The following is a 114,228-nucleotide window of genomic DNA, read 5'->3' as shown; positions in this document are numbered from 1 at the left end:
TACTTTCTTATAATTATCAGCTTATTTGACTAGTCCCTTTAATTGAATGAGTTTAATCCAAACCTCAATGTGTTTTGTCAGTGGAAAGTTCAGGAATAGAAATCTGTACATAGACAAAATATTATTGTACACATTAAAATAATGCACATGAAATAAATCTATACTGAGGAGGTCTATAGAATTTATTTTGTACTTAAAGGGGTTCCTGGCTACAAGTTTGAGAGACCCGGAACTAAGAATTTCTAAACCGATTACACTCTGTTATCATTGCAGAAGAGAAAAATCAATCAGGGAAGCGAATCTTTCAATGAATCCCTGGAATTGTTAGTGACATATTGCAGACAGAAAACTCTAACACTAACTAGTCATGCTGACTCCTATGAAGCATCTATTTGCTTTTCTCTCTTTTATTAGCTCAGTGTGCTCCCACTGCCCAGGCTAATCATTAACAATTCTCCTCAATCCTCCTCTGCCTCATTAAAGATTCAGGGCCTGGACCCTGTGACTCAGGCGCTCTGGTGTGTCTCACACTTGGCAAGCCATGACATGGCTAGAGAGCAAAACAGCATCCGCATAATGCTATTGTTGAGCGAGCGAGCACCGTGGCTCTCTTCAAGTCGCTACAGCCAGGGCAGACCTCCAGGAGGCCTTTGTGCATCATAATTGTCTCTTTCGAAGCCGGGACATCCCAGTGTCTTTCTCTTTTTTCTCAAGAAGGTGTTGCTGTGCAATCTCCACCATTTCTTTTCTCTTTTCATGCCTTTTAACACTGTGTTTCAAGAGTTTCCATTCAACTCTACAGACAGCAACACCTGCAACCCAATTCCCACCAGAAAACTCCCAGTTTGAGGATTTCATTTGAAAGGGAGGGAATATGTTAAATGAGCAGCAAGCAAAGAAGCAGTTTCTAAAAGTCAGTAGTGCTTTAAACGGCCATCAAGCTCCTATCACTGTTTGTGACAAAGACAATGGCAGTTGCTTGTTTTTGTTCTCTTGCATTCAAATAGATTTTAATCTCCTCTGTAGACACTTTGCCACAAACAAATACAACCCCCAGATTCAGTTGCTTGTCTCTCAGGCCAAATTAAACATCCCTGTGCTTTATCTGCCAGAAGTCAACAAGTGCTCCCTTGGATAGTGGACTATTTGCGCTGCCTGATCCCTCCAATAACTGAACTGGAAGAGGTGTTGACACCATCCTTTGAGATAAGGCCTTATTGTGTTGAAGGGACAGTGTTGCTTATTGACTAGAGCTTCTTATGCTAACATTTACAGTGTATTTTTCCCTGGGGACAGTGGTGAGAGAGCTCGCATCCTCTGGAAAAAACAATAGACGAGAAAAAAGTGGCACACATGATGAAAATGTTTTCAAATTTGGATGTAAACTAACATATATGATAAGTAATAATGATGTTAGCAATAACCACGTTTCAACATAAGACAATGATCAAACTACAAAACACTTCAAATTTAGGAGACTGGAATTTCTCCAAAGCTGTTTTGTGACAATATCCAATCTGATTATTTAACAAAATCAAATTTGTTGGACTAATCTGCCTACATGCCTATCATGAAACTTCTCATTACTTTAACAGGAAACACAAAAACGCACGAAACTCAAGCTGTACAGCTTGAAACCGAGAGCAAGGTTTTGACACTACAACATTTGGAATGAATAATAAAGTGCGGTCAGGGGGGGTCATGGTGCATCATGTTGCGCCGTTATGAAATATTTTGCAGATTACCTTATCAGGGCCGAGCCAGGGTGCTTATAGAAGGCCATTTCTGAGATGACTAGACTATATGACTGAGATTACCCTGATGAATCCCCCATCAGATACTGTAAAAAACCCAGTAGTGGCAGAATGATGGAAGAAGAAAATATATGTATAGGGGAAAAGATATAACATTTTTAGTAAACTGCCTTAGAGATGAACAAATCATACAGGGATAACACAAAAGAACTGGTGCATCTAATGTTTGTGCAGGAATGTGCCTCTTAGCTGAGCCTAAGATATAAATGTTCAATCTCAAATTCTCATACAATAATATAATTATAATAGGGCTATACAGATAATCTTAAAAATAATCATAATTACAATTGTTTGCTTCCTCAATTAAAAATAATCAACTGTGATATTGAGGAGCTTAGTTAAAATTAGAGAATTGATTAACATTAGGTGAAAATTATATTCACTCTGGGACATTAAATCATAAGCTTATTATTCATATTTCTTAAGTGTGCCAGCATATTTACTTTAAGTCATACTGTATTTAAATTTAATATTTAAAAGGTACTCAGTGTGACTATGGATCAGTAATATTTTGATCTAAAAAAAGGTTTAGGCTACTAAAAAGGAATATAATGTTATAATGTAAAAAGAGAAAGAAAATCCTTTTTTTTTTTTTTAAAGAATAATATGTACTAAAACTGTTTTGCTCAAAAACATATGAATAGTGTTTATAAATAACTAAATAACTTTACAACTACAATTCTAAATAGTGAATTAATTTACAGTTGAAACTACAGGATATTGTAGTCACTCTCTACTTTATACAGTACTTAATGCCTTGTAATGAATTATAATTAAATTAGACTAGTTAATTGCAATTTCTGAAGCACAATGCTGTTCACAAAGGAATTCAAAACTTTTCTTCTAAAGCACTCTGTGTTTCTAAGTGCATATAATCCTCAGGTGTTGGCAGGTCAAGAGTGGCTTATATACAATGCAAATTCAAAATGATGATATGGTAAATCACTGGAAAGTGGCAAAGACTGATTCAACTCGTGTTTTAATGCAATAAAAGTGACTAATACTGGGAGAAGAGTGTAAATGGAGCCCTGGTCACACTTAAAGGGGCGTGAAATACCGTCTTACCAAAATGTGGGAGGGGCTCCAAAGTTTCTGCTTATAAAAGGGAATTCCAGCAGATGGGCGGTAAGAGTGTAGGAGTGCCTCACACCCCAATCCTCGAACAACTTCACACTTTCTTGGCTGCAGTTTCTCAGGCCTAGTTTCTAAGGCATCTTCGCAATGCCATCAAATCTCCTTACACCTTTTCTGGAGTTGGATGAGGAATTTTGCAAGGTAAGTAATCAACAATGCTTTAATTCACTTATTTTTGTGCTCAGATGCAGTTAATGGAGTTGTTTTACATTGCTACTGTCTATAACTGAATTGCTAGATTTTTCATACAAAAACATACATTTGATACAAAAAGAAAGCACTTTAGGAAAACTTTAGAAGTTTTAGGTGGTTCTCATACTCACTGTGGGCAGTTATAATGATAGTAGGGAGTCATTTGGTACCCATAGTTTTGGTTATGCCCAGTGCCTAATGAAGTGAATGAATTCAGTTGTGTCTGATGTGAACTAAAGCACTGTATAACTTTATTCAGCACTGTGAGAGTTTGCAGTGTTGCCAGGTGGTCGGTGTTCCTTACCATTTGCAGTAAGGGGGAAAAAAGGGGAAAGGTGATGGAAATGGTGGAAGTCTGTGGTTGAATAGAGTAACTGTGTTCATGATTTTGCTGAAGATCTGTCAACCTTGGTAGTAGTGCTTTGTATTAAAAATTCTTAAACTCCTTCTCTGTCTAATAGACTTTTCAGAGTCTAGAAGTGCAGGATGGGCCGCGGCGCGCCGTCGGGTTCCAGCGCAGACATTCCCTGTGCCCTGTCACGCTTCCCAACTCCAAATTCAACATTGGTGGAGGAGTCATAGACCCTACAGACGACTTCTGGTCCCTCACAAGCATTAGCAACCAGCCATGGATCCGGGAGCAGCTTCCGCGCTCGGCCCTACAGCGCATCCCGTTCCGGGCTGACCGCTCCGTGAGTATGATCGAAGGACACGTGAGTGGCGAGTCCACTCTACCCCCTCCTCCAGGCCTGAGTGTCTCCCCGCCGGGCCTGAGCGTCTCCCCGCCCTCCCCAAGAGCGACGCCGGTGCCTGCCGTGTCTGCGCGCTACAAAACCGAGCTCTGCCGCACCTACGAGGAGAGCGGAGCGTGCAAGTACGGTGCCAAGTGCCAGTTTGCGCACGGCGCAGATGAGCTGCGCGGCCTGAGCAGGCACCCCAAGTACAAAACCGAGCCGTGTCGTACCTTCCACACCGTGGGCTTTTGTCCGTACGGCGCGCGCTGTCACTTCATCCACAACGCCGACGAGCAGCAGCAACAGCGGCAGGCCACGAGTACCACCAGAGAGCGCCCGCGCCTGTTGCGCCAGAGCGTCAGCTTCGCCGGCTTTTCTTCCCGAGCCACCGTGGCCGCTTTCCAGGCCCTGCCAGACCCCCTCGCGTTCACCAGAGCGGCTTCCGTGTCTCCTCCACCGTCATCTTCCTTTTCGTGCAGCTCTGACCTCCCGTCTCCACCGCTGCTGCCAGAGCACGGAGCCTTGAAGCACGGCTTCGGGTTCACAGCAGATATCGCGCTCAGCGACCGGATCGCGGCTCTGCAGCGCAGCGCGTCCGCGGACTCGCTCTCTGATCACGACGGCTACTCGAGCTCCGGGAGCCTAAGCGGCTGCGACTCGCCTGGTGTAGAAGGATGCAGGCGTCTACCCATCTTCAGCCGCCTGTCTGTCTCAGACGATTAATCTGTGCATATTGCATATTGGCTTTGATTTGTTATAGATTTTTTTAAAACGTCTTTATCTGATACATCAAAAGTTTACACAGAAAATTCCATAGTTTTGAATTAACACCCATAGCTTTGACAACTGCACATTAATTCGAGGAAAAAAACTGGAATTCACTAGTACGTCCTAGAATATACTAGTGTGCATTTGTGACCACGTGACCTGATCTGAACCCTATAGGTGTTACTCTAACACTGTGGCTTTTTGCTGTGTGCCAATGTATACTGTTGTATACCAGTTGAAACTGTACTGGGTATTTCACTCAAGATTCACACACTTTTGGGTCTCCTAGATGCAAGGAAAGGTTCTGAGAACCTTTCTGTACCCATTATGTTTGGAAAGTGTAAAAAATTAAGCAATAGTACAGATGAGCATGTTCTACTCCATGCACAAATCTGTGGTTTAACCAAAGCTGAGCAACTTTAGTCTATATTTAGCTGTAGGCCGACCCCTAACCTTGAACCCAGACATGTACTGTAAACAAAGTGTAGCCTTTAGTGAAGGCATTTTATAAATTGATAGATTTACTAAGTAGTTTGAACTAGCTTCTTGTGTAAGATTCTATTTATTGCCCGTTTTATTCTTTTGTGATTGCATTTTGATATCATTTTTATGCATTTTTACACAGTGAACACATCTCTTGACTTTGCTTTGTTTGAGCTATTTCCCAGCTTTAAGTAAGACCAGCAGTACAGACTCTGAATGTAGAAATCTCAGGATCATAAGTGATAAAACTCCACCACTTTCTATTACGCTTCTCTTACGCTCACTAAGATCAGTATTTGGGCTCAATCATTACAAACAAGTGTGAGTGTGCATTTGCATGTGTGTGTATGTGTGTGTGTGTAAGTGGCCGTGTGACAATGTATCAGGAAAAAGTGCTACACCATCTTAGTCTCTTGCACTGTCAATCTGTATTATAGAGACAAAAGATGTAATGTTTGTTGCAATGTATACATATAGGAGAAAAGTGCATTTTCTGACTTTGAATAAAAGCTTACAATGTAGTAGATCCTTTTTAAAAAAAAAAAAAAAGAAAAAAAAAACTGCAAGTTCCTCTCTTAGCTGCCTGTGTAAGCTATTGCCTTTTGTTAACTTAAACTTATTTATTTTTTTCTTTATTCAGTACAAGAAAAAGACAGTATAATGTGCTATGATTTTGTATTGTGTTGTTTCATATATAATTTAAATGGACTGTTTACATTCCTTGGGGTTGTGATGCCCACTTTATAATATATTGTTGATTGTTTTAAAATAAACTTTCAGAAACTTTACATTCAGCATCAGTTCATACTTTTTTACCCTGAATCTTGTCTCTTTATTGACATAATGCAGACATATCTAAACAGCATTCGCACATTTATTCCATGCCAGAAGTGAAAAACACCCGACAGCTGGACACACATACACATGCAAACTTCAAGATGAATGAACAGATGAGAGCTCGTCCAAGGACAATGGTTCCTGCCTTTCTTTCTGGTCATGGGGGTCGGAGGCCGTAAATAAAATCTAGGGCCACTTCTTTTGTGAGGCAACTTTCTCTTTTTAACAACATCTGTATGCTAATGCAGTGACAGAAGGGAAGGGCGATTTGCAAGTCTATTGGAGGGCTCTGGGTCTTTAGGCAAGATTACCATCGACAGTGCAGAGATACAAGATAAAGAAAAAGGCTTGATATATGGGGGTATAATGGCATACCATGATGACGATATCTGAAATAGTTATACTCAAATACTATTTATTTATATCTGGCTATACAACTCAGCCACTATGAATCGAGACACTATGAATTTGCCACAAATGGTCATTTAGTTTACAATACACCATACACCATTTTCGGTTTCATCACCTTCTGGGACGCGTTCAAAACAATATTTATTTTATTGTATGCTCTAGAAACTTAAAATATTTTACTGTATGTTATTTCTAAAACAGTGTTACCTATTTTTAATGTCATTTAATATGAAATTATGAAATTGCTATGCCAAAAAACATGATGCTGGGTTTTACAGTTATCATACTATGAATTTCTGATACCTTTTTGCTCTTAAGGTCAACAGAATGGGCTGATAACTTAGCCATAATGAGCATCATATAGTTGTAATAATTACATAGCAGAAAAAAGAAACAAATAAACAAGACGTAGCTATATACAGTAAAAGCCTCCAATGGAGTGCAGCTCAATCAGTTCAATAACATCAGTATGTCTGTTTTTTTTTTTCCCCCTGCACTAACTTATTATCTTAACTTATATTATCTTAATAAACCTGGTCAATAATTAGTTAATTAAATCAGGTGGGTCATAGTAGGAAAATCAGCAATATCTATTGTATTCCAGCTATAGAATGCAGCAGTTGATTAAAAAAAACTTCTAGAGTATAAGGGATTAAGATACCAGCATGCCCTTACTATGAAATCTAAAATGGTTGTATATTTTGTATTATGTTATAAACAATGAATTTACTGGAATATCCTCAATGGAAAATAGACTGGAAAATGTGTGTTATATACAGAATACTTGCCTGTAGATTCTGGAAGTGCCTCCAAATAAATGGTGTGGTGATTGTTGATTGGGTGCAGCCACTTCAGCACATTCATTAAACAATTGTAAAAGAAAGAATAGAAACCAAATCATTTAAATCAAACCAAGATGATATGCACCATGAACTCTTCTCATGTTATACATTTCGTAATAGTCTGTAAGTGCCTTCTGTTAAGAGGTGTGTGTAGCTGGCAGAATAAGAGTAAAATGCAAGTAAAAACATATGTTTGTCTACATTTAGGCCAAAATGATGACATAAAAAATATGTTCACAAAGGTTTGCTCACAGTCTTTCCATGTTTGATAATGTATTTTATTATTCTAATGACTTAAAATTTAAGTTTGGTTGTTAAATTATTAATGAAGTTATGTGAAAGAATCCTTTTGATGTGGTATGGCAGCTCAGACAGACAAAAATAAAGTAATATACAGTTGATCAGTTGACCACTAGAGGGCAAACTCAAAATGCTTAATTCTAGGAAATTCCAGTAAAATAAGTAGTTGTTCACACATCACACAATCACACATGGTGCTATATGTACCATAGATCCTATTTCTACATTTTTAACACACTGTTTAAGGCTAAGATCAACCCACTTAATTATAAAGCCAGTTTAAAGAAAATTCGAGCAATCTCTCTAATAAAACAAAGCATGCCCTGCTGCTGAATATACTGTTTAACAGAATTATCATTTTTCAAAAATATGACATTGTAAACAGACCCTGTGATGTGCCAGGAACTGTGAAATTCATTAGTATGGTTATCATATCTTAATTAATAAGATTCAAGCCTGTGTTATGACCTTGCATAGAACTGAAAAAGCGTTCACATCATTTTATCATTAGTGTTTCCCAAGCCTGTTTATCCTCTGCATGGACTCCATCTGTTTGCAGTATTCAAAAGCCAACTTTTGGGGAAGATCCAAACATCTAAGGAATAGGACATACTCAAGAACTTGAGAGACATCTGGTGGCTGGGTTAGGAAAGAAACATTGAGCTGAGTCATTATACACATCAGTAGTAGTGTTTTTATAGTAATCTACAACCAAGATAAAATACTAAATGAAATTAAGTAAACGAAAGGCTAAAGGTCCATCTATTCCATCGGACGGCTTCCTGCACACACCCACACACAGACCCACACACACACACACACACAAACACTTAGACTAGCCAATCTACTAACCTGCATGTTTCTGGGAGGTGGGATGTAACCAGAGGAAACCCACATGGACACCCACAGGAAACTAGTATCCAGAGAAACCAGAGGTAAGTATTAAATCTTGGATCCTGAAACTATGAGGCACCATTTAGAGTTGCCTCTATCCTATTTCATATAAGATCACAGTGATGTCTCCTTCTCATCTGTGCCTTACCGTCTACATGAACATGTTGCAGAGCTCTGCGTTAGCAGCTCGCAACTCTTGTCTACACGCGCTGCAGGTGTCCTCCAAGGCTATCCTCCTTTTATTTTCATTCTACATTGGTGTTATGAGCATTATTTTAAAACACTACTGACTCGTAGTCGCACTTGTAAATCTGAGTAGCTGTTTTTTTTTGTTTGTTTGTTTTTGTTTTTGTACTTTGGACATATGTACACTTCTACAGGTTCTGGGAACACTTTTCTCATGGTGCCGGTGACCTCATCCATGCTATGTACTTAATATTTATCACATACTTCATTGAGATGGTTCTCACTCTGTTTTTTAAGAGTTCTCCACGTTCATACCACACATTGTTTACTGCTGATTCTGCTATTCTTAGCTGGGATATCTGCTAATTTAATTAACAGCTTTTCATTTTTGAGTGGGTCCACATTGTAATGAGCAAGCCCTAACCTTTTCCACAGCTGGGTTCCATTGTACACGTCAGATCACATGAAAAGCAGGTGAGTCTTAGATATATCCCTGCTGCTGATGCTTGTGTTGCATCACTGTTACTTTTACCAGACAAAGCACTATGTTACATGTATGCTGAATACAGATGCTCTGACTCCCCTGTGAAAAATTATACCAGTGCATGTAGCACACATTGCAATACATTTTTTTTATTATGCTGCTAGCATTGGAGCAGTTTCCTCAATCTGCAAATTTTGACCCCTCCATAAGGGAGCTAATTAACCTGCTTTCTGAGAACATGTCCATCATGCTAGTGTGTGGTGAATATCATCATGATTGCCAGTGTGGTTCAGCCAGGCCACAACCTGCAGATCAGCTTCTGTTGAGAATGCTTGTACTGATGATGGCAGCAGCATCAGTAATCCTTAGGCTTGCTTGAACTGCAGGCATTGACGAGAAGAGTCACCCTCCTGCAACTCAGCCCCAAATACCACAGAGAGAAATTTGTCCTTGTCTCAGTAGAGGAAGCCAGATTATTAGCCCACTGACAGTGCAGGATGTTTTTAGCAGAAGGAGCCAGTAGGGGTGTGATCCCCACTGGACGGCGATAATCACTCGAGATGATTATCTCACAGGTTGGGGGCTGTCTGGTGCCACAGGGCTCCCAGGGGTTGTTGCCCACCTCTGGTGTAAGGTACACCAAACAGCTGGAGCTGATAGGAGTCCTGAAGCCCTTCTTGCCGGTTCTCAGATGTCGCCATGTTCAGGTCCACTTATATTAGCCATTAGGGCAGCAAGGGTCAGTCGCTTTTTTGCTGTGCTGAAAATCTCTTCAGGTGGGCCTGACCGCGACTGGCCTCACTGAGACTAATTTAATTGCACATGGGCATAGGTATGGAGGACTACATTACTGAGACACCAACCAAAGAATGTGGTTAAGCAACATAGGGGAGTGGTACAGGGAAGTAGTGTCTACACCATAGTAATAGCCCAGATCTGGGAAAGGTTTGGTAAGGTACACATAGACCTCTTCACCAGTAGCAAGTTAACTGATTGCTGGTTGTGGTTCTCCCTGGTAAAGCTGCTCTGCATAACAACAGGCCTCTCTCCCAGTTATGTGCCTTTTCTTCTCTACCACTGATTCCTTCCAATCTATATTATTCAGCAACTAGAACACAAAGCCCTATATGTGGCCTTGAGATGGACAGAAAGACCTTGGTTTCTACTGCTACTTTCACTGGGTGTCAGAACACCTTGGCGGTTGTCCATAGGGACAGCAAGATTTGCCATCTCCAACCTGGATATCTGTGTCTGTGGTTTGTCCCCTCGGACTGAATCACCAGCTGAAGACTATGATCTAGAGCCCAGGAAACACCTCTGAATGCAATAGCCTCCAGCACACAATCCATGTATGTTCTTAGGTGAAAATTGTTCTGCGAATGCTATCCACCTTATTGGATGAATCCTGTGTACTGTCCAGTTTCTAGGATCTAGACTGTTCTTCATGGATTGCTGAACAGTGGCAAGTATCTATCTACCATGAAGGTGTATGTGGCAGCTATCACAGCTCACCACAGCACCATGGATGGCAACTCTCTGGAGTCTCAAATGCTTATTACTATCTTTTTAAAGGGCTGAGATGCCTTCATTCACCATAATACTCTCCAAAGCTCTGCATGTGGCATCCCACTTAAGTTGGAATATCTTAAAGTGCTTTTGAGCCTGTACATGAAGTTGGCTTGAAGGGGTGTTCTTAAAACTGTCTTTCTGCTTGCAACCATCCAGCTAAGAGAGTTGGCGCATGGCACGCTTGGCAATAAACTTATTTGTATGTGTTTGTGACCAAATGGACTCTGGAGTCCCTCTGTGAGTGAATCCACATTTTCCACCCATGACCAACTTTGTTAATCAGACTATTGACCCTGCAGCCTCCAATGAGTGAGCCTACTGAGCATTCCATGCAGTGCTTAGTGCACGTCTTGTATTATTTGGACCAGTTGGCTGCCATTTCATCCTCAAATCAGCAGGTTAATTGCTATGGAGGGTAAGACACAGTGGTTAGCCCACTGAAGCAGTGGTTAGCCCACTGGGTGGCATTCAAACAAGTTGGTATTTTTGAATGAGTCACTAAGTTGAACAAATCAGTACCTTTTATTCAGTTCTTGCTCAAGAGTTCCATGATTATCAAACAAATATGTAGGCTACATTGTCGCTGTTATCTGTCAATATTTTTGAACATCTGTTATTTTAGCATTAAATCAGTGTTTAAATTAACATTCAGATGCAATAAGTTTTCTGGACATATGTCTGTTAAGTACCAATGCAGCACGACATCTGCAATGATTATATCCAATAACACTCTTCCAAATCACAATTCCTCCACAGGAAAAATTTTTTTTGGAAGAGAACAGCATAAGAAGAAGAATCTCTCACAGGAGTATAGCATGCCAGTAGCATGAGACAACAGACTAAACAGGGAAGGGAACAGGGATGAATGACCCAATTTCTTCAGACATCACCTTCACCTTTCAGGTAACACTTCGAGTGGCATCGTGAGCCTTTATCATTCAGCTTAAGCCACTGATATATTTTCATCTGAGCCCTGATGGTAGAAACATCACTTTTATTGGTTGGATTGATACCTGAAGCACTAAAGCCTCATCACTCAATAAAATAATGGCAGTGGGGTAGTGGTGGTTCAATAGTTAAGTTTCAATGATTATGAGCCTAGCCTACTGATCAGAAGGTTGTGAGTTCAACTCTGTATTGCTAGGCTTTCACTGTTGCACCTATTTTCAATGGTGCTTAATTGTCTGCTCAATAGACTACAATGTGCAAGGTCAGTCAACCAATTAGTTATGCAGCCTACAAAAATGCTGATAGAACATTACACCAGCCCACACTAATACATAATTGTCCCAGCAGAGGTCGCACTCCCCAAAGTACTGGCTGTTGTTATGACAACAGAGTGCTCTGAGGTACAGCCTACTAGCCCATCAACCCACTTGCTCGCACACAGTTGTTTGGTGTTTATCTGTGTTATACTTGGATTGTTGATTTTGACCTTGTATTGTTTTTCTATCCTTGCCCCAAGGTTCACTTTAATTTTTTTTTTGTTTCTCTGGTTGAAAACCTAAAAGAAGTTTTAGACCTTGCACTTTAGATTTCGTCTCAGATTTTGCTTGACTTGCCTGCCATTTTGCCTGCCTTGCCTCATCCATTTAGCTAATAAAGCACATACAGATGGACGGTATCTGTAGATCTCTGCAGCAATTACTCACTGTTGCTGTTGCTCTGTACAATTTCTATGCCCCCCTTGACAACATTGACATGGTAGTAGCATATTAGTGTATAAGCTCCTGATACAAGTGTATTAACCATAGCAGTGGTGGGATTTTAAACACTGTACATTTACTAGCTACTTCATTATACACACCTACCTTTTGGTAGATGGTCCACCATTTAAGGATCATGAAGACAGATTGATTGTAAATGCTACAATTCCTGATTGACTAGGAAGGTGCTGAGAAATAACTTACGCACTCACACCACTGGGAGGGGCGACATTAAACTTGTAGAGAAGGTGCATGGTGATGGCCAGGGAACAGGAGCACAGAATTCCTGGAGCAACACACTTCTAAGGTCATGTTGATGGCATTCATCACCCAGTTGGCTAGTCTCTGTTTAGACATGGGAGCTCTCCGTATCTTTATCTATGACAGATGAACAGTTGATGCTGATCCGATGACCATTGTCTAATCAACTAGTACTGTAGGGTGCATATCTTTGTGGAACACTGCAAGGGAATTCAATTGTTTAACAAAACTGGGCTATATGAACTTGGGTAGGAACCAACTACAAGGTCATGGCACCCATGCATGCAAAGTGGGCTTTTGATGAGGTGATCACCAGCAAAAAGTCAGTCTTTAGAGAAACTTATTTCAGTTCAGTATCCTACATGGGGTCATGAGAAGAGGTCTTAAGGGACTCCAGCACAAGGAGAACATCCCACTCTTTGGAAAGTGTGGCAGATGATGGTCCATTGCTCCCTTCAGAAAAGTTGTGAGAACCATTGTCTAGTAACCCCTGCAGGATAGGATTCACCAGGGAGAAACACAGTTGACAATTTGGCATCAGTGAAGAGTTCCAAGTGCGTCATGTCTCTTTGTGTCTTTTTGTGAGTAACTACTCATGTGTGAGCACCCTAGAGCAAAGAAAAAAGAACAAGAGGATATGTCTTCCTTGTCTCTATGGTGTAATAAATTTGGCAAGACTGTTATATAATCTGGAATTTTGTTGATTCTATTAATCATATCATGCTCCATGTGTAATGATGCATCAACTGCATGATTTACATTTAGTAGCAGCAACTGATATTTGTATTGGACAAATTAATTCGTGCAGGTGTATTTAGTAGCTAGGTGAAGTCGCCTATTAATTCTGACATCCACAAAACCAGAGAAAAACTTTGAGGCCTTCATATGAGGTCAGCAAAAGATAAGTTTGGCCTGGTGTCTACACTGAGAATGTGTCTAAGAGGTGCTAAGTGCAATTTTGGATTAATGTTCAGCCAGATTTTTAATGTTACACCTCCTGTTAAACCACTCCATCCACATCAGCACAGATGGCTTCATTTCTGACCAGTAAAATATCAACTGGTCAAGAATAGGGAAAAATTAATGTGCAACCAAATTATTATTACCACCATACTACTAAGCCATACTTGCAAAAACAGAGATGAAATGAACCGTAACATTTACTACCTTACTTTTAGGTCATCTGGGTTTAGCAACCCTGTAAGCCATTAACTGGGTCATTTATGTAAAGTGATTTACATAAATCTTGCTAACCACTTCTATCTTGGTGCCTATTTATGTGTATCTTTTTTGTACATTTTCTCAACACGTTTTACTTGTTACCATATTCTAGTAAGAATAGTTACTTGTTTCTAACATTTAGGACAGAATCATAGCCACATATCCCATGCGTGGACATAAAACCACTGTAATCACTGTCTGTGTTGTAGGTTGTGAATGTTTCCCTAGAAATAAAACATCTGTAATTAGCTAATTCAAGCAGATTTGCTGAACTCCTACTCGTCAGAGGGTTAATAATATAAGCAATGTTGTAGCATTACACTGGAGGAAGGAGCTAGAGATGGAGGAAGGCTTCTTCAAGGACAATGAACTCAAGAAACAGGAAATGGTACTGTAGCTGTATAAACACATAAAATACTTACACAAGCACACCAGTCACAAAAAGATACACACAGAATAGTACTAAATAATTTTAAATGTAAATGAATATAAAACAAACAAACAACAAATAAATAAATAAATAGCACTATGCTTTCAGAGCATAGTAATTAAATAGGTCTTTATTTTTCAAAAATGTATACTTAATACTTTAAAAAAGAGAAAACTATAAAACAATAACACTTGGAAACTCATTGTACCACTCTATAAAACCTGGTTCAAACTATATTTATTTTTATATAAAAAAAATATTGTTGTAGATTTCGACAAATTGCTATCAACAGCTCTGGGATTTTTACAAAGAAAAACCCTGACGCTGGGGATGCCATAACTAAAATCTCTTCTATTTGGGTTTTGTTATAATTCCTGTCATTTTCATGAGATGATATAATGTTTTAGACTATCAGCATTCTGGCAGCCACTTTCTGGACAAATGAGTTAGGCCAGATAAGAGCCTAAGTTGATAAAAGAAAAAAAAAACATGCACAAGTTTCTCAGTGTTAGCAGTTAGAGAGGATTGTGTGCTGCTCTGGAGATGGTACTGACCTGGTTGTCAAAACTATAGCCTTCAAAAAAATCCCTCCATTATTACTTTTTGATGTGAATTTTGGCTGGGATGTCTGGCTTTTTATCCTGTTTGGCTATGGTTTTTTTTGGCCCACTGATGATGAGTGGAAATTTTTGCGAATATCTGTTCTATGTGCTCCATTTCCAGGAACAAGAAACAATGTAATGGCATAATATTATGAAACCACCCTGTCTTTAACTGAATCTGACTGTGTACAATTTTGACCGGATGCCAGAACACCAAATAAGGGGGAGTGATAGGGGGGAGTGAGAGTTTTTACATACAATGGGCTCCCAGAGATCTGAAATCTAAGGCAGCAACAGTCAACCTCTGTCCCACTGCTTTGTGGATTAGTATGGTGAGGTAAATGCTAAGGAAACACATCATAACACATGCAATCTGTAATGAATTCATGTAGTAGGGTCAAGCGGGGGACATTTCCCTAGCCCTGAACAGTAAAGGCTGTTAAAGTTAGTGCTGTCCTAAAATAACATGCAGCATTCCATGATACAAGTATCCACCTCTAGAAGTGTTTTTTCATGGTTTCCTGTTGTTTCTACAAAAGAAGAAGATTAGGACCAGAATAGGCCAGAGAAACACTGCAGGGTTATTTATGGTCATGAGTTGAGAGGGGAAAATAGAAGTTGGTCCTTTCTGCAGCCAAGAACTGTTACAGCACACAGTGCAGTGTGTGCACACATGGCCTCTTTCACAAGGACATTTGAAAAGCCACTTCTTATAATTTTGTTCACGGGGAAGTACTTTGCCAAACCACAAAGAATAATACAATTATTCTATTGCCTAGCTAAGATAATTTTATATGCAATGGTAGAGCTCTTATTAATGCACATTGCATCCTATTTTGTGTGTGCAAAAACATAAATAAAAAGAAAATATGCCATACTGTATATATTTCAGAGGTTGTATAGTTAAAGTATATGGTATCCTACGTGGACACAGGGAGAACATGTGAAACTCCACACTGACAGTAACCATAAGCTAAGGATCAAACCAGGGACCGTGGAGCTCTGAGGAGGCAATGCTATCTGGCTAACTTCTGTTTTGAATTGAGTGCATATTTGGCATTGAAAGATCAATAGTAACCTTCTAACAGTGGCAACCAGAGGATTTTGAGCTAAAATATCCTGGCACTCAGCAGAATTTATGAAGAATCAATCTTCACAACAAACACAAACCAGCCCCAGAGCATCATATTTTACATTGGTTGTATTCAGTAGTGTTTAGGGGTGTCAATAATCTGTTCCATATCATTTTGAGGAAAAAAATGCTATAATCTTAAAAAAAAAAAAAAGGTCTTATTATCTTGACTGTTTCAAATGTACTCAATTCTAGATGTACGTACATAGAATAGCACCTAAGAGCAGCAATTAGAAGCAACAGCAGAATCTATTCATTGCTTTTATAGAACTTGAAACACTTGTAGAATATTATACAGAAATATTGTCCACCAAAATGTCTTTTATGAAGAGGAAATTGCTTTGGTGAAATCAAAATGACCACATTAGTCAGGCTTGCCTGTTCACTCACTGCTATATTCAACACATATCATCCGTGTGCACAGAAAACAGGTTCAAAATGGATTCATTGTCATCCTCAAGGTGAATGAAAATCTTTTTCACAACTGAGCAATCTGATACCAGAAAATTACCATTCAGGTTACAGTTGTATTCATGTCTTTTCATGCTTCAGAAAGCATGAGAAAAAAGCAGAAACATTAGAAGCATATACACCTGATACTCTCCATCAGACATTCTCAACAGCATCTACAGAGGAATCCTCTCATCAATAATCATTGTAAGGATTCTCACAAATGAATTTGTATAAAATGTTACAAATCATTGCGATTAGGGTGAGATATGAGTTTGTCATATCTTTTCTTACAATTTCATTACTAACATATCAACTTCATAATTTTTCACTTTTTTCTGCCTACTGCAAGAGTTAAATATTTCGGAAGCAAAATTTCACAAATAAGTAACAAGTAAGATGAAGAAATATGGCAGAGAATCAAGAGAACATGCTCCTTTGAATGCATCAAAACAACATGGCTTTCCTAACTACAACCAGAATATTTCCTTGCTGGCAATGTCTCCACATCTGTGTCACTGTGTCACTTTATACACCACCACAATGGATTTGAAATAAAACAATCAAGATGTGATTGAAGTGTAGACTTTCAGCTTTATTTTAAGAGGTTCCACAAAAATATAGCATTTACCATTTAGCATTTACAGCCATTTTCAACAAAGTACCTCTATTTTCAGGGGCTCAAAGGTATTTGGACAAAGTGACATAATTGTAAATATAACCATAATTTTAATACAGTTATTGACTACCTGAAGTCTGGAGCCCATGTTCTCAAAACTTAAATTCTGATTTTCCTCCCTGGAGATGCTTTGGGGGATGTTATGTTTAGGGTCATTATCCACCTGCACTGTGAAGCGGCGTTCTATCAGTTTTGTAGCATTTGGCTGAATGTGAGCAGAGAGTATAGCACTATACACCTTAGAATTCATCCTGCTACTTCTGTCAGCAGTCACATCATCAATAAACACCAGTGAGCCCGTTCCATTGGCAGCCATACATGCCCATGCCATAACACTGCCTCCACCACGTTTGACACATGATGTGGTATACTATGGATCATGAGCTGCTCCTTTCTTTTGCCATACTTTTCTCTTCCCATCATTCTGGTACAAGTTAATCTTGGTTTCATCAGTCCAAAGAATCTTATTCCGGAACATGTTTTTTTTTTAAGATGTTTTCTAAAAGTTTAATCTGGCTTTCCTGTTCTTGAATGTTACCAGTGGTTTGCACCTTGTTGTAAACCCTCTGTATTTACATTCATGAAGGCGTCTCTTGATTGCAGATTTTGACAATGATACACCTACCTTCTCCAGAGTATTCTTATTTGATGTTGTGAAGGGGTTTTTCTTCACCAAGGAAAGGATTCTGCGATCATCCACTTTAGTTATCTTCCGTGGTCTTCCAGGCCTTTCGATTTTGTTGAGCTCACCAGTGCTTTCTTTCTTTTTAAGAATGTACCCAACTGTTGATTTGGCCACACCTAAGGTTTTTGCTATCTCTCTTATAGATTTATGTTGTTTTTTCAGCCTAATGATGACCTCCTTCACTTGCATTGAGATCTCCTTGGACTTCATATTGGTAGCTCCAGTCGAACAGCTGCCAAATGCCAACTCAATATCTGATATCAACTCCAGAACCTTTTATCTGCTTCATTTGTCTTGAAGTAATGAGGGAATGGACCGCACCCAGTCAATTAACTTCTTGTCAGTCAATTGTCCAAATACCATGAGCCCCTGAAAATGGAAGTACTTTGCTTAAAATGGCTGTAATTCCTAAATGGTAAATGCCATATTTTTGTGGAACCACTTAAAATAAACCTGAAAGTCTACACTTCGATCACATCTTGATTGTTTTATTTCATTGTGATTGTTTATAATCCATTGTGGTGGTGTATAAAGGCAAAATCACAAAAACTCTGTCATTGTCCAAATACTTCCGGACCTGACTGTATATGTAGCTATGAATACTGAGTCCTCTGTAGCTACAATATGTAGATATTGAAAATGAAAAGCAATCTAAAGCCAAATTAAAACTTAAAGAGTAAACAATGTGAAATGGACAGTGACAAGTTAGTGTCCTGAGATCCAAAATGAAGCACCTGTATTATGTTTTTAATAAAATGTCTTGTTTTTGGTGTACTATTCTAACTGCATTCTGTTTTGTTTCTTTAAATAATAGCAGAGAACAGTCCAACACAGGCTGTGTGTGTGGGAATGTTTTAATATGTATATGGAGACCAATGTCCCCATAAGAATAGGTATAATTTGAATGGGAAGAATTAGGAATAATCTGACAATTTGACCTGTGCGACATTGTTTTTAACAAAAGCTGCAGCTTTTATTTAAATTTTTTCCTTTTGGATACTGAGGATAAAGCTTTAGATTTAGGCAGAGTAATAGCAGCAATTAGCTGCATTAATAATTATGGACCTCACAAGGATAGTAAGACAAATGTGTGTGTGTGTGTGTGTGTGGGTGTGTGTAATGCTGATTTATTTCCAAACAGAACTTTCCATGTTTGATAGAATGTAATAATCAAACAAGCAAGACGGTCAGTGTGGCATTTGGCTTTTTCAATTTTCAGGCTTTTCTCTTATATCAGTCATTTAAGTCAGTTAAAAAGAAATTTCTACCTTGAACTTAAGTTACTGTTATGTAGAAACTTGAGTTCCCCTTCAGGAACTCGAGCTGCGTCACGAAACGCTATGGGAACGCCCCAGCGTGACCGCGCTCTGAATCATGTGTCTAATCCGTCCAATGGATGGGCGAGACGTCAGGGGCGGGGTGACGTAGCGACCCGGAAGCATAAAAGCCCGAGCGGCGAGCCCCGCGTTAGCTTCCTGTTTTCAGCAAGCGCTCTATGTATATTGTCTGTCTTTGTTCTGTCTATTTTGTGTTTTATCGGCGGCATGCCAAAGGCCAAAGATAAGACTAAGGGCGAGAGCGGGCAGCGCTTCAGGCTGTGTGTTCCTCCCTGTCCGCGATATATTATGGGCGGGGATACACACAGTCTGTGCTTTGCCTGTTTGGGAGCGGAGCAAGCTCAGTCAGCTCTCGAGGAAGCCGGCTGCGCACATTGCGAGCGTTTACCGCTGCGCACTCTCCGCTGGGCTCTCTTTGAGGAGGGAGCCCTCACTAGCGTGCCTCGCGGTGCTGGCCCCGCTTCTGCCGAGGCAGAGCGGCGGTTGCGCTCGTGGGGCTCGCAGATGGACCTGGCGGAGGGAATGGAGACGGGCCTGTCCCTTTCTCCTTCCTCACCCTCCAGGTCCACTGTCCCCTCCCTGGGCTCGGAAGCACGCTCTGCGGTTTCTTCCCCCCGGGGAGCGGACTCGGCGCTCCACCTATCGTCCTCCGAGGAGGTCGATGTGGAGAGCGTCGACCCTGAGCCGCAGTCTCCTCAATACGGGGAGCTGCTCGCGGGCAGTCGCGAAGCTTAACATTGACTGGCCCGCTGAGTCACGGCCTGAGCCTCAGGGCTCTAGACTGGATGAGCGTTTTCTACGCAGTAGGCCGCCACCACTGCCCCGGAGCCTGCCCTTTTTTCCGGACCTCCACACTGAGGTGTCGAGGTCCTGGAATAGGCCGTTTTCAGCCCGGTTGTTCAGCCCCACTTCTTCCCATTACGCTAATGTGGCGGGGCTGGACTACTCCGGTTACAGGGCGATGCCCAGGGTTGAACAGATGCTAGCCAGCTATCTGTCCCCTGCTGCTGCATCGTCCCTGAAGGCTCCGGCGTTGCCTACCAAGCCGCTGCAGACCACCTCAGCGCTGGTAGGCAAGGCGTACACGGCAGCAGGTCAGGCCGGTGCGTGTCTGCACACCATGGCGGTGTTACAGGCGTACCAGGCCGACCTGCTTAAAGAGCTGGATGAGCAGGGGGAGAGGACGTCTGAGCAGGTAGCTGAGCTCAGGCGGGCCGCTGATATGTCCCTCCGCGCCGGAGAGACACCTCTGGCTGACCCTGTCCGATATGAAAGAGAAGGACAGGGTCGTGCTCATGGACGCCCCGCTTACTCCCTCAGGCCTGTTTGGCGACGCGGTAGACTCCGTCGTCGAGAGATACCAGCAGGCCCGTGCTCAGGCGGTGGCGTTCCAGCGGTTCCTCCCCCGTCGCTCTCTAGCTCGTGGGGCTGCTGGGCGGGGGCAGCCCCCTCCGTGTACGGCCCCCTCCTACAGGGAGGCCCAAAAACAGAGCGTCACCTCCCGTGCTCCCCCGAGGCGGGAGCAGGAGTCGCGACGATGCTCTGGGCCCGGCCTTTCGGGCACTAAGGCGGATCTGAGGACCGTCCTCATGTCCAGAAGGGCCGCGGCTAAGAAGCCCTGATGGTTTTGGCCCAGGGCTTCCGAGGGCGGGCCCCTCTGGGGCGACGCGGCGTACACCTCATCTCACGGTGCCCGGGTCCCCCCAGTGCCCTCAGGAGGTCGATCTGCCAACCCTGCCACCTATGGTGCTTCAGGGCGCAGCGGTCTCCGGCGAGCTCCTCTCCCAGTTCTCGCCCGGCAACGTAGCAGGTCTGGGAGGCTCGCTGCCTCTTCTGAGGCCTTCGCAGCGGTTAGCTCATTTCCCCCATGTCGGTTCGCCACCTCAGGGCACCCAGCTAACCGCTTCTATTACACCAGAGGTCAGTCTCGAGAGACTGATTCCCTTAGTGAGCTTTCTGGCAGCGTGGAAACTTCTGTCGAATGTGTCTCATTGGGTCCTGCGTACTGTAGAAAGAGGCTACCGAATTCAGTTCGGCTCGCCTCCACCTCGTTTTTCTGGGGTTCTTCCCACTGTGGTGGGTCCCGAGCAGGCTCTGGTATTGGAGCAGGAAGTACACACTCTCCTGAGGAAGGAGGCCATCGAGGTGGTCCCTCCTCACAACAGAGAGTCAGGGTTCTACAGCCGGTACTTCATTGTTCCCAAGAAGGGGGGAGGGCTGCGTCCCATTTTGGACTTGCGGCAATTGAACCTCTCAGTCGCTCGACTGAAGTTCAGGATGCTTACCGTCACTCAGGTCGTGTCTCAGATCAGGTCCGAGGACTGGTTTGTCACGATCGACCTAAAAGATGCGTATTTCCACATCTCCATCCTTCCCCCACACAGGAAGTTCCTGAGGTTCGCTTTCGGGGGCGAAGCTTACCAGTATCGGGTTCTTCCCTTCGGCCTAACACTCTCACCCCGCACCTTCACGAAGTGCGTGGATGCTGCCCTGGCTCCTATGCGACTACAGGGCATCCGCGTACTGAATTATATCGACGACTGGTTGATTTTAGCTCATTCAGAGCAGATTTTAGCTCATTCAGAGCAGATGTCGTTCTCGCCCATATGAAGGAACTGGGGTTAAGACTAAACGCCGAGAAAAGCATGCTTTCTCCAGCTCAGAGAACCGCTTATCTAGGCGTCATGTGGGATTCGACCACGATGCAGGCACGTTTGTCTCCTGCTCGGATCGAGTCGGTCCTCACAGCGGTTGCGAGAGTGAAAGTAGGCCGGTCACTCACTGTAAAGCAGTTTCAGAGACTGCTGGGCCTATTGGCAGCTGCGTCCAACGTGATACAGTTTGGCCTGCTGCACATGAGACCCCTACAGTGGTGGCTCAAGACCAGGGTTTTTTTCCGAAACAGAGGAAACCCGCTCTGCATGATCAAGGTCACGCGGCGATGCCGCCGTGCCTTAGCTGTGTGGAGAGAACCTGGGTTCTTGTCTCAGGGCCCGGTCCTGGGAGCTCCTGGTCGCCGCGTAGTGCTAGCGACGGATGCGTCCCTCACCGGATGGGGAGCGGTCATGAGTGGCCGTCCTGCCCATGGTCTGTGGAGCGGCCGCCATCTCACTTGGCACATCAACCGCCTGGAGATGCTGGCCTTGTTTCTGGCTCTGAAACACTTTCTCCCAGACCTAAGAGGCCGCCACGTGTTGGTGCGCACCGACAACACGACGGTGGTCTCTTACATCAACCGCCAGGGAGGTCTGCGTTCGCGCCCCCTTTACAGGCTGGCGCGCCAGATCCTTGTGTGGTCCCAAGGGAAGCTCCTCTCATTGAGAGCAGCCTACATCCCTGGTTATCTCAACGTGGGAGCGGACGCCCTGTCGAGGCAGGGGCCGGTGCCCGGGGAATGGAGACTCCACCCCGAGGTGGTGGAGCTCATATGGCGTACGTTCGGCAGAGCCCAGGTGGATCTGTTTGCGACGCAGGAGACGTCGCACTGTCCCCTTTGGTTCTCTCTGACTCATCCAGCTCCTCTTGGACTGGATGCCATGGTACAGCCGTGGCCAAGGCTGCGTCTGTACGCCTTTCCTCCGGTTGCCCTGCTCCCGGGAGTTCTGGAGAGAGTGCGCCAGGACGGAATTCGCCTACTGTTAGTAGCCCCATTCTGGCCGGGCCGAGTATGGTTCTCGGACCTGATTTCTCTCCTAGACGGCTCCCCATGGGAGATTCCGATCAGGAGGGATCTCCTCTCACAGGCGGGGGGCCATCTTCACCCCCGCCCGGAGCTGTGGAAGCTGTGGGTGTGGCCTCTGAGGGGGCACAACTCCGCGCTTCCGGTCTCTCAACCGAGGCTGTGGAGACCATCCTCCAGTCCAGAGCTCCCTCTACGAGGAAACTGTACGCCGCACTTCCTGGTGCGGAGACCGCCGGCTTGACCCTGTTCACTGCCCAGTTGGTACAGTGCTGGAGTTCTTGCAGGCCCACCTCTCCGCAGGGCTGACCCACTCCACCCTGAAGGTGTATGTGGCGGCTATTGCGGCCTGCCATGCCCCTCTCGATGGCCAGTCAGTGGGCAGACACCCCTGGGTGACACGTTTCCTCTGCGGTGCGCTGAGGATCAGACCTCCAGCTCGATCTCGGGTCCCCTCGTGGGACCTGGCCGTGGTTTTAGAGGCTCTCTGCAAACCCCCCTTCGAGCCTATAGAGGAGATTTCAGACCGTCTTCTGACATTAAAAACTGCCTTTCTCTTGGCAATTTCCTCTCTTAGGAGAGTGGGGGATCTTCAGGCCCTCTCTGTGGCCCCTTCCTATTTAGACTTTGCGCCTGGGTTGGCCAAAGCATTCTTGTACCCCCGAGCGGGATACGTACCGAAAGTCCCCTCCTCGGCACCACGGCCGGTCGTGCTGCAGGCTTTCTGTCCTCCTCCCTTCAGGGAGCCCGACCATCGGAAGCTCAATTGTACGTGTCCAGTGCGAGCACTGGACGCGTACGTCCACAGAACTGCCCTGTGGAGAAAGGCGGACCAGGTGCTTGTGTGCTTTGGTCCCCCTAAGAGGGGTTTTCCTGCTTCTAAGCAGACCCTGAGCCGGTGGATTGTAGAATCCATTTCTCTTGCTTTCGAGTCCTCTGGTCTCTCCAGTCCCCTGGGGGTCAAGGCTCACTCTACCCGAGCGGTGGCGGCCTCTAAGGCCTTTCTGGCAGGTGTGTCCTTACAGGACATCTGCAACGCGGCGGGATGGTCCACGCCCCTGACCTTTGCCAGGTTTTATGACCTAGATACGCGAGCCACTCCCAGCTCCTCTGTCCTTGTGCCTTAGGCTTGCCTCCTCCTGGAGGCAGGGACTTGTAAGTCTGGCGGCGTGGGTATACTTGTTCCCATAGCGTTTCGTGACGCAGCTCGAGTTCCTGAAGGGGAACGTCTCCAGGTTACGTATGTAACCATGGTTCCCCGAGGGAACGAGACGCTGCGTCTCGGTGCCACACTTCCGGCGTCCCTGCGGCGCTTGCTTCATTTTCCAGTAAGCTAACGCGGGGCTCGCCGCTCGGGCTTTTATGCTTCCGGGTCGCTACGTCACCCCGCCCGTGACGTTTCGCCCATCCATTGGACGGATTAGACACATGATTCAGAGCGCGGTCACGCGGGGGCATTCCCATAGCGTTTCGTGACGCAGCGTCTCGTTCCCTCGGGGAACCATGGTTACATACATAACCTGGAGACGTTTCTGTGCATGTTTTCCTGTGCGTGTGTTCACGTGGGTTTCCTCTGGTTCTCCGGTTTCCTCCCACCTCCCAAAAACATGCTGGTAGGTGTATTGGCTGTGCTAAATTTACCTTTAGCTATGAATGAGTGTGTGAGTGTGTGTGCATGGTGCCATGTGATGGACTGGCATTCCATCCAGGGTGTATTCTCACCTCATGCCCAGTGTTCCCAGGATAGACTCCAGATCCACCACAACTCTGACAGGGAGTGACAGTAAATAAAACTCTAAGTAAAAACATTTTGTTTTACTTTGCTGTTACATTTAGTGCAAGGTCACAGCTCTACATTTGTGAAAACACATTATGTGGTTAAACATTAGTTCCCTTACTTATTTTCTTCCTTATTGAATACTCAGTAACTTTAATTCTCCCTGCAAGGCAACAGAAGAAGTATTATCAGCACTAATTTAAAACATGACATTGACCTCTCGTTTTAAATTTAGCACAGTTTCTTTTTGTGAAATCAGAAAATTCCCCACATACTATTGAAACAGAACGTGTCAAATAAGCATCCTGGCTGTGTAGTGCAGAGCAGAAACTGCCCCCAAATTCCAGCCCATACTCTCAGAGTTCCTCTACAGTTTCTCAATGAGTTTCCATGCCATTTAGTTAAAGTGGTCTGTACTCAGAAACTGTGTTATAGGGTCAGATGAAATTATATGCACATGGTGATACTTTCCTTTATACAAAAGCTATTAAAATCATTTTCCCTCTCCAATATAGACAAGAAGGTCCAAGCTGCTTATCTGAGAAAATATAATTTCCTGGAATCTAGATCAGAACGAAGGAGAAGGAGAGGAAAGTCATTAAAAAATTCCACAGCTGTAGATTGTTTTGCAATTTTAATAACCATCAGAACATTTTACTCGCACACTTCTTTTGAAATATGACTCTATGTGTAGATGTTCAAAGGCTGGGGAAGACTTTACACCCAGCATTTGTCACTCATGGACAGAAAGTATACTGCATATTTGCGAAAGTGTGAAAACAAGTAGTTTCTTCGGAAAGTGAAAATGACCCTAAAATAGATAGTTGTTTGTAAAATCCTTGATATACGCACACCTGTGTCCGCATCACAATAATTGAATTCTGCATTAATAAATCAATTCTACAGGTTTTAAAGACTGTTAAACTTAAGGTATTGTTCTCTCTACAGAATACCCTAATTTTTGCCCACTATGTTGCCTAGCAACTAAAGCTTACTGTTAACTAATAATATCTTATCAGCCCCAGAACTGGCTCACTTCCTTTTTGGTCTTGGGTATTAGGCAGTATTATTAATTTTGGTAATCACTTGGCCGTTACCCAAGTGGAGACCTAATCTCAAACTTCACTGGGTTCACAGCCCTTAAGGACTTTAGGACCACCTACATCTCTTTGATTTTTGGGAGACTGGTGGTAAAGGCAATATAATTTGCCCAAGAAACTGTTGAAATGATGTATTTCAGTGCAAGCCTTCACAGCAACAGACAGCAACAGACAGCTCAAGGCAGCTCCCCAACAGATAGCTCAAGCTTATGACTGAAACTCTGTCACTCAATTAAATGAGGGTACATCCTTTTCATCATTTTTCCCAAGCATTACTGAAGCTCCATCTGGGCAAAATCCAACAAAGCATTCTTTAAGGAATGCACCATGAAAGCCAAGTACACAGTTAAGTAATACTTCAGTGATTCCTTCAGCTTTGTTGGATGACGGTTCTACAAGGACTAGAAAGAAAGTTGTAGGTTCAGAATTGTTAATTGCACATCTCAGATACACAGTTAAACATGCTGTCTTGCTCAAAGATGTGCTCTCATCAAATGAGAACTGTAATCTGAGGCCTAGTAGATATAATGCTGGCTGTCAAAAAATACACATTTCCTTTGAGATGGAGTTGAGTATTTCTGCATAGAAAACATTAAAAATGTAGTACTCACCCCATTGATACGCCATACAGTCATTTTTTTTATTTTACAAGGCCTATAACTTTTGCTGAAGTACTGAACATGAATTTTGTTCATGCAGTGGCTTCCTCTTGTGCTTTAAGGAAGCTTGCGCCCAGTGGTTTTTCACTTGCACACTTGTAGAATTGTGACTGCTCATGGCTTTAGTTTATGGCTCAGTAGAAGGTTATGTTCCTGTATTTTTTTTTCTTAATAATGCAAGTTGTTTCACTTTTGTATATCCATTTGCACTAACTCACAGTCACTAACAGTTTTGCCATTCACTTGAAAAAGTGTATCTTTGCAATCCTGTTCTGTGTGCACCAAGGCATGTGGCTTCTTTGCAAACAACCCAGCTTTTTGATATGCTATAAACAGAAATGGATAGATTTTCTTGAGGTATTCATATTGGGAAATATTCCAGCACCTTTTCAAATTATCTTCTGTAACTGACTATAAGCTTGGACATTGCTGCTGCTACTCTGGGCCGTGGCACTGCTGCTGCTTCCTTGGCCAATGCCCAGCTCTAGTTTGTGATTCATGTTATACTGTATGTGATATTTATAGTAGCAGACTGCATACTTGATACCTCTCACACACAGTTTAATTACAACTGGTTTGAATAAATTGGTGTTTTAGAAGTTCAAAGTAAACAGCTACAAATAAATATAGTTGGCTTCCTTTTTGCTCCTTTTTTCATCCATCTCTGTAAGACAGGATAAGATAAATTTTCGATCAGGTGACCTGCCTTACCATTAACATACAGTTAATAGACATAGACCTCTCTCTACACACACACACACACACACAGGCTAACATTAAGCAAATTGTTTAGGATAATATGAAAGGCACATTAAACAGTGCAGTAGAATACTGTTTATGTTTTTTGGTGGATTTTAATTAATTTACTTAACTAGCAGTTTTTGCACATCTAGCATTGAATATGTGTTCGTCAGATCAGATTACATTATGTAATAGCTAGCTAACCTAATCACCCTGCCAACAAGCTAGCTACATTAATACAAAATCTGGTAAAACTGCCTGAATTACTGCCTAAACTAAGTTCAGTTAGATGAATATGGACAGATAACTCACCATAACTGTTGTTTTTTTTTTTTTGAGTGATTTTGAGGGTTTACATTCCTGCCTCTCAGTGATCAGCATTCATCTGATATTAGATTACACTGTGTACAGCAAACTGGACAATGTCTGTTAAAGATGAAATATGATTGGCTCTTATTTTTTGCCCATGAAACATGATTGGACCTTATAGTTTCTGTGATGCAGTGACTGCATGTTTTGTTCCTGCTGTCCATCACATCCCAGTACAAGCAGAAACTCCAATTTTTACCTTCCCCAAATCACTAAGGGTGCCAGAACGCCATTCCAGATTGTTCCAGCTCATTTTAACCCCTGACCTAAGGTTGTGAGTACATTGCTGGTGCCCAACTTTGCCTTAAGAAACAATGCATGTGTGGAGGGAATACACAAAGGAGGGAATCAACTCATGGTACAATGAATAGAAACTACAGTACTTAGTACAGACGAAGCCACTGACATTGTCAGAGCTGAAATGCTCCGCAGTTTGCATTCTAGCTCATCCCCAAAGCTTGTCAGTGGGGTTGAGGTCATGGATCTGTGCAGGCCACTTGAGTTCTTCCACACCAACTTTGGCAAAGCATGTTGTTATGGATATTGTTTTGAGCGCAGGGGCTTTGTCATGTATACAAGATTGAGTGTGACTGTTGGCGTAGGCCTGTTAGTTAAAGTGCAGTATAGTATAGTGTATATTACTGGGCTAACAATAACAAAGGACTTGTATACATGATGTGTTATGAATTTGTGATGTAGAGTAAAAGCTACAGCCATAATAATTGATCATTTAACAGTCACACTCAATCTTGTATACAGACAGATGCTCCAATATTCAGAGTTTCCTGATTGCTTTACCAGACACTCCACAACACACAGTCACGAGGAATTCTATCTCCATTCGTATCTTAGTTTTTGCTGTTACTGATTATATCTTATGCACATATATAGACAGCTAAGGCTTAAGTGTCTCAAAATAGCATACACAGTAATTAGGAATAAAAACAGCCTTCAAGCTTGTCCTTCTGTGAAGAGGGTAGAGGAAATTTGTTTCTCTTAGTACTGTATTTCATTGCTATTTCTGCTCTTTGTGCTGCTTTGCATTAACTAGATAGTGACATGTTGCTCTGCTTCAGTAATCCAAACGGAAAAAAAAAACAGAAGAAAAGCCTATAACTCATCCTTTTCTATCATTTTTCCAGCCCAGGGTTGTCACTGGCAGGATATTTTTGGTTAACCAAGCAGTGACATTGAGATCTTAAAAAAAATTTAAAAAAATTAAAGTAATAGTGCTCTACTAAGAGTGCCAAAAGGGTCATAAATGCCTCAAAATTTATTCCTTTACTGCACACCCAAAAACACCAGTAGATGATTTTCATGCCTTATGAAGCATAAATTACGTGTCACTAAGGCACTTTTGATGCATTAAAAATGGATAGATGTAAAACATGTCAAACAGATAGCCTCAAAGTAGCATGTTAAAATATGTCAAATAGGTCTTAATCACACATTAAAGTGATTTGTAAAAACATGTCAAATAGGTGTCCATCAAGTGTCAAGTGGGCTCAAATATATCAAATGCATTCAATTCATTATCAGATTTTAAGCTATTTAAAAGGGATTTTTTAATATGATTGCTCCTGTTCCAAACTCCACCAGCACCACCAACACAAGCATACCACTACCTGTGGAACTACTGTGCTGAGAATGGTCCATCACACCGCCAGAAAAATCTGGTCAACTGTGGTCATATAGTCCCTTCCTGTTGACAGAGTATAGAGGGTAGCAAGAATACAGAGAATAGCAAGAAGAGCGACAGTCAGAAGTCAGACAGTCAGAATTATTATTTAGAATTATTTTCTAACGTTCTCACCTTTCGTATTGCTAAAACCGGGAAATGAAATAGGCCTAACTAGAATTTTTACTATTTGATTTATACAGTATGTCTAACATCTGAAGGTACAACGCGCACACACACACACACACACACACACACATACACACATATATACACATTATTGTGACACATTTTTAGGTGGCATAAGTATTCACCCCCTCGGTGTAGTACCACCTTTGGCTGCCATTACAGCTGCAAGTCTTATGAGATATGTCTCGATCAGCTTTGCATATCAGGATCGTGATATTTTTAGCATTCTCCTATACATAACTGTTTGGGTGATGTGAACGGAAATTTTCAAGTCTTGCCACAAATTCGCAATCGGATTAAGGTTTGCGTTTCGACTGGACCATTCTACAGTTCTTGGTTTTGTTCTCCAGTGTAGCTTTGGCAGTACGCTTAGGATCGTCGTCCTGTTGCATGCTGAGCCTCCGTCCCAGTGTGTTCTCTTGCAGGACTGCTCTGTACTTGCTTCCATCCATCTTGCCTATTTCAAGTCCATTTCAGTTCCAGGTAAAAACTTCAGCCTGAAAAACAAAACATTATACTCAAGACAGTTGTGTTGAACCAAAGGCAGTGAAATTTCACTTCTGAGTGTAGATCTCTAAAGAGGATGTCTGCTGTAAATGTACCCAGAATCACTGTGTAACTGTAACTGAGGGAGCTGAGACAGACACTCCCGCGCGTGCACACACACACACACATACACACACACACACACACACACAGTCTGCACAACAAAAGAAGATGCGTAACGAACACTGCTGCTCTTCGCAGGTAAAGCATTTTAATGTTCCTCTCATTTCAAAGTTTTCCATTTGTAGTGAAATTTTTTACAGTCTAAAATGTTTTTTCTTTAAATGAATTACTTTCTAGGCATAGTTTCGTTTTCGTTTTTAGTGCATATAAATAGGCGTATAACGGTTTTTAACTCAACATTGCACACTAGACTACTAAAAGCGACTTTAATATTTTTTATTTTCTACTGAAAAACATCCCTTGTGCCAAAAAAGATGACAAAAACAAGTGGAAAGAAAGCCTCTTTCGACTTATCCGACTAATTACAGTATGATACTGTGTGATGACGGTGGTGGAAAACTGCAGGGCTCCTGGGTGTGTTAGACGTAAAGCTGCTCTGAACTTGTGGAGTTTAGTTTACACGAAGAACTTGAAGTTTATCTCCTGAAAAGTAAAGTTACAGCTGTCTTAGAGGCAAAGCTTGTGTGCGTCCATAATTACTGTCGAGTTTAAAAAAGTGCCCTTGTAACTATTTCCTACAAACATCAGGACTGATTTGTGTTATACTTGGATTGTAGTGCGTTGTGCTTTGCTGTGCTTTCATACGTGGCTACAAAATGGCAAAACTTGCAAAGTAGTGTGTTATGAGTTGAAAAGGGTGTGGTTTCCGCACACTTCAACCAAATTACATCTACACTGGAAGTGCTACAACTTTTTTTTTTTTGGCATGCCCATGTTATGTGTTCCCTGCTGGAAAAAAAGTATAAACCATCACAGAAATTCTAAAGGTTTCCACTACAAATACCATTACAAACCATCAGCTAACCATTAAAACCATTACCATTAGTGGTCCTTAATGGTATCCACTAGACATAACATACCACCAATAGGAGGCAACAAATTACCAGTAGAGAGCCAAAAGGACCATTACAGTTTCCGTTAAAACCAATACAATTCCTGTCATAACCATTAAAACCATTACGAATTCTATGAGGGTTTTTTTTTTCCAGCAGGGGCATGGTTATCAGCTTCCAAACAGTTTTTCTTTCATAATTCATCCAATTTCTGAAATATATGTAGAAGTAGTAAAAGTACAGCATTGTACACAACGTTTCCAGAGAAGCAGGATGTTTTGGACAGGTTGATGTGACGTAAATTCTTAACTTACATCAGACATTTCAAATATCTACTGGTTTTACTTCCTACATACTGCTCCAGAAACACTTAGCTTTCACAAATGATGAAAGATTTTGTCCAAAACATCTTGCTTCTCTGGAAACTTTGTGTACTATGCTGAACTTTTACTACTTCTACTATTATTATTGTGGTACATTGCAGTGACCTCTTGGATTCTTCTTCAGAATTATATACACTCTCATTTCACCTCATAGTACCACAACCTTTCAGCACACCCTTTTCACCTCATAGTACATTACTTTGCAGGTTTGCCGTTTTGTAGCCATGTATGAAAGCACAGTATATTAACGTTCAATGCAGTGACCATCCACTTTAAAAGGAACATCTGAACACCTGATCATTTATGCAGTTATCCAGTCAGCTGATCATGTGGCAGCAGTGTGATACATACAATCATGCAGATACAGGTCAAGCATTGATCAGGTGCCATAGTCTATCTGAGTATTGTTGCTGACCATGTGCATCCCTTTATGGCCACAATTTACCCATCTTATAACGGCTACTTCCAGCATGATAATGTGCTATATCACCAAGCAAAAGTTGTCTTTAACTGGTTCCATGAACATGACAATGAGTTCAGTGTACTTCAATGGCCTGCCCAGTCATCAGATGTGAATCCAGGAGAGCACCTTTTTAGATGGGTAAATGAATGTGCAGCCAACAAATCTGCAGCAATTATGTGATGCCATCATGCAAACATGGACCAGAATTTCAAAGGAATGTTTTCAACACTTTGTGGAATCCATGCCATGAACAGCTGAGGAACTCCATCATGTGTTTAAAACTCATTTGGAGGCCTTATTATTAATTCAGCAATTTTCCTCTTGCTGCAGTGGACAAACTATAGATGTCTCTGTAACCTGGCGAAGAATGATCCAAGGAGGATTTAGGTTCAAATTAATACATTATCAAGAATTCTGGTTGGGTGATATCCAGTTAAATAGGCTCTTCTAATTCCCTTTAAAATTTAAGTGTGTTCCAATGGTGAAGTGCAGTGAAATTTCCCCAATAACACTTAAGCATTAGAACTAACTGCCTAATTGAGATAACATAAATCTATATGATGATATGATATATGATGTTGTATTTTAAACCTGAGCAACATTACTGTGGGTAAATAAATAAATCTTCTTAATCTTCACAATACAATATAACTATGATATTGCTTTGTGATTTTCTTTAAAAGGGAAAAATACACATTCTGTGGATGATGCAGAATGAATGTATAGTGTACATACTACTATATTCTTTCTGTCTGTGGCACTAAATACAGTTTCATATTGTATGCTTGTCCTAAATTGATATATTAATGACAACCCCATCTTATAGCTTAATATTTTTTCAGTTTTCAGTAAGCCTATGTAAAGCGTATGATAATGTTTTGTGCATCAATGCAGAATCTTTTAAGAGAAGAATGTTTATGCAGTTTACACAGTGAAGAGGTCCTGACCCACCCCCTACTGTCAGGATTGCGTATGACAACTGCTCCTACCAAATAATAGTAATTTATGGTCCTTAATGATTGCAGCCATCATACTATCATGCCAGATTGTCTGAATCCAGAATTCTTGAGTGGAGTTTTAAGTCTTACTACATTTATGAGTCATTCTGTGTCAAAGCATTACCTGTGCATAAGTTTATGCACAATATATGCATATAAAGCATTCATTTAACTACTTTTAATCTGATACTGTAGTAGTATTTTTGGACCTGCCTAGGTTAGCACTGCCTGGGACCCACTCATAGTGTAAACAAGGTGCCAATTTCCAGTGAAGCCTTAAAAATCCTGTGTTAATTCCTAAAGCCCACTTTTTGTGGATGTATACTGTATATGTTGCTCCACGCCACTGCACCCAAATCGTTTGCCAAACGTGATTCAGACAGTTCATTATAAATCAAACACATTTGTGCAGTACTTATTTGTGCAGTACTTTTTTTTGCCTGGCACATCTGTCACTTACCATTTGCCTGGCACATCTGTAACTTTCATTTACCAAATGTGCATTCATTTGGCTATGAAGCTAACATGGCTTGGCATGACTGAGCTGGTTGCTCTAACGGTTATCTGTGCAGGTCTTTGTTTAGCCTATTAATGATCATTCAGGACCCAGATGAGGGGTTTGAATACAGTTAAATTTTTTTCTTTGTTTAAAAAAAATTATTTTTTTTACAGAATGTGTTTTGTTGTTTGCCATAAATGCATTTTAAAGAACTTTTGCAAAGATGTAGAGCAGTGCAGAGTACAACCCTGAAGAAGAATAATACATAGTCCCTCATTATTGATCTGCTGCTCAAACTGTTTGAACATGTCTGACCAGCACAGGAGAGCAAAGGCAGGCCTCGCAAGTGGCACAACAGTAAAGCATTTGCCTATTGTCGAGTGTCAGGTTCGATGCCAGAGCCATCCACAGCTGGGAGACAAGGGAGGAAAATTAGCCGTGATCTCTGAGTGGGAACAATGCTTTACTCTCTGTCCACTGTCAATCACAAAGATACTAGCAAATTTGCAGGCATCTGTGAGATCATATATGGGGAAGAGTGCAGTAGCACTTTCCTCGGGATGTGACGCACTGCCCTGTGACTCAGCAGATGCAGTTAGCTGGCTTTATATTTCTCAGAGGGAGCACTCTGTTAGCTGGCTATTGGGTATGAACTGGCAGGTGAGAAAAATGGGGAAAACAAACAAACAAACAAACAAACAAGGGAAGAAAGAAAGGCTTATCTGACATTTTTATTATAAAAAGACTACTCTTTTGGCATATTATGACATATGTTCCAGCATATTCCAGTGTTAATATTGCATAAAGCTCCTGCATAAAGGTTCTCAGGACTGATTTAGTCTTTTAAATAGTTTTAGGTATTTTCCATCTCGCCCTTCACACATGCCCCTAGCCCTGCAATTCCTTGGGTATGACCCACAGTTTGAATACCTAGGGGCTTCCTTCTTTGATTTACACCTTAGCTTCATAAGATTGAAATGACAACAGGGTCCAGAGAGCTGAAAGAGTAAACGTCAGGAAGTCTGAGTCCTTTGAGCCTCTTTCAAACCAGTTGCCTTCTCTATCCAGAATGTGTATCTCATCATCCTCAAAGCTTGTCCTTCCGTTGTAGGTAGACTGCTTAAGTTTAACAGTCGTTTTTTTTTTTTTTTTTTTTCTTTACAGGGCAGCACAAGTCTCACAGCAGTTTGTTTTTCTAAAGATCCTCTTCATCACAATTATCTTTTTTGTGCTCATGTATATCTTTTATTTCCTCACTGGAATAAAAATTATGAATAAATACAGGCCCACTGCCTTTTACCCTCACTGGAAAAAGAAGCATCCACACATGGCATGTGGCGTGCCAGTACAAAATGACCCAATCATTAAAGTCAACAATCTTAAAACATATATGGTTGGCTCCTACATGGAGCACCGACAGGAGGTGAAAATGATATGGACAATCACTATAATGCTTCGTAGTGAAAACGCAGAGTATCACTGCTTGCTGTGCTGCAGTGGAAAGAATGTGTCCGTATCTGCGAATTACAGCATTCACTCTGATCACTTTGGGTTTGAATACGGCACAGCTGATGTTACCTGCCAAGTACCGGAAACATGTACAACACCGACACATGTGGCGATCACTTCACAATCACCTAAAGAGGATGGATCCTTGCAGGACATACGCGCATTCCAACCTGTTAGGAGAGGAAAAGAAAGACTTTCCTTACGATTTTACAGTTTGCATTTCTGTCATGTATGATTATGACAATGTGCTGGAGCTTGTGCAGGCCATGGAGATGTTCAAGATACTCGGTGTCCAGAAGGTAGCTATTTACAAAACCAGCTGCCATCCTGTTACACAGAAGGTCCTGGATTACTACATCGGGCAGAACTTTGTGGAGATCATCCCCTGGAGTGTAGCATCCTACATTAATGTGTCCAGAGGCTGGCAGAAGTCAGTCTCACCAGGGGAGCTGCACTACTTCGGGCAAATTGCGGCGCTCAATGACTGTGTGTATCGTTACATGTACCAGAGTCACTATGTGGCTCTGCAAGACTTGGATGAATTCATCCTCCCTATGAATTTAAACAACTGGAAAGAGCTCCTGCCTGAATTGGAGAGGAAATACAATCAGGAGGTGGGCTTTGAGTTTGAGAATAACTTTTTTCCTCTTTCCATAAGGCATCCAAGACCTGAATATTCACCAGACTCTTGGAAGAAGGTTATGGGAGTAAACATTTTAGAATATGTCTATAGGTTAAACAATGATCCTACAAAGTTCAATGATTTCAAAGTCATTGTAAATCCTCGTTTAGTGTTTAAGACTATGGTCCATGGCTTTTTGCAGTCCATTAAGGGTAGTGTCAGAGTGGACCATGAGATTGCCCGCATGTATCACCTGAGGAACGTTACAAGGAAAGATGTGATAACACATTACCACATACGGGACACACGTCTCAGAGACTACGCGTACAGACTGATGCCTGCTGTTTCTGAAGTGCTTCAGAAAGCACTGGACATTTACTAACCTATCTGTGATAAGCCAAAAAAAATATATGTGAAAAGTATGGTTAGAGGCATGATACAAACATGCCACTGGACTCTAATAAATTTAGCTCAAGGGAAGTTTAGCTGAATTGTGCAGGACAGGAAGAGGTACATTTCCTGTCAGAATCATTTCTCTGTGTCACTTTGCCTTTCCCTTCTGCACAGGAAATGTCACTAGCAGACTCTGGCAATTTAAACGATAACTCTAAGCATGTCAGGCAGCACAAAAGCAACACGAAGCATATGAAAGTTCATTGGTACATTATTTGCAAAAATACAAAGCCTTTAAACATGACTTTCAGCTTATTTGAATCTCAACATTTTTATTGTTATTTTTAATAACATATTTCTGTGTGGATAATCCCAACTCCCACTGTATGAGATCTCAGACATATCTGTATCCATGATTAACAGACTTCCTTTGAGCCTTAGCAGCATTGCTGTCAGTAGAGCACTGGATTTTTTTTTCTTCTTCTTCTTTTCAGAAATAAAACTGAATTTAAATAAACTTGACCTACTGCAAAACTGTTTACTTGATTCCTGCAAAACTGATTGCACTTTTTAGAGATAATTAGATCATTTATCAAACGTGTGAAACGCTGTTCAATCTGCAGTATTCCTGAATCCCATGATGCCTATGTGTAAAACATGATATGTGCAAAACTTGAAGTAGTTAAATACTAATGAGACATCTGACAGAAATTGTTATTGAAGGGTTGGAGGATGAAAATGAAAATATGAAAAAGAGTATTTTTAATTAGTTAATGTTTAGGTGACATTATATAAAACCAATTGCCTGTTTATGAGACACATCCAGCTTTACCTGCATTTATTTGCCCATTCACTGGCTGACCACCTATTATATGAGTGGCTACCTGGTCATTTTTAGTCCTGTGGTGATTCTGTGAATGTAAAACAATATCAAAAACGTTCAAAAATGCCACATGATTGGCTGATGGGATAATTGCGTTACTGAGCAGGGGCACAGGTGTTCCTATTAAAGTGGGCAGTGAGTGTATACCTAATTGAATTTATGGTAACAGCGTAAGCATAATACCTGATATTATGGTTCAGAGGTAGAGGTTCAGAGATAGTTACTGTAGTTTACCGTTTGATGCACTTATGTCTAACCTTCTACTGTTGTGGATGGTCCCAAATGAACAGTTTATGCCCAAGAATCACCTTTTGCAGGAGCGGATAATTTCATCTGGATACTGTAAACTTCTACCTAATAACTGTTGCTCTTATAATAAAGACTGCCCTGTGCTTATCTCTGAACTCGTATTCACAATATGCTCATACTGAACATCCTTTCAATATACACCAATCAGCCATTAACATTACAATCAGCAATTAACATGAAAACCACTGACAAGTGACGTGAATAACATTAATTATCTCATTGTAGTGGCATCTGTCAAGCGGTGGGAACACAAGCGTAAGGAGCTGAGTAGCTGACTACTGGGTCAGAGCATCTTCAAAACGGCAGGTATTGTGGAGTGTTCCCAGTATGCAGTGGTTAGTACCTGTAAATACAAGCAATGTGACAAAGAATGAATAAATGTAGCTACAGTGTAGAATAGACTAGACGTAGCCAGGTACTGTAAAGCCAGCCAACTGCATCTTTTCAAACTGCTGCTCATGCTGCAGCATAACACTCTCAGAGGTCACAATCCACCCCTCTTTCGCATGCATGAGCTAACAGACACTCATGATTGACTGTCGCTGTGACTGATAGAGCATGGCCAGTTTTGCTCTCTTGGACTCCCGGCCACGGATGGCTGTGGCATTGTCGGGAATCAGACTTGGACGATAGAGCAAAAGCTTTTCTGTTGCACTACTCTGTAGCCCAACAGTGGATATTTTCAAGATTGTCTATAAGAAACCTCACTATATAAATTAAGCCCTCCCAATATAGCATCAGGGTATCTAGCTAGCAGCTATAACTTCATGTAAACTGAAAGTAGTAGCCAACATTGATAGTCAGTGTCTAGGTACTTAGCATTTAGCTAGCCTTGACAGAAGGTAGGCCTATACATCATGCCAAGAACAGGAAGTGAAATTGCAGGTACAGGGCATACAGAAGGAAAAAGCTGTTTGTCACAAGGGACAATCTCAATCTTTCAATATTAATATAGTGATCCTTCACTAATGACTAGTTTGACTACTTTTAATATGCCCATCCATTTGTGAGACTGAAATCCTTTTTTCCTCATCTCTTGTTATAGTTTAGATAGAAGATGGAAGCTGAGATTAATTTAAAGGTATAGAATAGCAGTTCACTGTAAAAAATAAATAATAAATGTTAGCAAGTGAAAATATCTTGAATATGGGCAAATGTATCTATTTTTTTTATTAAGATTATTACAAAACAAATTAAGATTATTATAAAACAAATGTAATGCTTATTTAGATGGGTTTTGATGCTTTTTCTCATTTCAAGCTTTAAATGATCTTATTCTATTGGCAGATAATTTTGCTTATTTTTGCATATTATTTACAGTGTATGTGATTTTTGTGTGAAAGAAAGTAAATGTGCTTCATTTAAATAAATAAATTGCTTCAGTTTAATATATATATATATATATATATATATATATATATATATATATATATATATATACATATGTGTATATATAAATATATATACATATATAAAGCTTCGAGTGTCACATGGTGCCATCTCTATCAAAAGTCATGGGACACACCCCCATTGCCTATGGACACATTAGCACAGGAGAAGATGGACACGCACCCTTTCAGCAGATATCCTATTAATGCCTATTAACCTAATATTTGTATAAATGTTCACTTAGACATTTTTTTTCCATAGCCTATTCCATTCTTCATAGCTTACTACTCTACTCTTAAACATATAGTCAACTTTTGCTTGCTTCTGAAACCCATTATCCCAAATGTGCCAAGAAATAAAAAATTTCAAAAACATTTCTGGACGTTTTTTTAGCCTGGGACTAATTATATGCAAATTTACGATCACTTGCAATGTTTTAAACATTAAAGCTATTATTATTATTATTATTATTATTATTATTATTTTCTTCTTTTGTTTAAACCATAAAACATATACAGAAGGAAGATGTCTTAGTGGTAAAACATACGTGTAAAAGTGGTAAAATGTGAAATAGTGCCATACTCTCTAGTTCCCTGGGTTTTTGTTGTTTGGTGTTGTCATGGATGTATGTTGTTTGGTGTTGTCATGGGTTTGTTTGTGGTCATGGGTGATTGTTGTTATTCTATCTATTGTTTCAATAGGCCTTCATTGTGAGAGTTTCTAAATGCACTTCATATTCTTTGCTGTGTCTTCTACGTAACTATAGCCAACTGTATACCAATCAGCCATAACATTAAAACCACCTGCCTAATATTGTGTAGTCACCCTTGCACCACCAAAACAGCTCTGACCCATCGAAGTATGGACTCCACAAGATCTCTGAAGGTGTGCTGTGGTATCTGGCACCAAGATGTTAGCAGCAGATCCTTTAAGTCCCATAAGTTGCAAGGTGGGGCCTCCACGGATCAGACTTGTTTGTCCAGCACATCCCACAGATGCTCAATTCAATTGAGATGTGGGAAATTTGAAGGCCAAGTGAACACCTTGAACTCTTTGTCATGTTCCTCAAACCATTCCTGAACAATTTTGAATGAAGGGGTGTACTTGATCTGCAACAATGTTTAGATAGGTGGTACGTGTCAAAGTAATATCCATATGAATGCCAGGACCCAAGGTTTCCCAGCAGAAAACTTCATCACCAACATCATGTGGACAGCCGGGTGCGTGTGCGTCACTTACCTGGGGAAGAGATGGCACCAGGATGCACTACGGGAAGAAGGATATAATATAATTAATATAAACAGAATATAAATGAAATAATGTAATTGTCTCACATAAAAGAATATTTGAGTCCAGATTCACACTGTGCACATCTCTCCTCTAGACTCACTGAGAAAAAGAAAGGGATATAATGTGATGGCGCACACTAGTCAGATCAGTCTGTCCGTGAATCCCATTTAAAGTGCCGAGAAGGGTCTGTCTGCGTCCTGCAAGACTACAATCCACGCCTATTACAAGGAACGCCCATTACAAGGAACTTCTACTAGCAGTCATGCAACACAACATTCCCATGCCCATTACACAACATTCTCAAGCCCACTCCCCCATATCCCTAAACCTAACCTTAACCCTAACCCTAACCTTAACCCTAAGCCTAAACGTAACCCGATGTTTTACATATTTGTTGTCAGTGTAACTTGTAATGGCGGGCATGCCTTGTAAAGGGTGTGGTTTGAAAGTGACAGCAGCCTTTTTAACAAAAATAGTCTTTAATATTCGTTCCAATTTAGGCTATGATGATAGCAGTCTACAACTCCATTACATTGCAACACCCCACAGTTACTGACCCTTATTCTCAAATGAAAGAGGGTAAAAACAAACATCTTTTCTGTTACCCATGGTTCATATTTAATATGTTGGTATAGGTGAAGTCTTCGGTGTTCGTTGAAAAGCCTAGTTTTAATTTAACGGTGATGTTGCTATGAAAGGAAAAGAAAAATCCTGGGTCAAGTCAGACCAGATCAAGTCAATGGCATCCTAGGCTGTGTTTTAATTGGTTTGAAATGCCTGTAAATCATGTGTATTTTCTGTAATAATGTTATGAAGTTTGTGTGGGAAGCTGCATATTCTTCTGCCATGAGAGGCAGAAGGAGGACTTGTGAGCTGCCCATAAAATAGGTAAGTAAAATAGATAAGTTAAGGTGATAAAATTGGTAAGTAAATAGGTGGGTAAAACAGAAGCCTAAACAAATGTCATATCCTAACTGATTCTCTCTCTCTCTCTCTCTCTCTCTCTCTCTCTCTCTCTCACACTCTCATAGGCGTAGCTTCCTTTTCAAAAGTGACAAATACAGAGAAGGCATTTTGTCGATATGGTCGGGAACCGTTATAAGAAAAAGAAGCCAAGACATGTGATCTTTGCATGCTGCGCTGCTGTATAACAGGTGCCTAATATTTACCCATGCCACAATAATGATTTTATTATTAGTAGTAGTTTTATTTGTTTGTTTGTGTGTTTGTTTTTCATATAGGCCTATATATAAATACAATGCTGATCTATATCATGGCTTGTTTGATAAACTATTTTTGTAAAGCTTTTGGGTCAGTTTCTATATTTTTATTTATTTTATGTTATTTTTTTCATATTAAAAAGTGATGAGCCACGTGTGTGTGTTACTCCTATACACACACTAGCACAGGAGAAGATGGACGCGCGCGCTCTCCGGAGGTATCGGGCTTTTAAAGCATTTTATTATTGCTCTCTCCAAGTTTTCTATCTGATTAATCCCCATTATTGCTCACTGAAAGACTAATATGTATATATTTCTGTTCATGTGTGAGTTTATGCATGATATATAAGCCATATATGACAGTTTCGTTTTCGTTTTGAAGGGGAGTATAACTCCATTTTTTCTTATTTTTTTATTTTTTTTTTTTACAGTAGCTTGTTCCGTTCTTCATATCCTGCTATTGTACTATTAATTATATATCATGTCAGAAACACTTCTGGACTTGTTTTAACATGGGATTAATTATAGCGACAGGGCTGTAACGCTTTAAATATAAAGCTACGCTGATTTATTTATTTATTTATTTATTTATTTATTTATTTATTTGTGGGGTTTTTTTTTTCGTTTAAACTTCAAAACATACAAAAAGGAAGCTGTCTTAGTGATAAAACCTATTGGTTTTTGTATTTATTGGCAGACTAAACGTGAGATTGTGTTTTCCTGCGTCTATAAAAATGGCAAAACTATAAGAGTAGAGGTTTATCTAGAAAACCAGATGGTACTGGTACTGCTACTGTGAAGTTACTTTTTAACTGTAGGCCTCCTGGGGGTAGCTCACTTACTCATTCACAGGAGATAGAAGATAGTAAGCTTTTCAGAAATTTCCAGATATCTGGTTCAGGAGATGAATAATGTTATATAATAAAAAACCAACAAACAAGTAAACGAGTTAATTAATTAGTGAAAAATGACTTCTTTTACCAGCAGCCCTGTTTTTTTATTATTGTGTTCCTGTCTTTCCAGGGCATAGTGGGGAAAAAACATCCGGTATACACCGCTCGTCCATGGCTTTTCCCCACATTGTGTGCTATAACGTAATTCATTAAAAGAACTAACTTGTTTTATTGACATACTACAACGTTAAACATAATAGATTAAAAAGTAAGACTTCGTAAGTAAAAAAATGCTAAAATTGATCAGTTGCTGTGGTATAAGAGGAATAAACACTTTAGAATATGCTGTTATAGGAAAATAATCAACTTCAGGATGGTAACAATAACTCTGTAACTCGCATTTGGCCACACGACAGCCAACCCATTGTTAATTATTTTCCTATAACTGCGCTCCCCATTATGGTTTATTTCTTAGATAACATTCCTAATTAGTTTTCATAACAATCAGAATAATCACCAAATTATTCAGGATCATCTGATAATTAACTAAACATGAATAATCCTTAAAAATGTTCAACATTACGCTAAAAAATGTTTATCTGCTTCTAGCCAGTATTATGTCCTTACTTAGTGTTAAAACTTGTTACAATGGGCTGTGAGTATTGTCTTAAATAATATAAATAATATTAAGCAAATTTTATTTGATTGTATTTGTATCCTATGCATCTCCAAACTATTTATTAAAAATGAAATTTTAGTATGACATTGCTGTATGCATGCATACAAGTTTTAGCACCCCCAACTCATAATGTCCTCAAAAATTCCCAACATCGGGACATGTGTGAATAAATTCTTAAATCTGATTTTATAAAGTAGATAGCTTTTGGATAGCAGATTTCACTTGGATTTGAAACCACAAATGTCAGTGTGCTAGAATCTAATTTGAAAGGCAGGTTTCATGTATATTTCCCTTCAGACTGAAGCCAGACAAATAGACTTAAATTCCTTTTTGATTTGGTTTTCAAGTTTGATTGTCATTTTCTTTTTTATGCTTCATAGGGCAGAAGAAGCCTCCTCAAAGCACTGGACTTTGTCAAGGACATTCTTCATCCTTCTCATTGTTATTTTGATTATCTACATTATTTACATCTATATTGCACAAAAAGATGTTTATAAATACAAGCCTATTTACCCTCACTGGAAAAAGAAGCAGCCAGCCTTTGCATGTGGTGTAACGGTGCAAAATGATCCGATCATTAAAGTCAACAATCTTAAAACATATATGATTGGCTCCTACATAGAGCACCGTAAGGAGGTGAAAATGATACGGACAATCACTATAATGTTTCGTAGTGAAAACGCAGAGTATCACTGCCTGTTGTGCTGCAACGGACAGAACGTGTCTGTACCCGCTACACGCGACATTCACTCTGACCACTTTGGGTTTGAATACGGCACGGCTGATATCACCTGCAAAGTACCGGAAACGTGTACAAAACCGACACATGTGGCGATCACTTCCCGATCACCTAAAGAGGATGGATCCTTGCAGGACATACGCGCATCCCAACCTGTTAGGAATCAGGAGGAAAAGAAAGACTTTCCTTACGATTTTACAGTTTGCATTTCTGTCATGTATGATTATGACAATGTGCTGGAGCTTGTGCAGGCCATGGAGATGTTCAAGATACTCGGTGTCCAGAAGGTAGCTATTTACAAAACCAGCTGCACTCCTGATATACAGAAGGTCCTGGATTACTACGTCAGGCAGAACTTTGTGGAGATCATCCCCTGGAACCTATCACCACACAACATCACTGTGTCCAGGGGCTGGAAGAAGTCGGATTCACCAGGAGAGCTGCACTACTTCGGCCAAATTCCGGCACTCAATGATTGTGTGTATCGTTACATGTACCAGAGTCACTATGTAGTTCTGCAAGACTTGGATGAACTTATTCTACCTATGAAATCAAAAAACTGGCCAGAGCTCCTGCCTAAACTGGAGAGGCAATACAATCAGATTGGCGGCTTTGAATTTGAGAATCATTATTTTCCTCTTTCCATCAAGGATTCAAGCGCTAAGTATTCACCAGACTCCTGGAAGAAGGTTAGGGGAGTAAACATTTTAGAACATATCACTAGAATAAGCAATGATCCTAACCAGTTCAATAACATTAAAGTCATTGTTAATCCTCGCTTCGTGTTCAAGGCTACAGTCCACGGCATTTTGGAGTCCATTCATCGTACTGTCAGAGTGGACCGTGACATTGCCCATATGTATCACATGAGAAGCATTCCAAATGAAATTGTGGCAAAACGTTCCCAAATACGGGACACGCATCTCAGGGACTACGCGAAGAGTCTGATCCCGGTCGTTTCTAAAGTCCTAGAGGAAGCACTAGGCAATTACTAAAGTGCATAACTAATAGATTTGATAAATCTTAACAAAAGAAGATACTAAATTTGATTATAAGTTTAGTAAAAAAAGAAATTTTATGTAAGTATTCCATGACACTGTCTAAAAATGCAAAATGCGCTCTAATAAATTTAGCTGGAGGGAAGTTTAGCTGAATGGTGCAAGACAGGAAGCAGTATGGGTCTTTTTCTTTTTTTGCACAGGAAATGAACCGCAGACCCTGATAATCTAAACGATAGCTTTAAGTATTTATTCAGGAATCTAAAAATATGCTGGGAAAGTTGTCAGCCAAGGTAACACAAAGCTTATTAACGTCCACTGGCACATTATTTACAAAAAAGCAGTATTGTGATCAAATGTGATCAAAACTGTATCCAACTAGATTTCTTAGTATTTTGCATACATCCTTTTGATTCTGTAGCTTATAAAAGATTCAAGTAACACAACCAAAAATTGCAACCAATTATATCTATTATTTGTGTGAAATTTCAGTTTTGGGCCAGTATTAACTCAAATATATGAGCGGAAATAAGTATTCAGACTCGTTCAGATTTTTTGTTAAGATACTTCCTGTGCATATATCTACTTCAAATTCACACATGTAATGTCTTTTGACTTTGTATGTATTCATAAGCAAAAACATAGAGAATAATAAGCAATGAGTTGCACTGCAGTCATCTCCATTCCTACATTCCATGAAAAACTTGTCTGCCATAAAGAAAAAGCACAGAGAAGCACGTCTAAAAGCATTTACACAAATCAGATCTCTTTTGGAATAATATACTCTGGTCAGATGAAACAAAAATAGAGATCTTTGGAAATAATTCAGCTTTTTATGTTTAGAGAAAGAAGAGTTGTGTGTATGATCCCAAGAACATCATATCCACCGTGAAGTACCTGGGGATGCTTCTCTAGAAGCGTTACTGGGGCGTTACACATAATGGAAGGAAACATGAACGGAGCGATGTACAGCCAAAATAATGCTGCCTTCGTGTGCTACCAGAATTATCCTACTTCCCATTTCTGAAGTGGAAATTACGAATATGTCGTGTTCACATGCTTTGTTGTCGGAAAGAACATGAAACATGCCTGACGCCAGGTTCATTCATACATATTTCTTTTTCCTTTTTTCTTTTACTTTTTTTTTTTTTTTACACCATAACACATATTACTCAGCTAGGTAGCTTGATGACCATAATGGAATTTTGGTCAAATTCCATTTGGTCAAAATTTTCATGGTGTAATAATGTACAACATGCATAGAATGGTTGCTGATATAGCACATAAATGAATATGACTAAAAGAAAAATGAACAAAACCTGTCAGTACAGAAACTGTACTCTCCTCCACCATGTTGAAAGTGTAGGAATCCTCCCATCTTGGAGCCTTGGGTGTCAAAATTATCTCAGAGTTTCCCAGTCGTAATTCCGACTTGAGGGGTCATTCATGTGCAACTTCCTAGTGGGATACTCGTATTTACAATAATTCCGATAGCACGTGAAGGCAGCATAACTCAAGAAGGCCTTACAAGGAAAATTATGTGTCAAAAGACATTTGTGTGTAAATTTAAAGTAAATGTATTCACAGGAAGTAAGTTAAATATCAAAAACAAAAGTGTCTGAATACTTATTTCCCCACACTGTAAGTTCTGGTTGATGTCATGACTCACATATGGTCTCTGTAAGGTAGAATATGGTGTTCCATAGTGTGATATGGGTCAGGTTGAACTCAGATGACTCTGACACTTACCACACTTCAGTGTAAATGCCATTTGTCAGATTGCCATAACTCTATGTACAATGTACATTCCTGCAGTGTTTTTAACTCATCATTGGTGCAACACCAGAAGCAATGCAGACAACATACCCTTTGTCTTCCCTAAATTGTCATTGGATTATATTGTTCTGACATACCCTGAAAGAGCTGATCAGCCAAAAATGAGATTTTTATAGTATTTAACTAAAATGTAATTCTAAGTGAGAGTATATATTTATTAAATCTATTTGTGGAAAATAACTATTAATGACAACAATTTATCTCAACGCATTCTCTATTTTTTTGAACACAGATGAAGTATACTATTTAATAATGCCTCATCCGCCCTGCTGTCAGTAGAGTGCTGGACTTTTTCTTTTCCTGAATAAGATGTTTTGTGTGTGTATGTGTATGTGTGTGTGTGAGAGAGAGAGAGAGAGAGAGATAGCAATTATCCACAGTATTTGTATATACAGAATATTGTATGTATTTTCCATTTGGGCTACGTCAGATCTTTTAAATATGTTTTTAATTATTTCATTTGACTGATTACTGCAACCTCAGTTGTAATAGACAATTAAACTCTGAAACTCTGTTCAATCTGCAGTATTATTGAATCCCGTGATACCTATGTGTAAAACGTGATATGTGCACAACTTCCTGTGAAGTGTAAACCATTAATATGCTATATGCTAATTCAATGTCTAACAGAAATTCTGTCACTGAATGGTGGGAGGATTAAAAAGAAAAGATTTCAGCAGCTATTTAGCAATGGAGAACAATGTATGATTAGGTAACAGTACATAAACATAATAGCCAGTTTATTAGGCACACCCAGCTTTTTCCACATTTATTGGCACATTTATTGGCTGACCACATATTATTTGTGTGACTATCTGGTCAGTTTTTGTCCTGTCATGGTCTGTTTAAATCATGGAGGGAGCAGAAGGGAGCTGACATTGAAAATATTAGTGCTTTTTTGTGAGTGAGTTCACAGAAGACCACAGACATTTTGCACAGACAGTGCAAAGTCAATAAATACAGACAATATACACCAATCAGCCATAACATTAAAACCGACTGTCTAATATTGTGTAGGTCCCCCATGTACCACCAAAACAGCTCTGTCCCATCAAGGCGTGGACTCCACAAGACCTCTGAAGGTGTGCTCTGGTATCTGGCACCAAGACAGCAGATCCTTTAAGTCCTGTAAGTTGAGAGGTGGAGCCTCCATGGATCCGACTTCTTTGTCCAGCACATCCCACAGATACTCGATCGGATTGAGATCTGGGGAATTTGGGGGCCAAATCAACTCCTTGAACTGTTTGTCATGTTTCTCAAACCACTCCTGAACGATTATGGCAGTGTGGCAGGGTGCATTATCCTGCTGGAAGAGGCCACTGCCATTAGGGAATACTGTTGCTATGAAGGGGTGTACTTGGGGTCTGTAACAATGTGTAGGTAGGTGGTACATGTCAAAGTAACATCCACATGAATGTCAGGACCCAAAGTTTCCCAGCAGAACATTGCCCAGAGCATCACACTGCCTCCGCCGGCTTTCCTTCTTCCCATAGTGTATCCTGGTGCTGTCTCTTCCCGTCCACATGATGTAAAAGAAAATGTGACCAGACCAGACCACCTTTTTCCATTGCTCCATGGTCCAGTTCTGATGTTTACGTGCCCATTGTAGGCGCTTTCGGCAGTGGACAGGGGTCAGCATGGGTACTCTGACCGGTCTGCGGCAACGCAACACCATACACAGCAAGCTGCGATGCACTGTGTTTTCTGACACCTTTCTATCATAGACAGCATTAACTTTTTCAGCAATTTGTGCTACAGTAGCTCTTCTGTGGGATTGGACCAGACGGGCTAGCCTTCGCTCTCCACGCATATCAGCGAGCCTTGGGCGCCCATCACCCTGTCGCTGGTTCACCGGTTGTCCTTCCTTGGACCACTTTTGGTAGGTACTAACCACTGCATACCGGGAACACCCCACAAGACCCACCATTTTGGAGATGCCGTGACCCAGTCGTCTAGACGTGGCCAAATATATCCCACTTTATGACCAGAATAAAGTGTTTACTGAAGATGAATAAATGCAGTTTTTTTTCTGCTAAAAGCAGAAGGGCGTTTGGAATTGTTCTGAAGTGTTAAAGAAGCCTAAACAATTTATAGAGACAGTTTTTGTAATTTGCCCTAAAAACGCGTATAAACCCACACCCAGACTCTTTCTCTCTCTCTCTCTCTCTCTCACACACACACACACACGCACACACTCTCTCTCTCTCTCTCTCTTTCTCACTCTCATAGGCGTAGCTTCCTTTCCAAAAGTGAAAAAATACAGAGTATATCATCGACCACAAGGTATTTTGTGGTCGATGATATAGTTGGGGGCCGTTATAAGAAAAACAAGCCAAGACGTGATCTTTGCATGCTGCTGTATAACAAGTGTATAATATTTACCCATGCCACAATAATGATTTTATTAGTAGTAGTAGTTTTATTTGTTTGTTTGATTGTTTGTTTTTCATATAGGCCTATATATAAATACATTGGTGATCTATATCATGGCTTGTTTGATAAACTATTTTTGTAAAGCGTTTGGGTCAGTTTCTATATTTTTATTTATTTTATTTTATTTTTTTCGTATTAAAAAGTGATGGGCCACGTGTGTGTGTTACTCCTATACACACACTAGCACAGGAGAAGATGGACCCGCACGCTCTCAAGAAGTATTGGGCTTTTAAAGCATTTTATTATTGCTATCTCCAAGTTTTCTATCTGGTTAATCCCCATTAATGCTCACTGACAAACTAACCTATATATTTCTGTTCATGCATGAGTTTATGTATGAGTGCCTAACCATATATAGATAAGCAGCATATAACTGTTTTTTTCTTTCTTTCTTTTTTTTTTTTTTTTTTTTTTTTTACAGTAGTCTGTTCTGTTCTTCATAGCCTGCTATTGTACTATTAATTATATATCATGTCAGAAACACTTCTGAACTTGTTTTAAGCTGGGACTAATTATAGCGACAGTGCTATAACGTTTTAAATGTAAAGCTACGTTGATTTATTTATTTATTTGTATATTTTTTTAAACTGCTGTCTTAGTGAGAAAACCTATTTGTTTCTATATTTATTGGCAAATTAAACGTGAGATGATGCCATAAATTCACTATTTCCTACATTATGGATGTTCTTTATTATTTATATTTGTATTGTTTCAGTAGGCCTGCAATGGGGTTTTATAAATGCACTTGGAAATGCGATCCGATCATTAAAGTCAACAATCTTAAAACATTTATGGTCGGCTCCTACATAGAGCACCGTGAGGAGGTGAAAATGATACGGACAATCACTATAGTGCTTCGTAGTGAAAATGCAGAGTATCACTGCTTGTTGTGCTGCAACGGACAGAACATGTCTGTACCCGCTACATACGACATTCAGTCTGACCACTTTGGGTTTGAATACGGCACAGCTGATATCACCTGCCAAGTACCGGAAAAGTATACAACACTGACACATGTGGAGATTACTTCCCAAACATCTAAAGAGGATGGATCCTTGCAGGACGTTCATGACTGACCAGCGGCAACGGTGGAAAGGGAGAACTCCCTAAGACAATATGAGGAAGAAACCTTGAGAGGAACCAGACTCAAAAGGGAACCCATCCTCATCTGGGTGCTAACAGATTATAATGCAATTATAAATAAATCCCTTTTATAACTGTGTATTATATGGACAAATAGTGCAATTATGCAACCAGTATATTAATTACAGTTTTCACATTAAGTCCGGATTGTTGAACCTATCCAATGTCCACTGATGGAGACCTGAGTACAAAGCTGCTCATGGCAACCGCAGCCCCAAAGCCACCACAGCAATCATAGTCCCAAGCCATCACAGTACAACTCCCCATATGAGATGTCCAAGCCATCTCCACGGCCCCCAAATGGCACCATCCCCAGCAATTCCACTGATCTTCAGGCCATCCTTGTGGGGCCACCCGCAGCAGCAGCGAGCAAACTCAACCAATGAGAACTCCAACCTGAAGTAGGGCAGCAGGATGGGTCAGGCAGGTCTGGGAACAGAAGGGGTCAGGATCACTGGTATCTCAGGGGTAGCATGTGTAGCTCGACAGAGAGAGGGAGAGATTGTTAGGTAAATGTTTGTCCCGTAATGGCTAAGGACAAAGTACTTTGCGTGCAGAGTGCAAGCAGTAACTTTGGCAAGACTAGCTATGACAGCATAACTAAAAGGGAGAGCCAGAAGGTAACACAGACATGAGGGCACCCTAGGATATAAAGGGGCCACTCCATCATCGACAAACTGAGTGAATGCGTGAAGGGCGGGGGGGGCCAACATCCAAACATCCCAGTTCACCACAACACTCTATGCTTGTGAACCCTCCAGACCTGCTCCTTTACCTAAGAAAAAAAAAATTCACAAAAGGCTTGACTAAACAAATATTTTTTCAGCCTAGGCTTAAACACTGAGACTGTATCTGAGCTCCAAAAAGTAACTGGAAGGCTGTTCCATAACTGTGGGGCTTTATAAGCGAAAGTTCTATCCCCTGCTGCCTGCAACTTTTGTTCGAAGTAGGTGAGGAAAAGACCAAAAGTTTGCTCAAGTACTGTGGCACAAGACCAAATTGACTTTATAGGTCAATAGTAGTATTTTATAACCATTACGAAATTTGATTGGGAGCCAATGCATGTGGACAAGATAGGGGTGATGTGGTCATATCTTCTGGTTCTAGTAAGGACTCTCTCTGCTTCATTCTGGACTAACTAGAGTTTGTTTATTCATCTACTGGAACATCCAGACAGCAAGGTATTACACTAATCCAACCTAGAAGTAACAAAAGCATGAATTAATTTTTCTGCATTGTGTAGTGGCATTATATTTCTTATCTTAGCAATATTCCTGAGATGAAAGAAAGCTATCCTAGTAATATTATCTACATGAGCTTCAAATGAAAGACTGGAGTGAATAATCACACCAAGGACTTTTACTGCTGCACATGATGAAACAGAAAGGCCAGAGTTATTATGTAATCAGAAAGCTTACTTCTAGCTGCATGTAGTCCTAGTACAGGTACTTCTGTCTGGTCAAAATTAAGTAAGAGAAAGTTAATAAGCATCAAGTTTCTAATGACCTTTATACATTCCTCAACTTTATTAAGCCAGTGTCTATCATCTGGCTTTGCTGAAACATACAACTTTGTGTCATCAGCATTACAGTGGAAGCTAATACCATGTTTACGAATAATTTCTTTGACTGATTACTGCAACCACTGTTTTATCAAATACAATTAATTAAAAAAAACTTCTGTATATTCAGTATATTCGAATATATTTTAATACAGCATCATCATTTATCAAATATTTGACATTCTGGTCAGTATGTCATGTAGCCGAGTAATCACACAGGCTTTGTATCTGGTAGTGCTTTAAGGTATATAAAAGTATACTTACATACAACATACCGAGCTAGTTACAAACAAAACATGGTTATATGTTTATATGATACACTGTGTGTATAAAAATTGTGTAAACCCATTAGCCTAAAACCTGATTGCCTCTGCCAGGAAGATAAGACAATGGCCATACACTTTTAGAAAAGGCATTTGCCAAGGGTTGTTTAAAGAGTCATTGGATAATTAACGGTTCTTATCTTCCACAAAAGGGGTCTACTTATAGAGTGTAAAAACAAGCATGCAAATCAAATCAGAAATAATTCTGTAATACAAAATCATTGTTTTGCAATGGCCATCTCAGTTTTTGGATTTGAACTCTTTGTCCTCATATGTCTACATCATTATCACTCACTAATTTAATGTCAGTCATTACATATGTTCTTATTTTTTACATTTATTTTCGCAGATTTGCATGTAGGCTGTCAGCTACTCTGGAGTTGACTGTATAGTCCATTTATGAGAAATGGTGAGAGCTGAGTTTCCGGTGATGAAAAGGAAAAGCACACATGCTTTTCAAACACATGTATTACTTCTATTTTAGATTAGCTCAGCTATTACAAATACACATGCATTTTTTTTTACTCTTAATTGTAGACAGTCTATTTGATTTTAGATTTGAAGAATATTGTAGTAATATTATAGTATAGTAATAATATAATATTATAGTAACTGACACAAAAATGACCTCCCTTTGCAGCTTACATTACATTTATTTTAGTTAAATTTATATCTAAACAATATACAATTAGAGGGATTTCAAGTAAAGAGCAATTCTTGGCGAAATGTCCATGTCTGTAGTTCACGCTGTTCAGACCTGCTAAGAACTTTTGGCTGTAGGTAACGTTAAACAGGAAACAAAACTTCAAAATGCTTCTGAGTCTTGGGGAAACTGAATTTTGTACTGAAGGTGTGTGCATCATAAGTCACATAACATTTACATAACAAGTAACAAATGTGTTTACTTCCAACCCATATCTAATCCTGTAACACTTGATACAGGTGAAATGGTGCCATCTGCATGGCAATATACAATTTAACTGAGTCACTGTTCCCTCCCTTTTTACAGGGGTGCAAACCTTTGCATGCAACTGTAGTAATGCAGAGCTACTCTTCCCACTCACTTTAAAATTTCACTCCACAAAGCACTTTCAGCACACACAAATAAACGCTACATATAGTGGACAAAATTAAGACAAATCCATTTAAAAGGCATCCAATACCTATAGCACCAATACATCTAGTGTGCTACATTATAGTAAGTAACAAAACTTAGATCAGATATTAATTGTGAAAAAACAAAGTGATAGTATAGCCTAACTTCTTTGTCATAGCTTCTTTTCAAACTTCAATTTTTCTGTTGATTTACTTTGTTTTGAACTGACACAACATTACAATTTGAATGAAACACGAACATTTCAGCTGGTTGGCTGTTCAGTTCTTGGTGGGAATTCTGTGTGATAAACATGACAAATAGTTTCCGCATTGTAGTTTCCTGTGCTATTGTGCAGGACACTTATCACAAACACATCACATAAAATTTCTGTAATTTACTTTTAGTATTCCCTGCTCTTTCCAGAACACTGATCTGCAACCAGTGAGGATGATCCATTAAGTGTTCATTTCTCATAATGGGTAGACTGCAACGGATGCAAGTGCAGTCAGAGTTTATTAGCAGAGTAGACAAACAAATCAAGATCATGAGGCAAAGATGTAAACAGGAAACAAGTGGTCAGCAAACCACAGTAACAGGGCAATTAGAAAATGCAAGATCAAAACCAGAATATTGATACACAGAATGAACAGCTTGGTAAGGTCAGGTAAGCAAAGCAAGGTGATCAAAGAAACACGGGGGTTTAAATACACAATCAAATTAAAGGGGCCAACTGAAAACAGGTTCGAGTAATCAAGACACACAAAGAAGACAATCAGTGACAAGACATGGGAAGAGACAAGACATCAACCAAAACAAAACACACATGGCAAGGTAAACAAACATCTGACACACGGAAGTATGCGCCATGGCGCTGTGGGCCTCGGGACTCTGGACAAGGGCATCTGCTAAATGCTTTAAAGGTAATATTAATATATATATGTATGTATTATTATTATATCACCTACAGGTGTATCACGTCAGGTGCAAATGATTAGAATGTCGTTACAGAGCATTTTGAAGGAGGCTTGCCTTATTTAAACCTCAGATATTTAGTTTGGTTTGATCTTAATTGTTGAAGTGAGAGGTATCACCATGGTGAGATCCAAAGAGCTCTCTGAGGCCTTCAGAAAGAAGATTGTTGATGCTTATGAGTCTGGTAAGGGATATAATTAAGATCTCAAAAGAAGTTGTAATTAGCCATTCCACTGTCTAGAAAATCATTTATAAGTGGAGAACATTTAAAACAACTGCCAACATGGCCAGGTCAGGCCGTCCAAGCAAATTCACCCCAAGAGCAGACCGCAAGATGCATAAAGAAGTCTCCAAAAACCCTGAAATCATCACGGGACCTACAGCAAGCTGTTGCTACAGTTGATGTCAAAGTGCATGAATCTACAATCAGAAAGAGACTGCACAACTTTAATTATCATGGGCGGTGTGCAAGGAGGAAACCTTTGCTGTCTAAGAAAAACATGAGGCAAGATTGAAGTTTGCCACAGAACACACAGACAAAGACCAAGGACTTCTGGAATAATGTGCTTTGGACAGATGAGTCTAAAATTGAATTATTTGGACACCCTAACAGAGGGCATGTTTGGCATAAACCAAATACAGCATTTCAGCAAAAGAACCTCATACCAACTGTGAAACATGGAGGAGGAAGTTTTATGGTTTGGGGATGCTTTGCTGCAGCAGGACCTGGCCAGCTCACCATCACAGAATCCACTATGAATTCTACATTGTATCAGAAGGTGCTTGAGGAACATGTGAGACCATCTGCAAAAAACTGAAGCTGAAGTTGAACTGGACCTGGCAACATGACAATGACCCAAAACATACCAGTAAATCCACCAAGGACTGGCTGAAAAGTAAAAAATGGAGAGTTCTGGAATGGCCAAGTCAAAGCCCAGACCTAAATCCTATTGAGATCCTGTGGGGTGATTTGAAACGGACTGTGCATGCAAGAAACCCCTCAAACATCACACAGCTGAAAGAATTCTGCATTGAGGAGTGAGGGAAACTTTCTTCCAGTCGATGGCAGAAACTGGTAGATGGCTACAAGAAATGTCTCATTGAGCTTATTTCAGCTAAAGGGGGAAACACTAGCTATTAGGGAATAGGGTGTCCTAACTTTTTCCTCAGTTTCTTTTGTTTAATAAGTAAAAACAAAGTGATTTTTGTTGTTTACATGCAATTACATCACTTTCATCTACAGGTACAAATTAAAACAAGATCAGAAATTGACATGTTGACATTTCTTAATAAAGAACTGAATATTTAATGGGGTGTCCTAATTTTTTCACATGACTGTATATATATATATATATATATATATATATATATATATATATATATATATATATATATATACATACATATATTGTGCATTAATCAACGCAAATTACATGATTTGAAGTCGATCAATAGAGGTTTGTCTTTTCCTGTGTAAATTTAGACACACTCAGAAGCATGAGTAGGACATGAACATTTTTGGGAAATTACAGTATTTTCAAGAATACAAAATGTTTGTAATTGCTCCTACATACAAACAAATCCATTTGTATCTGCCTTGATAAATAAGGCCCATTGTCTCAGCCGCCTTTAATGAAAATGTGAGGAAGGCTGTGTGTGGAAGGATTTGTCACATTGTTTAAGATCCGCCCTCAGAGATAAAGAAACAAAGTGTGTGTGTTTGTGTGTGTGTGTGAGTGCTGTGGGAGATTGACACTGGACAGATGGGCACTCTGACTGCAACTTGCCACAGGTACTGAGCTTCAAAGCTATTTATTATTGCTTATATTTAAAGGTTTCCTATTTGTTCAGAATGCATTAATGCCAAAATTTATATATTTATTTTGTTATTTACTTAATCCTTTTCTAGACATTTCATTTTGGGGAGCCCTTATTCAATTCTTCACAGGTTAGTATTTAAATATGTTTTAATTCTTATAATTAACTGCTGGTTTGACATGCACTGAAGTTAATATAATGTGTGAAAAGATATGAAAAAAGGGAAAACATCTTTTAGCATGGGACTAATTAGGAGAGATTTTTCTACAGTGCTGCAAAAAAATGCACCAATTCTACTCAATTCCGATTACTCCTGAATTTCTTGTTGATATTTCACAGGGCAGTGATTTCAAAGCTGTTCATTTTTCCAAGGATCCTCTTATTCCCGCTCATCCTTATTGTGCCCATATTCCTTACTGGAGTAATTATCTTCAAGAATTATAAACCTATTGTTACTTACCCTGACTGGAGATGGAGGCTGATGGCATGTAACGTGCCAGTACAAAATGATCCGATCATTAAAGTCAACAATCTTAAAACATATATGGTCGGCTCCTACATAGAGCACCGTCAGGAGGTGAAAATGATACGTACAATTGCTATAGTACTTCGCAATGAAAACACAGAGTATCACTGCTTGCTGTGCTGCAACGGTAAACATGTGTCCGTATCTGCGAATTACAGCATTCACTCTGATCACTTTGGGTTTGAATATGGCACGGCTGATATCACCTGCCAAGTACCGGAAACATGTACAACACCAACACATGTGGCTATAACTTCACAATCACCTAAAAAGGATGGATCTTCTCAAGACACTCACGCATTCCAACCTGTTAGGAATCAGCAGAAACAGGAGGTCTTTCCTTATGAGTTTACAGTTTGCATTTCTACCATGTTTGATTATGCAAATGTGCTGGAGCTTGTGCAGGCCATGGAGATGTTCAAGATACTCGGTGTCCAGAAGGTAGCTATTTACAAAACTAGCTGCCATCCTTTTACACAGAAGGTCCTGGATTACTACATCAGGCAGAACTTTGTGGAGATCATCCCCTGGCAGGTAGCGTCCTACATTAATGTGTCCAGAGGCTGGAATAAGACGCTGTCATCAGGAGAGCTGCATTACTTCGGGCAAATTGCGGCGCTCAATGATTGTGTGTATCGTTACATGTACCAGAGTCACTATGTAGCTCTGCAAGACTTGGATGAATTCATTCTGCCTATTAACCTCACAACCTGGTCAGAACTCCTGCCTGAATTGGAGAGGAAATACAATCAGGAGGTGGGCTTTGAATTTGAGGCATATTATTTCCCCCTTTCCATCGCTGATTTGAAGCCAGAGTATTCACCAGACTCCTGGAAGACGGTTATGGGAGTTAACGTCTTAGAACATGTCTATAGGTTAAGCAACGACCCCAAAGAGTTCAATAGTTTTAAAGTGATAGTAAATCCTCGCTTAGTCTTTTGTACTACAGTGCATGGATTTCTACAGTCTGTGAATGATAGTGTCAGGGTGGATCATGAGATCGCCCACATTTATCACATCAGAAACGTGTCGAGCGAAAACTTGTTAACATATTCCATCATGCGAGACACACGTCTCAGGGACTATGCAGACAGGCTGATCCCTGCTGTTTCGGAAGTGCTTCAGCAAGCCCTGGACGTTCACTGAAGTCTATGTATGATTAATCAGACAAGTTATATTTGTATTTAACCTATTTGCTTATGGTACAGCGCTGTACACTTCTCGATTCTGGTTGGTCTAAAGGTGTTGAATCATTTTCTTCAACAGTAGTTCTGATTCCTAGGCAAAAAGTTTATATCAATGTTCTCAATCAGATACTTTGTAGTTTCTATAGTAACTATAAAATATCCACCCTACAAGTCTTTGTGTTAATTCACAGGGGCTTGTATGGTGGATACTCCACCTAATTTAAGATGGATTAAAAAAAACATGTTATTTAACAAAGAAAAACATCCCTGTCGATATGAAGTTTTCTCTAAGGAGGATAGAGTCTCTGGTGGCAGTGCTTTGTCTTTATGACAGGACTTTAGCTTTCTGGTTTTTCAGTAACACGACCAACTGGTTTTTTTTTTGCCTTATTAACTTAAGGAGAGAGAAAAAGAGAGAATGTTGAGGGAAAACCTGTTTACAGTGTAAGTGATATCAGGAATTAACTTCATGGATGTGTTGTTTATTTAATAAAAAGTTTGTAATCGCTGTGGTATGCGAGGAATAAAACACCTCTGGATGTGCTGTGATTGGAAAATAATCACGTTTGGATTGTAACAGTAACTATGCTTCATGTCAGGCTGCATTACACAAGTGTTTTATTCCATACATTTTTTTTTCACAGAACCTCAACTATCAGTTAATACTGAAACAAATCCTAAAATCTAAACTTTGTATTAGCCTGAGCAAAACAGAATGTAATGCTTCATTTGACCTTCCCAATCTCGTTCTCAATGCCAGCTGTGAATTGGACACAATAGGTAATATATTTTGGAGAAAGGATCTTTTGTAATATGTATCTGAAAGCAATAGACTTGGCATGAAATGTCATGTTTTGATCAGTTGAGCAAATCTTATGACTGAAGTCAAGATTGAGGCACATCAGTGGTGGATATACTAGCAAATTGTTCATGAAAATCTGAGAAAAATGTAAATGGAAGAAGACATTCCAGTGATCTTGTATCACTTCGCCATATGTGCACATGTTCCTTTAACATTGCAACACTAAACCGGCTCCACATTTGGTATCTAAATATTGCTTATTTAGTTTGCCACTCTAGCTATTTGCATCATGCAAATAGGAAACTTGAGCCACTGTGTACAATTCAAACTTCATGTGAAAATCATGGCTCTTGTCAACCAGCATCAGGGTGTTCAGGTTTTTCTTAAACAAATGTTGTTCATAGTGTATGAACTATATGTCTGTAAAAATGAACATTGCAGGGCTGAAAACTGAATCCAGCATCCAGATTGATACCAAATCATTTAATTTGAATTATATTGTTGAATTATATGTCAGAGAATTTTCCAGAGATTAACTGTATATATTATATCTATCTATGTATATATGCACTCACCATACTTAACACAGAATGGTGTCAAAAACAAAAACCAAAAAGGTTTGGTGGGTGGAAACACGTTGTTGAGGAGAGAGGTCAGAGGAAAATGGCCAGACTGGTTCCAGCTGACAGAAAGGCTAAGGTAACTCAAATGATCACTCTTTACAGTTGTGGTGAGCAGAAAATCATTTTAGAATGCACAATACATGGAACATTGAGGCAGATGGGCTACAACAACAGAAGATCATAGCAGGTTCCGCTCCTGTCAACCAAGAACAGAAAGCCTAGGCTACAGTGAGAACAGAATCACCGAAGTGGACAGTTGAAGATTGGAAAAAAAAATTGTGTGGTCTTTTCCCAATCTTTTGGCAGTTTCTGTGTGTGAACTTCCTATCAGCATGAACCAGTCCGGCCACTGTCCTCTAACCTTTCTCATCAACAAGCTATTTCTGACTGTGGAACTGTCGCTCAGTAGATTGTTTTTTCCCCCACTACTCTGTGTAAACTCTATAGACTATTATGCATGGAAATCCACGGAGACCAGCAGTTTCTGAAATACTCAGACCAGCCCGTCTAGCACCAACCATGCTACAGTAAAAAAAAAAAAAATCACTGAGATCACATTTTTCTCCATTCTGATGGTTGATGTTAACATGAACTGAAGTTCTTGACCTGTATTTGCATGATTTTATGCATTGCACTGTACAGTAAAACTTCACTAGCTAGCTATTTACATGGGTAATTTTCCTCACATCCTCTAATTAAATGTATCTTTGAGCATGTTTCTGTCCTTTTAATAGAAATGATAACAATTTGAGGTTCTGGTGAGAAAAGTAGGAAATTCTTAAATGCTTTGAATATCTATTCCTATTCCTTTTTTGCATTTTGAATTTAAAATGAGGCCTTTTTGAACTGCTGACACTTAAAAAGAGCTAGAAACAGGTTTATTTTAACTTTAAAGGGAATCTAAGAGTGTGGGAGAAAAGGCTCTAACAGGGTGTACAGTAGTTAATGTTAAACAGGAAACAGAAAATGGCCTCAGTTTGGGTGACGCATATCACTCTCAAAAGTCCCTTTGTCACCAGTATTTTTAGTCTTATCTACACATTTGGTTGGGGGGGGGGGGGGCTGAATTAAGTGAATTTTGGAGACTGTGTTTTTTGATTGATTTTACTCTCATTTTATTTCTTGAAAAGCTCCAAGTTTATTCTATTCACATTGTCATGTGACAGGTACTGTGCACCAACCATCGCTTAGCAGAAAATGTGATGAAACACTTCTTCTGCTGATTTTCTCAAAGTTGCTCAGAGTAATATTGCCCCCACCACTTTTTCAAACTACACACCATTTATAAAAGAATCTTGAAAAAAACTTGACAGAAATTGACAAATGTGCTTTTCACACTGTTTCTTAGGGTGATGTCTGTATTGAAATGCCTCCTCAGTGATAAAACTCTTACATTTAAACAGCTAAATTAACAGCCAGAGAGAGTTTATATCGGGTCTCTTTTAGAAATATGATCACGTAATTGTAGCATTGATTTATTTACAGAAATCTACAATCGTAATATTCTGAGTATAAAGTATATAAGTGAGTATAAAATTAAAACAGCCAATTTAATCAGGCTGCAGGACTCCATATTTTACTTTCTTGTGAAGCCTGTGAGGGAAGAACTGTTTTCGACAACAGGAACTAAGTCGTTTTGAGGAGGTTCCACAACATGAAACACAAGTATAAATGGATAAAAAATTATGGCACGTCTTTAAAAAATAAAAAAAGGAATTGTTGCTGTGGCATATGAGGAATAAAACACTTTGGGACATCCTGTTATTGGAAAACAATCAACTTTGGCTTGGTAACAATAACTCCACTTTGCCTCAGGCAACAGCACACCGCACCATTGTTGATTATTTTCTTATAACAGCACACCCCAATTGTTTTATTCTTTATATGAAACAGCAAACTCTCCTTGTCTCCAAGCCTATTCTTATAAGCTTTTTGTCTCTCAGCTCTTTTACACCTTCTGGTACATGGTCATGTAACACAAGTAGGAAGGCAGACACTTTATATAGTCTTCGGTTTGACCTGACATAACCCTTTTTCCCTTAATTAAAATCTGTTAGAACTCCTTATTTCATGATATTTTAAGGAAAACAAGATTAGAAATTGTGTCATTGTTTTAATTACAAAAAAAAGTCAGGCTTTTGTTTGCCACACCATCTGAATAAGTCCTTTAAAGCACTTTACAGTAGTTTCATACAGACATATTTTGCTTTTTTTTTTTTTTTTCTTTTTTCTTCAAATCAGTAGCAGAGAAATGCATATACATACACAGATACAAATGGACATAGTCAAAAGCAAAGATATAACAGGTATTTGGTGTTAACAGCTACCTGGATGTTGGAGTAAACTCTGCAGACTGGCTCAAATATACATTTTCAGCCTGTATTTCAAATGTTCACATTGTTTTAAAAAATAATAATTATACTAATAATTGCACTCTATATCGTACAAAAAAAAAAAAAAAAAAAAAAAAAACATAAAAAGCTAATAGTCCATCTTATAAATGTACAAGTGGAACGTAACTGACTTAACGCAGCTACTGTTGTATGTGAGCCTTCACAATGCTTGTTCGTTTGTTTGCATTTGTGCAAATGGACTCTCCTTGCTTCAAGTCTCTTCTGAGGAGGACTGAGTGAGTGTTTCAGTCATGGCTGTAGTGGTAGCGTCCTTCATTATCATTGGTCGCGTCATGTGGCTCCACTTCTTACCTAATCAGGTGGAAAGTTAGCCAGTACATGAACACAGGCTGTGCTGCAGCAATGGCCATGGTCAAGTACATGCGCAGCTGATTCTTGGCTCCTCGGACCAGAACGCCCTCTGCAGCCGCCTCGGACAGAATCTTTAACCTCAGTGTTCGGATCTACAGCACACACAGATAAGCACGCACACACCATGATTCAGTAAAGCAAAAGGCTGTGTCTTTGAGCCCAAAATGAACATTCTTGCAGTAATACAAAGTAGCTCATTTGTGGAATATTGCTCACTACAATAGTTCACTACAATAGTTCACTACAATAGTTCACTACAATAGTTCACTACAATAGTTCACTACAATAGTTCACTACAATAGTTCACTACAGTCTGTGAGAAAATGCAATACTTGTTTTATTGCTATCAACATTGCCTGCAACAGCTAACTTAGTGATTGCATTAGCCAAAAATGGGTTTAGAATAATATCAGGTGCAAAAGTGTGGCTATTTCTAAGCACATTCCTCAGTCCCCAGGAACTCTGTGGTCTTTAACCGTGTCCAGTTTCCCTGGGGTATAATTTTGCACACACGTAAAATACTCTGTCATCCATTAAAATGGAAAAGAAAAAAAAAAAAAAAAAAAAACACCTTTCAACACAAAGGAGATGTTTTTTGACCTGGACAAATCAGGTAATGGATATTAAAAAAATAATAAAATATGAATAGGTAGTTAAAAATACCACTAAACCAAATTAGGGTCATAAATAGTTGGAAATTGGCCAGGAATTAAACCTGTGAGTGTGCTGTCCCTACCACAGTGAGGAGGATGGTTAAGAAGGGAAAAATAGAGCCCTTACAATTGCACTATTTAGCTGATGTTTGTAACAGTCAGGTATGAAATCAAGTGTTAAATACCACTTTCAAAACCAGAACACAAAATTTGATCAGTGCAAAACAGACAACACCAGTAACTTGACAAAGCATTTGACAAACAAGCATCCTAACTGCTACTCAGGTCTGCAAGGTCAGCAGGTTAGGTAATAAGTTGGACAGCTATGCAGTGGGGCGTTTCCGTAATTGTGAAAACATACGGTTGAGAGCTGCCTTTCCTGTGTTGTGACAAATGACACTGTATTCACTTTGTCATGATTGCTATCACAACTGATTCAGGAAATTTGAATGAGCATGGCAGAACATTGGTGTTCAGCACCCCTTAGTGGTGTACACACTGGTATCTACAGCTTTCATATAAAGAAAGTAACAACGAAATCAACAAAAGCTGCACGTCATCTTTCCAAGTAATAAATTGTCTATCCGCATAAGAAATTTGAGCTGTCTTGGTCTCTCTGTTGTGGAAGCTCAATAACTGAACACGTGTCTTATCAGGACTTGTTTACGGCCTGCTGGAACTTCAGACGTAACCTGGCCATTTCAAAGTGTTTGGGACATAACAAATCAATTATTTTTACCAACAAAAAATCATGTTCCGATAAGGCAACAATAAAATACAACTGATGGGTAAAAACAGTGACTATATCATAGTTTGTTTAGTACAATTACACATTTTAAACCATGGGCTTCCGGGACTAGTGGTTAGGCCACACTCACCACCACAGCCTGGGTTCAAGTCCCGGCCAGGAAACCAACCCCAGCTGCAGTGCGCTCTCAGGGTTGCGTCAGGAAGGGCACCCAGCCTAAAAACTGTGCCAAATCAAATACGCGGACCAATGATCCGCTGTGGCAAGCCCTAACGGGAGCAGCCGAAAGAGGAACAGCAATGACACATTTTAAACCATGATCTATAATGTTACATGTCTGACCCGTGATTTAAGTAAGTAGTGCTTAATTCTGGGGAATCTGACTTAAAACTGAATAAACGAGGAACAGGGGAACGTCAAATTATTACTCAATGCTGTTTACTGTTACATGCGTGCTGCCCACACATGCTCAGACCAGCCAATCAGAAATGTTTCGGTAACACCTTTAATAAATATAGTTAACTATATACTTGCCTAATCGCCAACTTGAACATACATTGACATATATACAGATTTTCTTTCACATTAAAGAATTAAAAACAGAAAGGGTGCTGCATCAATGCATCTTACAAGCTGGAAAATCGGGAAGTGACAACAGATTACTAGTGTGAGATTGGTGGGAAGGGGGCGGGGCTTCCAGGGTCTCAGTTAATATCTGAGAAGTCAAAAGTCCTATGCAACACCTAAATGTCTAATGTTCATCTACTGTTTTTTTTTAGTGGGAGAAAAAAGAAAAAACTGCTCTTTTTGCATATTTTTAGTGACAGCTTGTATCAGTGTACACTGATGTTAAAATGTGATGTTCCTATACAAATGCAGGTCTGCTAGCTGTGTCTCAACATTTACCAATCAAGGCCTTGCACATCACCCACAGTTTTGGCCAAGGTTATAGAATTAAATTGTTTAGCATGCATTATTGAGAATGCATCAAACTTTGATGCACGTGCACTTGTACAGTTTCCCAAACATCCCAAAGCAAACCAGGTACGTCAAAGCCTGTGGTGTAGGTACAACTGTAAATGTCATTGCACCAGGATAAAGCACCAAGAAGAAAAGATGTGAGGAAATCAAAAACTTTCCAAGTTGAATAGTAACATGGAACTGAATAATTATTATTCATTTAATATAAACATTTGGTAAAGTGTAGGTTAAAGATTTTATTATGTCACCATTACCTAAATTCTATAGCCAGACTTACATGGTAATTTCTCTTAAAACATTATAACAGTGTGATTTTTCCTGACCTGATGATGTCATTAATGATCAAACCATATATGAGGTAAAATAAGAGTAACAAATTCTGATCTCATCAGCAAATGCAATGAAACAATTACTTGGCACTCACCATAAAGACAAAGATGGAAGCACAGCACCAGAATAGTGAGAGATAATATCCTGTCTTTCCAAACAGGAGCCCAGCTAACACTCCTACTATCATCCTGTGGAGAGAAGACAAGATGATAAATGATCACAGCAAACACTACCAGGTGCCACAATATTACTAGCTTGGAGATGTTTCCATGATCTGTTTGATTATATATTTTAACAATATTACATAATACGAGACCATGACATCTTGTAGACTAGCCAAGCCTCTACCGTAACTCAGTGTAACAGTGTCGTGCTGCTCCACTGAATTGTGGGACTTTGAGTCAAATGTTTGTTGTCTCCACAACTTTTTACATAGTATCTCTCATTAATATGAAATTGAATGTTGGTGGAAATTAGCGAGTAAAAAAAAACAAGCTCTTGTTCCTTTGTTTTTAGGAGCAAGCAGTGAAACCTGATCATTATCTCTTGTGTTTGAGATTGTTGTTTTTGTTCATCACCAAAAAAAAAAAAAAAAAAAAAAAAAAAAGAACCCAAAACCCACACATTCATCCACTAACTTCTCATGGGAATACTAAAAATAAAGCAATATATTTGAAGTGTTTCAGGGCGGAGTTTTCTTTTAAGCAGCAAGTTAGAATGGGGAAGTGAAAAACTGAGTAATCTGGGTGGATCACTTTCAGTGTGTTTATATAGTAGAAGCTATAACTAAGAGGTGTCTTTTTTTTTGTACTTTTGTACTTTCGGTTCTTTATGATTCGGTTCCGTTCATAGAGAAATTTCTCTATCGGACATGCTTTCAACTAGCTCATTAGGATATCAGCTTTGTAGCAACATCTACTATTAAAAGTATTGAATAAACAAGGTGAAATTGGCTCACAGGCATGTCAGTGCTTGGAAACTCTTAACGCAAAGATTAATAATGAATTCCATATAGAAATAGGGTAAGTACAGGCTTTGGGAATTATTTGTTCTTAAGAGTTGTGTACACTAGAGCAGAATGTCAGCTCTTCTTTAAAAAATATTATGTTACATACATATTTAAAAAGCTATATCAGTGGCTGAAACCTGTCAGGAAGTAGAGTAGATCATTTTATTCAGCCTTTAATCAGCCACCTTACCCAACATATTTGTATCCAGAAAAGGCCACCAGATCGATGGTGGTGAGGTCTGTGTTCACTGTGACCAGATAAAGGCTGAGGAGAACAGCAAGAACTTCAATAATGAGCCAGACCAGGGCTGAGCTAGCCTGCATCCCCAAGATCTCAGGGGAAAACCTGAATATAGAGACATATACAGAGGCAGATTCAGTAATGCAAATCAACACAGCTGTGGTAATCTTCTGCAGATTTCCATTACACAACATTAAACCAGATATCCCACAACATTAAACATGTAAACAATTAAAATGTGACGACGTATCATTAAAAAAAAACTTAAGTTGGCAAACTACTGTAGTATAAGAGGATTAAAACATTATGGGTTATAAAATAAAATTAACTTCAGGGTAAAAACTATGCTTTGCATCATAATACCACATCATTGATTATTATATATTTTCCTTAATTATAATTCGCTCTGGATAAACACATATTATCAATAATTAAGCTTTTAATTAAACTTTAAAAAAAAGTAGATGTATTGATGCTATACACTCAGATGTTTTCAGCACCCAAGAAACACATTATGCAAAGACTACTTCAACCAATTTCATAAGTTTAACTGGTTTTGTGTTTTGACAGCTTTTGTACAGAAAATATCTAACACACTGTCTGACAGTCTGCCATAGAAGGGGAGTATGCTCGGGTTGTGTCTTTAAATAGAGTGGTCCCTCTGGTGCCCTGAAATAGAAGAGGCCTTTATTTGTCACATATACATTACAGCATGGTGAAATTCTTTTCTTTGCATATCCCAGCTTGTTAGGAAGTTGGGGTCAGAGCGCAGGGTCGCAGAGCGCAGCAATGATATGGTGCCCCTGGAGCAGAGAGAGTTAAGGGCCTTGTTTAAGGGCCCAACAGTGGCAGCTTGGAGGTGTTGGGGCTTGAACTCTCGAACCTTCTGATCAGTAACCCAGAGCCACCACTGCCCTAATGCATGAGGATCTATCACAAGAGTGCAGAAGTGTGCAAAAAAACACTCTTACCGGTTCTGTGTGCCAAGCGCCAGGCCTGCAACCAGGACATATGTGATGAAAGCCATTGCTGAAATGATAAGGTGATAAGATTAGACAATGAGATCATGGCATGCATACTATGTACAAAGTAGGTACCTTTGCATGCAGCCTAATGATTGGGTAATAATCTGACTGGTGGTTTAAACTGACTAAACTGGATCAGATATTCTATTAAAACTGACAAAGCAAAACAAGCAGAGTGACTGAAAAAAATTTGGTATTTGATTACTCCTCCCTATGCCTTAATACAAGGACCAATCCTGTTGGTTTCTGCCAATTTTAACCCTCTCTTCCACTGACTGGGCACAATTCAGCTGGAGTTTGTGACATATTTTGGTGTTCCATCTACTGTTCCCAATAATAATCCAAGTCTCCTATGAGATTGCAGCAAAGGGTCCCACGGTTTGATTGTCTTACACCCTACAGTCGTCATACTACAAGGTGGGAGTGTCAAAAGGCACAAAAGGCAACCTCAGAGCCTGGCCAACTAACTATTTGTTTTTGTGACCATTGTGGAACAATGTGCCATTAGTGACAATTTTTTCTCTCAGAGGAGCATAAAATTTGGTTCAGTTTGCATGTAATGTACATGTAAAAATAAAATATAAATGGAGATTGCATGAAAAAGAGATTTTCAACAGTTTATGGTACACAAAGTTCTTTCAAAATGTACAATCCAATTTATTTCGATCAATCTTTCAGTGTAAACACAGCCTGTGTCCTCTCACGTAAGAGCATGCTATAGATCATGATAAATAAACCATGCTGAATACATCTAAATACACAGTTTCATTTGCATCTAGGACTTAATAATCATTCCTCTCTTTTAAAGGATGTGATTTCAAACTAGCAGTACTCAAACTTCTGGGCGATTTGTTATGAAATATATAAATGACTTACAGGGAATGTACAGGTCCGGAGCATTGACATCAAAGCGTGGAGCTACTGGAGTATCCTGCTGGTAACTCACCTCCCAGTTCTGTAACAAAAGCACTGATGAGACACCAAAGATCCAGGTTCACCAAATACACACAGCTAACAGGTACCTAACCTGATTACGGCACATCAAGCAGAGCTTACTGCATTCGTTAAGAGTATTAAAACAATCTGAACTGAAACTATTTAAGATGATATTAGAGTAGCAGAGAAAAAAATGAGAGTTGTTACAATGAAAAAAACAGTTGTGCAAAGACACACAGAAAGACACTTCATCTCTAGGGGTTTGTCGGTGATACCATTATGATGGCATACTCTTGTATTAAATATAAAGATTAATATATATATATATATATATATATATCCCTGGTGTTTATATCCCTGGTGGTACAATATATGGCCAACAGTTTGTGGACTTCTGATCATCACACCCATATGTGCTTTTTGAACAACCCATTCAAGATTTAGTCCCCCTTTGCTGTTAAAATAACTTCCACTCTTCTGGGAAGGCTTTCCACTAGATTTTGGAGTGTGGTTGTGGGGATTTTTGCTCATTCAGCCACAAGAGCATTAGTGAGGTCAGACACTGATGTTTGACGAAGAGGCCTGGGGTGCAGTCAGTGTACCCAAAAAAAAAAAAAAACACATCCCAAAGGTGTTGAGTGGGGTTGAGGTCAGCATTCTGTGCAGGACACTCAACTTCTTCCACACCTCGTTTTGTGCACAGGGCATTGTCATGCTGGAACATCTTTGGGCCCCTTGGATCCAATAAAGGAAAATTATAAAACTACAGCACACAAAGACATTCTAGACAATTGTGTGATTCACAATTTTGTAGTGTCAGTTTGGTAAAGGCCCACATATGGGTGTGATGGTCAGGTGTCCACAAACTATATATATATATATATATCTTCCCTCAAAAAACAGTGACTTTTCCCTGATTAGACCACCCTGAATGCACAACCAGAGAAAAAAAAAAAAAATAATTCTAACTAATAAAATTCCTGTTCTCTACCCTCAGCTATCTCTGAATGACATACTGACTCTGATGCATTTGAAAAATGTACGTTATGGAAGAAAAATGGATTATGATTTCCATTTCATGTTGTTTAATGCCATGGTCCTCAAAGTGGGGTCATGTATATCCAGGGCATCCCTGACTACAGCTATGAGTTATCATAGCTGCAAGCCTAACTGAATTGTCACTTGAAATGAAAGGGGTTAATTTACTCAACATCGAAAAAAAATGAATGTTAAAAATTTTTTATGCAGGTAATGTTAAGTGCTGTTAAAATGGGAGTGCTTGAAACCTACATCTGGATGACTGGAAAATGCAGGAATAAAAAGCTCTAATGGATCAAATAAATTAATATGATGGTGATATTAGCCTTATTCTTAAAATTAAATCTGTACTTTGATTATAAAGAGGTCCTTGGAAATGCTTTTTACTGTGGATGGAGATGCTTGGATGCAAAAATCTTAAAAAAAAAAAACTGATCTAATGTAAAGATTAATGGTATAATTATAGTAATATATGTTGTTATACATATAGTAGTTATTAAAATAATAATAATTAAAATAATATGCTGCTACTGCTGGAAAGTGCAATCATGCAAACATCTTACAAGATTTCTTTTTATTTTTTAAATGCTTTCATTATTTTCTTAACCAAATAAGTTGACACTTGCAGTGCTGCTGGTTTGTTATTTCATCTCGCACTCTTTGAACAACACATTCAGATGTATTAACTTACACAGACCTTTAAAAAAATAATAAAACAAGATGCCTGCGTGACATGGGGCTGTGTTAGCATTGTAACTCCCTTCCTAGTGGAATTTCTGTTTACTTAGACCCTTCATCTGCAGGTGCAAGTATGCACAAGTTTATGTAGCACATAAGGAACACATCAGTCGTACCTCATGCATATAGGGGAATACCAGCAGTCCCAGCTTCTTGCCAACATAAACGGTGTCCACAGCAAAATAATATTTCAGTTTGGAAATGGGGATGAAACGGTCAAGCTGTGAATTTAGAGAGATTAAATGTCAAGCAATTGGAAAAATATATGAAATTAAGTGTGATAAAATTGTTATCTGTACTATCACACATGACCACAAAGATCATGTGCTCCATCATGTGCCTTTTTTTTTTTGTTTTGTCAGCAACGTAAGTGAAAAGCACATGTATTTTCAGTTCTGCAATACACTCATATGAATTTTAACACTTAATGTCTTCCAATAAGCCAAAGTAGTTTTGGTTGTTGTATTTCTGATCCAACTTAGGTCCCTACTTTTGTAATCTCAAATGCTGTTCTACTGAGCACATAGAGCACTACAGTATCATTTATCGACTACAAGCTGAAGGATTTTTTTGTTCATCACAGACAGAATAAGAAATGTAAAAATTGAGCTAAATATCAGCAAGGAAATGTTACTCTGGGTAAACAAATAAACTTTAACTTTTCAGATTCATGTTTATGTTAAAAAGAATATTATTTATTCAATATATTAATATAATACATGCTTTGATTAAATAAGTGACAACTTTCATCTTCTTAGATTCATACAACTAACATGTTAATTATTAATGTTAGTTGTTTGTGGCAGTACTTAGTATTAAATCTTTGAAGTAATTTACATTAATCTGACAGCTTTTTTAATGATTAGTGCTCTTTTTCAATAAGAATAATGTATGCATAAAAAATAGGTGGTGTGCACTGGACTTTTCTGTAATCCCACCCCTGCCCACTCCTGAAGGAATTCTGACCAATCAGGTTATTTTTGATTGTATCTGCCAGTGATATTTTCTTTTTAAAAGATTTGGTTCTATTTTCCAAAACACATGTAATACAAATAAGTCATTTAAACAACAGTGACCTTAACCAGGATAAAGCAGTTACTTAAGATGAGTGAATGAATGCTGTAATCTAATGCTATATCCAATACGCTCCCATGTTAATAAATGTGGCCTTTCTTTTTCACGTGAACTTTGTCACGTCTGACTACCTGCTCCCTCTAACATGAGAGTATGCTGTTCCCAGGATTTTTTTTCTTGGGTCATAATTCGGTCCTTTATGTTTAGTTAGTGGTTGGGTGAAGTAGCCTGTTTTATACTGAAGTGGGGTGATGTTAATAGCATATATCCAGAAAGCTGAATTTGTGGACTATAACAGGAAAAATATTGATTCTGGCTTTTGACTATGCTAAAGATTTGTATCAAGAGACGGGAGCCTAAGCTCAATTTTGGATCAAGGCAGATATAAAAATGCCACCCAGCCTGGAGATTTCAAATATCACAATCTGCTCCACATAGACACATTCATTTCTGGACAAATAAGCAAATTAAAACAAATAGAGTCCTTACGTTTTTATCCATCATTTGTTTGCCCTGGCTTGCGAGACTGCTCCCATAAGCCATAGCGAGATTGGACATTGGATCTGAGAGGATGGCCTGTCCTGCGTAGTCCATCCCTCCTTTGTCCATGCTGCCAGGTCCAGAGTTGTATTGTCCAGCACTGGTGTCATCAAAAAGCTGACGGGGTTCACCAGAGTCTGAGCCAGGAGCCCTCATCCTCGCCCTGGCTTCTGAAACACAAACACACATCTCTGAGTGAGAGACAGGCTGAATCCCAAATGGCTCATTACACTGAGTATGAAATAATGGGTTCTACGGGCTATGTAGGACATTAAAGCATCCAACAGGAAGGTATCTGGAAAGCAGCCTCAGTTATTCAGTGCATCCAATAAGTCTGTGGGTGCATCTCAATCAGTTCCCTAGTTCAGGAGTCAGGGCACTGATCAGGGAGTTGACCATTTTATGAGCTGTCTCAATTGCAGAATCCTTCCAGTGCACTGGAACATTCACTTCCCTAAAACAATCCCACAATGCACCACAAAACCAGGGAGTGTCAATGCTCATGCTATGTTCCCTTACTAGAAATGATTTCATATTTTCTGAAGCTTCTCAGCTCAAATAAAATGGCAGTCAAACTCTCAGCCAACTTCGTCTACGAATGTAAGTAGCTTGTTATGGTAGCTTTCAAATGATTAATTAAATTAGCAATTTTAACTTTATTTGATGTTCTATATACAGTTTGTTTGAGTGTTTTAAGTGTTTAATGATTTTAAAAAAATCTAGCTAGCCTACGATCCTACGTGTTGTACCACAATAGAAACACGTAATTGATTAAGCTAACAAATTTATATGACATATAATTTCAGAAAGATATCGGTCCTGCCTGTTGTTGATAAATGCCAGTGGTGACGTTTTACAATGTGAGTACATACTCATTTCGCTGGCAATTGAGTCATCAGTGTCCCAATGTGTAGTGAGCCAGGGTCCTTACCAGCACCCGAACTTGTGTACACAATCTACTGATTCACGATCTAGGGAGCTACGGAGATGACTGAGATGCACCGTGTTAGTATAAACTTAGTCTAAAAGATCTGAACAGAAGGCAGATGCACTATATGGCCAAAAGGTTGTGGACTGTTGACAATCACACCCATATGTGGGCCATTTCCACACTGCTGCCACAAAGTTGGAAGCACAGAATTGCCCCCTTACATACAGAGTGCGTTGGGCCCGATAGCTTCGGATCACAACGACAGACTTGCATTATTATTGTACAGTTACATGGCCACATAATAACAGTTAAAAAGAGCTCCTCAGTTGGCTTTCAACACCAGCCCCACACTACTATGATCTACACTGCCCAAAAAAGAGGTTTTGGAAGTCTGACATTTTAGCCGACTTTGGAGCTCTATTGGCTACTATCAGTTGATCATTTGCCCCGAGTCAAAGTCTTTGTTTATTCAATCAAATTTTGGGGAGAATTTATAAATTTATTTTTTATTTTCAAGATATTGTGATATTTTTAAGATATGTACCATTAGCACATTTTGTTTACAATATTAAACCATTGTTTGTAGCAATTTTTTTATTTACTTAGGTTTATACAGACAAAAATGCACATTATTTTAGATTGTTTATGATTTAAAAATAAAAAGGGGGTCTTTTCAGTCATAATTTTTCTTCATTCAAATTTTGTTCAAAATATTCTGAGAATCAAGTTGAATCAAATTGTCCAGAGTGTATCGTTACATCCTTACAGAATTCTACAGGATGTCTTTGTATGCTGTAGCATTACAATTTCCCTTCACTGGAACTAAGAGGCCCAAACCTCTTCCAGCATGACAATGTTACTGTGCACAAAGCGAGGCCCATGAGGACATGGTTTGCCAAGGTTGGAGTAGAAGAGCTCCAGAAGAACTCGAGTAGCCTGCACAGATCCCTGACCTCAACCTCATTGAACACCTTTGGGATGAACTGGAACACCGACTGCGCCTCAGACCTCCTCTTATATGACCTCACGACCTCACAGCCACGCTCCAATATCTAGTAGAAAGCCATCCCAGAAGAGTGGAGGTTATTATAACAGCAAAGGGGAATAAATATGGAAAGAGATGCTCAAAAAGCACATGAGCATTAATGTCAGGTGTCCACATACTTTTGGCCATATAGTGTATAAAAAACGCTTGACTGTATTGCAGGTCAATAGAGATTTAAACTAGTGCTGAGTGTACCCTGATTTCATTTGTTTGGGTAAATAACAGCACATTTTGCCCCTATGAATGAGTTCTTAATATAATAATAATAATAATAATAATAATAATAATAATAATAAAAGAAAATAAAACATAATATAACATTTATTTAAAAAAATTTTAAAAACGTGATTTGCCTTGGAACCGGAAGTGTTGTCATAGAAAACGAGTCAATTCCTTCTGACCAATCAGAATCGAGAATTCAGCAGCGCTGCGGTATAAAGCAAATATATCCTGTTCCATCTTACAGAAAATTAGCTAAGCACATAAAGTGTCATTTTGGAAAAAAAATGTTCATATTTGCAAAATGAATTTTAGCTCGAATAGAACACAAGGCTCAGGTTAATGAAGGAATGAATGAATGAACTACCGCTAACCTAGCCACTGATAGCGTGATATGAGTATTAGCCGTTAGCTCCTGTAAATACCGAGTTGTACTAAACATTCAGGACAATTAGCTTGTTATTACGTGATACCACTAACATTGTACTTAGTTGCAATGTTAGTTAGCCAGCTAACAGATTCAACTGATTCAATAAGCTAGCTTTAGCGAAGCATAGAAGTGTCATGGACGGTTCTCTGTACGCGAGCTAAAAATAGGCCTAATCCCAAACAGCTTCCTGCTTGAAATTTAGTGCCCTGAGTGAAAGGGCGTCACAGCAGCTGCCTCATACCGGATGAAGTGATGTAGTGCACTTATATGGGGAGGAGAGAGATATTTGGGATTGAACCGGAGCCAAACGGGCTAACTAATCATGCTTTCCGGCCTACCAGTAGATACTGTCAGCTGGGATAAATATAGATATTACTCGTGGTATATAAATACATGTGTAGTGAATTTACTAAAGTTAAATTTGAATAATTGTAGCTGAATTAGCTATTCACAAGGGCAAAAAAACTGAAACTGAAAAAGAAAGAAATCACAACACAAATAACATGACGTACGTAACTTACGCTGTCTGAACCCACTCTGATTCGTGTAATCCATCCTCACAAAAAATAAATATATATATATTACACTTCTCTTCGATTATTAAATGTTAAAAACACTATTTTCATAAATCGACTTTATATGAGATTACTTTCGTATTCATCTCCAAAGATACCGGCTTCTTTTCCCCTCAACCCGAGTGACGTAATCTTACCCATATGACGTCCGTTATCATAGCCAATCACAGCGCAAAGAGTCACAAAAAGGGGCGGTCCAAATAAAAATCATAACCAATAAACGCACAATCCTGAACTACTGCGCTAACGGTATAGGTGGGGCCAACATCGTGACGCATGCGTATGAGGAGTTTTAACGGAGAACCTTAGAGACACGTCAACCGCACCGCCATCTTAGAGAGGTCAGCTTTGCAAGGTTGAGTTCACTGGCTTGATGAGTTTTCTCTGTCGCAGCGCATGTAAATGTAACAAATGGAAATGTAATGTAGCACTGGAAAGTTCCATGGAGCTTCACCTTTGCAACAGTACTTTCGACCGATAAAAGGAGGGGAGCTTTCAGAGTTCTGGCTGTGAAGGGTGTAAGCCTTCGGAGGGAGTAGGGGTAGTTATGATCACTTCAGATTGGATCGAAGCCACGACTTGTGGCGAAAACTTCCACTGTCTGAATTCGTGAGATTTTATTTTATTTTTTTCCTGCACAAATGGTACTGAGAAAAAAAATCTGCTGTCATAGCCACTTGAAACCGTTCAGGTGCTGGGATATGTTATTATAATTGACCTTTTGATACAATACGTCATTTGGTTTTCCAGAAACGTTACTGCTTTATTGCCCTGAGTCGGTCGCTCCATGTGCGCCCCCTGGCGTACATATAATGTACTGCAGCGTACTGTTTCACTACAGTGTACTGGAGTTTTATCCTCTTGTTAAACCGTGGAAAATGTAAATTATAATAAACTGTAAACCAAATAAACTGAACTGAACAATCTCTTCCTCAGTGCATTTCCAAGTCTTTTATTCAAAGTGTTTGCACAAGTAACCTTTTCATAATTTTCTTCTCTTTTATTTATATATTCCATTTTTTCAAAATAACAAAGAATGTCCAGCATTTTAGTCTCATTATTTTCATTCCATGTAAAACCAACTGTAGTTTTTAGAATTATAAACACCCAAATATAATAGATAATAACCACTGACCAACTGTCTACTGAACAAAAGCATTAAAAATGAATGAAAAATATCTTTAAGCATTAAGAATGGTTGAGCATAACATTATAACATTATACAAACTGCGTATGGTGGAAAAACTTAAGCAAGTTATCAGACCTGCAGCTCTGTTTGACTGCATGTGTGTGTTTGTGGTGTAGTCAGGAGCAGAAGATGGCAGCATTATACAATGAACTTACTACACTATATGGCCAAAATGTTTGTGGACATCTGACAGTCTCACTAATATGTGATTTTTGAACATCACATTCCAGTTTTAGTCCCCTTTTGCTGTTATAATAACCTCCACTCTTCTGGGAAGGCTTTCCACTAGATTTTGGAGCATGGCTATGGAGATGTGCTCACTCAGCTTTCAAAAGCATTAGTGAGGTCGGGCCCTGATGTTGGAGGTCTGAGGTGCAGTTGGTGTTTCAGTTCATCCCAGAGGTGTTCAGTGGGGTTGCAGGACACTCGAGTTCTTCCATTCCAACCTTAACACACCATGTCTTCATGGAGCTCGCTTCGTGCATAGTGGCATTGTCATGCTGGAACAGGTTTGGACCTCTTAGTTCCAGTGAAAGGAAACTGTAAAGCTACAGCATATGAATATATTCTAGATAATTGTGTTCCTACACTTTGCCACAAACATTTGGCCATATAGTTAATATTTTTATGATTTGTAATGATTTTCCATAAAATGCATGTTTTCTACATAGTCACTAAATCACTGAACTTAATTTTATGCCATAAGGAATGGTGATGATCTTAATTTTGGATCCTGTCCAAATTGTGCATGATTTGAGGGTTATATTGATTTGTGTATTGATATTAGTTTTCACAACAAAATTACACATATATATTAATAAAAAGAAAATCTCACGGATTATATTCTTATAAGTGTTTTATAGGTTTGAATCTATACCATGGTTTCTGTATGAAAATTATTCCATATATATGTGTGTGTGTGTGTGTGTGTGTGTGTGTGTCATCTTGAATATAAAAGGCTAAGCAGTGTTTCCCTTCTTGCTTTCTTTTCTGAAGAGGTGAATTTGCTTGAATCTTATTAAACACAAAACATTAGCTATCTTGGCCTTGTCTTAGTCTGAGATGATCAACACCTCCCTTTAAAACTGTGACCTCACAACAGCATTATCATTCTTTAACATTATCACTATCTGTCAATATTCATTTAAAAAGTAATTCTCTGCAAGTATTAAAAATTAGGCTGAGATTGATGGTGCTGAAGTATTTCACCACCATTTTACGAACAAACAAATCAAGAGTGAGACCAATGTTTTCAGTGATTCAAGAGTAGACTGGGAAATGGTCATCACTTGACAGCATGCTCCTCTTCGGAGCTACACACTACCCCTACATCCTCCGCATGTGAGCAGTTGTGTTTGCCGACTACAGCGTGTTTGCAGTGCAGCAGTGTCCTCTCTGTTCCCTCACATTCCACATCATCCAGCAGGATTTGGAGGTTAGTGGCCACACGTCCCATTTCGCCAGGCTTCGCCACCCTCAGTGCTCTAGCAAAGCCCAGCTGCTTGCACACCACTGCTGCTGCCTTATTGTCAAATAGGTCATCACACACCGTACCCCACTCACCCCTCACGAGGATTTCCACTCGTCCACGATCTGACCGGTTTGGATCAGGACTAACAAGCCTCACCTGCCCACTTCGAGACCTTCTGCGAACCCCTTTACCTCTTCTCTGCCCATTTTTTCTGCCTTTCCCCCTGCCTCTTTTGCCAGGCCTGTCTGTTGGTAGGGATGTCTTCAGGGAGGCTGAAGTCCAATATATGGGCCTGGTGGTGGTGGTTATAGAGGCAGTCCAATATGGATGAGTGTCGCTGGAAGCATGTGGTTGCTTGGTGGATGGACGTAATGTGGTTGGTGGAGGAGTCCTACGAAGTGTGGTTTCTGATTTCACTTTCAAAGTGGTGATATACTGTGGCCTCACTGTAGTGATCTGGTCAAGGAGTGGGTGCACTGTCCCAGTTGGAGACTGATGTCTCCTGAGAACAGGAGGCTTTGTAATTACCGGTTTGAAAGTTGGCGTCGGAGCAAGAGTCTGTGGTTTTTGAGTAGGTGTCCTTGGTTTCTGAGTTGGTCCACTAAATTTTGGCTTTGGAGATGCAGTGGTTGGTTTTCTTGCTGTGGCCTGAACCATGGTTGTGCTGGGTATAGTAGGTGCTTTGGTCTTAGGGGAAGCAGTGGTTGTGGGTTTTTTGTCAATCACAAACTCTGTAAAAGAAGAACAGAGGATGGATTTCAAATTCAAAACTACATTATTTACATTGCATTGGCTCATTTGGCTGATGCTTTTATCCAAACTGATTTATAACTGAGACTGGATACAATTGAACAAGTTGACTTCACAACCTTCAGTAGCCCTAAGCCTTAACCAATCAGCCACCACTCCCCACATTGATATAAACCCAGAACAAATCAATTGAAACTGTTTGAGCCAGTTTCAGTTAGATTATTTATTTATTTAGGGAGATTTAGCATTTATTTACTGTTGTAACATTCTAAAGCAGTAGTTTTTTGTTATGTGTTTGAAAGATCAGGTTGGGGTGTGTTGAAGAGAGGTGAGGTGAGGCTGGTGCTGGTGGGAGCAATGTTTTTGGACCATGTGAAAAGAGTGTACGCTTGTAATTTCTGTGATTGGTACAAATGTTATGTTTAATTCATTCAACTTCAGTAACAGCTTTATCCTAACCTTTATCCTGCTCAGGGTTATGGTGAATCCAGAGCCTATCCCAGGAACACTGGGCACGAGCCAGGAATACACCCTGGATGGGATGCCAGTTCATTGCAGAGCACCACACACACAGACACACACATACACACACACATTCACACTAAGGGGTAATTTAGAGTAGCCAATTCAACTACCGGCATGTTTATGGGAGGTAGGAAAACCCTTATGCATCAGTTTCTATCCATTTAATGACGTTGAGTCTTTTGTGGTACTTTGAAGCAACACCAGAGCAGATCAAGGGTCTGCTATGAGCAGAAAACAGGGGTTGAATTTCTTTGCAGAGCTTCTTACCTGTTTTAGGATGGAAGCGAATCAGTTTGCCCTTTATCTGGACAGGAGTGGGCTTGATGCTGCACTTGCCTGGAGGTGCTCGCCTAAAAGGTATAAAGACATGGCATCAAACTTAGCTTCACCAAAATAATCCTGGAATAGTAAAAGGCAGGTCAGTAGTGTTTGCAACTCCATGAATCTTGGCAGTCTATAAGCAATCTAAGCACTTTCATTGCTCTAACATCTATGTTGCTGAGAGTCACACCTTCTGGAGAATACTGTTAGAGATTGTTATACATTATTACACAGTTACACTTATTTTGTAGGTTCACCATTTCACACTTCATTTCCTTAACCACTTAAGCTCCCCAGACAAATATCCTAATATTAATTCCTGTTAATTTTAGCTTACTATTCCAATGACTGGGTGCAATTCAACTAGAGTTTGTGTCCTATTTTGCTGTTTCATCTACAGTTCCAAATAATCCCACACATTTTCTACAGGATTGAGGTCATCTGATTTTGCAAGCCAATCAAAGTGTCCCAGATTTGGTCCTATACACACTACAGTCATCATCCAGAATCACTGGGGTGGAAGTGTTGTGTTCTACTTGGTTGCACCAACAAACTGACCATCTGCTTTTATACCGAGTTACATTCATCCATGTTCACAAACTATTGGCACTGTAGAATAACGTATTGCTGTTGGTGTATGTAGCTAATTTTTGTCAGGGTGATCTTACTGTTACTGTTCTTAGAGGTTGTACTGCCATCTATATCTAAGTCATAGAACTGATGCTTTGCAAGTACCTGGATGGATCCACTATCTTGTACACCACTCCCCCTCTGGAAGCTGCACTTGGTGTTCCTGTGGCTAGGAAGTATAGCTCACCTAAACCGGGGGGAAATAAATATCAAAACAAGCACACAATTAAGAAATTTCATGAAACAATTCTGTAATGAGGTTGGCTTATTCTTGAAAGGATGAAATAGGCTATGGCATTTGTTAAAATACTGCTTAAATTATTAATGTGTCAAGTTATTATATAAAGAATTTCCTAACAAAGGAAATACAGTAAAAGAAACAGAGACAGGATTTTACAATTGTACACAAGATATATGTAATGCAAATAAAGTATGACAAATTTCAACAAGTAACCAGTGCAAACAATGCAAATGGTGGAATAAGATATCCAGCTAATATTATGAATGCAAAGTATGAAAGCCCGACATGCATTATTTTTTTCTGTTCTGTTATCTCAAGGCCTAATACTAAGGAAACAGGTTGTTATCTTGAGAGCATGGTTTATTTTTCTTGTGATCCAACAAAAGTTGGAAAGCCCAAGCTTGTTGCATGCCACATGGATGTGTAAGGGTAAAGGTCTAGCTATAGCGTTTATGTTAGCTAGATACCTAACATAGTTTCTGGTGACTTGTTCCATGACTAAGTAGTTGCTCTGAGACATTTGTGGAATAAGAATTCTTTAACGGCTTTTATCTCTTTCTGCTGTATTACTGGACAATAAAAGTCATATTTTTGGATGCCCACTTTAGTATTTTCAGCCCTACTTATTCAGTTTAACTTTAATATGTTGCTCATTTCTATAATAAGTACTTGGAATCTTTAGATAAACCAAAATAATCAACAATGCATGGCCTCCCTGGACAATGCATTTATGTATGAGATGCATTCAGTTGCTAGGAGCTGTATTCAGTTGCTAGGAGATGTACACAATTCAAAAAGTAACCAGTGCAAACAATGCAGCTTTTGTTGAAGTGAAGTGAAGTGAAGTGACGTGTAGCCAAGTATGGTGACCCATACTCGGAATTTGTGCTCTGCATTTAACTCATCCAAGTGCACACACACACACAGTAGTGAACACACACACACCGTGAACACACACCAGGAGCAGTGGTTCCGGCACAAACACACACACAAACACCTACTCCTCAAGGTTACCTGCCTCATCTTCACCAAAGGATATGATGTACTTGTAGTAGCTGTTGATCAGTCTTGGGAAGCGACATGTCTTGTCCTTGCCCATGCATATTTCTGTGTAGTCCCATTTGCCAGTGTCTGGGTTCTCTTTAAGAGACATGAGTCGTCTGGGTTCAAACAGAAACAAAATATCACTTTTTCATACAGCAGGAATGAGTATGTATATTAAAAACCCTGACCCTGCTGATCTAGGTTGAATGTGTTATTAAAGAATAAACAAGATAGTTAAATTAAATCAAATCACAAACATTAATTGTTAATGACTGACTGATTTTACATTATTTTACTTCACTTTACATTTGCTAAGTGTTTGTTTTCTAAAGAAGTAGCTCGTCTGTGTTGTAGTTATGAAAAGGAACTTTCATGTTAATATTTTAAGACAAGTGAAATGTAAATCAGGGTGGTGTCACATGGCCTGCTGGTGTGACAGGGTGGTGTGACGTGGCCTGATGCAAAGCAGAGTTAACGGTTACCACCCTGAAATTGGTTAATTTCCAATAACACCATGTCCCAAGGTGTTTTATTCCAAGACTAGCCATTTTTCTACTTATTAGAGAATGATGTCATACTTTGTATCCATTTATAGCAACACTTAGTATTGTGAAATATCTGGTAAACAAGGTAGTTCTTGTTAACACTTACAATATAACAGATATACACAGTCTTTCCCTCACCATCTGTTTTTCCTCTCTCGTTAATAAGCTAATAAGACAAAAAAAATGCTACAGAGTAACTGCAAAGCATCACATCCTGAAGACTTTCTCATATTGGAAAAAATAATAGAGCTTTATCTCTGAGTGTTACAAAGCACTCACACTGGAGAGTCATTCCAAAAATGCTACATAAACATCTCATAACAGAAAACCTCACTTTATCAATAATTACACAATTACTATTAATCAGTTTACTCTATGTGAAGTGTCTGTTGTACATGTCCCTGAGTGAGTGGTTACTGTAAAAATGATAATGTTCTAATACGAGTATTTCATGGTCACTTTTTTGTCAACAAGCAAAATAAGTAATCGGGCAGCCCTTGCTCTGCAGGTTTTTATATATTTAACAAATTTACTCCCATTTGCATACTATACGAGAAACAATAAAGTAAACATAAATAGTATGGCCACTGTACCCGCTCATGAAATCCCCAAAGATGTAGAGACCATTAAGATTTGGCATCTCACAGCCCCTGTAGACGTAGCCACCAGTCACTGACCTCCCAACTGTATGTGGATAAGCAAAAATTGGCAGGATGTCATCTGGAAAAACAGAGCAAACATGGCAAACAAATCAGTATAGATTAAGATACATGTACTGTACAGGAGCAAGCCTACTTTTAATATCTCTCCAAGCACAATTCCAAGCCAGATTAATCCATATTTACATTTTCTACTAAAAGTGGACCAATAGTAATGTTTTTTTTTCACCATCAATTTTATACACAAAACAATTTATGAAAATAATTTTAAATAATTTAATAGATGAAACAAAATTGACCAGTTTTAAAAAATCCTATGCAATTTTAGTGGCTTTCCCATTCCATTTTATAAATGGATTGCTGTTAAATGAAGATGCATGGCCTGGGTGTTGAACCCAGATGAGCTGACGCACCAAAGTTTTGAAGAATCAAAAACTTCTTCAGAACAAGGTAGAGCTGGAATGTTTGTCTTACCCAAAGAGGAGTTTAAACAGAGTTTCTTGTCATAACAGGAGAACCCTTCCTTTGCCCTCCATCCATAGTTGCCCCCTTTTTCAATGATATCAACTTCCTCAAACTTGTTCTGGCCAACATCTCCGCAGAACATGCGACCCTGTCCCTGGCCTGTGATCGGGTCTCCTCTGTCAATGGAGCAGCGCCACATGTTCCTGACTCCATAGGCGTAGATCTCTGGCTTTGAGTCTTTCTCACCAAGGAAAGGGTTATCAGAGGGGATACTGTATGGGGCACCATCATCATTGTTTTCCACATCGATTCGTAGAGCTTTGCCTAGTAGAGTGGATCTGAAAACATGAACAAAGGGTCTCATTGATCATCAAGATAAAACCCTTTTAAAAGTATATGAAGCTGTAGGCTAAATTAAATTCTCAGATCTCTCTTATCTAACATACTTTATTATAGCCTGTGCAAGTATTATAAGTGTCACAAATAAACCCAGATGGCACGCTGGCACAATATGCAGTACACAGTGAGATGAAAAAGTGTTTCTCCTGAACCCAAGGTGCAAGATACATGTGTGACATACACAATATTGACATAAATAAAGTGCAATAGGGATCATGAATGGAGGGGTATGAGAAACAATGGGGTGACTACACATGGGGCAGTAGAGCATAAATACTCCAATCACAAAACATGTAACATGACAATAAGACATGAAAAAAAAAACCACACCACAAGGTCCACAGCTGTGACTTGAAATGTAATGAATGAGGTTTACTCCTGAACAGAGTCTTGCATGTTCTCTCTATGTCCACATGAGTTTCGTCTGGGATCTTCAGTTTCCTCCCACCTCCTAAAACATGCTGGTAGGTGGTTTGGCAACACTACATTGCCGCTAGGTGTGAGTGCATAAATGAGTGTGTGAGTGTTGCCCTGAATGGTGTGAATGAGTGTGTGGATGGTGCACTGGTGACCTATCCAGGGTGTATTCGCACCTCATACTGAGTGTTGTTTGGATAGACTTCAGATCCACCTTTGCCCTGACCAGATAAAGAGCTTACTGAAGATGAATGAATAAATGAATGAATGAATGAATGAATGAGTGCTTTCTCTGAAGAGGTGCCTCAGTCTATTGTGCTATCTATCCTATGCTGGTTACTGCAAGTGCTACACCCTTCTTTTCTCTCTATTTCTCAAGTCACATTGTTTATACCTGAAAATTATTGCAGCTTTAAGTTGGCTGCTACTATAGCTTTTATCCCTGCAATGTCAATTAGACCATTTTTGAAGATGTATAAAAAAAAATACAGCCAAAATGTGCACAGTGTCAGAAATCATATAAACATGTCTAATGAGATTACTGAACAATTCAATGGAGTTTGAGGAAAGTCTTCACTGATTTAGGTGTACATTTAGCATGACACTAAACTAGCGTATATAAGCTTACATTACTTGTTAGCTAGACTAGCCTTGTAGTTCAAATGCAAAACAAAAGAAGTACTTCTGATAGCAATCATCTGTTGAGGTACGGAGGGATATTTGTGTAAATTTTATTTGTAACCAAATTAGGCTTTAACTTCCTAGTCGTTCATTGTTTCAACTTAAATCCAATGACTACACAACCAAAACACTATTGTGTCACTCTCCAACTACTTACAGATTGGAAAGTAAATATAGGGTAAACATGAAGGGATTCCAAAGACACTCTCTCTACAAAATAGTTAGAACTCTAACATTGTGTATAACAGCAAGTAAGCACAGCTGACATGACTAAAAGCCTTACATGGAAGAATTTCACAGACTAGGACAAATTTGGATAATTATTGCTTATCCATTAATGGAATTTCCTTTATCACACTAAAAGAAATTTAGAGACAGTGCCTATAATACAGTGGATGTAAAATGTCTACACACCCCTGTTAAAATTGCAGGTTTTGTGATGTAAAAAATAAACGAAACCAAGATAAATCATGTCAGATGTTTTTCCAACTTTAATGTGATATAGCAACCAACAAAATTCAAGTGAAAAATAAAAATATATATGTTTTATGGAAAAAAGAAAAAGAAAAAACTTCCAATAACCTGGTTGCACAAGTGTGAACAGCCCTGACTTACTACTTTATTAAAGCACCTTTTGCTTGTAATACAGCACTCAGTCTTGGTTTGGCGATTTTATTCCACATCTCCCAGGTTTTCATTAGGATTTACTGGGCCATTCCAAAACATCGATCATCTTCATTTGAAGCCATTCCTTTGTTGACTTGGATTTGTGCTTTGGGTCATTATTGTGATGGAAAGTGATATTTTTCTTTTTCAGATGTCTAATAGAGGCCTGCAGGTTTTGTGCCAAAATAAACTGGTATTTGGAGCTATCAATGATTCCCTTTTGGCAGCTTCCAATTTGTCAATTTTGGAGGGATGTCCTGTTCACTGTCGTTGTGTTCCCCCATTTTCTCCACTTGTTGATGAAGACCTTCACGGTGTTCCATGGTACATGTATTGGTTTGGAAATTCTTTTGTACGACTCTCGTGATTGATACCTTTTGACAGTGAGATCCCATACACGCTTGGTAAGCTCTTTGCAAAGCATGGCTTCAGCTGCCAGATGAAACCAAGATGATGTCGAGAAATTCCTTCAGAAACAGCTGATTCTTATTTGGGTTTAATCAGAAACACTTTACTGATGCCATGCATATGATAATCACTTTTGAACATGAGTTTGAATGTATTTGGTTAATTTTCAGAACAGTCACAGGCCCCATGAAAGGGCGTGCACCCTTGTGCAACCAGGTTACTGTTTTTCTTTTTCTTTTCTCTAATTGTTTTTCACTTGAATTCTGTTGGTTGTTACAGCACATTAAAGATAGAGAAAAGATCTGACATGATTTATTTTGGTTTTATTGTTTTTACACCACAAAAACCTGCAATTTTACTGGAGTGGTAGACTTTTTATACTCACTGTATATTGCAGCTGTAGTCTGCTATAGGTTGTTACTGTGACATCAATGCCTTGTGTTGTAGCCCTTGAAGCAGTTGCTGTGCGCCACAATGAGACATTTAACATGTAGTCTCCATATTACCACTCTGCACTTTATCCAAAGTGCTGGCCGTTGACGTCTTCATCTTGGCACCCAGGTTCTAAAGCCATAGTCTACACTGTGTGAATATGGCAGGGCCTTTTTTCTAAGGGTAAACTGTGTTTTAGAGTGGCCCTGTGCCGCTCTCTGTAGATTCACTGGTCACTGCTAGGGAAGCCAAGCTGCCAGAGCCAACACTAATATTTTGAGGCTATGTCTCCGTCTGAATGAATGTACATTGGTGCCTAAGGGTAAATGTTTGCCAAACACCCTGGACAGTAACTAGCTGAGGTAACACATGGCTAATTTTCCTTTCCAAAAGTAAGTTATGAGTTCCTTGCTTTGAATATTTACAGATGTTTATGGATGAAATGGGTCATATGGAAATCACTGAAGTATACTAATACTAATGATGCTATGGAGTCCAACTCATTATTAACAGTAACACGACATTACTGTCCGTTCTATTTAATCCTCTCTACTTATGCAGATTTGACAAATGAGCATAGTTAATTTAAGGACTACAAATATACTGATGGCTGTAAGAAAAATTGCACCATTCTGCACTCTCAGAAGCTGCATCTTTCCTGGTCACTGGGTTGTTAAACTTAAGGACCCTTGCTGTACCTTTAATTAGTTTTTAAATTAAGCTTTAAAAAGGTATACTACATGTACTTTCCCAGGAAAAGGATACATAATAGAGGTGCAACAGATGTACCCTTGAGATAGAGGTGTGCATTGGGACTGAGAGCCTGCAGGACTGAACAAGAGAGAGGGTAGTTTTTACTCTAATATGGTCAGGGATGGGTGTTTGGGTTGTAGTGAAATGCCACTGAAAAGCCATCTGTTTCTGTATTGTTTTAGTGCTTCAAATATCCATATCTATATCTGTATTTGGATCTAAACTCAAGGTGGGTACAACCTAAACTGGAAAGGGGATTTTCTTTCATTCTTTCTTTCTTTCTTAAATATTAACCCTACCATTATGCCTCCATGAACACTGGAAAACACTAGAAAAAACAAAAGTAGAAATGACAGCAATGTCAGCATGGTCTGTGAATTCTGGCTCTGACAGCTCCTCAACCTCAACTACATCACTCGAGTTCATAATTGGTCTCAACTCGTGATGTGCACAGGACTGTTTTTTAATCCGGTCCATTTTCCCAAAATATAAACAAACCAGTAGGCTAATTTAAACCCCAGTGACCCTGACCAGGCAGTTACTAAGGATGAATTAACTAATGAACACGGTCTTTCTTTGTCCTGCTAGCTTTATATCTGAATGCTCACTCAGCCTGCATGAAAGTAAAATTCTCCCATTCATGAAACTTTTTTTGGTCCATCCTTGTCTCTTTAAGCACATGATCCACCAATCCCCTAGTCTCAATCAGATGCCCTGTGAACTTTTCTGACAAGCTTTCTAAAAAAAACAGTGTGCCTCCTATTTGTTTCTGTGTTTATCTGTTCATTCCAAATAAAGTATTCGTATTATATAAAGTATAAAGTATTATATTTTGGGAAATAGAACCAATTAAGTTAATTAAATATCATGAACAGGTGCATGCAAAAATAACTGCGGGAATGAGCTGGATTGGTCAAGAGTGTCAGTAGGAGCAAGTGGATTAAAAAAACAGTCTTGTGCACAAGGAAAGGTACATTTTAGCAGCTTTTTTCTAAGAGTGCTGCCCTGTTATAATGACCCTTGGTTTATTATACTTGAAATGTTTGCAAGAAAAATAAATAAAAGTTCAAATAGGCAAAAGTTCACATACTTGTTTTGGGAATTTCCGAACTTTCCAAAGGGGTCTCCTGCTCTGCCTCCATCTCCTATGAAGACATAAAGGTAGCCGTCCAAACCAAACAGAAGCTGGCCTCCATTGTGGTTTGATGCTGGCTCCACAACTTCCAAAAGGGTCCTGTTAACAAAAACAATCACTATAATAGATAACCGCAATATGATCATGCACTTCTCAGTTGGTCTCAATTGGAATTATTAACCTAGTATGGCACTGTAATAGTTTGTTTCATTAGTTATGAATTTTAACTTATTCAAATACAATGGTGTATACAGTATTAGAGAATAACACACTCAGACCATGCTGTTATATGAAAATAATGCACACCGGGAGGAGTGATGTGGCACGACGCACTAGCGGAGTGCTGCTACCCCGTATTTTTATGCGCTTGTTCTATTCTTGGGACTTGTATGGTGGACACTCCACATAAACAGAGTTTTTAAAAAGGTAGTCAGGAACTTTCATTACTTTTCAGTTACCGTAGCTGAAATATATAGACACCAAATGTGTTGGCTGATTATACTGTGGTAAGTAGTTTTTTTTTTAACTCTAAAATGGAAATGATATATTTTACAAATTTGATTTTCCTCTTATCATATTCATTATCATCTCCATTCTGTTCACCTTTCAGATGAGTGATCCAGCATGTTCATGTCTGTGTCTGACAGAAGGAACTCGCTGATCCTTATCCTCTCCTGCTTGTTCACAGACACAGAGTAATAGACATATGCCTTCTTGACCACGCTGAACCTGGGGTGCAGGGTGATACAGAGAAATCCACGTTCATCCCCAGCCCACGGTGAGGTCAACACGGCCTTGGTGAGGTTTAGGAAGGGTCTGTCGATCCTTGAGCCATTTGGCAAGTAGGTCCATACATATCCCAGCTGCTCAGCTATGAAGAAGCGGTGGGTGCCGTCATTTGCATGCACCATTGCCACTGGATTGCGCAGGCCATTTGCTACTTCCTGTAGGCAAAGCTGAATGCAGCCCTTAGGATCGGCTTGAACGCTGCCCAGGTTAGCATTTAACTCGTCACTGGAAAGAACATTGGGATAGCAATACTCTTGATCCTTGAGCTCCAAATAGTCACAGAATTTATCAAGATCCTCCTCAATGATGGCAGTTATGTTGTTGTCTGTCAGAAGACTAAGTGTGTAACGGCAGTGATGCCAGTACTCAGAGCAGTAGTCACGGCAAAGGCCAGGGAGCTCACGCATGGGAGTATTCGCATCCTCAGCATCGTACAGGTGAGCTGCATAAGGAGAACATTCCTACAGGACAGAACATATTCATATTTAGTATTAATCATCATGTTCTGTTTACTACTTAACAACAGATGTTACATTGACCCAAACAAGCTCTTTTAATCGAATAGCAATATGATTTGTAAAAAGTAAAAATGATTTTTTTTTAATACAAAAAATGCTTCATCTAACTAAATATGTGCAAAGCTGCATACTTGATAAAACCAAAAATTTAGCCTTTGGATGATGCTAGAATTAAATTAAAAAAGAGAAAGTCTTTTACAGAATGGTTTGAATATCATTTACTATCATTTAATGAAGAACATATCATGCATTGTTATAAAAATTGTATTTAATGCCATTTTAGTACAAAATCTAACATAAATCATAAATAAACATGGAACAATTTTCATGAATACAGGTTATATAGAAACTAAGGTTTTTGGTCCTGAACAAATGAAAACCAATTTTGAGAAAAACAACTTTAAAATAAATATGATTTCATGTATTTCCATACTAATAAGTGTGCTTTATCAAGTTTATAAAAGAAACTGATCTACATATCACAAAATGATACATAACTTGATATTTATTGCAGGAAACAATCTTTTCAGGGATATATGGCATGATGTGATTGTGCCAAGCGAAGAAGTTAAATGCCTTCTTCAAATTTGCAAACTTTCAGATAATTTTCCTTTTTCTTTCTTACTGCAAAGAAACTGTTTTTACAACATCCTGAATTCTGTTAATTTTGCTAGAATCTGCTAATTGAGTATGTCTAGGGAGTAGTATCTCTCTAGATATACTCACTTATCAGATTCCACTCTTTCATGTAACTTTCAACTCCCCCTCTGTCTCCCTTTCTCTCTCTCTCTTTCTCTCGCTCTCTCAACTTCTTCCTGAAACGTGCTGTTCTGCACGTTCATCTTTGTTGAAGCTGAGTTCCCAGAATTCAGTTCAGTAGCTGGTGATGGATATAAATACAGCAGCTCATGGGCACATTGGCTAGTCCAAGCCCTTATTACCTTTCGGCCACAACTCCACACCCATCACTGGGTCGACCTTAACAACAATGTCTTACATCTACACCCAAACAAATCATCCCAAATAACTATAATGGCTTTACAACAATAAATTAAAGTGGCTGAGATTTATTGCTTCACAAGCTGGCAGATTTGTAGAGTTTTATATATTTCCAAGGTATAGAAGTGTCTTTTCTTTGATTAGAATTGAAACTGAACTAAAGTCCATTTAAGGGTTATTTATGGTAAACGTAAATGTCTGGTCCATGTTAAACCACACATGTGGTGGATTATGTAATGTCTCTGCCTTAGTATATTTGGGTGAAAATCTTGAAGAGAAAACTAGAGTTGAGGACTTCCTGCTTTACTTCACTCCTAACCTTGACAGTGTTTGATTACATGAGGAACATCTAAAAGTATTTATTTAAACTATATTCAATTATCCACCTAGAATTTCGCCAAAACCTTGTCATGCTTTCCAGACCTCCACTTTCTCTTCTACTTTTTTGTAAATATACTGTTTTACAACTTCAGTTCACAGGAATAAAAACAAAAATGGTGATATGCTTGCGCTCACTACAACAAGCAGGCCAACCCAGTCTTCATCAATGTTCGTCATCTCCACACAGCCATATGCACACCAGCCCACTCCTTCCATCTTTGTGTTTACATTTCATTGACGTTCAATAATTAGGAACTTCTGGAGGTGACTGGGTTTTCAGATCTGTTGAACTCCACTAGGTTTTTGTTCAGATTGAAAACAGATGGTCCCCCAGTCCCAAACAGCCACCACATTTGGTGCATTCCATTAGGCCTTTAAAACCAATGAGCTACCTTCTATATGGTGACTCAGCAGAAATCTGTCTGCCACTATGATGTGTGTATAACCAAATACTGGACTGTTTTCTCATGAACTGAAATATAATAATCACAGAGGCAAGGTTTGATTTTAAAATATGTGCTGTAACCCATGAACCATTGTTCTGAATTAAAATTAAACGGTCTTAAATTAGGGGTATAGTTTGACACTGGCAGGTTTATGAGCCACTGTATTATGTATATTTTCTAAATTTTTACCACTTGTAGAATATTTCTTTAAACAGGTTCTTTGCTTACATTAGTCATTCCACCCTGGTTTATCTTATAGCTTTATATGTAAGGTGTGATATCTGTACATGTTATCTAATCTCAGTGTTATTAATGGTAACAATTACAAGAAAAAAGCATAATTTTAAGCTGCATGTTGTTAGCAGTTAACAATTAGTTATACACAGTGCTAACAATAATGACTTGCAGTATGTTTTATCCAATGAGAGAAAATAAATTAAATTAGTTCATTTATCTCTGGTAAGCACTTTATCCTGGTCCAGGTCGTGGTGGATCCAGAACCTATCCTGGGAACACTGGGCACAGGGCAGGAACCCACCCTGGATGGGATGCCAGGCTATTGCTGGACACCATGCACACAAAGATTCACACATTCATTTACACCTAGGGACAATTTAGCATAGTCAATCCACCAACCATCGTGAGAGGAAACTTGAGAACCTGGAGGAAACCCACATAAGCCCAGGGAAAACATGTGAAACTCCACACTGACAGTAACCCCAGCTCAGGATCAAACCCATGCTCCCTGGAGCTGTGGGGCAGCTATGCTACCCGCTTCACCGCCATGCTGCTCCAATTAAACTATATTTAACGTAGTCACAGCTAGTTATGTTTGTGGTTTGTGTTTTGGCTAGTAAACATGCTGAATAGCTACTAAATTTGGAAAACAGCTATCTAAAGTGGATGGTGAGCCACATTATTCATTTCATTTCATTTCATTCATCTCTGGTCATGGTCAATATTTTTTTTCTGCAGTTGCAGGTAAATTTTTCCTAAATTTCTGAATCACGCCACAACGCACAAACAGGAGGATAGGATAGCAGATTACGAATCTATTAATAATAAATCCTTACTCCAATCCTCCTGTTTCTCATTTTAATACTAATGCTTTGGCTGAACTTTTGTTCATAGCGACCATTAATTCTGCATCTGTGTCATATCACTAATCTTCAACTGTCTTCATCCTCTTATTATTGTTTCTTTTTACTGTCCTCAACCTTCTTCATATATCTAATTGATGACTTTTTCTTACTTACTTAATATCCCTATCCACTATCTGAGAATATGAGAGATGCTGTCCCAGATTTGAAAGGAAGTTGATGTTTTGGTTCTCCTGCCACACAAGCAGCTCCCTGTAGCTGAGATAAACGTCCCACAAAGGCTGTCATTGAGCAAAGCTTCCTCTCTAAGTGGTCAAGGGAATGAGACCTTTCTTCAGCCAACCACACTACCTATGGTGGATCAATGTGGTAAAATAAAACACCATCATTGATGTGGGTTGAAACCAAATGAGCTTGAGGAGCTGCAAAGCTGTATTTTTTCTTATCTGTTAAAGGCATCGCCGGAATGGCTGGTTTTGTCATATATGATTTGGATCTAAATAGACCAAGGCACAGTAGGAACGAAACAGCCATGAGTCAGACTTGGTTTTGCATAATGATATGTTTCTGTGCTGTTCTAAATCTATGTGCATTTATTTGCCCATCATGAGATAAAGATGGCTATAATCTACTATGCATACTTTTATATTTAGACACTTAATGTCCTCGTGAAGTGTATTTGAGTTTATCTTTTTCTTGAAGGACTTGCTGAAGAGATGTACCCAGTTGTTATCATTTGTTTGGTGATCATGTCCTTTATCAGCATGCTGTATTTCTTGGAGCAAAAGAAGTGGAAGACTTTGATATAATAGTGGATTTAAAATATATAACTACTTTTTGAACCTGCAAGAAAAATTATGACCCCCAAAAATCATCCATTGTCAAGCATAAAACCTACCATTCATTCAGAACATGAGGCCTTCCATTGGAACTGAGTGACGTAAGGTCTTCACTGTAAACATCACTTCAAGTGAGACGCTGTTTCAAATGTTTGTATTTGATCAACACATGACTGATTCCTGTACACTATTTGAGCAGAAGTATTTTTAAACGTTACACATGTCAGATTTATTTTTTTGATGAATAATCTATGGGTTTCGACACATGATGCCCCACAGTGATGACAGGCCTGGCAGGCCTAAGGCTGAGTCTTACCTGGCACAGGATGCTGCGGATGTACTTCCCGCAGACCATGAATCCAGAATGATCAAAGTAGTCCATAATTTGTTCAAACCTGTACGAAATCTGTTTGTCTTGCTCCAAATCGCAGCAGCCAAACTTGGCATACTCTTTGCAGAAGCGCAGCGGCTCTTGAGGTTGGAAAGGAGGCTTGTAGTCCAGGCACTGCGGGTGGGCATCTGCATGCAAGAAGCTCAGGAGGAGCCAAATCAGAAAGTGGAGAAGCCCAGCTCTCCAGAGTCTTACTAAACTCATGGCAAAATAAGAACAGGAGTTCTGGCCGGCAAAGGTACAAATTATAAAGAATGCCTTTTTGGTGTGTGTTCTGCTCTAGCTGTTCAATTATTTGTGGGCTAACTTGGATGCCTGTCAGCGCTCTCACACATGCACACACACACTTTCATTGGATATGTGCTCTGGTGGAGAGAGAATGAACAGATTGAAGTCGCACAAGGCCGTCTCATTCAACAGTCTGAGCTCCAGCCACATGTACACACACGCACACACGCACACACACACAGACACACACAAACTCCTCTGCTCCCTCCTCCTCTTCTCTACCAGTGTCTCCTCCTCTCATTCCCGCCTTCTTACTCTTTCTCCCTTTTCTCAAGCAAAGGCATTCCTACCCTTTGCGGCTGGCCTCTATCACAAATTTGAGTCACCCTTCCCCCATATGCTGAATCTCTCCCCAGCAGGGGGGGTGATAATACACTCTGGTCATGATGCGATTCGATTCACAATACTGGCTTCACGATTCAGTTCAATTCCATTCTCAGAATATTATGAACAAATTTTGAATGAAGAAAAATTGAAGAAAAGACTCCTTTTTATTTCTGAATCATAAACAAATCAAAATGTCCATTTTTGTCTGTATAAATCTAAATAAATCAAGTTGCTATAAAAAGGGTTTACTATTGTAAAAAGGATTACTATTGTAATCAAAATTTACTATAAGTTCACCATATCTTAATAAATAAATTTATAAATCCTCTTCAAATTTTGAATAAACAAAGTCTCTGACCAGGGGAAAATGACTGATTGAAACATAATGAGCTCCATAGCAGTGCCTGAGGCATCGTTTTAACTGGAAATAGAGTTCCAAAGTCGGCTAAAATGCCGGACTTCCGTGACCTCTTTCTTGGGCATCATAGATCGCAGTAGGGCTGGGCTGGTGTTGCAAAAGTGGAAAGCTACTGAAAAGCTCTTTTTAACATGGTTGTGTAACCGTATGACCTATATTGCGTGACGTTCATTGTGATCTGGAGCTATCGGGCATAGTGCATACTCTATATATTGTAACTCTATGGGTTGTGCAGACTGGGACCTCTGCTGTTCAAACAGTGCAATTGCATTACATGCATGATTAATAGAATGCTAATTCCCGTTATGTGAATTACGCATTTCCACGACGCACATCATCATATTTTTGTGTCAAGATGCATCGTTACACCCCTACTCCCCAGCAATCTTAGTCTAATGTTTCATCTTTCACTTAATATATTATATACACCACATTATAGACAATGTAGTTGGGTGCAATAGTTTGTGTACCCCTGCAAATTGAAAAAGAAATTCAATTCATATAAAGAGATTTAGTATATAAAGTTTCACAGATGTTCCTATAAATAATGGAAATGGTCAGATAATGGTGTATGTTAAAGTATTAATGATGAAATAATGATTAGTGATGAAACAATCAAAATGATATCACTTTGAACACTTATATCTGAATATGATAAACATAAGGAATAAAACACTTAGGTGTGCTCTTGAAGGAAAATAATCACCGATGGGGTGGTGTGATGAGTTATTGTTATCACCCCAAAGTTCATTTTACAATAACAGCACATCCCAAAGTGTTTTATTCCTCTTACACCATAGCTATTTGTCAAAGCTAGCATTTTTTTTATTAAAGAATGGCATGTTGCAATTTTTACTCTTTTATTATTACATTTAATGATGTTGAACAAGTTAGAAAGAAGTTAGTTCCTGTTATCACTTACACTATAGCAGCTAGAAACAATTGTTCCTTCACCAGCCTCTCTTCTTTCTTATTCTTGAAGTTAATAAGACAAAAAATTGCAGTTTGTCACATTACCAAGAAACCACAAACTCCACCATCCTGGAACAGTAGGTGAAACAACAAAAATAGGCCACAAACAACTTCTAGCAAGATTGACAGGTACATTTTCAAGACTCTGGAGGAGTCCTTACCTGACAGAATTGGCTAGGGGAAGCATAACCAAGTATTAGGAAAGAAGTGACACTTGGGACTGTTTCTTTCTTTTTTCTTTTTTGTGGAGGTTAGTAATTTCCGTGCAAAAATATAACCCACAATAGAGTGGGTTGAGTTTACTAACATAAATCTGTAAATTAATCCAATTTATATGCTTTATATTACTGTATTGTATTCATCAGTCTCACTATCTAGTGTTTATCTTGAGTCTTTGAGGATGTCTCAAGCAAGTTTTTTTTTTTTTTTAATTGCCACTGACACCTGAATTGAACTGAGCACAGTTTAAGAATGTGTTGATGTGGTGGATAGATTTTAAAGGCCACACTTTTAAGGCTTAAGGCTTTAATCCACCAACTATCCTCTCACTTACAGTGACATTCAGCTAATGCACTGTTTGTCTAATATATATGCAGTGATGTAAGGATTTAAAGGGAAGCATCTCTGCCTCCTTGAAGTCAGCAGACATGTTACGCGCCTCAATGTTCAGCCACAACCAAGTTACTTAAGGTAGTTGATTCTAAGTGTATGAGTCTACAATAGACCGCCGAGATGTTTGCTTTTTTTTTAAATTTCTCCAAGCTATATAAAATTAGTCGCTAGAGAAAGTAAGTTTTGTACCAATGTTTCAAACAGAAGGTAAATTGCTTTTTTTTTTTTTTAAATGGCTCATAATGAGGATGCAGGTGTCTTGCCAGAAACCGTTACTGCACTTCTTTTTAGTTTATTTGCACTCATTCTTAAATTCTGCACTATATTGTGCCATTGGTATGCAGTTAAAGGAGCTCGAAAGTTTGGGATTTGCTTCATGTGGTGTCAGAATTACTAGATCTAGCTCTAAGGCATAGCCTAGTCACTTTAAAACAACAAAAAGTGGCTAATGTCAAAACAAGGTTTATGATGTCCTGCTAAGTAGTCTTAGTTGTTTGTTGTTGCTGAATTTAGTTAGCTAAATTTTGGGTTTCATGTTTTCATTGCTGTCCTCATTGAATCTGTCTGGGACAATAATAGTTATTGGCAGTTAAACATTTAGCAAACCAGGAATTTGCTTCATGTGGGAGATTCCTAAATCAAGCTTTGATGGAGTGGTTGAACATAATCACAACTTGCGGGTAATGTCAGAACATTGTTTGTCTGTATTTGCTGTGGAGTCACTGAATACACCTACGCTGACACTTAAGTGGTCAGAATAAACTTTTACGATAATATAAAATCAGTATCCGGATACACTATTATGATCAAAGTTTGTGGACACCTCACCATTACGGACATATGTGCTTTTTGGACACCCCATTCCAGATTTAGTGCCCCTTTGCTGTTATATTATACAACATTTAGTTCTAGTCCACTAATTTGATTGGTCAAGCAGTGTTCCAAGAGTCCTTATAGTTCCTATAACTGCACAAGGACGTTTCACTGTGTGTATCATTCAGTGTTCACCATGTAAAGTTCCACTGTTCAGTTTGAAACAGTTACTACAGTAGTGTTAGCAACATCATCAGCGGACATGGTTAACAACACTTTTTAGGAATATAATTTTTGACTTAAAATATAAAAGCTTGTCAGATGAAGATGAAACGGAAGAAGGGATGGCAATTTTCCCAGAAGCACCTTTAATGGGAATGTACAAATCACCGTGAGCTAGCTAGCCAGCTAGCCAACTTGTTATAAAGTGAGTCTGGCTTCTTTGGGATGTATTTCCGTTAGCGGAGCAAAAATAAACAGAGCATTTGGCCATATTGTGTCTGAAATGTCAATTACTCAATATTAAATTCTTGTTTATAGAACTGTTGTATAAAAGCAATATGTCAATCATAATCGTGTGATTATAACCTAGTTCTTTAACCTTGTTCTATAACAAAGTTGTTTGCTGAGAATTTAGTGCCTTACAGGGGTTTAACGGTTTTCTGAAAGGGAAACCTTCTGTTATAAGGTTTTACATAAAAATCTTTTAAATTTTAAGAGCACTGAAGTTCTCTTTAGGCTGCTAGATGAAGCCTTTTATGGAACTTTTTTTTAAAAGAATTTATGCAAATTTGTTGATTTCAAATAATTTGTAGGAAACCATTAACCAGCAAATTATAAACGTGGCCAGTTAGAACCACTTAGAAAGCTATACAGCATTGATAAAATCATTAAATAAGAAATTACTATACATATTAAATATATAATTACATTATGTTTATAATTTAGCTTGTGGCTACGTGGCCGCTTTACATTATTTAAAAGCAACTATATAGCTTAATCAGAAGTCTAGTGGTTGTTACAGACATTAAGAATACTAATAACCACATGCTCCTGTACCACTGACATGTCTTTAGATCTACCGTAGTGTGAAATAAAAGGACAGTTAAAATTTTGAAATATTTTGGAACAAAATCATTTGCCAGATGAAACTAATCTAAACTCATGTAGCCAGAATGAATAACTTCTCCTGTTCTTACAAGACGTTTAGTATTGATTGTCTATACACTTCTTCACCTGTACAGTGTAAGGATTTGGAGTCACACTGTCCATTGTCACTCAGACAAGGATGGGGTTCCATTTGAGTCTAGTTCCTCTCAAGATTTCTTCCTTCCATGTCGTCTCGGAGAGTTTTTCCTCACCACTGTCATCTCTAGTTTGCTCATTAGGGACCTAAATCTAAATTGCTGTTAAAGGGTGCTATAAAAACGGAATTGAATTGAATATAGTTACATTCATTTTATTTGTCATTTATTTGTCTAGCAGATGCTTTCATCCATAGTGACTTTCTGTTGAGCTGATCACTAGCTCAATCTGCTGAGCCACCACTGCACAATAGTATAATTAACTTCTACTCAAACTGTAAACGTGGGAATAAATGAGCTTGAACCACTGGTCAAAAACTTCCATTGTGTTGTACTTATTATAGCCATGTGGAGAGAAGAGATTGTTCAGGGTTATTTGTGAGAGGAAATACAGTAAACCTAGTGACTCATTATGCACATACCTTCTGGGAAACTTGGCCTTATGGGTGACTGAATGACTTGAGAATATGGCTCAGAGGTCTTTAAATACTTCACAACGTGACCTGAAAATGGTGTTTGTGTATTTTGGCGGAAGGTCAACCAAAAGCTTCTAAGAGGAAGATTTTTACTGAGAAGAATTCTTGAAATAATGCCAGTGGTCTAGTTGGAGGACTAATTAATAGCATTTTGAACTACTGTAGCACTTTTTGGTGCTACAGACAACTGAGAATATTTAAGGTCTTACACAAAATGGGAAACATTAATCACTCAGTCATTAATCTGACTCCAAAGAGACAGCCGTGTTCTCTAAGTGACTCAGAAGAAAGGCATGAGTTTGGCCTTGCTGTTATCACTCACACTGGGGGATGGATCAGTGGAAACTGACCTTACATGGTAAAATAAAGGGTCATGGCATATGTTTGGGTGGAACTTTTTTCCACAATGTTAAGAACAATCAGTATTTATAAAGTATTATAAAGCAAGGATATCTTCATAAACTGTAAACAACCATGAATATAGGCAAGAAAAGAACAACAAAAAGAATACGGGTGAGAACAAGGGTACAAGGGATTTTTTTTTCTTTTTGCATTGAAAGAATAGTAATTAATTGTTTTCAGTTTAACTAAAGCTGTACTTAAAAGAAACAATATATTAATTGTGTGGTTATCTGCAAAAAAGGAAAACAGCAAAAAAAGACAAAAAACACCACATCATCATCAAAACAGAGAAGAGTGCTTACACACTGTACACACAGCAGTCTTGCAAACATGTTGACATGGACATTTCTGGGGAAGAACATCCTCTGATATCCCTTGCTGTAATTTAGACAGCACTGTTTAACTAGTCAAATTATTATAAAGTACAAAACTGTAATATGTTTGGGAATTTTAAAGGATGTCATTCTTATTTGAAAATAACAATATATTACAAGATGTTAATGACAGTAATCTATAGTACTCTAGCCTAATGGATGAAAATAAGCACAAATGCAAACATCATAGCCCATAAAATCTGTATTAACAGATTTTATACATTTTCTGTATTATACTATATTATACATTATCACTATCTATATTATACATTATCTATTTCTGTAGTAACAAGCAATTGACAGGTACTTGTAAGGTGGATGCTTAACATAATCTAAAACTAATGATAAAGAATCAAACAGAATGCTGTTATTTAATAAGAAAAAAAGTATAATTGTTGATATGGTGATGTTTTCTGTAAGTAGATGTTTATTTAACCTTTATGGAAGGAGTCGCTAGTGTCAGCACTTTGTTATGGTCACTAAGTTTTCTGCCACGGGAAAGTGTTCAGGGAAGCAGACTTTGTAATTTCTGTTTTCTCTGTAACACAAGAAGCTTATTAGCTTTAAAAGAGTTAATAAAAAGAGAGGCTGGTGAGGGAATGACCATGTTTATATTTAGCTGCTTTAACAGGAGTGATAACAGGAACTATCTTGCTATAACTATAAACTGATAAGTGGTGTCATCCTTTAATTAGTAATCATTAAAAAATGTAATCATCGGTAAATTGCTGTGGTATAAGAGGAATAAAACACTTCGGGACATGCTGTTATGGAAAAAGGCTGCATCACACCACTTCATCACTGATTATTTTCTGTAACAGTACACTGTCGTGTTTTATTCCTTAGAACTGTATGCAAAGTATATGCATTTGTGAGTTCAGTGGAAACTTTTTTAAATCATATTTTAATATGCACATTAAGTATGGTATTAATCAAAAGCCAACTATCCAGAGAAAAGTGTACAAACAGCAACAATACGCATGCATTAATACATAAATACTGGCTGTACTTAATTAATATTAAAACAGTACAGTTGTGGTCTCTCACCAGCTGCATTTGTTATTTCATCCCTTAGTTAAATGTGCATGCTGATATTTTTCATACAAATATATAGTTGCTACATTGGTACTACTGTAAAGGTTGTTAAAGCATGCGCATTGTGCCAAGGTAAGATTTCCTAAAGTCTAATGGTGATGACAAGATGACGCATTTTTACACAATGTGCGCTACTCTCACACTCAACATCATTTCCCCAACATAACCTAAAATGTTCAAGGAAGATATTCCTATTATATAATCAGGTAGTATCTACTACATTTCCCCAGCATTCCACCCCTGAATAATCCCAAATATATAGGAAACATCAGGATCACATTACTGGAAGCAATTGTGTATTATAAACAAGGCTTAAGAAAGAAGAATAATAGAAATCATCTTTGGAAGCCACATGAATTTCGGGAACTGATGCTCTTTAAACTAGCACATGTGAGGTGAAGTATATAGTATAATATTTGTAAATGTTGAGCCCAAATAAATACCAATTGAATTCTTTTTTTCACGTCAGGCTCTTACCACTAAAGCAATTCCAAATATCTGTTCCAATTACACTCCTTCAAAAAAAATAAATAAACAAAAAATAAATAAAAATAAAATAAAGGAAAAAAATAAAACGAAATAGTATTGTAATATATATATATATATATATATATATATATATATATATATATATATATATATATATATATATATATATATATTTTATATTTGGTGCAATTATAGTTTTTCTTTTTTTTTGGGCGGGAAGGGGGGGGGGGGGTTTACTTTTTTGTTAGTACTTTTGTTTTTCTAACAAGGACTTTGTCGTTCAATTCTTTCACTGCTGGCTCAGTTGTCCTGCTGCATGCTTCAAATTTCTTTTCAAAGATCAAAATCAGAATGTCTGTATCTTTGAATCTTGCATCTCCAGTCAGGGTGCAAAAAAGGCCTTCCATTTGTATATGATTGAAGTGTATTGGTATTTTGAAGCCTCCTCTTTGAGAATCCTACTTTATGAAGATAACCCACACTCAGTCCTGTTTAGCCGTAACTGTAGAGATCCACTAAAATAATTACAGATGTCTTATTTTCGTCTGGAGTCAGAAACTCCAAACTCTCTATCAAAGTTCCCTGTCAGGGGTCAATATGTTACTTAAATCCGTATCTGCAGGCAAAATCCTCACAGTATCAGAATTTTTTCAGTGTCACGCCATCAGCTCGGGTGAATCCACTCGTCCTGATGTGCAAGCTCCTCACAATCTGAAAGACAAGAGTGATCAAAGGCACAGTGCATGTTAACCGCCAACACACATATTCAAGAGTTGAACAACAGTGATATCACAGGATAATATGATAGGTACATATGGTAAATTATATGGGCAAAAGTTTGTGGACATATGACCATAACACCCATATGTGGTTCTTCCCCAAACTGTTGACATAAATTTGCCAAAAAACACACAATTGTATAGAGTATCTGTGTATGCTGTAGCATTATAATTTCCTTTCACTGGAACTAATGGGCCCCAACCTGTTCCAACATGGCAATGCCCCTGAGCATAAAGCAAGGTCCATGAAGACATGGTTTGCCAAGGCTGGAGTAGAAGAACTCGAGTGGCCTGCACAGAGCCCTGACATCAACCCCACTGAACACCATTGGGATGAATTGGAACGCCAACTGCACCAACTGTGGCCGCATACAGTCAAGTCACACAAGCAGTTCCTCTTCTCTTGATTTTCTGTCTCCAAAACTACAGTGAAGGCAAACAACCTCATCATCATCATCATCATCATCATCATCAACAGAGTTAAACCAATCTTTATTTCATCTTTATTATTTTACTTAATAAATCTAATCTAGATGGCTAATCTATTCTAAGACTGATGTCATGTGAGCTTTTTTTCACATCAGCACAAAAGGTTCGTCTGCCTTTTTTTTGGAGAAAGCACCATGATGCCACTTTTCACAAACAGAATAATTTAACTCCTTAAATAATAAAGAATTTAAGTCCTTGAATAACTGAACTTGTTAAGCCACATCTTCTGAACGTCTCAAAGTTTCTACTGAGTGGGGAAACAATTCACTGTACTTTGAGTAGAAGTTCTGTAAACACAGATTACTGAATGGTATCAGATCATCTTAAATGAGAGTAGACAGATGTTTGGAGAGCAATTTCACATTAAATAGTTCAGTTTATTTATAGTCTAGGGTTAAGGCCTTGTTGCTTTTCTTTTCTATTCTCTCTTGTTGCCTTGTTGCACTCCTTGTTTCAATGAGAATCATGATAGAGAAACATGGTACCCTAACCTGCCTTCAGAAAAGTCACAGTGGCCTGAAGAGCAGGTGGTTGTGCAATGGGTTTTAGTGTCTTTTCCTATGGGCAATGCAGCTGAAAGACCCACATATACAGCTATACATCAGTGAAAAGAGGAGACTGAGGTGAAAATCTTACCTGCATGGTCAGATGACAGTCTGTGTGTGAACCTCCTTCTGTGTATGGAGTCTCGACTCGATTATGTGCTTGCAGCATTTTAAGGCACATTTCAAGGTATATGTGTGTGTGTCGATGATGGATACCTATGCCTCCATTGACTCTGGGTTCAAGCACACAGCCAGACTGTAGCATTGCATTGCACACTGGCACACTGCATGACCAGATCATGCCAAGAAAAATAACAGAGCCTGTCTGCCATTCCACTGAAGAATGTGTGGAAGAGGGGTAAAATATAACATACATTTAGTTAGCCTCATCACTAAGCAAGTTATGGAACTTTGCATGAGTCTATACATTTCATAAGAAACAAACATGCAAAACTGGGTCTTTGGACATTAATTACCATGTAATGCACTAAGATTCCAGCAGTATTTTTGGCTGTAATAATGAGATATACACACAGTAGCCATTACTGCCCTAGATCTGTTTCTCTTAAACAAACCTTTCTTGTCAGAATGAACTCTATATTGTCCCTCCTTTAAAACAAGAAGACAAACGATTTAAAAAAGGCTGAAGTAATGCAAAATGAATACTGATTAGATTATATTAATCTGCTTTGACACACAGAGCAGAAGATCATGGAATGACAGAACAAGCTTTGTTCAGGTCTGCTTTGAATACCAATGCTAATAGGAAATAGAAGGGCTTTGCTTTTGAACAAAGATGAGATATTGGAATATAATCAAATTAACACAGTGACACAGTGGCCTGATTGATCTGTCATATCAGAACACAAAAATGCTTTCCTGATTGTGTAAAAATATAACGTAATATAACTTAATTGAGTTAGTGAATTAATCTCAGAAATTTCTTAATGATTTTGCATATAAAACGTATTTAGTTTATAATTCAACTTCATGTTCGATGTCAGCAATTAAGGAGTAAAAGCTTCAAATGTTTTTGTTGAGGATTAATTCCACTAGATCACCAATATTACTGCACTACTGCCAATCCACATTAAAACCATCTAAATGTGTATTTACATTAACATCAGTATTAACTTTATGCGATAAACGTTCATATATTCATATGTATACCACAGCGTTATTGAATACTCTATTCCTATTGGTCAAAAGTGTTGATAATTTTCTATAACCGCATCGCTCAGACAGCAAGGTTTATATTAAATCACTTATTCCACATTGTTGTTGTAGAATACACATAAATGATTTAAAATTTTTAATGTGTAATTATTGATATGGTGAAGTTTTCTGCAAGGAGTCAGTTATTTAGCATTTTTAGAAGGGCTCTCCAATGTCAGTTTTTTGTCAGTCAGAGGAAAAGCTGTAACTTTAATTATTTCCGTTACAGAAAAGCTCTCAGAGCAGAGGGCTTTGTGGTTTCCCTGTAACATGACAAGCTGCATTTTTGTCTTATTAACTTCAAGAGAGAGAGAAAAAAGAGAGGCTGGTGAGGGAATGACTGTTTATACCTGCTACAACATAAGTGATAATAGAAATTAACTTGGTTTGTGGATGTTCAACAACATTAACTGTAACTATAATCGATAAAAAATGGGATGTGTTTTTCTGTAATTAATAAATGACTGCAATCACTGTCATACTGCCGTGGTATAAGAGGAATAAAACACTTCAGGACATGCGGTTATAGGAAAATAATCAACTTCGGGGTGGTAGCAGTAACTAGTTCACACTGAGCCTCATCACAGCACACCTCCACTGATTATGTTTCTATACAGCATGCTTCCAAGTGTTTTATTCCTTAAATAATGTATGTAAAATGAAGATATGAGAATCCAATCAGCAGATGCATGTTCTGTAGGGTTACATCAAGCATAATGGCTGTGCATGATTTCAGCTAAACTCAGCTGACCCTGTGGGACTGTACAGCCCCTCTGAACAAGCAACATCTGTCACCAATTCATTACACTCTCATACACACACAGCAAACTGGTTATAAAGCTATATTTGATTATGTGTTGGAGATTTGGCTTATTAGGGGAAGGGTCCATATTTCATATCTGAAATAATTCCTAATCTGCTGATCTGACCTGCTATAGCCTTTCCTGCTGGAAATAACCTGTTTGTAGAAGTATTCACATATACACATTTTTATGACTAAACAGTTAATAGTTTATCACCATTACAATGTGAGTTTATCATCAACTTGTGTAAATAAATATACATGGTTTTCAGGACCTTAATTCATTCTAATCTAAAATACATAAATATTCTTAGGATCTGGATTAGCCCATATTCCAGGATTTATTTTCCAAAGATTTAATCTTTGGAATAAAGTAAGAAATTGTATTCTAAAGCTCTATTTGGGCCTAATGAGGGGGACAATCAGGAGGCTAGGCTGTGTTCTTGCACATTACGGAGTCTAAAAGGCACAGGCACACACCACTGCCACGACCACAATATTGCAGACAGTTGCAATGATGGCCACCCACAGCCAGATGGCGTCGGTGGAGAATTTGCCCTCGTCCTCCTGTTCTGCAGGTCGGGAGAAGCTGGCATTCAGATTAGAGACAGACGTCTGGAGGGACGTATTGCCATTCAACGGGGAATCCATGACGGCGAGTGGATAATGCTGTCGAGAGATAGAACACGATATAATATCATATAAACTAAAAGCAATTTTCAAATATATAGTTCTGACTGATTTTGCCCTCTTGTGAAGCTTAGAATTGAAATTATTTTTATCTTCATTTTCCTAGGTATCATTTAAAAAAATGTGACTGTGTACCCTCAGGTATCATGCTTTCATATCTATTAGATTAAAGAGTATTAAAGATAATTAAGTATAATAAGTATTAAAGAGAAACACAATGGCTTAAAGTCACAGTAATAAGGAAGCAGCACCTGGTGACCATAATTCCAAATACAATGTTAAAGCTCAAAAATCTTAATACTAGATTCTTAATTTTATATCATATATATACTTTTTTTTTTTCCAGGATCTAAAAAGCAACATCTCATCTTTTAAATTCTCGAATCTGATTGGACAGAAAGGAGAAACACACACACACACTCCTGCAGAGCATCCTGTAGTATAGCAAACTGCTCACTGCAGAGCTTCAATGCCTTCGGCTAAATCGATATCATTCATAATAATAATAATTCCAACATCCTTCACCCTGATGCTAAAGACTTTGAAAGTCAGCCATCAGACAGGTTCCAGACCGGAAAAACTAACTTGGTTTACGCCTCATGTATTCCCATTCATCATGCAAATGTCTGATAGCTCCCGTCTGGGCCTGACATATGGTGACACCAGTCTGCTTGCACAGGTGCGCTCTGAGTAGCGTGGTCCGATTCACTTCCCTGCTGCTCTCTACCTCATCGCCTCTGTCTTCCCCACTGCGAGAAGCTTCATTCATCACACAAAGACACACTCATCACTCTCACAGCACTGACAGCAACATTGTAAAGGACACAGAAAGACTCTTAAGTGGTCTTGTTAATAGGACAGACCTCAGCAGAAGTGACTGTCTGTTAAATGTAAGAGGATATATGTGAGTAAACCAAAGGTTTCTTGATTCTTAATTCCATCTGGGCAGAAATGGGAGAGTTTATTACATTGCATCTTGGTGTGGCTGCAAAATGCTCTCGCAATCTGTCTGAAATTAAGTTTCAATTTACTAAGGCTGTAGCTCATCACGGAAACTGCACCCGGGACCACCTACTAAATGCACCGAGTGAAGCTCAAACTGCTGTTTAAAAGCTGCCTTGAAGTGGTGAAAATGTAAACTGCTAAAAGGTTGAAACTAAAGAGGAAATGCAGCTTCAGTAATGAAGATAATGTGTTAACAAACAAAGTTATTAAATAATGAAATATTTAAGTCTTATGTTTCCCATGAGATACCAAAGAACAATATAATAGCAAATGAAAACACCATACATTCACATACAAAATACAAAATACAGGTCTACAGCAGATGAAGAACCTCTTTTGATGAGTTTTTTTTTTTTTTTTGCTGGTGCATGTGGTCAGGGTCACAGTGGATTCAGGGCCCATTCTAGAAACACTGGGCATGAGGTGAGAATACACCCAGGGTGGGAGCTGCCAGTCCATCACAGGGCACCAACCAAACACACACACATTCACATTCTCATTCACACCTAGAGGCAACTTAGAGTAGCCAATCCACCTACTATGGTTTTGTCTAAAAACCCAGAAGAAACCCACATGGACACAGGAAGATCCCTACACACAGTAATACTCAAAATAATGTGAACTAGTACATAAGTGTAACAGACCTGGTAAAGAAGTCAGATTTAAAAGCTGAAGGGATACACTCAAGTTAATGGAGATGTAGAAAAGTACAGGAAATATATTTTATGAGATATACAAATTGAATGGTGCATTAGGTAAGACTAGTCTTTTTCAAGATTAGGTTTGTAACAGTTTGGTGGGTTTGACATTTGAATGATTTTTTTTTTTTTTTTTTGAGCTCACTCCCCCATTCCCTCCCATGTTCACATAGTTCCACTCCTAGGATCTTAAGTGGCCCATAGAGTGGCTATAAAACGACTGACAGGAGGCCCAACTGAACACACACAAGCATTCTGGACCAGAAGTCAGTTTTCTCAGCAACTTTATAAACTTTTGCTAAGTTTTGCTAACTATAGAAAAGGATTAGAGAGTATTAGAGATAGATCAGAGTATGTGGATTCAAGGTTTAAAGGGAGATGGAGTTGATTGAGTACCTAAGGTTTCAGTTCCTGAATGCAATTGACTGTAGCAAGATCAGTCCTCTGGTTTGCAGTGTTCAGCTTTCAATGCTCACCAACCAAGCAACACACCAGTTCAACTAGTGTTAATGGGAGAGTGAGCTGCAATCTCTGGATGGATCGCTCTGAACAGATTAGTGTCAACCTCCAGAGAGACGATGGCCTTTACAGCTCTTCTTGCACATCATTCTGTAACTACAAGTAGAGCAGCCATAGCTAGCCAGCTAGATAGAGTCATAGGCAGCATTATTTATTGACAGCACATCCTGAAGTGTTTCATTCCTTTTATTATTCAATTTATACCACAGCCACTTTCCACTGCAATTTGTAATTTACTAATTAATGATAGGTAATGATTTTTAACCATTTATAGTTACATTTAAGTCTGTGAGCTCCTGTTTGTTCCTTTTAATTAATTCCTGTTACCCCTTAGGTTATAGCAGCTATAAACAGTTGCTCCCTCACCAGCCTCTCTTTTTTCCTCTCTCTTCACATTATTAATATAAAGAAAAAACAGTTTGTCATGTTACCGAGAAACCGGAAAATGCAAAGTGCCCCTCTGCCCTGAGACTTTCCAGTGTCAGAAAACGTACTGACTGTTACAAAGCACTGACACTGGAGACCTCTTCCATAAATGTTATAATAATGTCTCCTTACAGAAAAGCTTACCATATCAACAATTATAAATTTTTCCTGATAAATAACACATATTTGAAACCATTTATTATATGACTTAGATTATGTTGAGCATCTGCCATACAACTCCCTGTGAATGAGCTGTCACTATAGTAATAATGTATTAAAACGAGAGTATTAATACTGGTGATGTTGATCTAGACCACCCGCTCAGTTTGGAACACATTTAATAGAATAATAGCATTTTTTTTTGTAGTTTCCATCCCTCACCAGCTAACTGAACACCTGCTTTGGAAACTATCATCTCTGTTCCCTGCTGTGCCATAAATCCATGCCAGGATACAGTCAGCTTGAATGGAGCAGAATTTAACTATGCATTGGACTAAGTATGATAGACACTTCACTTGGTACAGAAGATATTTGAATGGTTCACTTATGTCAATCCTATGTTGATGAACTATTACAAAATGGTTGAGGCGACAAAATTAGCTATATTACATTTTCAAAACCTGAATGGACATGGCTTGTAAAGCTACATCACACACTGGTGTCAGTACCCTCTTCATTACATTTATAATTACAGTACTGGAGGGAAGGGAACAGATGTGAGCTGGTGCCCTGCTTTGATACTCTAATTGATACTCTGTCACTTCATTATAATGTACAAAAAAACAGAAGCTTGATTAAATAGCTTTTCCCATCTGTTTATACCTATAATTTCCAATATGCTTTACTCAGGCAAAAATACATTAACAACCAAGAAATGTCAGTATCCACCTCAGTGTAAGCTGATGTACCCGGTATAAGCACTGTAAAGTTTACCCATTGGGGTGGTGCCTAGGTTCAGGTCAAACACATAAATAAAAAGTATGATTGAAAAAAAAAGGTCAGTGAACAGTACAACATGATTTTAATACTATTCTGATCTAGACATTACTGCACATTAGGCAGTCTGTCTTGGACAATTAGATAGAATTATAAGCTATCTGACTTGCCAGTAGGTTTTACAAGCACAATTTTTACGTACAGTTCAGCAGCTTACAAACGTTTTCAAATCCTTATTTCCAAAACACAAACTCAACAAGTCATTTAATGTAAGTTTGGTATTACAGATGTTCTTTCGTTACATCACTAGTAACACATCAGTTCAAAAATTGTTTTATGATATTAATAGTGAAGAATCAAAATGATATTTTTGAATAGACCTAATCTAAATATGCATGGCCAGCTGGTATAAATACTGTAGCTGTGCTAAGCCCTGCCACTCTTAAGGAATATCCAATAGGGATATAAATTTTCAGAGCTCCAAGTTCCCAGGTTCAATCCTGACATCAAGTCATCTGTGTGGAGTTTCTGTGCATGTTCTCCCTGTGTCTGTGTGGGTTTCTTCCACGTTCTGCGGTATCCTCCCACCTCTCAAAAGCATGCCAGTAGCTAGACTGTTGACTCTAAATTGTCCCTAGGTGTGAATGGTGTCCTGCAATGGACTGGCATCTCCTCAGGGTGTATTCCTGCCTCAGGCAGAGTGCTCCTGGGATAGACTCCAGATTCACCACAACCCTCACCAGCAAAAAGCACTTACTAAAGATGAATGAATGTTTAACTGCTGGTCTAAATGAGCTTAACACTCTTTTTAAGAAAATGTAATGCAGACACAAAGTTTTATACAAACTTTTAATAAGTGTAATTCTCAGCATCATCACACTCGCAGATCAGCCATATTTTAATCTCTGTTGTGTGGAATTCACCAGAAACACAAAAAAGTTTTAAAAACATACAAAAAATTCTCAGGCCCAATTTATATATATATAGTTTACAGTTTTGTTCAGCCTAGTGGGTTTGCACCATCAGCTACTACATACACACACACACACACATTATATATATATATATATATATATATATATATATATATATATATATATATGAATATGATGTATATAGCTCTCTTTCGAGAGAGAGAGAGAGAGAGAGAGAGAGAGAGAGAGAGAAATGACCCTTCAAATGAAAAGGATGCATAATGCCCCTGACAGGTATCACAAATCACCTTCATGCTTTAGTTTCACGTTCACAAAGCTCCGCCCACAGGATCTACAGTGGCCTGTAGAGTGTCTGTAAAATGACTGACAGCCGGCACATCCACACATAAACAAGCATTCCGGACCGGACATCAGTTTCCCAAACGGGATTTCTCAGCCACTTAATACACTTTTGTGCTGAGGCCACGACTTAAACCTTTATATTTTATCATGTTTTACATATCTTCCAGGTTATTTATACAAGCAAGACATTTTAAAAATTACTACTGCACCTTTAAATGTTGTCAGTGTAAATATCTGTTACATGTAAATGGCCATTAAAAGTATTAACTGAATTAAAATGGCCGGAACAGTAAAGCAGGTGCTCTTACCTGCGCTGGGATCAGAGAGAACTCCATCTCCTCCTCGCGACGCTGTTTTTTAATTTTAAGCAAAAAATAAACGTTTTTTCAGCTGTTTAACGGCACCTTCTAAGTTTTCCTTGTCAGCACATCTTATTTATTATTCTACCAACATCTAAACAAGCTATTCGTTTACATTTACATTAAAAAAAGTTAATTTTAACTTTAGTTTTATAGCCTGAAGCTAACAATGTAAGCAGTGAAGCTGAAGGGTCCATTTGTGAGAGTGAATGAACTGCCTCTCCACCGCCACGACGACGTAAACACTAAGCGTCACGTCTGTAGCCACACCCACATTTTTTTTTTAACCAATCAACGTTTTCTTCATGATCGCCAGGCACGTGCGTGTTTCCCCTTGCCTAATTATAAGGTGAGAAATGAGTGATTTACAGTATACAGTACCTTCCTCTACTTGTCAATGTTTTCACTTTTTTTGTCTTTTTTTTTTTTTTTTTTTTTTACATGTTTTACATGGTACAAGTTTTATGTAAGTGCTAATTATTGTTCTTCTGAAGGTGTTTGTACAGTACCATCTCTGTTTCTTCAACAAAAAAAGAAAGAAAGAAAAAAAAAGAAATGAGTGACTTCTGAACTTGTGTTGCAGGTTGAATTTATTTATTTATTTATTTGGTCCACAGTCGGGCTTTGTGTACATATCAAATTAATTATATAAAATTGTCTGCAAGTGAGTAAGCTAATGTTAAAAAAAAAAAAAATGTGCATGTGAGAATAAAGACTATTTCACACCCAGGACCCAAGGGTGAAAATCTCATTTCAGTTTAGGTGGGTACAATAAACATGACATTTTCTCAAGAGCATTTCCTGAAGGGGACATCAAAAGTCCTACTGTAGCAAACACAGTTAATAATATTAAGGACACGGTAATTATTACTACATAATTACTAAATTTTTTTTCATTAGTACTATCTGCAAAAGGCATTCAGGCAAAAAGTGTCTATTGCAAAGTTTCTCTGTAACTGGTATATGAAGATCAATAATATAAAATACTAATATGTGGTTTAACCTCATAGCCTTTTCACAGCTTGTGCACAATGCATTATGTAGGCCTATGGGAATAACAGTCTCAGCTTATTTAAACCAATCTTTACTGAGCCTGACAGGAAAAGGCATTATTCTGTATTCTTCATATGCTCTAAAAGTTGTTCTGTAATTCTTAAAACAATTCATATTTTTCCAGGAAGCGGTGAGGGGATTACATGTTCTCCCTCTCCCCTCACCTCTCGCCAGGACCATAATCAGGTTCAAAATTTTTGTGAGGTCCAGCAGAAATGCAGAAATGTGTCCTCGTTAACGTATCATGATGGCTATGACTGTAAAAAGTACTGAGAAATTATACTTAAGTGAAAGTATAGATAATGTGTCCATTTTATTCAATTAAAAGTGGAAGTATCCAACCAAAAATGTACTCAGGTGAAAGTAAACAAAAAGTTGTTACTTTTAAATGTACTCAAGTATTAAAAAGGAAAGAAAAGTAACTTTTATTACTTATCTAAAACTGTAATTTTCATTTTTTTTAAGCAACTACTTATATGATTTGCCTAAAAACATCACATCAAAATCTCTGTATGTTTGCTGGTTGTGTGTATGACTAATGCTACACAGTTTGCTAATCTTGCTGCTTTAGTTGATTATGTCAACTAATGGAATTGATGCTAGTTTAACCGGGTATTAGCAGCGGAAGCCATTTAACTTAGTTAAATAAATCCAGTTAATGTTAGCAAATTAGCAAAACTTCACTCAGCATGCTTTTTCAAATTAGATGCAGCTCATGCCTTCTCGAGAGGTAAAGGAAAAGTCTTTGCATATTCCAGCATATTGAAACATATTACTGAGGTAGGGCCAGGGATGTTCATCCTCAAGATCAATACTGCAGTCCAGCAGCTTATCCATTCAGAGGCACACAGATAGCTATAGCTTTAAGTATATTGTGTAGCAAGACAAGGTCACCACAGATGATGGCACAATTCTTTTCAATGGACTTGATTAGATGCTAAACTGAAATGATTGAATGTTAAACATTTTTTAATAAATTGTTAATTGTTAAAAATGTATGATACTTCTGGGGCTTAGAGGTTAGTACTGTTACCTCTCACCTCCTGCGATGGGGGTTTGATTCCTGCCTCTGCCCTGTGTACGCAGAGTTTCATGTTCTCCCCGTGCTTCAGGGGTTTCCTCCGGGTACTCCAGTTTCCTCCCCCAGTCCAAAAGCATGCATTGTAGGCTGACTGGCATTTGCGAATTCAGGTTGTCCCCTACCTTGTGCCCCGAGTCCCCTGGGATGGGCTCCAGGCTCCCCTGCGACCGTGTGTGTGATAAGCAGTACAGAGAATGGAAGGATGGATGCTAAATATTACAATATTACAGTAGCACAACACATGAGTCATGATTTCTTTAAATTTAATTTAGGAATTGAGTTGGTTTCGGGCTGGTTTCCGTCGGTCATTTGACTGTTTCTTCTGTCATGCAGATTTGGCAACTCTGCCAACTCACCAAAATCAAGAATTTCTCAACTGCTTGTGAACAACCAGGACATGACCATGACTAATACATCTCAAACTGTCTAAAAGTCCACTAAACCGTAGTGTGACACCTATGGCATACTATTATCAAGTGTTGAATTAACTGTTCTACTGTACATTTGTGGCCTGCCCTTATTATTACTATAGGTGTTATGAAAATAATTAAGCTGTGGTAAATTGTGATAAATGTGTATCAATTGTGATAAATTGTGATAAATCTTCCAATCAGATGGAAATGTTTCGTCATAAGGTAAAGGATAAAGGTGATCAGTCAGAAGAACTTTTGTAATGATTTACAGTGAGGAAAAAGCATGTCGCTATGTCACTGCTGTAACTTTTATATTTTAAAAGAATTTTGGCTTCATGACTTCCAGCAGTCTCCACTTTTTGATTTCATCTGCAAACTGAAGAATACAGAATAGTATTTGAGCTCCTGATGTGCATAGCTGCTGGATGACAGACATCTGTGTTACTAAAAGCAGCGCTCCATCAAGGACAACAAGCAATGTATTCAGTTCACATGTTTGGCAGTCCCGTCTTTAAAATGTCCTGTACATCTGTTACACCAAATGATGCAGTGGACCTCTTCTCGGTGTGTGGTTTCAGGATGAAGCCTACAAAATAAATGACTGAACAAAGTGACATAATTCTGATCCAACTTTTGACTGGGTGATGTCTGCTGCTTCCTATTATTAAAATATGATTACAAACCAGAACAAAGAGAGTAAGAAGATAATACTCATATCTTTTTATCAGAATTTTAAATTTAAAGGAAGATACATTCTTGTGAATTAATTTCTATGATGAAATAGAGCAATCACTTCATTTTTTAAAACAAGAAAACTACTTCAGATGCAGGTTATTTGAATGAATCTCTATGGAGTTTATACTTTAGTCGTGTGTGCTTTGTGTTTTGACAGATGCAAAACACTTCACTTCGTACAGATGCAAAACACTTCACTTCGTACACTTCACTGAGTCAGTGTGGACTGAAACATTAATAACTAAAAAAAGCCTCAGACACTTTCAGCGTGCATTGGTGTATGCACTCGTTCACTCATGCTGTACGTAGGATACCAAACTCCAGCACACCAAGCTCACTAACACAATAGATTTCATTGACCTCTCTGGAGAGATAAGAACATTTCCATCAAAGTCTTCCACCCAAGTGAAAGCAAATCCTCGTGTGTGTGTGTGTGTGTGTGTGTGTGTGTGTGTGTCCCACTACTATCTGTAGCAGCATGTTTGATGGATGGAAAGTGGCCCTTTCCTTTCTCCCCTGTCTCCCTGTTATCGCTCACTGTGTCAGATCTCAGTGATAAGGGTTAATTAAACATCAAGTGTGGCTCTCTGCCTCTGATCAGACTTCTCAGAGCAAGAGTATAGATTTTTAAAAGAGTGTGATACTTTTTAGTTTAAAGTGTCTGTTGGCTGCCCAGCTCCATCAGCTAGATAAGAAAAAGATGCCAAAATGTCAGTCATTTTATTTTAATATGTTATTGTTTCTATAGTAACAACTATAGAACTATAACAACTTACTCAGGGTCTCATATGGCAGACACTCCACATAAACAAATGTAAACATGTAATTGTTAATATGGTGAAGTTTTCTGTGAAAAGATGTGTATTTAGTATTTTTAGAAGGAGTCTCCAGTGTCAAAGCTTTGTAACAGTCTGAAATAGAGATGTTCCTTTAGCTGGAATAACTTAATAACTTAATAACTTATTTACTTACCTACTTACTTACTTACTTACTTACTTACATAATTCCTTCTTTATTTATTTACTTATCTACTTTCTTAATTCCTTATTTACTTATTTACTTATCTACTTTCTTACTTAATTCCTTACTTATTAACTCATCTACTTTCTTACTTAATTCCTTACTTATTAACTTTTATCTTACTCACTCACCCACATATGTATTTATTTATTTACTTACTTATTTATACACTTACTCACACACTCACTCACTCTCTAACTTCTTCCGTACCTAATTTCTTTCCGGTACTTAATTGCTTACTTATATACTTGCTTACTTACCTATTTACATAAGTAAATTATATAGGTATGTACCTACTTTTTTTAGTTAATGTCTTATTTACATATCTACTTACTTACATATTTACTCTTTCTCTCACTATCTCTCACACACACTTACTCACTGTCTGACTTATTTAGTTACTTATTTACTTCTTTACTCTCTTACTTATTTTGTTACTGACTTTCCTTGCTTAGTTTAGTCACTTTCTTATGTACCTACATTTTTTTGTACCTACTTATTTGCTTATTTATTTACTGACTTTGCTCACTTACTTTATTTATTTACTCACTTATTTGCTCACTTACTTATTCACCTACTTGCTTATTTAATTCCTTATTTAATTAATTTCTCATATACTTATCTATTTACTTACTAACTCACTCACTCACTC

General features: G+C 38.8%; 6 protein-coding genes and 2 long non-coding RNA genes across 16 annotated transcripts; 4 read left to right on the top strand and 4 right to left on the bottom strand.

Annotated features, from left to right (window-relative positions):
* The first annotated feature begins 2,920 nt into the window (after positions 1 to 2,920).
* LOC113526369 (mRNA decay activator protein ZFP36L1) lies at positions 2,921 to 5,913 on the top strand. The gene is made up of 2 exons (XM_026913337.3): positions 2,921 to 3,089; positions 3,602 to 5,913. Exons 1-2 carry the CDS (start codon positions 3,036 to 3,038, stop codon positions 4,595 to 4,597), a joined length of 1,050 nt encoding a protein of 349 aa, XP_026769138.1. The 5' UTR covers positions 2,921 to 3,035; the 3' UTR covers positions 4,598 to 5,913.
* Positions 5,914 to 6,066: 153 nt separating this feature from the next.
* Positions 6,067 to 8,754, bottom strand: LOC117597584 (uncharacterized). The gene is made up of 3 exons (XR_004578347.2): positions 8,558 to 8,754; positions 8,368 to 8,428; positions 6,067 to 8,154 (listed from the first exon to the last, which is right to left on the bottom strand). It is a non-coding gene; the product is annotated as an uncharacterized LOC117597584 (long non-coding RNA).
* Positions 8,436 to 46,527, top strand: LOC113526534 (uncharacterized). Of its 5 annotated transcripts, none has more exons than XM_053234868.1 (5): positions 8,436 to 8,450; positions 37,190 to 37,270; positions 40,675 to 40,797; positions 41,007 to 41,081; positions 42,816 to 46,527. In XM_053234868.1, exons 4-5 carry the CDS (start codon positions 41,059 to 41,061, stop codon positions 44,167 to 44,169), a joined length of 1,377 nt encoding a protein of 458 aa, XP_053090843.1. In that variant the 5' UTR covers positions 8,436 to 8,450; positions 37,190 to 37,270; positions 40,675 to 40,797; positions 41,007 to 41,058; the 3' UTR covers positions 44,170 to 46,527. The 5 variants fall into 5 exon arrangements, with proteins under 5 accessions (XP_053090843.1, XP_053090844.1, XP_053090842.1 ...); XM_053234867.1 differs by lacking the exon at positions 8,436 to 8,450 and adding an exon at positions 11,534 to 11,551; XM_026913665.3 differs by lacking the exon at positions 8,436 to 8,450 and adding an exon at positions 29,955 to 30,090.
* Positions 34,754 to 36,479, top strand: LOC128318507 (glycosyltransferase family 92 protein F13G3.3-like). The gene has a single exon (XM_053234681.1). The coding sequence runs from the start codon at positions 34,754 to 34,756 to the stop codon at positions 35,759 to 35,761; it is 1,008 nt and encodes a 335-aa protein (XP_053090656.1). The 3' UTR covers positions 35,762 to 36,479.
* Positions 46,528 to 49,232: 2,705 nt separating the features above from the next.
* LOC128318506 (uncharacterized) lies at positions 49,233 to 59,296 on the top strand. Its single transcript, XM_053234680.1, has 2 exons — positions 49,233 to 49,427; positions 55,608 to 59,296. Exons 1-2 carry the CDS (start codon positions 49,233 to 49,235, stop codon positions 57,024 to 57,026), a joined length of 1,614 nt encoding a protein of 537 aa, XP_053090655.1. The 3' UTR covers positions 57,027 to 59,296.
* Positions 59,297 to 59,591: 295 nt separating this feature from the next.
* Positions 59,592 to 73,918, bottom strand: yif1b (Yip1 interacting factor homolog B (S. cerevisiae)). Of its 5 annotated transcripts, none has more exons than XM_034305489.2 (9): positions 73,708 to 73,918; positions 72,455 to 72,553; positions 70,520 to 70,740; positions 69,073 to 69,177; positions 67,121 to 67,199; positions 66,191 to 66,248; positions 65,169 to 65,324; positions 64,064 to 64,157; positions 59,592 to 61,349 (listed from the first exon to the last, which is right to left on the bottom strand). In XM_034305489.2, the coding sequence occupies exons 3-9, from the start codon at positions 70,724 to 70,726 to the stop codon at positions 61,194 to 61,196; spliced, it is 855 nt and encodes a 284-aa protein (XP_034161380.2). In that variant the 5' UTR covers positions 70,727 to 70,740; positions 72,455 to 72,553; positions 73,708 to 73,918; the 3' UTR covers positions 59,592 to 61,193. The 5 variants fall into 5 exon arrangements, with proteins under 5 accessions (XP_034161380.2, XP_026770277.3, XP_034161381.2 ...); XM_026914476.3 differs by having other exon boundaries at positions 73,717 to 73,918; XM_034305490.2 differs by having other exon boundaries at positions 72,473 to 72,553; positions 73,717 to 73,918.
* A 619-nt stretch (positions 73,919 to 74,537) lies between these two features.
* si:ch211-136a13.1 (HHIP-like protein 1) lies at positions 74,538 to 92,414 on the bottom strand. The gene is made up of 9 exons (XM_026914077.3): positions 91,890 to 92,414; positions 87,105 to 87,751; positions 86,457 to 86,600; positions 81,620 to 81,948; positions 81,080 to 81,206; positions 79,912 to 80,057; positions 78,762 to 78,843; positions 77,973 to 78,055; positions 74,538 to 77,161 (listed from the first exon to the last, which is right to left on the bottom strand). Exons 1-9 carry the CDS (start codon positions 92,166 to 92,168, stop codon positions 76,245 to 76,247), a joined length of 2,754 nt encoding a protein of 917 aa, XP_026769878.3. The 5' UTR covers positions 92,169 to 92,414; the 3' UTR covers positions 74,538 to 76,244.
* A 7,339-nt stretch (positions 92,415 to 99,753) lies between these two features.
* On the bottom strand, positions 99,754 to 103,825 carry LOC128318556 (uncharacterized). Its single transcript, XR_008301954.1, has 3 exons — positions 101,439 to 103,825; positions 100,517 to 100,736; positions 99,754 to 100,245 (listed from the first exon to the last, which is right to left on the bottom strand). It is a non-coding gene; the product is annotated as an uncharacterized LOC128318556 (long non-coding RNA).
* Positions 103,826 to 114,228: the final 10,403 nt, after the last annotated feature.

This window comes from Pangasianodon hypophthalmus, chromosome 6 (genome assembly GCF_027358585.1).
Source record: "Pangasianodon hypophthalmus isolate fPanHyp1 chromosome 6, fPanHyp1.pri, whole genome shotgun sequence".
Classification (NCBI taxonomy): Eukaryota; Metazoa; Chordata; class Actinopteri; order Siluriformes; family Pangasiidae; genus Pangasianodon; species Pangasianodon hypophthalmus.
This window is presented reverse-complemented; position numbering and strand designations above follow the sequence as displayed.

Bases quoted from the DNA above. Each gene is read 5' to 3' on its own strand.
- si:ch211-136a13.1 (XM_026914077.3), bottom strand. From the start codon at position 92,168: ATGAGTTTAGTAAGACTCTGGAGAGCTGGGCTTCTCCACTTTCTGATT. The intron at 78,056-78,761 runs GTACTTGCAAAG...TATACCTTTTAG, and splicing joins AAGATAGTGGATCCATCCAG to GCGAGCACCTCCAGGCAAGT. The intron at 77,162-77,972 runs GTAAGAAGCTCT...CTTCTTTTACAG, and splicing joins TCGCTTCCATCCTAAAACAG to AGTTTGTGATTGACAAAAAA.
- LOC128318506 (XM_053234680.1), top strand. From the start codon at position 49,233: ATGGTCGGCTCCTACATAGAGCACCGTGAGGAGGTGAAAATGATACGG. The intron at 49,428-55,607 runs GTACCGGAAAAG...GGGACTAATTAG, and splicing joins CAGCTGATATCACCTGCCAA to GAGAGATTTTTCTACAGTGC.
- LOC113526369 (XM_026913337.3), top strand. From the start codon at position 3,036: ATGCCATCAAATCTCCTTACACCTTTTCTGGAGTTGGATGAGGAATTT. The intron at 3,090-3,601 runs GTAAGTAATCAA...TCTGTCTAATAG, and splicing joins TGGATGAGGAATTTTGCAAG to ACTTTTCAGAGTCTAGAAGT.
- yif1b (XM_026914471.3), bottom strand. From the start codon at position 73,750: ATGGATTACACGAATCAGAGTGGGTTCAGACAGCGTAAGTTAC. The intron at 67,200-69,072 runs GTACGACTGATG...CTTTTGTTACAG, and splicing joins TATTCCCCTATATGCATGAG to AACTGGGAGGTGAGTTACCA. The intron at 61,350-64,063 runs GTGAGTGCCAAG...TGTGTGCTGTAG, and splicing joins CTTCCATCTTTGTCTTTATG to ATCCGAACACTGAGGTTAAA.
- LOC128318507 (XM_053234681.1), top strand. From the start codon at position 34,754: ATGTGTCCGTATCTGCGAATTACAGCATTCACTCTGATCACTTTGGGT.
- LOC113526534 (XM_053234868.1), top strand. From the start codon at position 41,059: ATGGACGCGCGCGCTCTCCGGAG. The intron at 41,082-42,815 runs GTATCGGGCTTT...TATGCTTCATAG, and splicing joins GACGCGCGCGCTCTCCGGAG to GGCAGAAGAAGCCTCCTCAA.